We start from the raw sequence: 144,179 nt of genomic DNA, 5'->3' as shown, positions 1-144,179 counted from the left end.
TACTCCATTAATGCAGTGACTAAGCCTCATTAGGAGCCTGTTGAAGAACAGTTGCCATTTTTCAGAGTCAATCATTAACTGTTTCAATGCTTTATATATCTTTTGTACTCATCTTGAATGTTCACTCTCTGATAAATTTCCCAGTGCCAACTGTGCTGATTACTGCCAAGCAGGAGAGAAAAATAGGGTTAGTGTTCTACCTGCTTAAAATCCTGGACAGTGTTTTAATCTCAGTTCCTTTGGGGTGACATTAACCTATCTACTCGTTGTGGTTTTAGCTTTTAGTGACATTAATTACATGTTATTCCAGTGCCTTCCAACGACATCTCACAAGACTTATTAAATTTAACAGTTTGAATTTTGTACAAGTAAATTTGATACACCGAGGTCATTTTGCATATGTCAGGTTTAATTGGTAAAATCTCAGCCCGAGCAGCAAGGTAAAATGAATGTGATATGAAGCCACCATCAACTTGGAAGCTTGCTAGAGAAGAAAAGCTACTTGGATGCACTTACCACAAAAGTGTGAGAAGGCCCATGCAAAAATATTCCAAAATCAGGTGCTTAATTAGATTATACCATTTCTAGAGATTGCAGAAAGGGAAATCAACTTCTTATGCTTGTTAGAACTGTGAGAATAAAAGAAACTGCAGAAGCTGGAAACCTAAACTAAAAACAGATTTTGTTGAAAATACTCAGTGGGTGAGGCAGATCTGATGGAAGGGAAACAGAGTTAATGGTTCAGGTTGAAGAGCCTTTGTCAGAACTGGGGAGGAGATAAAAGTAGCTTGATAAGCTGCAGGGAGGGTTGGGAAGGAAATGTCTCTGATAGCATGAAACCAGGGTGACCATGGGGATAAACTGTAAATAAGGTGATCTGTCAATGAGTGAATGGGAGCAGTGAGAGAGTGAGAACATAGAACAAAAGCACATAGACACAAGAATGTAGAAGTGCGAAATACTGAGCAGGAAGACATTCCCGGCAGGTCAGACTGGACATGTCCTCCACTCCCGGAGATCAAAAAGGAGAAAAACACCTCAAAAAGCTGAGCTAATATCACAGATGGTTGATACAAACAGATTTCTTTTATCTACATTCTCACTGTTCCAATTTATTCATTGACCAGATAACCTTGTTTACCTCTTATTCCCATGGTCACCCCAGTTTCATCCAATCAGACACTATCCCCTCCCACCACCCCCAACAAGATTCTTTGGTCTCTTTCCCAGTTCTGATGATGGGTCTTTGACCTGAACTGTTAGCTCTATTTCTCTTCGCACAGATGCTGCCTGACCCATTGTGTATTTCCAGCATTTTCTGGTTTTATTTTGTTGGAATAGTGATTCCATTGAAACAAAAAACGGGTAACTTTAATCAGTTTAACTTGCATTAACTATGGAAGTTGCTGCTGCTGTGGAAACCTTGTAATTGGATTGAATTGCAGGTTCAATGATGGTTTAATTTTCTTCGGCTACTATTCTCATCGATGCCAACCATAGCTTATTGACTTCCCATCTCAATACTAACTTGCGGCCTTCTAGTAACTAATTTTATCCTCATCTATTTTAAATTTTATTGTGATATTCATTGCAATGACTGTGGTTCTCCTCAAGAATATTCAGAGTGTTATAAAAAAGGAAGCTACTGAGTCCATCAAATCTCTACCAGCTACTAGCTGAGCAATCTCTTTAGTCACATTCTCTTGCTTTTTCCTTTTAATCGTGAAAATAATTATCTCTCATTATCATATGTATGATTTTTGGATTAGAAAGTAAGGAGGGCAAATTTGGGCAATTTACTCAAAAGGTCTGGAGAGAATTGTATTCACCATGATAAGTTACGTCTAGTGGAGAAACAAGGGACTGGGTTACAGATGCTGCCTGATCCGCTGAATTCCTCCAGCAGCTTGTTTTTTTGAATTATGTCTAAAATTATCTCGCTATGCAGGAAGTAATATTTAAAACAGCTTGAAAGAGAACTGCAAATTGGGTTAAACACCTGTACGTATGAGTATATATCATTCAAGGGTTAAAGTTTTGTAATGTAAGGAATCCAGAGATTGTATGAGTGTATAATAACAGTTTGAACTATTTTACATCATATAATCTTCAGCAATTTCATACTGCATCTTTTGTTGTATTTTTGTAATGTTTGGACTTATTTTTGGCACTTGTTTACTTGTAATAAACTTGTAAAGCTCTGTGAGCTTTGATTAGTTTTGCACTTTCCAAATAGACTCAGGCTGAATTCAGAGGATAGATGCAAGAAAGAATGACCTTCAGAATGGCTTTGAGGGAGTACAGAATTAGCTAATTAAGGAAAACATTGTTCAGTTAAAGACTTTTAATCATTTTAAAATGTTCAGATTCTGTTCCTGTTTTCTTAATTTTTTATCTTTAATTTTGTTGATGGCTTTTGAAACACCCAAAGCTTTGAACAGCTTTGACAGCCAACTTAGTCAGTTGTCAAAGTGATAATCAGCTGGATTGTTGGGAGGTCTTGTCCCGACTCCCCACACATGATGCCATTTGCACATGCTATCTCGCAGGGCATTTAGTATCAGGATGGCCTGAGAGTGGAAGATGATGATTGTGGATCCCCCGAAATCCATACCATCCAGGTCATTGGTGCATGCAGGGTGGAAGTTCTGGGCTGTTACATATGTGACCATCATTTGGCAGAATTAGTACTCTTATGTTCATTGTAACAGCAGTACCCAATACACAACATAGTGCATTTTCAAGAAAATGACAAGTTGTCACAGCGAAGGCAATCCTTTGCTTTCCTCAATGCTAACAAACATTGTTTCCCTCCTGTTGCTGCTCTTGCTTAGGTTCCACTCCTGGGTACTACATCCTTTCTCAGCAGCTATGGTTCAGTCCTGTTATTGGCTCTTGCTGTTTGCCATCCTTTGCTCCACATTGAATGTCTGTTTATTTTGCCTGTTTAATTCCTTTTTTAGCCTGTCCAATTCTTGCTTAAGGTTTTATGACACTATGGGGGGGGGGGGGGGGGAGGAATTGTCAACGTTTCGTCCTGATGCAGGGTTCCAACCCAAAATGTCAACAATTCCTTTCCCCCCACAGATGCTGCTCGACCTGCTGAATTCCTCCAGCAGATTATTGCTCCAGCTTCCAGCATCTGCAATCTCTTGTGTCTCTTGTCTCTTGTGACACTGTTCCTTGTAAGGCCTGTGATATCCAAAAGGTAATCTAGTTCATGATATTACTTCTTCCTATTCCTGTCATTGGGATTCTCATAGACTTACATTTAATTAATTTCCCCAGATTTAATTGATTCTTAATAAAGAAATCTTTGATTAAGTTTTTTTTAATCAAATCAGAGCCTTGATTTAACGTATTACCCCTTGACTTGACATTTCCAATGCAGACCTGGACAGTCTTTTTCATTCTACTTTCCACTAACTTCAGATGATCCAATACCCTGTTGCCTGCACTTGTTAGCCATCACTCCTGAGTCTGGTTACCTTGAATGGCAACTGGTTAAGCAAAGAATCACATTTAAAGTTGTCCATCTTGTGTTTCCCTCTTTATTTCTCTACTCTCGCTACTCCTACAACTCTGAGGAGTATTGAGGGCGATAGGGAACTGACAGAGAAGGAGTTGACCTGGGACTGCTGTGGCCATATTGAATGGTGGGTCAGGCTTATTGAGCTGAGTGGCCTACTCCTTGTGTCCTTTGTGTTAATCCTCTTGAATATCCCTGCAGTTAAGCAGAATCAGCCACCTGATTCCTCAATTCCTCAACCATTCCTGCCAGGAATCTGCCTGGAATCTACAGAGGGGCATCAGGCAGCCATTGGAGGATAGGCCAGTGTCATGTGGTTTGGTACCTGCCACTTGGAAACCCAGGAACACCTGAGCTCCCTGCGTCAGGAGTCTCTGAGTCAGACTTGCACGAGGGAAGGCTTTTTGCATTTGGCGGTAGGACAGAGCACACGAGAGAAATCTGTTAGTTCTGGAGTTGGGTTTGGGTCTGGGAGGAAAGGGCATTGATCGTGGATGGGGACATGGGCCAGGTCGAGGCTTGACTGCGGGCATTCAGTGGTACTGGGATCTGCAGCCACCATTTAGGCATGGTGGGATGTCAGTGTCTTGGAGAGCTGTGATCAGCAAGGAGGCAATGAGCAATGGGTGGGGGTCTGTGATCAGCAGCCGGGGAGAAATTGGTAAGTGAGAGGTTTGGGAGCTTTTATCAGTGATCAGTGGGTGGGGGGAGGGGGGTTCGTCTGGTCAGATGCCAACAGTGAGAGGGTTTCAGCTCAGGTGACCAATGTAACATGGGGCAGCAGGGTGGTGCAGTTAATAAAGCTGCTGTCTTGCAGCGCTGGAAACATGGTTCGAGCCTGACCTTGGGTGCTGTCTGTGTGGAAAGACTTACCCCCCACATCGCCTTTAAACTTTCCCCCTCTCACCTTAAAGCTATGCCCTCTTGTATTTGACATTTCTACCTTGGGAAAGAGACTTTGACTGTCTTGCCAATCTATGCCTCTCAGAATTTTATAGACTTCTACCAGGTCGCCCCTCAGCCTCTGACGGTTCAGAGAAAACAGTCCAAGTCAGTCCAACCTCTTCTTCCCTGTTATCTCCCACAGCTTTACTTCTCCTCACACTTGTTATGTGTTCCTTGCCTTTCCCACATTCTCCTACCACCTTACCCTTGCTTCTCCATCTTTAAAATATGCAGGACACTCATCAAAATTTCCTTCAGCTTTCAGGTCTGCTTTGACATCCTCCTGGTGACTTTTGCCATTTATGGAATCAGAGAAACAAGCAGCACAGAAATGGGCTCCTTCGGCACACCTTGTCCATGCCAACAGTTCTGCCTACCTGTGCTAATCCCAGTTGTTCGCTCTAGACCCATATCCCTCCACACCTTTCCTATCTGAGTATCTGTCCAAAGACCTTTCAAACATTCTAGTTTCTTCAGCCTCCACCATCTCCTCTGGCAGCTTGTTCCATATGACCGCCACCCTCTGTGTTAAAAATGTACTCCTCAGATCTCCTTTAAATTTCTCTCCTCTCACCTTAAAGCTCTAGCCCTGGGGAGAAAAATAAGTTTCTGACTATCTGCCATCTCTGCCCCTCATACTTTTATAAGGTCACCCCTCAGTCTCCTAAATTCCAGTGAGAATAAACCCAGCCTATCCAATCTCTCATTATCAGTAAAGCCTTCCATTCCAGGCGACATCCTGGTGAATCGTGTCTCTCTTGTCTATTCCTCTGTCACCAATTTAGACCTGTAATCTGTTTTTCCCTCTGCTCTTCATTCTGTATTCCATCAACCTCTCACCTTCCTGTAGGCATGCCATCTAACCTATCCCACAGCATTTACCTTCTTATTCTCACTCCTATCTTTGCTAACCTGTGCCTTCATTTCAATGTTTTCCTTCTTAACTTGGCCACTGTTGTGTCTATGTACCTTTAAGAGCTTGGTGTTGCATGTAGTGTAATGCATTAATTGTTGAATGCAAGTTGAGTGATGTTTTACTTGCAGCTCTATCTTTGCTACTTGTCTCAGAGAACAGCAGCATAAAGGCCCCAATGAGTATTATATTTTCAATGGATTTGGGATGTTGGTTTTAAGGGAGTAGCAGGGCAGTAAAAAAGAACAAAAGAAATAATCACAGGAGACCGCCATACAGGTATTTATCAAGGTAGTTTACCTCAGCACCACATGCAGTTGAATCTGGATTCAGGGAGTCAGAGCGACTTTAACCATTGTTATTTTCAAGGGGCTGTATGCTTACAATGGCAATTCCCACGATCTTGCAGTTCACGATTGCCAGAATGGTGCAAATGATCCCCAGGTGTTTACACAATCAAAATGATACACTGATTGATATAGAAACAACAATAAGAACAGAAAATATTGACAGAGGCATTTGGCACATTACAAACCTGCAATGTATGAATAAAATGGAACAAGTGTGCATTTAGACAGCCTTAATTTGACTACCCAGACTTCCAAATTGACAGGAATGGGCAGAGACGGTCACAAAAATTGTGACAGCCATGTTAAACATCGGAGAGTCAACTACTGTGACCAAGCCTCACTATTTCCTCAGGATGTTGTTTGAAATATTAGCTGAGTTTGACCACTGTATTGAGTCCCACTTATGAGTTATTGTACAAAGGGCAGACCTGGCTCAGGGGTGAATAGCAATTTTGGATTTATAAGCGATGTAACCAAAGCATAGTAGTGAATCCTTGTTGGCATCTGAGGAAGAATATTTTCACCCAGAGGGTGGTTGGAATCTGAGAATGTACTGGTGGAGACAGGTATTCTCACAGCATTTAAGAAATATCCAGACAAACACTTGAATTGCCAACACAAAGAAGGCTACGGACTAAGTGCTAGTAAATGGGATTAATATTGAGAGGTACTTGAGGATCAGCAGAGAAATGGTGGGCTGAAGGGCCTGTTTCTATACAGTGTTACTGTATGACTCGGACTCTGTGGTCCATGGCAGTTGTCATATGACGTCTCCATCAATGGGATGGGTGTAGTCATCACTCGTGTTATGGAATCATGACATGAACTATCTCTTGCATCCAATGATAGATAAATTATATGAAGATTGAAAAAGAGGCGATGACCATTATTTTGGAGGTTACTTGCTTCCTAAGCTTTCTGGCTGGTATGTACTTCACTCTAATCATGGACCATAAACCTTTGGTTATTTTTTAAGCAAAAGTCAACCATTCTAACAATGGCAACTGCACAACTGCAACATTGAAATACCTGATTACATCTCGATTGCTCCTTGCATGTGGAAGCAGAGGGTTACCATGGTAACAACTGATTTGGAATAAGGCATTTCTTGATTGTAGGTTGTTGATTTTCTAGTTAGAGTGAAAGAGATTGCCAAGACCACAGGCATGGATGTTCCTTTGCACCAAGTGTATGAGTATACTTTGTCATGGTGCAGTGAATCAGAGATTAACATGATCCAACCCATTATCTCAGTCAGCATCAGATGTCCCCTAGTTAAACGTGTTAAGAATAGACTTAATAGAAAAGTTTGTGAGTTGCTGCCAGGTGAACAGATTTCCTTATATGTCAGAGACAACTTTGTTTTGAACCAGCTCATAAAGCATGTCTGACGTGTCACCAAAACTGTGAGGAGTTATATTACGCACAGATAGATATGTTGTGATAAAAATCCTCAAAGATAAAAAAAAGATGCCATTTGATATCATGGAGGCTTCATGCAATTTTAATTCCAAAAATCTGTCACCAATATAAATGAAGATTCTCACCATTTGAAAGTGACAGATAAAAAGCAGTTGTTACTAATCGGACTGTCCACACTTGTTCCTGCATTATTTAGAGATCTTCCTTTTCAATGTTAAAAGCTGACATCTCTTTGCTTACTTTGAAGCATTGACCCAGCAATTGCATTGTGAAGAATGAAGAATACAACAGCTCAGAAGTAAAGACTCTTACGTGGTTGATTCATTAAGCAACGATTTATGTCCCAGGTGAATAAATTGCACATATCATTTAGTTTTGATGTGAGACCTATGTGCGCACTTGATTGCGGACACACAGCAACTGTTCTGCTCATCCTGATCAGAGCCTGTCCAAGCTTTCCTTTCCATTCTTTTGAAAATTGCTTGTTATCTGGGCCAGTCTCCCCAGTGGATTGTCAGACGGACATTGCCTTACTTGTTTTTGCTCGTGACTCTAAGGAAGAAAGAAACAAATTACATAAGCCACAATGACGTACATAGCTAGTGATAGCTAGTTAACAAAAAGAAAAACACCCTGATGACCAATACATTGTGGTGCATTGGACAGGTGGGCCCTGTATCATTGTGCAGGACATTAATAACCGTTTTGGTGCTGAAAACCATTTGTTGTAGCACAAAGCTACAAACTTCAATCAAGCCTGAGGAATCAGGCTACCATTCTTAAATACCTTTTGGTACTTTTTTAAGTACAGGGAGAAATATAATTACATTTTATTACACTGGGCAATTGCACTGCTTCATTTGGGATTTCATGATTGCAATTATACAAAAGCATTTTGGCAGAAACTTTCACTGTAACCTCACTGTGGTAATTTCATGTGCATTCTTCAGCCAGATTCCCAATTCTGCCCAAAGTGGAAATTCTCACCCAAACAGACTTACAAAAAAAAAATTCATTCTGAACATCTGGGAATTCAAATACCCAGGCATGTTTCTTGTTGGACCTGACAATATATCCAAAAAATAATTTTGTTATTCTTTAAACAAAATTAAACCTACATTTTGGCAAAGAATGTGCTGGTAACAGTGACTTCATTTTTAAGTTTAAAAAGTGCCTTTTATTTAGAATTGCCGCTAAAGTACGATGGTGTACATATTCCATTTTTGGGTGACAATAGCTAAGAATCTTGAGAAGCAGGGAAGTACTGATTCTCAAAGCAATCAACCTCTGTTGCTTTTTAATTCATTTTCAAGATCTGGGCATCACTGATAGGATTACTGCTCATTCCTAATTACCTTTGAGAAGACAGTGGTGAACCATCATCTTGAACCACTGCAGGCCTTTTGATTAAGGTACTCTCACAGTGCTGTTGAGTGGGAGTATCAGGATTTAGAACCAGTGACAATATTTGCAAGGCAGGATGATGTGCAGCTTAGTGGGGAAGCTGCAGGTGATAATGTCCTCAGGCACCTGCTTCCTCATCCTTCTTGATGTGAAATGTCTTGAGTTTGGGAGTTGCGAGTGGAGTAAGCTAAAGAGCACATTTTTTAGATGATAACCACTACATCTGTAATGAACTGGTGGTAGAGGGAATGAACACTTAGGGCAGTTGATGAGGTGCCATTCAAGTGGGCTGCTCTTCCTGGATGGTTTTTTCAGAGTTATTGACATGGACAGTTTTGGGGCACTTGGCTGAGAGAGAACTCTTAGCTATTAGTGACAGACTGCATTCATTCTTGTGTTACCGCAGTCATGCCCCAGGTCAGCTCTATGAAGGATAGCATGAAAGCAATATTTTGATACAGAAACAAAAATACTTGAAGTGCACAGCATCAGGCAACAGATGTAGAGGAGGAGACAGAGTTATTGTTTCAGTTTGATAACTTACTTAAGAAACAGCATTTTGTATTTTTTATTTCAGATTTTCAGCATTTACGGTTATTTGCCTTTTGAGTAATGGTTTGATGGTGTTTTAACATCTTTCAAGAGCAACCCCGACTACTGAATATCAATAGCAAGGAGCAACAAAGAATAATCTGCTGGAGGAACTCAGCAATTCCTTTCTCCCCACAGATGCTGCTCGACCCACTTGAGTTCCTCCAACAGATTGTTGCTCCAGATTCCAGCAGCTGCAGTCTCTTGTGTCTCCATCAATAACAAGAAATTCATTTACTTGAAGTTCTGCATTTAAATATGCAAGAATAATTCAAGAATAATTTCAGCTTTTGTTCAAGAACATTGTTTCATAACAAATAGTTTTCTCATGTCAGATATTTAATTACATCGCAAAAACACCAAACAGGAGAGTGATAAAATGGAGATGGAGACCATTCAGCCCTTTGTACCTGTATGGGTACTCTGAAGAAGTGATCCAATTGCTTCTAATCTCCTGCCCTTTCCAAATATTTCACCCAATCACTCCCATTCCAGTATTTATCTTGTGCCTCAAATATTAAGGATAAGATGTGTATCCCCAACATCAGTGCTGAATAACTCTGCTGCTTGCCCATGAAACTGCAACAAAATTTTGTACATTAGCATAGAGTTAAAACCTCAGCTTAAGATGCTTTTTTTGGGGGGAGGAGTCATCACATAAAATAAATAGACCATGTACTTTGAGCATGCATTTCAGTATGATGTTAATTTGCAAAAATAATTGAATTGTTGCAAACCTTGCAGCAAACTTATCAATTGATGACTGGCAGGCAGATTACTTTCTTCCAAGAGTATTTGGGATTTTTATGCACTGATGGCTCCAGCTTTATTTTTAAACACAGTGATGTGTACAACACATTTATTCCAATTGAGGAACTCCTTGAAGGATTAATTCTTTCCAACACACTCTTCATTTTTCATTTTTATTTTGCAAGATTTAGCTGGGTGTAATAGGATTAAAGTGCAACACAGTTCATTTCATTCATTGTACGTAGGAGACAGTAGCCACAGTTCAATGGTGGTCTCAGAGTTAGAAAATCATCAGCTCAACCCACACTCAAGAGACTTGAGAACATAATCTGGGCAGTGCAGTACTTTGAAGTGGCTACTTCTGAATGAGGTATTAAACAGAAGCCATATAAAGCCACATAGGTGAACAATCCTTGGTACTTTTTGAAGAAGAACTGAGAATTTCTTCATGTTCTGGGCAATATTTACCCCATGACCGACATGGCTGCTTTTTGCACAAACTGGCTACCACATTTCTATCAGTAAAATAGTCATTGGATATAAGGTACTTCTACATACCCTGAAACTGTAATGGATGCTAGGTACTCCTTTTGAGTATTATAAGTTAAAACATTGCCAAAGTCAAAATTTTCATTTCTCTCAAAATCTGCCTCAGATCATGGAGAGATTCTAGTTCCCAACCCCCTGCTTTTGTTTTCAAGGTGCAGGTTCCTTCCAGGCTAAGGGCAAAAGGCTGTCGTGATCCTCTCAAAATTAGGGTTACAATTCTTTATGCGCCACCCAAAGAGTGTGAAAGAGTTCTGGTATGTCATGATTCTTTTCTCTCTCCTCGGATGCTCCCTGACCTGTTGGTGATAGAGACTAAACAATGACAGGCATTCAGGGTCTCTGCAACCAACCTCAAATGAGTCAGACCTCTAATGGAATAAGGAGGGGAGAGTGAGAGATGGGTGGTGATGAAATACCTAACTCTGTTCCTACCCTTCATTAAGTGAGATCAAAAATAAGCTACAGGTGGTATTCAGAGACACAAGAGATTCTGCAGATGCTGGAATGTGGAGCAACACACACAAAATGCCAGAGGAACTGAGCAGATCAGGCAGCATCTATGGAAGGAAATAAACCCTTCATCAGGACCGGAAAGGAAGAGGGCAGAAGCCAGAATAAGAAGGTCAGGGGAGTGGGAGGAGCACAGGCTGCCAGGCAATAGGTGAGTCCAGTTGAGAGGGGGAAGGCAGGTGGGTGGGGGAGGGAGGATGAAAGGAAGTGATGTAAGAAGCTGAGAGGTGATAGGTAGAAGAGGCAAAGGGCTGAAGGAGGAGGAATCTGGTAGGAGAGGACAGTAGACCTTGGAATAATGGGAAGGAGGTGGAGAATAGATGGGCAGGTCATGAGGGCAGGGGAGGGGAATGGGAAGGGATGAGGGGGCCACAGGAATAAGGGAAAACAAAGGGGGAGGGAAAAAAAAGGGAGAGGAGGGTAGGGGTTACCAAAAGTTAGAGAAATCGATGTTGAGGTCTCCAGGTTGGAGACTACCAAGATGGAATATGAGGTGTTGCTCCTCCAACCTGCGTTTGGCCTCAATGTGGCGGTAGAGGAGGCCATGGATGGACATGTTGGTACGGGAGTGGGATGTGGAATTGAAGTGGCTGGCCACTGGGAGATCCTTGCTTTTGTGGCGGACGGAGTGAAGGTGCTCGACGAAGCAGTCACCCAATCTGTGTCAGGTTTCACTGATGTAGAGAAGGCCACATCGGGAGCACCGGATGCAATAAATGGCACCCTCGGATTCACAGGTGAAGAGCTGCCTCACCTGGAAGGACTGTCTAGGGCCCTGAATGGTGGTGAGGGAGGAGGTATAGGGACAGGTGTAACACTTGGTGCAGTTGCAGGCATAAGTGCCAGGAGGGTCATCTGTGGGGAGGGATAAATGGACAAGGGAGTCGTGGAGAGAGTGATCCCTGTGGAAAGCAGAGAGAAGGTGAGAGGGGAAGATGTGCCTGGTGGTGGGATCCTGTTGGAGGTGGCGGAAGTTGCAGAGAATGATGTCATGGATGCGGAGGCTCATGGGGTGGTAGGTGAGGACAAGGGGAACCCTGTGCTGATTATAGCAACTACAGATTAAAGTGAATGTGTTTAAAATCATTGATAACAAAAGAAGAAATGGGTTTTTGCTATTTTTGCTTGGCAGTATTTTTTAAATCGGCAATGTTCAAATGAAGTAAGTTGGCCAGACAGATGCCAAGACACCCACATAAATAGAATTTACACTGTGAGTTTTATTCACTTCAAAGGCAAATCTAATACAAGAGACAAAAAGTAGATAGTATTCAGTTATTGATGACTGAAAGTTCTTTCAAACAAGATTTGAAAGATTTGAAACCTAAATATATGGGAATTGATGGAAAACTTTTGGAACCATGGCAAACACATCTGCTATAGTGATATCGTCACAAGGAACTTCAGCTCAAAGTTGATGAGCTGGAGTCTGAGATTTACACACTAAAATGCATCAGGAAAGGAAAGTTACTTGGAAACTTTGTTCTTTGGAAGTACTTACACCTCTTTGATTTAGTACTGTAAAATTGTTGCATGAAGAGTGACAAGCCCCAGCTTGCCCAACCTCTCCTCAAAGCACATGTCCTCCAAACCAGGCAGCATCCTGGCAAACCTCCTGTGTGCCCTCTCCAAAGCCATCATATCCTTCCTATAATGAGGCGACCAGAATTAAGTGTTTAATAATTCCATTGTTACCTTATTCTCATTATAAATGCTCGTGTCTCTATCAGCAAGGGGACTATTCTTGCCCTCTCTTGTCTCTTCCTTTTATCTATCTGTTACAACTCACAGTCTTTGTTTTTACATTTCTTGCCAGTCCATCTTGCCTTTCTTTATCAAGGTGTTGGTCCTCCTTGCTGAGTTCTAAAATGTTCCCAATCCTTATGCCTACTGCTATTTCTCACAACTTTATAAACCTTTTCCTTTGACCTAACATCATCTTTAATTTATTTTGTCAGCCACAGATGAATCACACTTGATATGTGTCTGTACCCTAAAAAAGTATATTTTTTTTGCAAATGGTATTTCTCCTTTAAATACTTATCATTGTCCATCCATCATCATATCTTTCAATGCTTTATCCCAATCATCTCACCTCTCATGCCTTCATAATTTCCCTTGTTTAGATTTAAGACTTTGGTTTTCCACTTAACTACATTATTTTTCAATGTAAAATTCTATTTTATGAAAGCAGCTCTTTCTCAAAGGCCCCTCGATAACAATGATATCAATTAACCTGTTCCCATTGCACAAAACAAGATTCAAAATAATCTTTGCCTTTGTCAGTTCCTCAATACATTAATGTGGAAAAGTACTGACGTAAACTGAAGATAAGTTAAAGGACAGAAAACTGAGGAGAATGTTGGGAAGTCGCAACTTGTCACGTGCCACAGGCATTGGTGGCGTGGACCCAGATGTTCATAATTCATATCAATGATTTGGATGGGGAATCGTGTAATACATCCAATTTTGTTGTTGTTGCAAAGCTGGATGGCAGCGTGGGCTGTGACAAGGCTGCAGTGGGGCTTCTGGAGGTTATAGGTAGGTTAATTGTCTTGGTAATGGTGTAACAGAAGGTAGAAAAATATAGAATGGTCACACACTGAAAGGTGTTGGTGTTCAGAATTAAAGTTTAACTCTCCTTTCTACTTCCACACTGACCTGTCTATCCTCGGCCTTCTCCACTGGTGTGGAGAGGTCAAAGATAAATTGGAAGAACACCATCTCCTATTCCGTTTAGTTATCTTACAACCCAATGTTATGAATGCAGAATTTTCCAATTTCAGGTGACCCAACCTTCAGTGCTCTCCTCCCATGCATACTCACCCATCCACCTGGTTTGTTCTTCCCTCTAACCCCTTCCTTTCCACCTAATTCCACCTATCACCTATCAACCTCAATCCCACTGGCAATCCTCCCCCTTCCTCCTCAGTCTTGATGCGGAGTTTTGACCCGAAACGTTGACATCACACCTTTTGCCTCCACAGATGCTGTTGGACCTGTTGGGTTCTTCCAGCATACTGTTATTTGTTTTAGATTCTAGCATCTGCAGTCTCTTTGGTCTTCTTTGCTTTCATATTATGGGAATATATCGTCAGTCTCTGTTTTCATGACATCATTATTATTGTTATAGCCAATGTCTTCTGTAAAAGCTTCCCAACTATGGTTTCTAATCAAAAGCAGGTTTAATTCTGATGATTTGGTGTAAAAACATAATGTAGAACCTTTCTAAAACAAGATTTTTTTCCTCCTTCACGTCAGGAGAATTGGGCTGTATTGTTAATTCAATAAATACAGGTACTGTCAGAATTTGAGATTGAAGTCACTGAGAAGTGTAAAGCCAAATGTTTGGTCTAAAAGGTTTGTTTTCCTACCACAAAATGATGGTTTCATTGGGACATTGTGTATTTGAAAATGTTCTAACCTTGGCTGTGTTGTAACTTTGTCTGTGTGTCAGAAGTCCATTTGTCAAGGTGTCATTTTAAACATTTCAGCACATAATCTAAACCAGCACTCGAAAGGATTGCTGCACTTTCAGAAATACCATGAAATGTTGATACAGAGCTCCATCTGCTACTTCTGGTGTATGTCAAAAATCCCAAAGCAATGTTGGAAGACCATATGAGTTTTCATGTTTGGGCCAACAGTAGGGACAGCGCAGTGTTGCACAGCTAGTTGAGATGCTTCCTCATGGTGCTAGAGACCTGGATCTAATCCTGACCTTGGGTGCCATCTGCGTGGCCTTTGCACTTTTTCCCTGTGACCACATGGGTTTCCCTTGGGTGCTCCTACTTCCCCCACCCCCCCCCAACACTCCAAAGAAAGAGTCACAGAGTAATGCAGCATGGAAACAGGCCCTTCAGCCCAACTTGTTTGTGCCGTCCAACATGTCCATCTAAGCTAGTCCCATTTGCCTGCATTGTGCAGGTTTATAGATTGATTTGCCACTGTAAATTGCCTCTAGTGTATAGGTAAGTGGTAGAACATGAGGGGGAGTTGATAAGAATATGGGAAGAGTAAAAACTAGGGTTAATGTAGGATTAGTATAAATAGGTGGTTGATGGTCAACATGGACTCAGTGGGCCAAATGGCCTGCTGTGTGTTGTATCTCTGTGACTCTTTTTCTTTCAGCTAATGCCGTGAAAACCAACAAATCCAATTAATTGCATGTAGAAGGTTGTTGAAGGCAAACCAGCTTCTTTATACCAGTAACAGCATTCTAGAAGTAATTAGCTGTGGAACAATTTGGGGCATAATGAGCATGTGACAGGGGATGGACAAATGTAAGTACACTCTTTCTTTCTTACCAAATGGGATTAAAATATTGCAGCTACAGGAAACATTGAGTGCAGATGGGTGCCCAACTGGTGAATGTTCTGTATGAAACAAGTGTAGAAAGGTCCAGAGATAAGTTGTTTTGAGAGCCACGGTCCATTTGGCAGTGAAGACCATTGGGCAATGAAATGAAAGAAAAATCTCCAGCCAGCTGTTCTTAAAAAGCTTTAGGTTGCATTCCCCTCCTTTGAACAGAGAAGGTTAAATTGAGATTTAACAGGCATTCAAAATTACTGAGGGTTCCAATCGAAAGAATGAGGAGAAATCAGTAACACACATTTAAGCCTCTTGGGAAAAGAATAGTGAAGAGGTGAAGAATTTCCTTTTACATGGTAACTGCTGTGGTCTGAAATGAAATTTGGCAGAAGAATTTTACATAGTAGCTTTTAGACTGCAACTTCTAAAGTGGAGATAGATAAATTTTTAAAGAGGAACATTTTGCAGGACTTGGGGGGAGGGAAAGAGCAGGAAGCAGAACTAATTGGACAGACTCAAATGTATATAGCACCTTTCACATCCCTTTTAGAATGCTCCAAAGCATTTTACAGCCACTGGGCTACTTTTGAATAGTCATTCTTGTAACGGAGGACAACTTTAATTTAGTACTAAACTGCTTTGGAAATGTTGATTGCAGGATAAATATTTTGTCATAGCATGAAGGATAATTCCCTTACTCTGTTTTGAAATGGTACTATAGTACCTTTCTGATCTATCTTGAGGAGCAGATGAGGGCTCAATATCTCATCCAATAGCTAACAACTCCGACAACATTGTATTCCCTTGGCACTGCACTTGCCTATCAACCAAGACTTATGTGCTCAAATCTCTGGAATGAGACTTGAACCTAGAACCATCTGACAATCGGGGTGAGTTGGCAACCACTAGAACTACAGCCAAGATTTGGCTTGTACACAATGGGCTGAATGGCCTGCTGTGTTATGTGATCCAAAACAAGTTTCATAATCAGTAATGAAATTAATAGTAAGGCTTCCTGGCAGCTTTTGCTTGGACATTATTTGTCCTTTGTTTCAACCTAAACCAAAAGATCATAAATCCATTTGTCTTGACTTCCTTCCCCCAGGTACAAGTTGTTAATTGCTTTCTGCTGCAGCTTATAATTATATCCACTGATACCCTGCCAACAGAATTTGCTTGACAAAATTACCTAGAAACTGGATTGCTTTGTTTTCCAGCAAACTACGACTGAACTCCAATGCCTTTAGGCATAAAATGTACATCAGGCAATGTGTCACTTACTATCATAGTCACCCTACCACACATATGAAGTTTGGCATGTATGATGTATATGGAGTATGCATCTTACTCATGCACACAAAGGCTGGAACTTCCTAGCCTCTGGATCATCACAGATGAAGGCAGCTGATCATCACCATTTATACCAGCTTGCTAATCACTGCAATATTAGACCATTAACATTAACTAAATAATTACTTTAACACATCACCACGTGTTTCCCCAGTGAAAACAATCTGAGTTGGTTTACTTGCTTTCAGCATCCTCCCACAATTTTTTTAGGCAGGTGGGTGACGGTTCCCATTTGATGCTGTTAGCTTTAGATGGTTATGATAGATGACCAGCTCTCAACCTGGAAAAGGAAGCTGGCAATCGCACCATCTCAGCCAAAGGAGCTGCAGTCTGCTGGTACAAGATCGTTAAGAGAAAACCAGTAAGAGGGAGAAAAAAATGACCACATTTTATCCTCCATCTACACTTCCCGCTGCCTTTGGAAAGCAGCCAAAATAATCAAGGACCCCACCCCCACACCACCCTGGTCATTCTCCCCACTTATCAGACTCTTGAACAGATTCCTTATTTGCTAAAAGGCGAACATCTGATTTCCCAATCTACCTCGTCGTGTCCCTTGCACTTTATTTGTCTACCTGCACCGCACTTTCTCTGTAACTGTAACACTATTTACTGCATTCTGTTTTTTCTTTTTACTACCTTGATGTAATTATGCATGGAATGATCTGTCCAGATGGCATGTAAATAAAAAGCTTTTCGCTGTATCTTACATAGAACAGTACAGCACAGAACAGGCACTTCGGTCCATAATGTTGTGCTGACATAGCTAATCCCTTCCACCTACAGAATGCCCGTATACCTCTATTTTCCTCTCATTCATGTGCCCATCCAAGCCCCTCTTAAAAGCCCCCAATGAATTCTTGATACATGTGACAATAATAAACCAATTCTAAGAACAAATGACAGGTTGTGGGTGGGGCTTGTTTTGGGCAGTGTTTGTTTACCCACCTCCAGGAATCATGGGAAACTATAAATTAATCCCCATTTCCGGGGACTGGGATACCCTATTCCGAGGATAGTTTAAAGATGACAGCTGGCACAAAAGCTGGCCATCTTACCCTTGCCTCACTATTGTCACCCACCTGATGCCCCCCACACTCTTGCTTTCATCCTTCTTTCCCTCTCCTCCATTGCTTTATCCCCTGCCTCCTTCACCACTGCCACTAACCCTCCAAGTCTGTATGTCACAGGGATTCTCGCTTTCACCTAGATGGAGTGGCAGATCTGAACACAGGCCAAGGGGAATAGGGTAGTGAGTGGTACAATGAGTGATCCCAGGAACTTGCCAGCCCAGTTAGTGAGTGAGTAAAGCTCAGAGACCAGGCTAATCAGTAAGTGATCCCCAGATATGACCACTGGAAGTTCCGGATATCACTTGAGGCCCTGGTGCCCCAGTGCAGCCCTGACCCTGCCATTTATGAGTTGTAGAATCATAGAAATATACAGCACAGAAACAGGCCCTCTCGGCACACCTCGGCCATGCTGACGATGATGCTAGTCTGTGCTAATCCCAGTTGCCTGCATTAGGCCCGTATTCTCCTCCACCTTTCCTATCCAAACACCTTTCAAATGTTGTAATGTCTGTCTCTATCATCTCCTCTGGCAGCTCATTGCAGATATTGGTTTTGTGATGTTAAAAGCTAGTTTCAGATACACATGGAGACGTAATTTTCTCTGCTCCCCATGGGGAAATAAACAGATTTGTAAGATAAAGCAAAATGAAAGTGCTAATTAATCTAGTTTTAAGATGAAAGGAGCTGTTTAATTTTGGTATCCTTTTCAAGGGCATTTTGAGCAACCCACACAAATGCTGGAAGAACTCAGCAGGTCAGGCAGCATCTATGGAGGGAAATAAACAGTCTATTTTTGGGTCAAGACCCTTCATCAGGACTCATTGAAAGGTTGAGACCCAAAACGTTGACTGTTCATTTCCCTTCATAGCTGCTGCCTGACCTGCTGAGTTCCTTCAGCATTTTGTGTGTGTTGCTCCAGATTCCAGCATCTGCAGAATCTCTTGAGTCTCCAAGGGCATTCTGAGGTAGGTTTACACCTTGTTATCCAGGCAAAACTGCTTCCGTTGTTGTACGTGGCTTTTTCCCCACTGTAGGACTTACACATTACCTGCCAGGATATATTTTGCAATTGAATAGCAAGTACAATTAAGTAAAGACTGGCAAAGAACAAGATAATTCATTTGCAGAAAAGCAAGATAGTGTAAGGCAAAAAGGAATGGTAATGGAACAAGTAAAGAAAGAAAATTAAACGTGGAGAATGCTGGAAATATTCTGAGAGTCAAGCAACATGGAGTCATTGAATCATATAGCACAGAAAGAAGTCCTTTGGCTCACCTTGTCCATGACCATCAATTAACCATCTACACTAATCCCATTTACCAGCACTTGGTCCATAAACAACTATCCCTTGACAATTCAACTGCTCATCTGGATATTTCTGAAGTGTTGTGAGAATACCCACTTCCACCACCCAATTTAGCATTTATTGAGAGAGCAACCATGCTTGTCACAATGTCACACAAAGAGCAAGATCACAGAGAACCCAAATGCAGAACACCAGAACAAGACTGGAGTTGGGATGCTTCCTCAGTACCGAACGCAGAACAACAAACAGAAGGAATCTTGCCTCGAGGCTCTCAGATCGAGTCCCAGCGCAGAAACAGAGTTTTCTAGGAGAAACCACAACCACTCTGGAGTTAACGGCACTAAGCAGCCAGGAGACAAAGTATACCCAGAGATAGACCAATAATCTGGTAACCAGTGTTTGCGAAACCAGGGTTCTTATACTAGTCTCCTGATGGAACTCAGGTGTGTGTCATTAGGCAAATAGTAGTGCATGGAAACCATGTGCTGCACAACAAGGCACCATCAATGGGGATAAGGGGCAGAATCGAGAACCAGCACTCGGAACCATGACACATGCTAATATTTTTGGTTCATCAGAAAGAAAGAATAAGTGAGTCTGGAGGATCATCTATCATCCCTTTTCATCACTTAATATCTCCTTAACTCTTTCCACTCAATTACAAGCTTTTGCTTCCCCACTTTCACTGCTTCCAAACCTACTTAAGACCTATTGACAGAACATCGACAGGATGTTTCTTTCTCCATAAAGTCTGCTTGATTTGCTGAGTATTTTCAAATTTTCCATTTTATTTCAAATTTCCATCAACCACATTGTTTGACCTTTTCAGCGGATATTTGATGTGAGGAGGCAGAAGTATCCAAAATAACAATAACTTCTTTTTGAAATCTTCTGAAACATCACCTGCCTGCATGTACTCCTCCCCCTCTCCCGACCTTCTTATTCCAGCTTCTGCCCTCTTCCTTACCAGTCTTGATGAAGGGTCTCGACCCAAAATGTTGACTGCTTATTTCCCTCCATAGATGCTGCCTGACCTGCTGAGTTCCTCCAGCATTTTGTGTGTATTATTCAAATTAACTGGTGTTTTCTTAATGTAGTCCACTGACTGTGTTATTTACCCCTTCCCATCAATTCTTGTCATGTTTTCAGGACAAGACATTGGGTGAAATTTTACTCTGGCGCTTCCCCTCAGATGAAACAGTGGGGTTGGATCAGATGGGGGGGGGGCGGGTTAAAAATGCAGAAATAGCCCAAGCCCAAACACACTTCCAATCTGCCATCTTCTGAACTACTCAGGTAGGACAGTGAGCAGGATACCAATTAGTTTCCATGTGGTCCATTGGTCATTTAAATATAATTGGGCTGTAAGTCTTAGAATTTTCTAAAGTGGGTGCCTGATTGATCCTAAACCCCTATTGCTCAGAGAATAACACACACAAAATGCAGGAGGAACTCAGCAGATCAGGCAGCATCTATGGAGGGAAATAAATAGTCGACATTTCGGGTCGAGACCCTTTATCAGGACTGTTTATTTCCCTCCGTAGATGCTGCCTGACCTGCTGAGTTCCTTCAGTAATTTGTGTGTGTTGCTCTAGATTCCAGCATCTGCAGAATCTCTTGTGTCTCCTTGTTGCTCAGGGACTAATTGCCACTATACCATTACCCATTTAGTGAAGTCACAACAAACTCGAAAAATCAAATTTTAATTTTCTGATGAAAAGTCATCGACCTGACACCTTAGCTTTGATTCTCTCTCCACAGATGCTGCCTGACTTGCTTACAGCATTGTCTGGCTTTATCTCAATTTCCTTTATATTCTTCAAGGTTAAGTGTTTCTCCAGAGACCAAGGAGAAGTTACCTCATACATACTCTGGTTCATCAATTGACCACCTCACAAATGGAAGACTCATGTCATTTATAACATCACTTTGTTTTATTTCTTGTAAACTTCTTTATGAATCTTATCATCTGTGTTTTAATTCTCTACAATGCCATTTCATTTCTATTCTTAAGTGATATATCATCTGTGATTGGCACTTTTTGGCAAGGAAGTCTGTAATCACCTATTGACAAGTGAGCTTCTTGGCAGGATTTCTATTTGGCATTGTGCCCTGCTTATTGAGATACTTGTAATTCCCTTTGCAACTAGATGACTGTCTGTTATAAACATTCAGGAAATGTATACATCAAGGGCATTTAAGACAAAAATAATGCAAATGAGCTTATTGATTGCTCCCACTCTGCTACTTGTCAGATGTTTTTTTTTCATTATGAGAACCAGTCACAGCCCAGTTAGTGTACTGTCATCATGGTGCATTGTAAATAATTTATTCTTCAGTTTCAATAGAGTTGTCATTGCTGCATTGTGAAGAAGTGCAGACTTTCCATTACTAATACTCCAAAGATTATCTTGAAAAAATCCTTTTTCCTCTGAGAAAAAGCAGTTGATTTGTGAAATTTAATGGAAGCTGGGAAAACTTTGTCTGTAAACTTATCAGTGGTGCCACTTTTTGAAAATATTCTTTATTTTCATCATAGTTTATGAAGTCATTTCCTTTCTGTCAGGAGGATGTTGATGCAGAGTAAGTGGGATGATTATTTTCCAGTTATTTATATTTTCAGTATTACAAACAATAAAAGTACTTTGCCAGGTTCAAAGCTCTTTAAGAAGTGATGAGGTGGTAAAAAAATTCTATAGAGTTCGCAATCTTATTTTTATTCTCTTTCAAGATAATTCCATCAATTTCAAAAGGCTTTGCCTGAGGTTTGATGTCAGTATGAGAAAAGAAATAACTTGATTTTATGTGGCGTCATTCTTATCCTTAGTGTATTCCCCATGCACTGTACAGTCAATGAAATAGAGTCATAGAATAATACAGCACAGAAGCAGACCCTTCGGCCCAAATCATCCATGCAAACCAAGATGCCTGTCTAAGCTAGTCCCATTTGGCTGCATTTGTCCCGTATCCCTCTAAGCTTTTCCTATCCATGTACCTGTCCAAGTGTCTTTTAAATGTCAGTATTGTACCTGCCTCAACCACTTCCTCTGGCAGCTCATTCCATATACGTACCACCCTCTGCGTGAAGAAGTTGTACCTCGGGTCCCTTTGAAACTTTTCCCCTCTCACTTTAAGCCTGTGCACACTATTTTGTGAATCCCTTTTTCTGGGAAAAAGACTGTGTCCATTCACCCTACCCATACCCCTCAGGATTTTATACACCTCTATAATGTCACCCTTCAGTCTCCTGCACTCCAAGGAATAAAGTCTTTGCCTGCACAACCTCTCCCTATAATTCAGGCCCTTGACTCCTTGCAACATTCTCATAAATCTTCTTTATACTTTTTGCAGCTTCATGACATCTTTCCTATAACAGGTAACTGAAACTGGACACAGTACTCCAGGTGCAGCCTCACCAACGTCTTGTACAACTTTGAGTAATACTCATTGTTGGATTGACCAATAAATGCAAAGTTGGGCTTCAACCACTGTAATGAACAACTAGAGATGGTGTTTTGATGGTATTGGTTACTGTTTAAATGTTGGCCTGTTCTTAGATCATTCTTTTCACTGGTTATTCTATTATCCACCCAAGGGGAGAGCACGTAACTCACTTATTGTCTGATACAGAGATCCTCTGACAGGAAAGAAACTGCCCAGTGCCACAGAAGGATAAAAGGTTTGCAATTCACTGGTGCCTATCTTTTAAGGCCTGTGCAAGAATTTAAATTTGCCTGGCTTAAAAAGACAAGCCTGCAAGATCCTTATATCTATGTGCCCTTATGCATTTTCTTGTGGATGATAATTGTGGGTGGTGATGTGAACATAGTGCCCTGGTGCAGGGTCCAGTGCTTCATGGTATCAGGATCTTCAAAGTTATTTTGCAGTCACTTCCATACATTTGCACTTTAATCGCTATTGTAATAAGGGATTAAATGTGATCCAAATTACTTTGCTATAACCAGAAGACTGAAAAATAACACAATAATTGTAACATTTAGACGGGAAATCGTACAACCACCTCTTGCACTGAAAGGCAATACTGAAATTGAATTTAGTGAAGTTTGAATTCCATGGAAACCAAGTATCACTTTTCCAGATATAGTTTTAGGGTTTTTCGGTACCTATGGGAAGAGATGATGTGCAAGTTACTAGTTCCAATCAGAGCTGCCAGCGTTCAGCCATTTAAACTTCAGTGAGTCTCAGGCTCAGTGGAAAAGACTCAGACTCCTCACATGTACTGTCGAGCACAGAAGTTGGAAACATAGGGTGACAGATGATGCCACATCTGTTAATAGGCACCAGTGCTGGTATCAAACAGGGAGACCCATCCTTGCTGGCATGCTCCGGCATTACACCGTGTTACTTCCACTCAGATTCCACATTAGCCCAGAACAGCTCACGTCAAGATCTGGTACCCCGTTACTTTCAATGGGGATCCAGGGTCTGCAGATTAGCAGACAGAGAGGAAGATTTAACTTTAATGTTTTAAATTATTTCTAAGTCTTTATCTTCCAGTTAACTTTATTTTTCAAGTTAAAATATATATTCTTTAAATTTTTATTCATTTTAATCATTTACTCCAACATTAATTGTTTTTAAATGTCAGAGCCATTGAAAAATTCCTGACAGCTTTTACAGGAGAAGTAGTTCAGCTGCTAGCTCTTCCTCAAAGCCTACTGGGGACATTCGGTGGAGAGAGCCTCAGTACCAATCTGCTATGGGTAAGGTTCCATCAGAGTTTCCCTCGTTTCCCTTTCCTTGTCCTCCTTTTCCCCAGAAGGTACAAAATGCCACAAATGAGACTTACAAGCCAACTTTATTTTTTCCACGGTGATGCCAGAAACCAACAGCTTATGACAAATGCCAAGTCAAGTCAAGTCGAGCTTATTGTCATGTGCACAAGTACAGCGAGGCACAGGTACAATGAAAAACTTGCTTGCAGCAGCATCACAGGCACGAAGGTACAGACAACACACAGAATATAGATTATACATAAACTATACAAGACAGTGAAGAGAGAGAGGAAAGAAGACTGGGCAAAAACAAGAACTTTGTGCAAAAAAAGACGCAGTCAGAGACAAGTCCATGGTAAGAGGTGGTCAGCAGTGTTCCATTGCTGAGGTAGGGTTAGGGTTGTGCAGATCAGTTCAAGAACCTGATAGTTGCAGGAACGTAGCTGTTCTTGAACCTGATGGTGTTGGATTTCAGGCTCCTGTACCTCCTGTCTGATGGTAACAATGAGAAGAGGACATGACCCAGATGGTGGGGATCCTTAATGATAGATGCCACCTTCAGGAGAGAGTGCCTCCTATAGATGCTGTTAATGATGGACCAAATTGTGTTTGGTTCACATTGAGTTGTCAAGTCAACTTGGTTACCTGTGCAAAAATGTCAAAACCACTCCCCCTTTTGGAGGTGAACATTATGCACTAATGGAGCACATGTAATGAAAGTGATCTTTACATTTGTTTGAATAAGCCTTTACCAGTTTCTCTGCGTGTCTACTCACTGAGGACAGAATAGAGAGAAAAAAAATCTAGCTGACTTGTATCAGTTACCACAGTGAACAATGAATTGATGATAACATTTTGAAGATGAGTTTTCTCATGTAGAAAATTAAACTTAACATTTGGAATTTTACTCAGTTCACTATATTGCTGATAACACAAATTGCAGAATATTTATCTAATGACATTTATTGAGGATAGTTTTTCACCGAACAGTATTGTATACTGATAACACTTTACAAAACAGATAATTACTTTTAAAGTGCATCTAGACAGGCACTTGAATTGTCAAGGCACAGAAGGCAGTCAAATGCGATGAGTGTGGATGGATACAGTAGTTGGCATGGACGTGGTGGGCTCAGGAGCCAATTTCTGTGCATAATGGTTCTTTGAGTCCATGATTTTGTAAATTGAGTTGGTGCCTGTAAATTAAATTTTTCTTGAAAGGATGACATTTAGCGTGATTGATAAAACAGGCCAATGGGCTGGAGCTGCAGTTTCCACATCAGCATTATTTCCAGGGCTTACTGATGTTTCTCCGTAGCAGTCCCGGTTTCCAGAGCTGGCCTGGGTCTAACCCACCAGCATCTCCTTCTGACTTGCTGCCTTTGCTGTGGCCCTCTTTTCAGTGGATTCCATGTGCTGTCAAATGGGGCAGCTCAAACTTCGGCAAGTTCTTCAACCTCCATACTGGGAACCTTGGCTGCTGAGCCTGTGCTTGGTCAATTTTTAAGGGTGTGTGTTTTTAGTTCTTTATGTTTACTTTTTTTTTAACTTCTTGGCGAGTTGCAAATGTTATTGAATGTTTGTGAATGTCAAAGATATCCATAAACATTCAATCACAGTGGCAGCTGGTGTGCCAGGGTCCTTGCTGGCTGTCAAAGCTGCTCTGTGAGTGCAGCAGACTCCCTGTGCTAAGACAGACCCCATGATGTACCAGACTACACCAGAGTGCTGGGAAACACATTCCCAATGGGAGGTTGTGTTCAGAGTAATGCTGGAAGAAACTATGTAGCCTTGGGGTAATGATCAATGATTTGGGAGCAGTGGAAGACTTGCCCCAATGTCCAAAGCTCTGGGCAGTCACAACCAAATCCTATGATTGATTTTTTGCCAGTGTGTATGAACCACATCATTTTACAGGCAGCCTGTGTTTAAAATGTTCTGGATTGTCGGCATCTTCTTTGTACATATTGGTAAATATGGATGGAAAAACAAAACTGCAGATACTGGAACCGAAATAAAAAGAGAAAATGCTGCAGATACTCAGGTCAGGTAGCATCCATGGAGAGAGAAACAGAGCTAAACATTTCAGTTCAATGTCCTTTCATCAGAAAGAAACTGATACCAGAGCTTGTGATCAAGTTTCTGAAGTAGACGATGCTGCATTGACATGAGACACGTGACATCTCTATGAGACGTCACATGAGGAATCTGGTTATCAGGATGCATCATTGCTTCAGGCCAGTCTCACTTGTGAGTCATCCAATGGCAGTCATGTCTTGAAGCATCATCAGGACTACTCCAACATAATTTACATTGCAGTTGTCAGCTTAACTGGAAGAAAATCTACCAGATACAGAAGTTTCCTTACCTTCCATTGAAACCATCATATTGAAGGAGGGCTCACTGTGAGATGATACCAGCACAGTGACACACCAGTGGAGTGCAGCGTCACAGCTTCAGCGATTCAGCTTCCATACTGATCTCCGGTGCTGTCTGTGTGAAGTTTGCACATTCTCCCTATGACTGCATGGGTTTCCCCTGAGTGCTCCGGTTTCCTCCCATATAGGTTGGTGTGTTTTGGCTGGAAGAATTGGCCACTGTAGAGTGCCCCTGCTGTGTAGGTGAGTGCTAGGGAAGTGAGGGGGAGTTGATGTGCATGTGGGGAGGATAACATTGGAGTAGTTTAAATGGTGTTTGAAGGTCAGCACGGACTTGGTGGACCAATGGGTATGCTTCCATGTTGTCTGACTCTTGGACTCGTTGATATGCAACGATCCACTGGTGGTGTTCCAGCACAACCTGAATGGGAAGACCATCAGGTGGATTGAATTTATAAATGTTAGTCTTATCATTTTGTTTTGTAAACATTAGATCATTTTATACTACTTTATGTGTGCTTTTATCCAAATTAATTAACAAAGTAGAGAGGTGATTACCTTTGGGCAGAAGGACCCTTTGTAGGACCCAGGTTGCAATGGTATTGTTATCACTACCCTCTCTTGGAGGAGTGGGAAATAAAATATATCTGCTCACCATTGGCTACCACATGGTTGGTGAGATCACAAATATGATTCCATGTTTTATGTCAATATTCAGAACCTTTGAAGAATGACATTATTATAGAGGAGGTGGTGGTCAGTAGTGGACAGATGGGGTGGGAGTTGGTGAAAGACAAAAGTTTATGTAGCAATGCTCCCAGGTAAATCCTAGAATTGACAACACAATCAAATCCCATTCAACTGGAGCCTCTCATTACAGATGAACACAAGCTATGAGACTTGCTCTGAAATATGAAAAAGTGAACTTTTGTCAACATGAGCAAAATGGATTTTTGTCCTTTATTTAACTTTAACCTTTGTGTTACCATTCAGGTGATATAAGTGAAAGTCTGAAAGCTTTGAATTCTGTAACTGGTAATAACATTAAGTATGATTGACCTTATTTGTCAGAGTTTGTAAGCTTATGAAATGTAATTTGGAAAATTATGGTTATCCATTTTGGTAGAAAAAGTAGCAAAGCAGATTTTTTTTTAAATGTTATCTTGAAATTTATTGGTGTCCCAAGGGACCCAGAAGTCCTTACTCATAAATCACTAAAAATTAACATGCAGGTTCAACAAGCAATTAAGAAGGTAAGTGGTATGTTGATCTTTATTGCAAGAGGATTTAAAAGAAAAGTAGTAGAAGCAGCTTGATGCATTTATATAGTGCCAGGTTTAGGCTGCATCTAAAATACTGTGTTCAGGTTTGGTCTCCTTATCTAAGAAAATATGTACTTGTGATGGAGGGAGTGCAGTGAAGCTTCACAGGATTGACTCCTGGGATGGTGGGTTTATCAGAAAGGTGAGGTTAAGCAGACATGGTCTGCACTCTCTTCAGTTCAGAAGAATGAAAGGTAATGTGCAAAATTCTTACTTGCTCTTGTAGGCCGGGTCTGGGGATAATGTTTTCCCTGGCTACACTGTCTGGAACCAAAGTCTCAAAATAAGGCGTCAGCATTCAAGACAGAGATGGGAAGAACTTTTTCTATTCAAATGATGATGAAACTTTATAATTCTCTACCCAAGGGTGCCATGGAGACTATGTTACTAAGAATATTAAAGAAGGAGTTTGATACATTTTGAGATATTAAGTGAAACATGAGATTTCAGATTGGTGCAGGAAAGTGGAATTGAGATAAATGATCAGCCATGATCCTTTTGAATGGCAGAGTAAGCACGAGGGTCCAAATGGCCTCCCACTTCTATTTCTTATCTTCTTAGCATGGGTTTTGAAGATCCAACATGTATGGCCTCATAGAAATTAAATATTAATTAAAAAGTTTATCTTCATTATTTTTGATTTGTTCATCTTTTTTTTCTCTTTCTGAATCTCTCTCTTTCTCACTCTCTCTCTCTCCCCTCTCCCTCTCTTCCCTCGTTCTTCTCCCTCGCTCTCTCCTCTTGCTCGGCCACTCACTTTCTCTCTTCTCACTCTCTCTCCTCTCTCTCTCCCCTGCCCTTTCCTCTCTCTCCCTCTCTCCCTCTCTCTCTCTTTCTCTTTTTCTCTCTCTCCCTGCCCACACTTGCCCCAAGCCCCCATATTACTGTCTGATGTGCTAATATTTCTCTTGGTTAGGGAACTATGATTGATTACAGTACCTAAAACAAAGCCACGGTCATTTTAGCTTTCCAGAACAAGCCATGCCCGACCAGTGAAGTGCAACCATTTCAGTGGAGCTTTCTTCAGTGATCAATACATCTGTAAGCAGACTTCATTTTAAAATTGATCAGTAATAAAGATGAAGCATAGTTTGCTGGCAGCTCTTCGAGAGTGTAATTAGTCTGCTCAACACATAGTTAATGGTTGGCCAAGAATGCAGAAATTGTAAACCTATTCACTGAAGGAGCTGAAATGATTGATCAATCAATTTTATGAAAACTGCTGAAGGAAGATATGCCAAAGGTGAAGTTTAACTGCACATACTTACTGAAGGGACAGTTAAGCTTTAACTAACTTTAAAAGTGTCATCTGGCTAAAGTTATGGTAATTTTGTTCTCATAATAATACATTTCATAACTTACCCTGATCCTGGATTTTATTTTTCCTGCAAACACAACTGCAGATACCTGCCCCTGGGAGAATACTGAAAGCTCAAAAATTGTAGGATCTCAGCCAATGTTAAGTAGAATGGCCAAGTAGGTAAGATCATTAAACAATGAAAGGCAGTATTGCCATGATTTATAGAAAGCTGTACTCCCTCTAATGAAACAAAACATATATAATGGGAGATCATGCAGAAGCAGATGCCTCTGTACAACCTTCACTGCAACAGGAATGAACTAATGCAACTCTGCACACATTTCCCTTTGGTACCCAATTCATTGTGTCATTGTCTTTGTGAATTCAAGCCTTCATTGTCATTATTTGGCAGTTCCATCAGAAGTGACAGGTAGTGATGGCTTGGTTTTCCTCTTCAAGGCTCAAGCACATGAGCGATTCATAATGTACATTCATGTGCTTCATCTTTATGACAGTCACATTGTGGCATTATGAGTATTTGCGTGACTGCTTTAATAAGGCATTGGCTTGGATTTTAAGATAGAAATAACTTTGAGGTTGTTGCTGTTCTCCATCATCATGCTATGCTTCAGACCAAAATTTCTGATTCATTCACAGTTAAACTCTGAAATCTGGAAGTTCTTGTCCGATTTGCACTGCTCTCCTAGAAGCTGTTTTCTACCAGCATCTCAAAGTCAGGTTCATCATCAAAGTTCATGAAGGACATAAAGTCATTGTATTTATTTAAACGTGCAAGAAAATAGTTTGGGTTACTGCACTCAAGTGTTAGTGAATTCTTAATAACATGATGGGATGGATCTTATGGGACCGACCTTGCTGCCTGAAACTGCTGCCCATGGTCTCCACCTGCTTGGACCCTCCAGTGTTGGATGTGGAGGGCCAATCTTCCTAATGCTCCATACGACATCACAAGCTCACAGGTTGTGTGGTCCTGAAGGCATTCCATAGCCTCATGGAGTCATAGAGACACAAAAGATGGAAATAGGCCCTCTAGCCTACTGAGTCCACCCCAACCATCAATCACCCATTTGCTCCTGCAAAACTCCCAATGAGCTTAGCATAACGCTTTACAGCCCCAGCGACCCAGGTTCAAATTCAGCCGCTGTCTGTAAGGAGTTTTTACGCTCTCCACGTGTCTGGGTGGGTTTACTCCAGGTGCTTCAGTTTCCTCCCACATTCCAAAGATGTACGGGTTAGGAAGTCATGGACATACTATGTTGGCACTGGAAGCGTGGTGACACTTGCGGGCTACCCCCCAAATCACTACGCAAAAAGATGTATTTCACTGTGTGTTTTGATGTACATGTGACTAATAAAGATCTTATTTTATCTTATCAGAGTGAAGATTTGTCATCTGTTGAATCTGTGAAGCAGTTTAACCGCTTTTTAAGTGTTTCAGAGACATTTTAAAAACTCTTAAATTTGAAATAAACAATTAAAATGAAAACATCTTTAAAACATTAGTTACATCAAGCACTTAAACACATCTAAAACATTGCCTTTCACTTTCTGCAGACTGCGTGTCCCCATTCTAATGAATGGGGGGTCCAATTCTTTGCCTGGTCTGACTGGGGTAGGATCAGAGTGCTGGATTCCCAGGATAATGCTGAAGGAATCACAGCAACACTGGGTTCTGCTGCTGAACTCAACAGAATTCTGTGGGAATGGAATCACACAGCCAAGAATACTCAACTTGATATATCTTCATTACAGCCAAACATCTCTCTGATCCTGAAAATTTAATATAATGCATGTTGAGTCAATTTCCTTCATATTTTAATTATTGGAGACATTTAAAATGAAACATTAATTTTTATTTTTAATACTGCCCTCTTTTTGCTTTCTTTTCATAATGTTACATTGAATTAAATATTCAAATTTATGTTTTCTGTTTTAGAGTTTGTATATTTTGGTAAGGACTGGTTTAAGAACCATTATTGCTGCTTTCTGTTCTCACATCCTGTATGATTCCCTGGATGGGAAGTGCCATAGTTGAAGGTGTGATCTTCTATACTGTTGGTGGTTTTGTTCCCAAGTAACTCGTGAAGAATCCTGCTCACTTTTAGAAGAACCAGTCCACTCCAGGGTGCACAGCGCTCTAAATGTAGTCTTCCTATTGAATCTACTATCCTAAATCCAGAGTTAAAGAGAAACTCTTTCACATATTTTTTAAATTTTATATTTATATTTTATAAAATCTGTTTTATGGTCTTATCAATTTGTGGTACTGTACTGTTTTTTTCTGAAGCCAATGCTGTTCTCTTTTTCTCACTCTGCTTTAGAAACGTCAAGTCATAGAGTAATACAGTATGGAAACAGGTCCTTCATCCCAACTTGTCCATGCCGAATGCTTTCTCCCATTTAAAATCTCATGTTTTTTAAAAGAAATAAAGCACCTTGTACCTGCTGACATTGCAGTCATGTTTGTCCCAATTGCATCATCATACAAGTATAATTTTGGTCCCATGTAATTTATCATGCCTCCTTTGGTCATTACATCAAAGCCTTGTATGCAAATCAATTACATGCACAATCAATAGAAAGGGCCATCATAAAGAACTACTTAAAAACCTAGTAATAACTTCCACATATTCTTTAGGGACTTCCCATTACTATTTTTTGCCTTTTATGAGCTTTCAATTCAACTAACTACCCTAATTCCATTCCTTCCTATTCTTCTCCACCTGTCACCAACATGGTATGCTGAATAATCTTAAAGTCCATGTACACCAGATCCACTACATATTCCCACCCTCCACATTTATCAGTGCCTGCAAAACTGCATCAGCTTTGTGCAGTGTGATCTGGTTCTTGAGACTTTGCAACATTTTCTTTTTTTTTCTTTTCAGATTTTCAGCATTTACAGGTTTATTTTTGTTTTTCTTCCACTATAGCACTCACTACTCTACTACACTTGAGCTCTCTATCATATTGTATGATAGAGAGCTCCAGTGCTGGATCCACCACAGTGCTGGATCTTACTCTACACAATGTCTCTTTGCTGTACTGAACTGAACAGAAGTGAACCATACTTTTGGATCTCTCTGCAGTACTTACCCTCACTACAGTATTATCCTTCACCATATTATGGGACCTTTCTGCAATTTTGACCTCCCTACAGTACTGGACCTAACTAAAGTGCTGCACCTCAATGCCCTAATGGACATTATTGCAGCACACTACTTAACAACAGCAGACTCCCTCACTACAACACTGATCTTCCCTACAATACTGGAACTTCCTACCAATATTGGACCTGGTAATCTCTTGTTGTAATGGTGCTCAGAACGAAGTGCCTGTTTTGGGAGTCTGGTGTTGTGCATGCGATCAATGCATCCTGCTCAATGGAGCTGACAGAGTCAAAGTGGGGCCTCAGTGCTGTGAATGTTAGCTGGGGAAAGGAAGTTGCTGTTGTTTCATTTATCCTTTCAAATAATTCAAAGGATTTTGAAGAGACAGTGTTGGTTCTATCTCATCAGTGAGGTGACTGATCTTGGTAGTATACTGAAGTGTACAGGAGGGCAAGTATGACTGCTGCCATGTATTTCAGACCAGGTGAAGTCTTGATCTTCAACCTTTTTTTCTCATATGACTAATGGTTACACTATCTCACTGAAGGTGTTGGTGAATTTCATCACTCATAACTGCCTTCATTAAGAGGTGGCTCCCATGGCATAAAAAGTAGCTCATGTTTTCCAGGATCTTGTCATGGACCTTTATTGTCAGGCAGAAGTCTTGTACAGAGGAGGGAATGCATGGTGTAAGGACCATTCTCTCACAGTCTTCAGAGAAAGAGGTGGCATGACTTGCAGCTCAGCACTTGAAAGTACACAGACACATGCGTTGTCTATATACAACAGCTGATTGACTGAAGCTACGATTACCTTGGAGATCACATAGGCTAAACAATATCCCATTTTTCCTGAAGACTAGTTCCACTCTTGCAAGAAGCTTGTCGATGGTGAGCTGGAGCACTGTGGCAAGGACGATCGAGAAAAGTTTTGGGGCAATGTCCCAGTGGTCCCTTGGCCATAGGGATCCGACTGCTCAGAAAGCCAGTTTCAGTGAAACCAAATCTGATTGTGTCTGTCTTGGTGAGATGGGATTCTGCTTCAAAGGTTGAAATGTATTTGAGATGCAAATATCGATTCAGGTATTGTAAGAAATAGAAACCTGTGGTCAAACAACTATTTGTGGACTTAAATTCCACTAGTACTCCTTTATCATTGTATCCATCCCATGGATAGTTTTTTCCTGTTAATTTATCACTAGTAATCAAAAGTTTTCTTTTGTCTCCAGATGCAAATGTAAATTCTATGTGTATTTACACTTCAAATACCTCTAACTCAGGCAGTTACAGAAACAATCAAGTTAGTTTCTCAATGGGGCATATTTGGATACACTAATGTCCCAGTATCAGGCTACACATTCACTTGACTCAAATCTTCTTATGGTTTTAAAGTAAATTTGCTTAAGGAACAGGATGTCTGGAGATCTTGGTTTACCTGCTCACCTTGCTCCCAATGTGTTAGGTGTGAAAGGAATATCAAACTCAATTCTGTTAAAATAAAAATATGCATAGATAAACACAAAATATTTCCATGAGAGAGCTGTCAGCTACCAATTCCTAATTGCACGTTCCTGACATTCTTTAGAACATGAAAATCACAAAAAAACTGGTAATATGAAATAAAAGCAAAAAATGCTGGAAACACTCAACAGGTCAGGCAGTATTTGTTGGAGAGAGAACCAGGGTTAAAAATTTGGGTATGGAAATCTTCTTTCCACAGATACTGCCTTACCTGCTGAGTGTTTCCAAAATGTTTAGTTTATATTTTTTTAGGATATAGTTGTGAATGCATCTGCACATTTTTTAATCAATCAGAGTCAAGACTTAGTCAAGTCTTTTATTCTTGATTATTCCCAATCATGTTGTAAATACCTGTTTTCCCCTCAGGAGCACTGGGAGACCCTTACTATCCACCCACCAAAGTATTTAGAACCATAGAACCATAGAACACTACAGCACAGAAAACAGGCCATTCGGCCCTTCTAGTCTGTGCTGAAACAGTATTCCGCGAGTCCCATTTACCTGCACCCAGTCCATAAACCCTCCAGACCTCTCCCGTCATCTGTCTATCCAATTTATTCTTAAAACTCAAAAGTGAGCCCGTATTTACTATATCAGATGGCAGCTCATTTCCATACTCCCACCACTCTTTGAGTGAAGAAGTTCCCCCTAATGTTCCCCCTAAACTTTTCCCCTTTCACCCTAAAGCCATGACCTCTCGTACTTACCTCTCCTAATCTAGGTGGAAAGAGCCTACTCGCATTAACTCTGTCTATACTCCTCATAATTTTGTAAACGTCCATCAAATCTCCCCTCATTCTTCTGCGCTCCAAGGAATAAAGTCCTAACCCGTTCAATCTTTCCCTGTAACTCAACTCCTGAAGACCCGGAAACATTTTAGTAAATCTCCTCTGCACTCTTTCAATCTTGCAAATATCCTTCCTATAGTTAGGTGACCAGAACTGCACGCAATACTCCAAATTTGTCCTCACCAATGTCTCATACAACCTCACCATAACATCCCAACTCCTGTACTCAATACTTTGATTTAAGAATGCCAGGATGCCAAAAGCCTTCTTTACAACCCTGTCTACCTGCGATGCCACTTTCAGGGAATTATGTATCTGAACTCCCAGATCCCTTTGTTTCTCTGCACTCCTCAGTGCCCTACCATTTACTGTGTATGTCCTACCTTGATTTGTCCTTCCAAAATGCAACACCTCACACTTGTCTGCATTAAATTCCATCTGCCATTTTCTGGCCCATTCTTCCAGTTGGTTCAGATCCCTCTGCAAGCTTTGAAATCCTTCCTCGCTGTCCACTACGCCCCCATTCTTAGTATCATCAGCAAACTTGCTGATCCAATTTACCATATTGTCATCTAGATCATTGATATAGACAACAAACAACAATGGATCCAGCACAGATCCCTGAGGCACACCACTAGTCACAGGCCTCCAGTCTGAGAAACAATCATCCACTACCACTCTCTGTCTTCTCCCACACAGCCAATTTCAAATCCAGTTTACAACCTCTCCATGGACACCTGGTGACTGAACCTGATGAACTAACCTCCCATGTGGGACCTTGTCAAAGGCCTTACTAAAGTCCATGTAGACAACATCCACAGCCTTTCCTTCGTCTACTTTCTTGGTAACCTCCTCAAAAAAACTCTACAAGATTCGTTAAGCACGATCTACCATGCACAAAGCTATGCTGACTATCCTTAATCAGCCCTTGGCTATCCAAATACTTGTGTATCCGATCTCTCAGAACACCTTCCAATAATTTACCCACTACTGATGTCAGGCTCACTGGCTTGTAATTACCTGGTTTACTTTCAGATTCTTTTTTAAACAACGGAACTACATGAGCTACCCTCCAGTCCTCCGGCACCGCACCCGTGGCTAAGGACATTTTAAATATATCTGCCAGGGCCCCTGCAATTTCTACACTCATCTCTCTCAATGTCTGAGGAAATATCTTATCAGGCCTGGGAGATTTATCTACCTTTATTCACTGTAAAGCAGCAAGCACCTCCTCCTCTTTAATCTCTATATGTTCCATGACACTATTGCCTGTTTCCCTTCCTTCCATATCCACTATGCCAGTTTCCTGAGTAAATACTGATGCAAAAAAACTGTTTAAGATCTCCCCGATCTCCTGAGGCTCCACACATAGACGACCACTCTGATCTTCTAGGGGACCAATTTTGTCCCTTACTATCCTTTTACTCTTAATATACTTGTGGAAACCCTTCGGGTTTATCTTCACATTATCTGCCAAAGCAACCTCATGTCTTTTTGTCTTCCTGATTTCCTTTTTTAGTATTCTCTTACTTTTCCTATACTCTTCAAGTACCTCATCCGTTCCTAGTTGCCTATACCTGCTATACACCTCTCTCTTTTTCTTAACCAGCTCACCAATATCCCTTGAAAACCAAGGTTCCCTATGCTTGTTACCCTTGCCTTTAATCCTGGCAGGAACATGCAAACTCTGCACTTTCAAAATTTCGCCTTTGAAGGCCTTCCACTTACTGAGCACATCCTTGCAAGAAAACAACTTATCCCAATCCACTCTTCCTCAATCCTTTCTCATTTCCACATAATTGGCCTTTCTCCAATTTAGAACCTCAACCCGAGGACCAGACCTGTCCTTATCCATAATTAACTTGAAACTAATGACATTATGGTCACTGGACCCAAAATGCTCACCTACACATACTTCTGTCACCTGACCTGCCTGGTTCCCTAAATGGAGATCAAGTATTGCATTCTCTCTCATTGGTACCTCTATATATTGATATAGAAAACTTTCCTGAATGCGTTTGACAAATTCCAAGCCATCCAGCCCTTTCACAGTGTGGGAGTCCCAGTCAATATGTGGAAAGTTAAAATCCCCTACTATTACAACTTTCTATTTCTTACATCGGTCTGCTATCTCACTATAGGTTTGTTCCTCCAATTCCCTCTGACTATTGGGCGGTCTGTAATACAACCCTATTAGTGTGGCCACACCTTTCCTGTTCCTCAGCTCCATCCATATGGCCTCAGTAGACGAGCCCTCCCGGCTGTCCTGTCTACGCACAGCTGTGATATTTTCCCTGACTAGTAATGCCACTCCTCCCCCTTTCATCCCTCCCCTTCTATCCCATCTGAAACAATGGAACCCCGGAACATTAAGCTGCCAGTCCTGCCCCTCCTGCATCCAAGTCTCACTAATAGCAATAATGTCATAATCCCACATGCCAATCCATGCCCTAAACTCATCTGCCTTACCTACAATACTTCTTGCATTGAAATAGGTGTACCTGAGAACATTTCTATCACGTACAAACCTTTGATTTCTGTCAATACCTGCAGTCCTCGCATGACCTTTTTCCTCCTCCACCTCACTATCTGCTCTATCACTCTGGTTCCCCTCCCCCCTGCAAATCTAGTTTAAGCCCCCCAGAGCAGCACTAGCAAACCTACCCGCAAGAATGTTAGTCCCCCTCCAGTTCAGGTGCAAACTGTCCCGTTGGAACAGGTCCCACCTTCCCTGGAACAAAGCCCAATTGTCTAGAAACATGAAGCCCTCCCTCCTGCACCAATTCCTTAGCCACGTATTTAGCTGCATGATCCTTCTATTTCTAGCCTCACTAGCTCGTGGCACGGGTAGCAATCCTGAGATTTCAACCTTGGAGGTCCTGTCCTTCAACTTTGCACCTAATTCTCCAAACTCCATTTGCAGGACCTCCTCCTCTTTCCTATCCACGTCATTGGTCCCTACGTGCTCACCAGACATCTGGCTGCTCACCAGAACTCGATCTGAGATATCACGGACCCTGGCACCAGGGAGGCAACAGACCATCCGGGATTCTCGATCTCTCCCACAGAACCTCCTATCTGTCCCCCTAACTATCGAATCTCCTATCACTACTGCTCTCTTCTTTTCCCTCCTTCCTTTCTGAGCTGAGGGTTCTGTCTCGGTGCCAGAAACGCGACCACTGCAACTTGTCCCTGGTAGGTCGTCCCCACCAGCAGTATCCAAAACTGTATACTTATTGTTGATGGGAACAGCCTCAGGGGTGCTCTGCTCTTTCGGTCTATACCCCTTCGCTTTCCTGACAGTCACCCAGCTACCTGCCTCCTGACCTTTAGGGGTGACTATCTCCCTAAAACTCCTGTCTATTTCTGCCTCATGAATGATCCGGAGTTCAGCTATATTTATGTACAGATAGCTGATGGACTAAGCAGTAATCAAACCTGTCCCCATACAACTTTGAAAGTTTGAATGTGCATGAATGCTTGAAATCTTTTCCTTCAGCTTCTGTACGAATGACTTACTTTGAATGTTTTATATTTCAAAAGCCTGCTGGTACATCATATTTTGTTAAGTCTTTACAGAAACCTCCTTGGTAAAGAGCAGGTCTCACACTGCCAACTATATATATAATCCATTAATCCAAAATTGTTGTCAAAAGTACCTTTGGAGCATACTCTATGCTGCTTCTGATGAAGAACTCCACCGCTAGATCTCTCTCTGCTAATGTCATATTGTGCTGATAGGATTTTCCTCTTTAATCTAATCCCCAGTACAGTAAATTACAATGCACCAGTCAGGCAGCGCCACTGAAATAACCCTGTGCTTTTTGCCTAATTCACCATCATGCCTGGTGACTGACAACAGTACTGAATGAAAGCCAAATTACTCTGTGCTGGTATAAAGAAAAGCCAAATTAAAGATCTTAATGTGACGTATGGTGCTGTCAATTGTACCGATTTAGATTATAAATCAATCCCTCCAAATGTAAGAAAGCACGAATTAATAGAAGTGGTCTTTGTAGTAGCGAGCAGCTAAAGATGAGAGATATGAAATCCTCCAGCAAGCACTAATTTATTTTCATTACTCAAGTGCTTGCACCAACAACATTTAGAACTCCATTTTAGACATTATTTTTACTTAAGGAATTTCTTGCAGTAAAAGATGGAGGAAGAAATTGTAGTGTTCAAATTGTTAGCAGTGTCCTGCTTATGCTATTCTGAATCCCTGTAATAGGTTTTTGAATCTTCTTTTGCTGTATAACATTTTATTCTAGTTATGCATTGTCATTCACAACAAATTATATGTGACTATACTTTCAAGGTACAAAGATCCAATTTTCTTTTTTGCACCAACAGATACATAATGCCACTGAAATTCATTTGTGGGTGTTGCATGCAGATTAAGAATGCATTAAATAGGAAGGGAAGGCCAGAGTACTGCTTGTCTCAAGTCTCCTGATGATTGCATGGGTATCCCCAAAACGAAATTAATTCAGACCCAGCATTATTAATTTTCTCGTCAAGAATGTGAATGATTTAGACCACCCTCAATGCCAAATTGCAGCAATCTGATCTAGTGAGAAAACCTATTGATAAACATTAAGCTCAGAGACTCATAGAGTCATAGAATAATACAGCACAGAAACAGACCCTTCAGCCCAACACATCCATACCATCCCAAATGCCCATCTAAGCTAGTCCCATTTGCTGGCGTTCGGCCAGTATCCCTCTAAACCTTTCCTGCCCACGTACCTGCCCAGATGTCTTTTAAATGTCATTATCGTATCTACAATGTACCTGTAAATGTTGTTATTGGACGTGCTTCTTGGATTTTAAGGTAGAATTTTAATGTAGGTGAGCGCATGGGTTTTGCTGTGTCAGGGAGTGAAATCCTCTAAACGAGGGATATGGATCAAACGCGGCGTGTGGGACTACCTTGGTGGTCACCATGGTCAGCATGGATGAGTTGGGCCGAAGGGCCTGTTTCCATGCTGTATTACTCTATGACTCCATGCCTCTGTGACTAGTGTCTCAGCAGGCTTAGTGTGGCTCATGAGGTGGAGGCAGAATGACCTTTGCTCTTGGTTGAAACTGAAATGGATCTGGCTGCCATTTTTTGCCAACAGCTTTCAAACTGCCTCTTTCCACCTCTTTGCCTCTGCATCCTTCCAGGGTTCTTCCAGAGATGATGGTGATGTCTCTCAGCCTGCAGCACAAATGCAGAAAGTGGGTGACTGGTTGCGTCCTTGCTGGGCTAAGTATTCATGAACTTTGCATGTGATGGTGCCAGTTGGAATGAGTGGCAAGTTTGGCTGGCTTCCCACAAGTGCAAAATGTCATTGACTGCATACATAGCAATTAAGACACCTTAATTGACTCTCCTTGTTACCTCCTCAAAAAATTCAATCGTTCGTCAGATATGACCTTTTCTTAACAAATCTATGCTGACTCTCCTTGATTAACAAGTGTCTTTCTAAATGATGATTTATGTTGTCCCCCAGAATGTTTTCCAATAAGTCATTCACCACCAACGTCAGACTCCCTGTAATTACTTGGTCTATTGCCTTCTCACTTTTCAAACAATCGTATGACATTAGCTGTCTTCCAATCCTCCGACACTATACCTGCAGCTAAAGAGCATTGGAAAAATATTGGTCAGAATCTCTGTTAAGGTTTCCCTTCATTCTTTGAGATCCAAGTATGTTTTAGTCTGGTTTGATGATTGATTCACTTTTAAGGATGCCGCGGCACTCTGTATTTTGTCCCTCTCTCTTTACATTTAAACTCTTTTTCCTTGATGACAAAACCTGCATCATCCCTCTCTTTTATGAAGATATATTTAAAGTAGGCATTGTATCTTTCACTCTGATTAACTTTCGGTCTGTAAGTCTTTGTTTGCTTTTTAATTCTCTCTCCCTTTATGTATTTATGAAATATCTTGGGACATTTGCTTGATTTTAGTTGCCAGTGCATTTTAGATATCTTCCTTGCTTTTCTAATTTCTCTTTTAACTTCACCCCAACTTGTTGACTTTCTGTCACGTTGAGCCCTCAATATCTGCCAGAACTTTCTCTTTCTTACTTTATTCTGCCCTGAAAACCCCTTGACATCAAGGTGGGTCTATATTAGGACCTTTCCCATTCTTACCCTGTCTTTCTCTTGAAGGGAAAATTGAACTCTCACTGTCTTGTCCCTACAAACAATCTGCTGGAGGAACTCAGTGGGTCGAGCAGCATCTGTGCGGGGGAAGGAATTGCTGATGTTTCAGGTGGAAACCCTACATCAGGACAGTGTGGAGAGAGGAGGTGACCAGTATAAAAAGGAGAGGGGGAGTGGTGTGACAGGGGCCAGAGGAAATTGGTTGAGTGAGGTAGTGGAGGGGGGTGGAGTTGGCAGACAGAGGCAGGTGGATGATAGATGGAGGCAGACACAAAAAAGGAGGCAGAAGGAGCTGGGAGGGAGGCGGGGAGGGTGAAGTTGGAGACAGCTGCTGAACGGTGAGAAGCAGGAACACAAAGGCTACCAATGTTGGAATCTTATAAATAAGAAAGTGAAAATGGAAATCACTAGGGGAGAGTTGAAAGGCAGAAGGAACTAGAGCAGGAGGGAATGGTAGAGGGAGAGCCAGTGAGTGAAATGTGTGGGGAAACAGGAGGACGAGGAGGGGAATATAAATTGGTGATGGGGGAGAGCTGGAGGGGGAGGGGTCAAAAATAGGGGGACCAGAGGAGGATCAGTATATAGGAGGGAGGGGTAACCAGTGGTGAGGGTTACCTCCAAAATCTTCCCTCTTGATCCACTGGCCCCTGCCTCACCAATCCCCCTCTCCCTTTATACTGGCAGATGCAGAGTTTTGACCTGAAATGTCGACAATTGCTTTCCCCTCCACAGATGCTGCTCAATCCATTGTTTGTTGCTCCAGATTCCAGCATCTGCAGTCTCTTGTGTCTCCCCTATCCTGTCCCTGTCTGTCTCCCACCACTCTGACACAGTTAAATGGATATCTCTTCTGCCCTTTTCCTGAATCATATGGCAGCCAGCTAACATTAATCTCCACTAATTCAGAATGTTTACACTTGGCTATTACTGCCCTTTTCCAGAACTATGTTAAACTGAGTGAAATTATTGTCTCCAAAATGCTCCCCGTTCCTGCTTCTTCCACGTGCCAAGGTCCATTATCGAAATTCAAAACCATACCCTCTCTTCTTGATCATAATATATTTTCTTGAGTGCATTCTATTTATTCTGCACTGTCCATAACTTTTTACAGCATTTTTTTGCCAGTTAATGTTTATGGAGTTTAAGTCCCCCTCTCCACTTTTCAGTAGTTAGACCAGGTACTTGCTCTTTTATCTCCCTCTGATATAACAGAAAGAGGTATCTGTGGGAAGCTCTGAGAATGGATTCAGAGATAGCAATCATAATTCAAGTGGTCTCAATGGGTTTATTTCCTATACTCTGCATTAAAGTACATACCATTAAGAATATCTAAACTTCTTTGATTTTTTATATCCAAATGTTGCTTCAACATCCAAATTCACTCTCAAATCCCTTTCATATACAGCCCTACCTAACTCCTTGTTGAATCTGCTCTGACATTCTTAAAACCTACCAAAGTAGGTTAAAACCTCCTCAATCATTCCAAAGTCTTCCCTGTGAGGTTATCGTTCTCAGACCTGTTGAGACACAAATTGCATGGCTTATCTATCCAACCCACCCCAGAACTTGACAACATTCCAGGAACTTAAAGCTCTCCCCCCTGCACCATCTCTTCAGCTATACATTCTTCTGTGCTCTACAACTGTTGCTGTGTTCACTGACAAAAGGGTCTGGTAGTAATTTAGAGATGACTGTCACTGTGGGTTTTTTTTAATAGCTAGAGCTCGATGTAATCTGTTTGTTAGACCTCATCCCCCTTATATGAGGCACAACTTAGCACTTCCACTTCTCCCAGCACTGAAATCCCATACAGACCAAATACCATGTTAGCATTCTGTTTAAGACGTGTTGGGTTTAAATCCTCTCTGTGCAACCATTCACAAATAAGATCAAGTTCAGTTCCCTTGTATTGACCTAACTGCCCTCATTCCATCCTTCTTAACCCAACACAGCCCAATAAACTCAAAATATAAAAGCGGGCTGTCAGGTCCACTTACAAGTGAAGGTAAAGGGCAAGGTATTCTCCTCCCCACTCTACATTAAAATTCTGAAGTCACTTAAGCTTTCAGTCTGCTGTTCTAAATGTGTTTTGCTGACCTGACATATACTACTTGTATCTGTCATGCCATATGAGCTGCTCTTCAGTCTTTTATTACAAAGTTCAACGTTAATCAGAGTTCTGTAATGAGCAACCTGACCTTTATTATGCTGCATGTCTTCAACAGTTGTACCGGAGCACAATTTCAAAGGTTTTGTAAGGATTGCTGCAAAAGGAGGCAGAACTGTGAAAGGTTGAAACTGAAATGTTTGAAGCGGCAACAGCTTTGTAACTGTTAACCGCAGAATTTGTAAAGAGGGGTCTCAGAAATTATTGTCAAGCTGGTCAAAACATTTCATAGAGTTGTAGAATCACACGGAAACAGGCCCTTCTGCCCATCATGTCTATGCCAACTATCTGCATGAAGTAAACACTGAATACTTAATGGAAATATACCAGCAATTGTAATAGTAATTGGTTTATTATTGTCTCATATACCAAGATACAGTGAAAAGCATTGTTTTGCGTGCCATCCATACGAATCATTCCAAAACATAAGTACATCGAGGTAATTCAAAGGGAAAGGCAATAACAGAATGCAGAATATAGTGTTATAATTACTGTTACAGAAAAAGTGCTGTCCAGGTAGACAAATAATGTGCAAGGGCCATGACGAGGTAAATGGAGAGATCAAAAGTTCATCTTTATTGTACAAGAGGTCCATTCCAGAGTCATAGAACAGTGGATAGAAGCTATCCTTGAGCCTGGTGGTGTGTGTTTTCAAGCTTTTGTATCTTCTGTCCAATGGAAAGGGGGAGAAAAGAGAATTATCAGGGTGGGAGGGGTCTTTGATTATGTTGGCTGCTTTCCCGAGGCAGCGAGAAGTGTAGACAGAGTCAATGTAGGGGAGGCTGGTTTTTGTGATTGCTGAACTGTGTCCACAACTCTCTGAAATTTCTTGCAGTCTTGGGCAGAGTAGTTGCCATACCAAGCTGTGATGCATCTGGATAGGATGATTACTATGATTGATGCATCTATAAAAATTGGTGAGGGTCAACAGGGCATGCTGGATTTCCTCAGCCTTCTGAGGATTAAGCTTGAAAGGAGTAAAGCAGTTGTCATCCATCAACTGATAATGAGCAAAGATTCTGCATCCACAATAAATGTTCCCACTGAGGGAGATAAGCAAAGCCCTTGACATGCATGACAGAACATGAACAAAGGTACAGGTGATGGTCTCACATCTCCATGATTATATTCTTTATATTTATGGGGAACGGCGGAACAGTTTAGTGATCAGTAAACCAGGAAGCATGGGCTTCCTTTAGAATCTACCAAAGTTTATTATTCTTTATGGAAGTGATTTCCTGACCAGAACCAATCAGGTTGAGAGATTAGCTGACTGCCAGGTGAGTGTTGTGGGGGACCAGGGAGGGAGAGCTGGAAGGACATCGAGGGAGGCCTAAGCACTCATGCTGTTCTTGAACCACAAGAAGTACTGAAGCAATATCTGTTAAACATTTTCTCAAGGATCAGATAATCTGACTGGCTAGTACTAAATGGAACATGGATAAAACTTTATGCACGCTGCCTTGATAAAATATTTGAAATATTTAAAACATCATGCAGCCAGTACAGGGGCCTGAAGGCCCACACCTCAAAGTTCAACAACAGCTTCTTACCCACTGCCATCAGGGTTTGAATTGACCTGAAAAACCCCAACACTACTTCAGACTATATTTATTTCTCTCTCCCTCTGAACTTGCACTAATATTGTTATGTTTATTTTGTTGTGTTATCTATAATATAGATTAATTTATGTTTATGTTGACTTATGTTTGTAATGTACTGTGCTGCTGCTGCAAAAAACTAATTTTCATGGCATTTTTACCCTGAGTATGCATGCCAACTACAATAAACTTGAACTTGAAATAGTGACCCATCTCCTGGAAGCAGATTGGTCACCCAGCCACTCCGCAGTCTCATTGATTCAGGGTGGCAAGGGTTCAGTTTGACATCTTTTGATATTTAACTTTCCACCAAACTTAAGCCCACCTATTTTGAGGGAGGGAAAATTAAAAATATCTCAACCCACATCACCACCAAGGCAGATTATGGGCCAATCTTACGTCAGCTCTCCTTACAGGACAATCCTCAATTTCCCCATGTCAGGAATCAGTTGGAGAACACTCTTAATTGCATCCCTCTATGGAAAATATATCCTTCTTTGGTGAAGGAGTTCAAGGCCCATTGTAATTGCATTAAATTTTCCTTCTTTGTAGATAACAAATCTTTTGTAATAGAAGGTAATGTACTGTTTTCTCTTATTTCTTAATTTACCAGCCTGTACTTTTTGCAACACAAGAAATACGGAATGTGATGGAGGTCAAATGTGGGTGGATCTGAACTTCAGATCTGTGCCTGAACTCACCAGTAGAGTTCATTACAAGACTGAGCTGAGGGTCCTGATATACTTTGTATCTGGCCTCCCAGTTTTATACCAGCCATAACTGGCACACCAAGTGCAGTCCCATTCATCTGAATGGGTTTGTCAACCTTCATAAAAAGGGTGAAGACAAATGAGGCTGCAGGTGCTGGAATCTGGATCAAAAAACAGAATGTTGGAAGAACTTAGTAGGTCAAGCAGCATCTGTGGAGGCAAAAGGTGTAAGTTGACGTTTTGGGTCAAGATCTGATGTAGGGTCTTGACCTATCAACTTACACCTTTTGCCTCCATAGATTTGCTTGACCTGCTGAGTTCAAGTCACGTTGTCAAGCTGAGTTTATTGTCATATGCACAAGATGCATTGAAAAACTTACTTGCAGCAGCATCGCAGGCACATAGCATTAGAGACACGACATTCATAAGAAAAACATAAATTAAGCATAAATTATACAGAATTATACTAGAAAGAACACAATTAGAACAAAAAAAAACAAAGTCCATTGAAGAGCAAAGTAATCATAGTGTTGCTATAATGAGGTAATGAATAGGGTTGTGCAGGTTGGTTCAAGAACTGGATGGTTGAAGGGAAGTAGCTGTTCATGAACCTGGTGGTGTGGGACTTCAGACTTCTGTACCTCCTGCCTGATGGTAGCTGCGAGATGATGACATGGCCCAGATGGTGGGGATCTTTCATGATAGATACTGCCTTCTTGAGGCAGTACCTCATGTAGAAGATGCTTTTGACAGTGGGGAGGGATGTGCCCAAGATGAGTCCACGACCAAGACTAACATAACATTCATTCACTGATTTTTTCTCCAAGACCTATCAGAAACTATATGTTTACATACAAATAAATGAAACATAATTGAATGCATTTGTTATTTATAGTTTCAGGGTGCATGATAATTTTTTTTTACTAGTCAATGAAGTTCAATTATGTTCCCCTCCCCAGGCCCATTGGTCCAGTAGATTGGTCCTAGGTTCAAAGTTCACTAATCAAAACACCATTAACTGCATAGGCCCTTAGTTTCCCTGGTACATGTTTGTTTGAAGTCTCTCTCAACATTACACTGTTTCTTACCTTGATTGTCTTCTTGGGTGACTTTCAGGATATCCAACAATCGTGGCACAATTAACAAGGAACTACATAATGTGAGCAATCTCCTCAATACTATTGTGGTAATGATGCAGATTTAACATTAAGGATGCAACTTTGCATTTGTATTCAAGATGAAATGACTTATATTCAGACTTGGCCTGCTTGTGATCGCGTGTACAGAAACTGCTCATAAATATGGTGAAATATTCCGAATGAAAAAGCTTAAAATTGATTTTTTTTAGCATATTTTCTTTCTCAAGGACCAAGAGGTTATTCCCATGATGCTGTTAGTATTCATGAATTGTTGCTACTCATGAGGAAGAATGGAGTAATCTCTCCAAGCTCTGAGAGCTGGCATAAACACAGGAGGCCTGGCACTTGAACCAGAGACCATCTCCTTGGGTGGTGACCATTTTGCAGTAATAAATGTATTACAATGTGAATACTGATACAACATTTTGAACAACTGTATGTTTCACTTTTCCATGAACATCTTGGTATTAAATGTCTCTGAGCTCCTGCTTGATTGGCAGTCAGTGCATTCAGGCAGGTTGTATTTAGTTTAATGATAACAATCTGAGATGCTTCATTGAGCCTAATTCACTGGGCGAGTTACAGACCTCACTCTGACCACAGGACCATTTTAGGAAGGACTGCTTTGAGCTACTGCCGTCCATCTTTTGTGATCTTACCTTGTTCATTTATTATATGTATGTTCAAGTACTAAAATGTTTTCAAATTCAGAGCTCATGTTATGGTCCATTAACTTGTCATTTTTTTTGATATGTTTAATTTATGACATGCCAACTGCTGTAGGACACAGGCTAAGTCATAACCTATTCATGAAAATGAGCTAAATCCTTTTGTTCCAGGCTGCTGCAGCAAGTGAAGCAGGGATTCTTACCAATTAATCAGTCCCTGCAGCAAAGCATACACTTCTTGATGGCTGATTCAGGAGAGAGTGTTTGGAGTGGTGGGGGTGTATGACTTGGCAAGGAGTTGTTCGAGGTAAGGGGGTGTGCAGTGTCAGTGGTAAAGGCATTTTGTAAAATGATAGAAGCTGAGCTAATACTGCAGCAATATAAAATCCCATAAACCTTATTTTTCCCAAGCTCAATGGTAAATAATTTTGAAATGAAACCGCAATAATAGGCATAGCGACAAATGGGGGATTTTATTCTTTTCACAGCAACAGTTGTAACAGCAACATTTGGAGATCTTCACGTTGGATCAAAATTGTGTTATGGGGAGTAAATTACACTTCAACAAGTTTCCTCCTTATCAACTGAAGTGCAGCCATTCTGTAATATAGGAAGGAATTAGGGTCTGAGAGGTTATAAATGAATTAGGATCTTTTTGTTCTATTGGATAGATGCAGGTTGGCTGTATGTTTAATGTGATAAATAGTTTCTTTGTGTGGGGAAGATTTTTTAAGTCAGTAAGCACATTTTCCAATTCAGCTCTTCTGATAAGGTGATTGTTTTATATTTCAAGGGTTTTATTCACTTATTGCATATTATTGAAAACCTTGGACTGTAATCTGTCCCCAATCCAATTCCAACAGGATTTTTTTTAATAAAAATGGAAAAAATCACTTTTAATTTACGTAAAGACATTTTTACCACTATACAATTCCAGCAATTTTATTACATATTACAAATGGTTTGAGAAGAGGTGGAATATGATAATTTATAGAGTCTTATAATATTATCAACATTAAATATGGAACTGCTTTTGTTTTCAATTAACCATAAAATGAATTGAATTGCTTTCCCGATAACAATGCTAATGTGTCATTCATGTAGAACAGGTTATATAATATGAAAACAATAAGTCATGTCACAATATTCCATAGTAAAGATTTTAACCCTGATGTATTTAAAACAATCCTGGCAAAATTATTCCAGACTGCTTGTTTTTTTTCTCTATATAATGGAAGTCAAGCAGATGTGAAGCTTTGAAACCAATCTCATCATAATACCACAAAGAGCACTGTGCCTATGTCTCAAATTTATCTACAGGGCATTGTTGTTCAATACACATTTTGCTCTGACTGTCCTTCCCATCACTTGTACCTTTTTTCGCTTCACTTCCACTAGCAGATGTTGCATCTATTTTGAAAAAAGTGTCAATGATGGGTGTGGTATGTAATAATTAATTGGCATTCTTCATTCTTTCCAACTAAATGAATTGCCAAAATGAATTGTCAGTCAAAACAAGTTCCTTAGTTCAAATAATTTTGAATTATGTTACATATTTTAAATGGCTGGAATGTTTTAATTATAAATACATTCATCACCAGAATTGGCAAAATACATTCTGGGTTTCGAATTAGAATGGAAGCTTTTTTTTTGTGAATCACTGGTCCATTTTTTATCTTTCATATTAATGCCACAGGAAGTTGATGTCCAAGTCATGTTCTCACCATTCATTGTGGTATTGTCATCTGATTGGCTCATTGTGCCACAGGTAAAGTTAGGCTCAGGTTAGGTGAGCTCAGCACTGAACCAGAGACCAAAGGGTGAATGAAGCATGAAGAACTCTTCATTTGGATTGATGTAATAACTCAGAAGGTAAATTTCCTTTAACCGGAATGCATTGTCCAACCTCCTTGAGAGCAATGATTTCATCAATCAAAGATATGTTTTACATTTTTAATTTGACTCGTTATTGAAATCGCAGGATCTATTCTGGAAGGGCTGACACCATTTATTTAAATGTCATGACATAAAATTGGCCACAGATGAATAAGATTGCATTTTCTTAAAATAGTAAACTGAAAATTCACCATAAAACTTCCCCAACCTCTATTTGTTGTTGCAAAAAATTATAAGGAAAATGCTCAGCCTATTTCTTCTTAATTTATTTATGGGATGTCCTATTGCTGGCAATGCCGATTCTTATTATTCATTCTCAACTGCCCTTGAGGAGATAGTCGTGAGCCACCTTCTTGAATGGATGCAATCCCTTGTGGAAAACGCACCCACGTATTGTTGGCCAAGGAACTTGGATCTGATCATGAATAAGGAATGGGAATGTATTTCCAAACGAAGACAGTGTGACTTGTAGTGGAACTTTCAAGTGATGATGTTTCTCTGTCCTGGGTGGTAGAGGTCATGGATGGAGAGCTGCTGTTGGAATAGTCTTGATGAGTAAGTGTGGTATATTTTGAAGACAAAATATACTCCAACCACAGTGTGCCAGAGGTGATGCATATAAATAACATATTGCATTAAAGCAGAAAAATCATATCGGTCATTTAAGGATGATGATTGAATTGAAAGAGTAAACATGAGTAACTAAGAAGTTGTTGAATATGACAAGTTTTCATTTTAAATACATTTTCAAGGAAGAGTCTCTTTTTTTTGTAATAGTATAATTGGTATGCACCACGCATAGCTACAAATCAAAATGTAGTATAAGCATTCTAATGAAATCCCAGCCATTGTTGTGCCTGGCCCTTTAAGCAATTCAACAAGTAGGGGAAATAAATAGCCATTCTCCACTCCTTTTATCAATGGACCATGATCTATTAGTACAATTCTGTTTTGTTTTCTGGCTTTATGAGCTGAACCATTGCTGGAGTTCAGCAAGGAAGATAGCCAATAGAGCAGGACTATTTTACTTTCCTCTGATAAAGTTTCAGCTGCACAAAAAATAAAAAGGGATGGCTTATTTTTGAGGAGCTACAAAGCAGTGAAGATTACATGGCCAACGCCAACATTAGCTTTTAGTGTATAAGGCAGGAGTGCATGTCATTCTTGGAGCCAGTCTTGAATGCACTGTACATCTTTGGCATTTGGACATTATAGCATTCCACTTGTAATTTCAAACAAAAAATCAGTACCTTCTAGCTATTTTTTCAGCTGAAGATCAATATTTATATCATCTTCCATTCTACAGTCACTGTTGTTCTGTTGCTGCCAATAGTGATTGCTACCATTTGACGGAGCAATGGTCTCTGAGCATGATGAGGTCCAACTTTTCAAAGCACTGCAGGTTTCTGACATAAAACAGTGTTTTTTCTGCTCAGTGCAGTACCTCATTTTCCTTGAGCTTTCTTCTGTAATGTGTTATTCCTTTCCAATAGCTCTCTGATTGAGTGTCTCCCATTCTCTGTACAATATTCGAACATATACCATTAAGAAATTAGTGCCACAGTTATCAGAAACAATCTCTTTATATTTTGGTTGTGATGAACAGCTGATGATAACTCAGTTGCAAAACACCAGCTGTAAGGAGAGCATTGCCAAAATGTTTTCAATGTTATCATAACTCAGTGATGAATGATTTATTGAATTGTATGAACACAGGCATAATGCAAGCATATTTGCTGGTGTGCAGGGTTATTAATTTATATTAATTTTCTGAATCAGACATTTGGCCATTCTCATACAATGCACACACATTGACAAAGATAATTATTTGATTTTTTTTCTAAAGTGTTGCACCCAGAAGTGGGTACAATAGTCCTTTCGTGATAAAACCAATATTTTACGAAGGCTTATCATGTCTTCTTTGCTGTGGTACTCAATGCATCTATTTATTACATCCAAAATCCTTCATTCTTCTTTACCCACCTTCTCAACCTGCCCTGCTGTTTTCAGCAAATTATATTCACATACTCCCACATCTCCCTGTTCTTGTAGCCCTTTTAGAATTGTCTTCCAGTTTTTATGACCTCTTCTCATTGTTCCAGCACATGTAACATGTCCCATTTCTCAGCATTAAATTCCATCTGCCAATTATCCTCCCACTCCACCAGCCTGTTTATAACTCCATGATGCCCTTGATATCTTCCTCACAGTTCCATCTTCTGCATCATTTGAAAATGTGTAATTGTGCCCTGCACACACAAGTCGAATTCAGTACTTCTTGTAATGATTCCTGGTGAACTCCACCATACACTTTCCTTCAGTCTTAAAAACAGCCTCCCACTTCTACTGGCTTTTCCTGTTACAGAGCCAACCTTCCATCCATGCTGCTATAGCCCCTTTTGTGCCATTAGTTTCAGTCTTGATGACGTCTATTATGTAGACACTTCATCAAATGCCTTTTCGAAGATCAGATAGACATCAATCATATTTCTCTGATCAACTCTTTTTTATCAAAAAACTCTGTCTTGTGCTAAGTGTTCAAAAAGAAATATATTTCCAAACTTGTCAAATCTAACTGATTTGTATACCAAAGGGATAATAAATTTGCCCTAAAATGGTTCATGTTTAAAAATAAATTGTTTAAATTGATCAGTCAGTTTCTGAAAAAGTTCACCATGAATTATGAACTCATTAACTGTATTTTGACAAGGATTTTCTGGATTTAACTCAGTCTTGTAAATCCATGGATCTGAAATCATGTCTTGAATTTGTCCATTCTTATACTTAATTCAGCGTCACACAGACTGAAAAATCTTAGCAGCTGCATTGATATTCAACCTAATTTCTTTCTTTCTATTTTCATTATTCACTTGTGTCACTCTCTCCTTTTTTGTTAATGTATCCATTTTGTTTGATTTTACGTATTCATTCTTCCCCACTCACCTTAGAGTTAGTCTCATTGTTGATTAAGGCTTTTATGATCTATGATCAATTTGTTTAGATATTAAACTGATGTTAAGATTAGCAGTTACTCTTCTTATGGTCTTGTCAACCCCTAATACTCCACTTTCATCCAGGAGGACATTAGCAGAACATGTCTCACCTTCCCACATAATTGCCCATCCTGTGCCTGGTACCCTATCAATGCTCCACTGCTCTCAAATACTAACCATCTGCTCCTCTGCTGGGTAGCTTCCACCAGTTAAGAAGTTCATGGATTTAGGAAGAATAAATTGGTAATTGGTCTATTATTATCACATGTACTGAGGTTGTTTTGTATGCCATATCACATGTACTGAGGTTGTTTTGTATGCCATCTATTACTTACACCACATCACTACATCGAGGTAGTATGAGGGAAAAGCAATTATAGAATGCAGGATATAGTGTTACAATTACAGAGAAAGTGCTGTACAGGCAGACATTAAGGTGCAAGGCCATGACAAAGTAGGTTGTGAGGTCAAGAGTCCATCTTATCGTACACGAGGTCCATTCAATAGTATTATAAAGGTGGGATAGAAGCTTTCCTTGAGCCTGGTGGTAGGTGCTTTCAGGCTTTTGTATCTTCTGCCCAACTAGAGGGGGGAGACGAGAGAATGTTTGGGGTTGGTAGGGTCTTGAAGAGCAGTGGTTGGGGAAATGGAGTTCTGTGAAAATTGAGGGATACAAAATGGATGCCACAAATGGTTGGGCAGAGAGTCCTCAGGGTCGTAGTGCTGGCCAGTGTTGCCCATTCCCTTCTGTTGCTGTCATCAAAGCCCTAAGCAGCTTATTGCTCATGAGCTTAGAACATGAAAAATCTAAATATCATCCTAATTATTTCAAGGACTGCATCACATAGAATGCATGGATTTCAAAAATTTTAATGTGTAATAGTATCATGAATTAAGCCATATCACATTGCAGATCAGTATTACACTTCAGCCACTACAAAGCAGCATTGTTTCTCAAACTTTCTCAGAAAAATTGGGGTTCAAGGCAGGATTTATGACCTATGTATTTGTTTTTCTGAAGGTCAAGATATGAATTTGATGCAGTTGTATTTAACAAATCAATTTGATTTTTGTTTACACAGAAGCATTTTTTGTATTTGGAACTAAAGAGTTGTACATCCAATGCATTTAACCTCAGCCTTTTTGAATGGGCCTGATGACCTTTCATTAACACTTCATTTGCAAGTTGGATATGGTATAAAAGGAGTCCCAGCTGATATCTAATCTTGCATCGTTTACTTAAACTCAAAGATGCTTTTAAACTGAGGCCAATACCTTAACAAGTTCTTTTTTTACTGGTGAAGAATCATTGACCTGAAACTTTAACTCTGTTTCCCTCTCCACAGATGCTGCCTTCCCTGCTAAGTACTTGCAGGAATTTCTGTTTTTATTTCAGATTTCCAGCATCTGCAGTTTATTTTTCATTCACAAGTTGATCATTTCAGTCTTAGAAATGATTGGTGATACCCATTCACTTTCACAATGAGATTTTTAGCTACTATTGTCATGATTCAGAGATTTAGCTCCATTTTTATATTTATTGTTTTGCCTATTTATTGTTGTGATGCTCCTGTTGTGTTGGTTCATTGTGCTCCCCAAACACTAGTGATGTCAACTAGCCACTGGAAAATGCTTCACACATTTGCTGGTGACCATAGTCGCCTCAGGCGATCCTCTCCTGAACCATAAAAGAACATTCAGTCATTTCCCCAGGCATAACAATTCAAACTTAACATTTACAAAACCATCTGAAAGAATATTCCCGTAATTATTTGCATGTAATAGAAATAATCTGTCAAGAATATAATGTCAAACTGATAAGATAAGACATTTATTTATTAGTCATGTGTACATCGAAACACACAGTGAAATACACCTTTTTGCATTACTGAGAATGTGCTGGGGGCAGCCTGCTAGTGTCGCCACGCTTCCGGCGTCAACATAGCACGCCCACAACTTCCTAACCTGTACGTCTTTGGAAAGTGGGAGGAAACCGAAGCACCTGGAGGAAACCCATGCGGACACGAGGAAAATGTACAAACCCCTTACAGGCAGCAGCAGGTCGCTGGTGCTGTAATAGCATTACACTAACCATTACTCTACCATGCCGCCCCAAAACTGAAAGGATTTTTCCGAACTAGTCGAGGTCAGTGACCTAGAAAATTGATCACATTACATGCCACGTATTTCAATTTCAATAATAAAATCTATCACACAGGAAATTTGAGGAGCACTGCAATCTCCTTGATTTTTTATACTTGGGAGGGAGGAATTGGGGTATGCACAATGGCATACAATGCATGCTTATTCACCACTTCCATGATTTTAGACCCTGGTATGGGCTATTAGTGCCATTACAGCACACATGAGGCTTGTGTCATAGTTAGATTAAGAGGACCTGCCCGGACAGTGAAGCTCTACCCTTTGTTTGTCCCAATAAGTAAGTAAATTGTGACCACATAGATCTGTGATAAGTAATTCAATGCTTTACAGTTGACTTCTGGATTCTTAAGCATAGCTCAGGCTCACAGCCTAGATATTGCTTCCCAGTAACTTGCTAAAATGGTTAAATATCTCCTGTTATGTGCTTTGATTTTACAAATACTTTGCAAGAGATACTGCCAGTTGTTATTCATTTCTGAGTCATCGCTAAATATATTGTTTTGTCAATTTTCTTACCATATAATAGTTACAAGGTATATAATGTTATGCATAGGTACTTGTGAGAAAGGTGCTGAAGAATTCAACGTAGAAGTAAGTAATAGGCAAAAATAGCACATTAGGAGATAAAATGTAGTGATCAATAACTGCATGAAATTTGCTGTTCCGAGTTCAACAGACCTTGGAGTAAAGCTTTGATAATTCAGGAAGCTTGGGAATTTGGTGGTGCCTGGCTGGCAGATTTTCAGGATTATTGGATGTTATTCCTATTAGCACCCCAACACACTTTTAATTCACTTTTTTTAGATGTTACACAGTAATATGATATGTTTCCAGTGAACCAGATAAGCTGAAAGGGAGTGTAAGAAATGGGCCCCTTTCTCTTCTCTAAAGCTTTGTTTCACTGCAAAGAATTCAATGTTAATCACATATACAGTAGATAGTATATATTCATCTCTATTTTCATCTGTACACAGATCCTCCACACTTTACGACAGGGTTCTGTTCCTGAGAACTGTTCATAACCCGACATTTAAACACTAAAACATTTAGACACTTAAATAAAAACACAGGCCAACCAAGTACCCTATCAATAACATGTTGTTAAACCAGGGTATTTAACTCAACCTTTTAGATTTCTCTGCAAGATGCAATGATATTGCCATGAACCAAGTTCCCACACAGAAGAAGGTGCCTGCAGCCCTGCAGCAGCCGACTAATCCGTCCAGCTGATCTCCTGAATGCTCGTTTATACGTGGGGGCTGTCCTTAAATTGGGTAATCATAACCTGGGGAGGAACTGCACATGGTGATCATTGCAGAATACATTGTTGAAACAAATAGTTGGTCTAGGGCTAGTCATTTCTTCAGAACACTCTTCTGCCTGAAGCTTCCTAACTTAAAATAATGTTTCCCTTTAATTTAGAATAAATTACATATTTTTATTTTAATGTAGTCTGTTTAATTGTTATTTAATGACTCCTGGTTGTCATAAACAACAAGAATATCTTAAATGCAAATGAAATCTGCAAATTTGTACAAAAGCCTAAACAGAAAGTCAATCTAGTCAGGGCAATACAGAGAAAGCATTGAACAATTGAGTTAATTAATCAGTGTAAATTAATGCTGAGTCATTAAATGATTCAGCTCATGTCAATGAAAATTCAATGACCCTGTTAAAACATAAAATAAGTAAATATTGAAGCTTATTCTTTTCTAATCTATTGTAAATGTCATCAATGCTTATTAGCTTAATTGGTACACAAAGCTAAAGCAATGACTGGAAATGGGATTCGCTGAAACCAGGAAAGTTGATAACTTGGAACATACCTTTGTGTACAACAATTGTTGCGGCTGTGCAGCTTATTACTTGTTTGTCTAAATCCATTCAGGCTCTGAAATCACGGGCTATAATAATGATGAATGAGAATGCAAGATTGGTTCTTCAATCCACTTGAGATCCAGCAAGCATTTCTTGAGTAAATAAATTAATTCCACGGGGGTTGGGGGGGTGGGCAGTGAGATTTTTGGATAAATCACGCTGGGCAATATATTGCCTCAAAAATCATGAACCCTACACAAATCAACTTGGGATGAGTTAATCAATATGTAATTTTCTTTTCACTGGGATGGTTGATCTAGTTCACTACACTAATGGAATACAGTTAGAACATTGGCCTGTAAGGAGAGCTTGTGGTATTGGTTACTTTATTATCCATAGTGCAGGGTGTAGCTCATCTCTCTTCATCCATGTTGATCTATGGCAAAAGCTTATCATGCAGAGCCTTTTCATGTTAACATAAAGTATGTTTGTGGCTGTCAAGCTTTCATTTCAGAATACCAACCTGTTTTCAAGAAGTTCACTCTTTCGAATGTTGGTATTGATTTGAAAGACAAATTTACTGCTCATCCTATTTGCAATTTGGAAATTAATGGTCAGACTTTATCTCGATGCCTTGCAGTCCATGCAGTGAAGACACTCTCACTATGCTGTTACGTGGAGTGTTCTACACTAATAACTCTGCAACTATGAACAAATAATGAGACAAATCTAAGTTAGGATAGTGTGTGGCTTGGATTGGAATTTGGGGTGATTGCTCTATCATGAGGAGTTAAAAAATATCTATGTTCTTTGAAGTTCAGAAGAATGATCTTATTGGAATATATAAGATCCTGAGGAGACATGACAAGGTCGATGTGAAGTGCCTTCATTCGACTGCAAGGCTTCAAGATAAAGTCTGACCATTAATTTCCTAAATTGCAAATGGGATGGGTAGTAAATGCCTTTAATATCATACCAATATTCCTAAGAGTGAATATTTTGAAAACAGACTGTTATTCTACAACGAAAACTTGTCAGCCACAAACATACTTTATATTAACATGAAGAGGCTGTCGGATTTCCATAATCTAATCAGTATCAGTTTTCTGATTACTGATTTTTTTTCATAGACAAGTCTTTCCTTCCTTTGATTTTGAGAATTCTGCTGATATCTATTTAGACTTTAGTCTGTGAAGGCAGGATAAGAAACAGAAATAGAAGTAGAAATACTCAGCAGATCGGTCAGTGCAGGGAGAGAGAAACAGTGTCAATGTTTCAGATTAATTACCTGACTAAAGTTCTGATGAAAGCCTGAAACTTTATTTCTCTCTCACAAATCCTTTAATTGAGCAATTTCAGGATCTGCACATTTTTTTCCCTGTATGGACCAGGAACCTTCTGAAAATTACTTTAATAATCAGTCTTTTTCAGCACTATCAAATCCCTTGAATGGTGGAGGGCTGGTTTGGCTCCATGCCAAAGGTAAAACTAGATATAAAGCAACAAGACTGCTTTCATCAGATGGACATTCAAAAATGCTTGAGTTTTAAGAAATTACTTTTTCTTGTATTTCTTACAATATAGAAGCCTATCGAGTCAATGCCAGCCCTGAGTGCAATCCCATCAATCCCTGGAGCCTGTTCTGTCTCACATGTCCATCAACTCCATCTCATTTTCCTGCTGTCCATCAACACCAGGGGCAAACTACAGTGACCAAGTAACTAATCAACTAGCACACTTTTGGGATGTGGAAGGAAACTGAAGGAACCGGAGGAAGCCGACTAATTCATGGAGACTACAAAGAAACTCCACACAAATAGCACCAGAGGTCAGGATTGAACCCAGGTTGCTGGAGCTGTGAGGTAGCAGTTCTACAAACCGCACAGCTATTCATACCATTAGGCCACCGCTTGACTTCAATTGCTTCTTCCATTTTAAATGATCTTTAACCATTGCTTAAGATTGAAAACTCTAATAAAAAGAGAAAAGTGAACATTAAAATATTGCCCGTCAGGCAAATGTTACTTCTGAAAAACAAACGTGGCTGAGCCAACAGAAATCAAATAGGCTTAGCTTTTTTAGAGAATGCGTTGCTTCTAGTATATTTGAAGATGAGAAATAAGATTGTTAAATATATAGCCTAGAAAGTCCAACATGTAGCACTATTTATTTTAATGCTACTAGATTGTAGATGCACTTTTCCTCAAGTGAAGTATGATAATGACTATTTCCAGGTCACTTTTGTTGTTCTGGAAACTCAACTGGGCTATGTCAGCATGAGAGACACATCAAATTAAGCCATTCAGCACTGCTGGAGAGATTAGACCCAATGATCAACAAGGTCCTAATAATGCAGCATCAGATCATGACTTCACTAAAGTTGGTCCCAAATTTATCTTTCATAAATCATCCTTGTCACTACCCACCCATCTCACCCCTCCACCCACTCACAGCTCAAGTTCTTTCTCCCTCTCTTAACACCTAGAGATCCTGATCCCTCAAAGCTCTGACCTTCCAATGACCGAATGATCTTCCAATCACTCTAATGGCGATATAACCCATTCTGTCAGACTCATCGTCTGACAGCCAAACCCAATCATTTTGCAACTTTACTCACCCCCCAATTTTCTGATAGCCAACCTACTCCAGCCCCCTTTCCCTTCACAAACCCATGAGGGAGTGGCTCTCCCTGCTCTTTGGACCCAAGAACAAGACTGTCAACTTTCCATTGCACACTCTGACCCTAGCAAAAGGGAATCTCTGAAGTTTTTTCACCATTGACTGTTGCAATAGTGGACCCAGGTCTGAACCGCTCATTGACCCTGTGATAAATAATGATTACGTCAAGGTGGACAAGTTGGGTTAGCATGGATATATGCCATTCATGAATATAAAGAACTGGGGTAAATTGTTAAACCCCTACTTCATAAAATGAATAATAGACAAAATAACAATATTATTTTTGGTGGAATTTTGCAAGACATTTAAGCTTTGCCTCAGAGATAAACATTCTCTTATCTTTTGAGATGGGAGAACGTGCCTTCAATTTCACCTCAAGGTCTTGAGCACTAAATCCAAGCTTATTTCATCATGATGCATTGAGAGAGTGCTGTGCTGTGACTTTTGTTTGCAAATTTAAATTTAAGCATCACCTGCCTTCTTATATCTGTGTGAAAGATCACATTGCCCTATTATGAAGAATTATAAAATGCTCGCAATTCTCTACAAGTCAGGTAGCATCTAGTGGAGAGAAACAGAGGCTTGGATGCATTATATTTCCATTGATATCCCTATTATCCTGTTGCACTGATCCCCTGTTTTCAGGTCAAGAAACATTCATCAGGACTGGGAAGAGTTAAAAATGAAACAAATTTAAAGTTTCAGGGAGATGGTGAGAACAGAAGGGAAAGTCTGTGACAGGGTGAAAAGCAGAAACAATTGAATTAATAAAGAGGTAGCTGCACTGGCTGAAAGAGGGAGATAAAGGTTAATGGATGACGTGAAGTCATGCGGGAGGGAGTGAGGCAGGAGGGACGTTCTAAATCGAAGAAGATTTATGAGATCTGAAATACCAGCAATGGAGAGAGAGAGCGTGGAAACTGCTGCTTTTCCCCAAGTTTGGCCAATTTGCTGAAGAACGAGTCATTCACTTGAAGAGGACATCCAAATTCACTCACAACGTCTTCCATGCTAGTCTTCATATTGGGCTGCACTGACCATCTTCCTTTTGCTTGTTACTTCAGTACTGCTCCTGTCCACACTTGTTGGTAACACCAGCACTCCTTCATTCGCTTGAAGCTGGCTGCAAAGATTGACAGGCTGCTGGATTCCTGAACTACTCATTATTTCTCAAAGGACTTCATGTGCTTCCAGTTCATTTTCAGGCCATCCATATAATAATAAGGATCATGGTTGCCTGTCTTGTAATAACATATTTGTTAATATTTAATTAGAAGCAGATGGCAGACACTTAAATACTTCGGTATATTTGGGGATTAGAAACTTCAGTAAGTTTTCACATGTGGAGATTGAAGATCGAGAAAGCTTGATTTAGGAACTGCCTTCAGGGCAATGTGAAATTGAAAATCATCTGTTAAATTGTGGTTAGTGTAAAGGCTCGATTTGGTTCTGCGTAAAGGTAGAAATGAACTCCATAGTCACGAGCTGAGGTCTGAAATTATGTCACACTATGAACCAGTTTCTGAAAAATATTGGGCCTGTGTGATGATATTTTAAGGGAAAAATTCCATTTGTTGACAATTAAATTTGTGATAGAATGATATCAGCCATTTGGGATGTGGAAAAATGAGTGCTTACCTCATTACCATTGCGTGTGCGCTTACTGTTTTCAAGCATGGGGAGCAATTCTTTGCACTAGTCATTGATATTGCAGAGTTGCTGCATGATTAATAAATGTCTTACGACTATTCAATTGAATATTGCTTTATTGCAGAAACTGTTTATCTGTACAATCAGTAGGAAGCATTGTGTTGAACTCTATTGGTGTTCCAGGACAGGTTATCTATAGAGTACATGATGAGGTATGTGAGCCAATCTTGTGGCGCTGTTAAACTCTAGCTTTAGAAAACCCTCCAAGCCAGACTCTTGGAATTGGAGGAAGCAGATACGATAGCAACGCTGGAGAGGTATTGAAGCGTAACAATCTATTCTCCATTCTGTTATTGCTTTTCCCTTACACTACCTCATTATACTGATGTGATGAAATGATCTGCATGGATGGCAGTCTTTCACTGTATCTCAGTACATGTGACAATAATAACCAATTTACTGACCCAGCCAGCTCCATCATGGCACAACCCTCCCCACCATTGAAGACATCTTCAAGAGACGGTGCCTCAAGAAGGCGGCATCCATCATTAAGGATCCTCACTATCTAGAACATGCTCTTTTCACGTTTCTACCACTGGGGAGGAGGTACAGGAGCCTGAAGACCCATACTCAATGTTTCAAGAACAGTTTCTTCCCCTCAGCCATCAGCTTTCTGAATGGTCCATGAACCCATGAGCACTACCTCGTTATTCCTCTTTTGCTCTATTTATTTATATTTGTAACTTATAGTAATTTTATGACTTGCACTGTACCACTGCCGCAAAACAACACATTTCATGCCATGTGTCAGTGGTAATAAACCTGATTCTGATTCTGACTAAATTGGCACCAGGGTCAGCACAGACTTCGTGGACTGAAGGGCCTGTTCCTGTGCTGTACAGTTCTGTTCTATGTCTATGTTCCATGTCTCTGGTGCTGTGAGGCAGTAGCTCTACTAGTTGGCCACCGTGCTGCCTTTGAGACCCCATTATGAGTGATACTTTGGAACTACTGTTCAACAAACACTATTTTGTCTTCAGTTCCATTCTACATCGGAAGTCGCACTGATGTGTATACCAAGGGACAGAATTTGGATATGACAGAGGCAAGGGCCAAGAATGACTTTCTGGAGGGTCATTTGCATATTTTCCAGTTTTCTGCATTTTCCTGCCAACTGTGATTGAAAAACGCAGTCAGCAAGATCAGAGTAGTTTAGTCTCTGACTACATTTCATGTTTAAGACAAAGTTACTGGCCTAAAAAGCAAGATGGATTGTGCTTTTTTTTAGCACTGTGGATCTGAAAAGCATTTTATTTTCCAGTGTGGAAATGTGACTACGATCATTTCTGGGTCGGAGCAGCAACTCTGGAAACTCCCTGTAATAGGCTTGGAGAATTCAGGTCAGGTTGATCTGATGCAGGTCTGTTGTTCAACACTCTCAGAGAAAGTAGGTTTTAATAATGCTGCCTCCCCAATAGCAATACATTTAAAGGGCCCTCCCTGAACAGATCACAGACTGATGCTGCAATCTGACTTGGGATAGATCCCTATAAATTAAGCACTACCTTCATAACTTGGGAGGAACATCATCCTTTGCTCCCTGCAATACCAACTCCACCCAACCCCAGCTCAGGATCCTCAGTTGACTGCTTCATTCACTGATCTTCCACCATTACCATCCCTCCACCCTGCCCAATACACTAATTTTCCTACCCCCCTCACTCTCTAAACTACAACAACCTAATCTGCAATCCATTCAGATCTTGACCTAAGTGGACAAGTGTTGAAGCTCCAAGCTGTATAGGGAGTTGATGAGATTGAGTTAAATGTTAAATGAAAAAGACAGAGGCAGCAACAATCTCCTTTGAAAAAGCATGACAGGCAGTGTTAGTCTGTGGCATGGAGGGAAAGTATAGAAAGTTAAATATATTGCAGTTCAAGTTCCATATCACTGCTTAAGTGGGATATGGCATTGTAGAGAGGCCACATAGGAGTCCAGAATGAAACACATCTTGGATAGATAGGATGAAATGTTTCTTCAGCCTAATAATGGAACATTGCATTGATAACACTCAGGTACTGAATGTTGCAGTGAGAGAGCAAAAGAAAGCAATTTCACTGACAGACTGCCAGACTCTTTCCACACAAGCCATCAACCCATTACTGCTGCCAGATTTCACAGAATAGCAGAATGGCTCCAGCATAGAAGACTATTTGGCCCATCAAATCTGTACCAGCTTGGAAAACTAAGCAGGTCAAGTCACATCTGTTTCAGGTCGAAGACTTTTTGTCAAAATATTTTGATGAAGAGTTTTCGAACTGAAGCATTAACTCTTTTTCTCTTCCCACAGTTGTAGCCTGACCTGCTGATTATTTCCATCATTTTCTGTTTTTATATTACTGTACTAACTGTAAGCAAAAGGAATACAGCTTGGTTCTACTCCCCAGCCCTATCCTCATTTCTCTGCAAATTATTTCCTTTCAGATATATATCCAGCTCTTTTTTTGAACACAACAGTTGAATTGGCCATCACTACTACATCTGGAAGTGCATTCCAGAAATTAATCACATCTTGTGTAAAATTACCAACTACTTTCCCTCTCATGCTCTGCAGTGAACTGCACATTGATGGATTAATGATTCTTTATGGGTACTGATGTATTTCTAAGCCACTTGCTTAAATATGGAATCTGAAGGTCCAATATAGATTAATTTAACTGTGCACTGAAATGATGCTGGCTTACTCCCCTCCCCAATTTCCTTGTATCCTTGCTCCCCCTTCTCCTTCTGCATTTACCAGAGTGCAACTGTCCTGGACTGGCATAAAGTTTGAATAGTTTCGACCAACAAGGTGCCCAGAAACACACACACAACAGACATCCTTCATTCACTATTCTGATGTAATTGAGATAAAAAGCCCAAAACTGGCAAGTTGCCATCAACTGATAACTCTGCCTATATCAGATGTCCAACTGGGACACTTAGACACCATCCTTTCAATGCATTTATGGTGAAATTTGAGATGTCTAAAATTATTTCAAAATAGCACAGTCATCATCTGAAACACATTATTTTCTAACATTTCACACTGAGGTACGCTTTCCTTAACCGAGTTTTCTTTCTATCTTACAATGTGCAGGCTTTTCTGATCCCAGTTCAGGAATCAAGTGAGTCCTATTTTTTTTAATTTAACTGGTTTGTCTTTCGCATTTCGACACAGATGGTGTTCTACATGGTTGACCACATCCTTTCACCTTGATTTTATCAACTAAAGAAATCAATTAATCTTTCCCATAAACTTATGTAATTTATTCAAATAAGATTATTTCTGTGTGTTTTCATTCAGTGGCAAGGAGAAAGATTTAAGAGAAATGCCAAAGGTTTTCAACAAAATGAGTCTAAGCCATGGCCAAATTCAAGTTCATGTCAATGGGCCAACATGTGCTTACCAACATCAGTGTTGGGGTTTGATGTAAAAGCTTGGCAAAGGCTTGAAGGGAGAAGAAAAGTTGACATTGACCAGCTCAACTGCATATGAACATACAGGCCTACAAATTAGGAGAAGGTTAGGGCACTTAACCCCTTGGCCTGCTCCACATCCAACTAGATCATGGCTGAACTAATTGCAACCTGAGGCTGACATGACTGCCTATTGATGTAATGGAATTGAAAGCTGGGTTCTTCCTGCATTATATTGGAGAATAGTTTCTCGGATCCTGTGCCAGGATACATCTGCCATTTGATTCAAAACCCTATTGATATTAATGGGCACCTCAGGTCCACAAATTGGGGATAATGGGAAAGGAATATTTATCTCTAATTATTTCTTAATGTTTTAATGTTACCTCAGTTTTAACAATTTCTAATGTCAAACATTTTGAAAAATAAATTTGATGATAACTATTGCAGATGATAAAACTATGCCACCAGTTCTGTTTTCTCTCGAGGATGTTGAAGATGTTTCAGGGATGGGATATGTATTCTATTCTGCCCTTCATCTAGTCACTGTTCACTCGTCTTCCTCATCCATCTCAGATAGTAAGAGAATTGAGGACCATTGGTGGTAATTTCGAATGAATTATATTGTACGATATTGACGTGGCAAGTAAACTCTTCGTGCCCAAGAACATCCTTGTGACATATCACAATGGTGACCAGCCATCAGTTGTTCATGCACTTAGAACTGAGTTTGAATGTGGCTGTATTAAATCATTTATAATTTGCAAGTTAAGCAGACAAAGCTTGAAAAATGTGAAATGGAAAATGTTAAATTGTCTTTTTTTGCTGAAAAGCAATTAAAGATAAAAGCATATTATCAAAATGGTGACAGGTTGTAGAGATCTTAGATGCAAAGGGATCTGGATACCCAAGTCCATAATTGACAAAAGCCTAGTATGCAGGTGCAGCATGTAATTAGGAACAGTATCAGAATGTTATTGTTTATTGTGAGGAGAACTAAATACAAAATTAGGTATGTTATATAGGGCCATGGTGAGACAACATCTCAGTGTATAGTTCTCTTTATTTAAGGATGGACATTAAGGCATCAGAAGTCATTCAGAGCAGCTTATTAGTCTGATCCTGGAATATGAAGAAACGTTGGGAAGATTAGGCTGGTTTCTGTTGGAATTCAGAAGACTGAGAGGGTGATTGAAGGATTTTAAATCCTGAAGGTCTTGACAGTGTTTCCTCTTGTGGAAGAGTGTTGACTCAGGGTTACTGTTTAAAAATAAAGGGTCATCCATTTCAGACAGAAATAGAGCATTTTTTTTCTCTTAGATGGTTAGGAGTATTTGGAAATCTTTTCTAAATGGTGGTGGAAGCAGTATATTTAAGGCAGAGGTAAATAGATGCTTGATAAGCAATGGCATGAGGAACTCATAACAGGGCAGTGTTACAGATTTGCACCCCATTCTCCCAAACTCAAGTCAAGTCAGGAACTTTCTTCCTGAATAACTGAATAACTGAATACCAAAGATTCCATTTGGGACTGTTGACCACAGCCAACACAATATAACCTAATATTCGTCTTTGCCTTTCCATCGACATCAGTCATCTGCAGAGACTGATGTCTATGGAAAGGCAAAGAAAAATATTGGGCTATGAGAAAAGATTGCAACACATTCAGAATAGAGGTATATTGTTGGTGAAGATGTGACAACAGCAACTTGTATGATTTGTATGGTGGAGATCTGAGGATAAAGTGAGCCATCATTTCAGTCTTCATTGCGTAGGAATCAAAGTCAAAACCCAACTACTTTATTTCGTTCAAGTCAACCAATCTGAGGGGTAAGTGCAGGTTTGATTAAAGTGATGCATTTTGTTTGAAAATCTACTGGAAAGTTGATAAAACGTTGCTCTATTTTTAAAGATGTGATCAAGTACCCCATGCTTGTGGTCATTCACTCTCCACTGTTCATATTATTCTCTGTGTTGAAAAAGAGAAATTCATCTTGTTCCCTTATCTTTTTACTCCTGGGAGATGTTTCTCTCCATTTTGAACCATAGTGGCATTTTACTCTGAACTTCATTTATTTCCCCCTGCTCTTTTGTGACTAGTGGCTTCAAGGTTGTTAGTTCCTGATCTGAGGGTTGTATTTATATTGGTATCTTGATTAACACTCAGCATGCATTTCCAGGAACAAGGGCATTCACGGAATCTGTGCTAATACATATAGAGATGCATTATTGACAGTGCTGCTGTGCCAGGAACCTTCCCCTCCCCACTGCTGCTCAAGAACCTGTGTGCCAGATTTCCAGTAATGAATAAGTCCACAGCTCTGTGTGGAGGGGCTCCAGGTGAGGGCCGGTGTTGGGTGGGACAAGGCAAAAGCTGTGGCAGTTCGGCACTGAGATTAGGGGCTCGGGTGTGCAGCCTAGTGGCACGGTGGGTAAGGGAACTGGCAGTACCTGCTCCATGTGTTGACGGACCACCCGGATCCCACAGTCTCTCTCATCACCTCCTGTTGGATATGTTGGGTGCTGCTGTCTCCCTTCTTGTTGGATGCACAGCTCTCCCCAGACCAGAGGTAACCAGCTTAAGAGTGGTCCTTGAGCTTGCTGGAGCCTCTACCCCAAGATGTGGGTGGTTCATTGACGCAAGAGCACCAGTGGAGAGTTGGGCTTTTTGCCAGGTTCCTGGTACAGCATCACACAGCGTGAATGGGTATCTTTCTTAAAGTATGGGGGGGGTATGTAGCTTGAGTGGTCAGACTGAAGAACTGAGAGCATCCTAACAAGTCAGCCATTGTTGGATTACCAAAATCCAACATTGATTTAGATTTTTCCAGTTGAATGTGTGTTTTAACTGTGTGAATGTCTGATATAAGACAACCTAGTCTATGCTTTTTCTTCAAACTTGGCTAGCCCAGTCCTCTGATGTTCCTCCCATGCTCCAGAATACAAAGATGTTGCTGCTCCCTGTCTTCTACCCCATGTTTATTCCTGATTATCCAATAAACCAGTCTCATGTTACCTCCCAAACCTGCAATGCCTTAATTCAGAATTCCTTCTCCTTATCCTTAAATTCATTCATGATCTTGACTTAACCTTTCCCCACAATGTGATCAAGTGCTACCCTCACTTAGTTCCATTCATCTAATTTTGTCCCTTGAGGTTCCATCTCACTCAACCTCTGCCTTCCATGATCTAGGTCCCATTGTCTATAATTTCCTCCCTGAACCCCTCTAACTCCAACCACTCCCTTAACATCCTTTTCTGTTACGAAACTTCTGACTTGTCTTCCTCATTTCTCTTCTTTTACTTGACATCCACAGTCTTTGAATATGCTTTTTGGAGGCATCTTTTCCCTGTTTTTCCATGCTGAACATGTTATACCAATATAAATGCATATTTTTGGTGTTTCTTTGTGGCTAGTCCAGGGACTGTCATCGCAATACCCTCAAACAGCCATTCCCATTGGGTATAATCAGCTGATTAGAGTTACAATGAAGATGACATTTGCATCTGCACGTGCTCTGAGGGCGAAAGAGTAGATGCACTGAAGAAAGACTGTCCTACCAGGTTCAGGAGTTTAGAAATGATCCCTTCACAGTTGGATCACAGACCGTCCCTCAGCCCCTCTCCCAACACACACGGACACACACACACACACGGACACACACACACACACACACGGACACACACACACACACACACGGACACACACACACACACACGGACACACACACACACACACACACACACACACACACACACACACACACACACACACACACACACACACACACCAAACCGTATCTGTACAGCAGTGCTTCTAGTTCATGTCCAGATATTTTGCAGGACATAATGAGTGACATAAGGGTTAACAAATTATTTTAAATATATAACAGAACATCTTTGACAGTTAAATCTGATTCCTAATGCAGTCGAAATCTCTGTGGAGACAGGAGATAGGTCACTGTTTTATTTTATGCTTCTGTAAGCTGTTTGACAGTAATCTAGAAAATCCTTTTACTTGCTCATGCTGTAAAGAGAATTCTGTAAGTATGTCGTGCATTGAGAGAAATTAAACCATTTATAAGAAGCCAGTTCCTTGAGATGGTAGGATCTGTAAGCCAATAGTTCAGTTGCAGGTGATGTATTAATTCTGAATGTCATGCAAGAGACAAAGGAAAGTTCTATTTGTGGGGAGGTCTGTTCAAACACACTGTGCTATGTGGTATTGACCTATGCTGGTCTCCCATGGGTGGTCTCCCATCCTGTATGAAAATCATCTGTGATGAAAATTCTAATGATGTAAATGGACCTGATCCTTTTAATCCTTTATCAATCCTATTTCTCAGTAAAAATAAATCCATCCTTGTTATACGATCCAAAATGCACCAAATGACCATAACGAAGTTGATCAGAAGTAAAAGCAGGATTTATTAACAGTGAGAGTTTAAACAGAGAAATACGTTCCTATCATTAACATTGTGAGGGTCAACATTGACCAGGTACTCAACTGCACCAGCCACATAAATACTGTGGCAACTGGAGCAAGTGGAAATGTTTTTATTTTTATTTCAATGTTTTAATGGCACCGGTACTAACTCTATTTCTGTGATATTTCTCTTGGACAAAGAACATTTCACACTAAGTACATTTCCTTTCGCTCAGGCTTCATGGATTTCGAAGAGAATGTTAAGATGTGAGGTGAAAGAAAACTGAAGAGTGAACTGCCAATTATCCAACCACTTGGGAAGCAAAGGATTTATTCAATTACTGAACATAACACAATTTTTATTCACCATTCAGACCTCGAGGTTTGATAGACACTTAGATAATTGGACATTGTAGATTTGAAACATGCTTTTAAATTTTGAGCAAAAATGAGCATTTCAAATAGAATTGAGTGAATTTTACAAAATCCCCAGAGCAAAACGATTGAAGCACATGTTATTGTTCATTCAATTTGGCATATTTAGATTGTATCATTAATGGGAGTCTGTTAAATACAGAAAACAGAAAGGACATGGCTGTCATATTCCTTCGGGGAGATGGGATGAAAACTGAACGCTTTAGACAAGATGTAATCAAGATAAAATTAACAATGTTGCATACAATATGACATTGCCAAGAAACAAAAGAAAAATTTGAGAAGAGTTTCTTTGAGAAATGAATGGAAAGAAGGTTGTTTCAACAGGTTTGGGAATTAGAAATACCCTCTGTGAATTGCAAGCTGCTACACCAGCAAAGTTGCAGGTATCCTTATATTTTCTCCATGTCTGTATTCCCATTACAACATAAATATATTTGTCCTTAATACCAGATATTTAAACAAAATTTAATTTTATAGCATTTTTGCTCTGAAAATATAGCCAAGAACAGTAGACTGCATTATGAAACTTACAGTCCTCAAACCAACAGTGAAATAATTTTGCATTGAACTTCTGTAATCTAACATTTTTGAGACTCACTACTTGAAATCGTATTTCAATAGGATGTTAATCATTCTGTTTTATACCCCCACAATCAGGTAAGATCAAAGGACTGGATCAAGGGATCGGACTGTTAATAATAACCTGATCACCATGCATATTCTGCTCCTCTGGTCAGGCACAGAGTATGCATGGTGATCAGTTTATTATTCAGTAACTGTTATTTGATAGTACTAGTGATGTTCAGGTCTGCCAATATGACAATGATTGAAAGTAGAGTAGAGTGTCACTAGGTGGTCTGATTGAGTTCATCCTGTTTCTCTTTTAAGCAGGAGAAACCTGAGTAACTTTCCACAATATTCGGTTGATGACAGTCATGTAACTGTACTGGAACTAATTAGCTAATATCATTAGACCTAGAATTTTGACCCAGTCTTGCCATATTTGATGCAGGCAGCTCTTTCTCAATATCTCAAGGAGTGAATGGATTTCATTGGTCTAACTTCTGTGATAATGGGTACCTTCGAGGACCTCAGCATGGATCATAACAATTATTGTGGAAATTGATGCAACTGATTCAGCTTCATCTCTTGCACTTCTGTCTTGTACTTGCCATCATAAGGAACAGGATGCCAGTGAAGCTTTCTCCTCCCTTTGGTTGTGTCATTGCTCAGCACCAATCCTGACAGGACGTTGCACTACTGCAGTGCTTTGAATTAATCCATTGCATTTGAGTTTTCTTTGCTCTTTCCATAGTCTACTGCTACTCCTATTCAGTTTGCATCCAATCCTTTGGCAGACTGAGTTTAGATATGCCCAGTGCTTCTACACTCCTTGTTGAAAGCATGCTGATTCTTTAGCTTAATGATTGTGGTTTGTGGGAGAGAGAGTGGGATTACCACTCTTTGAGGTTCAGTTGTGGTGGAGTATAATTCTGCCACTCCTGCTGATGGACTCTCACTGATGGACCTGTGTGTCCTTCTCATCCTTGTACATGATACAACATGCAAGTACCACAATCAATCAAGAAAGCAACTGATTCACTGACATTTGGTGTAAAATAATTGGAGTACCTGTGCAAAGAAGTTTCACTGCAACCTCAAGACCTGAAGGACTGTTTATTTGCCAGAGGGATAGTGTAGAAATATTTACCAGTGTTATTGCTAGGATGAGGGAACTGTCCTGTGAAAAAAGATTGTTGATGACAACTCTATCCCCATGTATGTAGAATGATAAGGGAATTGAAATGCATTAAGTTCTTAAAGAAACATGAAAGAAGAATATGTCCCCCTGAAGAATAAGCAGAAATTTCTTCACTCAAAAGGCCATATATCTTTAGAATTCTGTATGCCAGACACCAGTCCTTGCTTGGTTATTCAGTACATTTACTTCAATATATTTTTCAGTACTACAGAAATCAAAGAGATAGAGGGAGATTGTGAAAAAGTGGAGTTGAGGTCAAGATCACTCACATTCTTGTTGAAAAGAAGAGTAGGCTCAAAAGCCTAAATAAGTTATATCTGTTACTGTTTTTAGAAGTAAATGGGAAATAACAAACCAAGCATCTGCTTACAAAACTGTCCTTTATTTCCCCTATACCCATTTCATGGCAGAAGATCCATGAAAATGCTGTAGGAACAATGTAAATGTAAAATGTGGCAACTCAGCCTCATAGAATGCAAGATGAAATTCAATGTCATTTAGCACATCAAATTTGCACAATCCGAATCTTTCTGGGGCTATCAGATTGAATCCTACCACCCTTCCGTCTTTTTTCTTGGAGCCTTTTATATGTTGCCTTTTTAAATATTTATCCAACTCCATTTTCATTCGTGTTGAAACTTCTGCCTTAATAGCCACTTAAACCATTACATTCCAGAAAGTTTGCAAAGCAATCCGTGTAACTATATTTATTCTTCTCATAGTATGCATTTTGCCATTGCTTGCCACATCTTTCATGGTATCCTCACAGCCTTTCATAACTTTCAAAACCTCTGTTGAACTAACTAAACCTTCATTGAAGTCTCAGTTTGACAAGCCATTCTTGAAAACCATAATCTTTCATTCCTGACATCATGAGAGTGAATCTTCACTTAACTCATGGTTCTATTAATTTTCCTCTAATAGGGTGCCTACACTATGTGTAATACTTCAGCTTTGATGCACTCAAAGCCTTTTACAAATTAGCATAATTACATAGATATATAGTCATAGAGTTGTAGAGCATAGAAATAACCCGTCAGCCTACTGAGTACATGCCAGACATTAAGCACTTGTTTACTCTAATCCTATATTAATCCCATGTTATTCTCCCCACATTCCCATCAACTCTCCCCAGACCCCTAAAACTCATCTGCAGATAATAGTCAATTGGTCATTTAACCTACTGGTTAGCACATCTGTGGGATGTGGGAAGAAATTGGAGCACCCAGAAAAAGTCCATGAGGTCGAGCATGCCAACTTTACGCAGAGTATACCAGAGGCAGGATTGAAGCTGGTCACTGGAGCTGTGAGGCAGTATATCTACAAGCTGTGATATTCCTGTTGAAGTTCAATGTCCTAAAGTATAAAATGAGAGCCCTATTTCTTAGAGTCATAGAGTTACACAGCATGGAAACAAGCCCTTTGGCCCAACATCCATGCTGACCATGATGCGCTCTCCAAGCTCGTTCTATTTGCCAGCATTTGACCCATAACCTTCAAAACATAGGAACATAAGAAATAGGAGCAGGAGTAGGCCATCTGGCCTGTCGAGCCTACTCTGCCATTCAATAAGATCATAGCTGATCTGTCCATGGACTCAGATCCATCTACCTGCCTTTTCCCCGTAATTCCCCTATGATGCAAAAATCTATCTAACTGTGTCTTATGGATGAGGGTAATCTTTGGACATTGTCCACCCAGAATTTCCCAAAAGCCTTTGATAAGGTACCTAACGAGGCTTTTTATGAGATATGGGGATAGGCAATCATCCTGAGTCATTGGAACTGAACCTACATCAAAGAAGTAGCTGTGCATTCAATGCTGCTTCCGAAGTTCAGTTGCATTGATCTCTGTCGATATGAAAGCAAGAGTTCTGGGTATGAAACTGCATCACTCTATAAGGATTAACGTGCATTTTCATTCAGCTACAGCTTTCAGGTCACTTTTACAAGACTATTCTCTACGAACAAAGCATACCTCATACAAAGCCCTGTTTTGGTCTCAGTTGGATGCTGAACTTGGTTCAGGCCCTAGCATGTGACAGGAAATATTAAGTCTTTGCAAAGAGTTCAGACAGGGGCCAGCAGATCAGTTCAGCACTTTAAATGCATTGGTTGCACCAACACCCTCAAAGAACTGGGTCGTTATTCTTTAGGGAAGCTTAAATTGGGAATTTCGATCAAGGTTTATGAAAGAATAAAGTAACTAAATAAAGTATTTGTATAAGATAAGGAGAAACCATGAGCATTGATTGCAAGATATTGATAGAGAGATGCAATTTGAAATGAAGGTGTTATTTTTCTCCAATAAAGACCTCTGCATTCAATTGTTATCTGCACCTATTAACTTCACTTGGGAACTAAGATCAACACCTTATTTATTGCTTGCAGTGGTTGGAGCATCTGCACAGTTGCATTACACTTTTGGTAAACTGAAATCAGCATAACATGCACAACAGGTCATGCAACTAAATGGATGTTATATTTAGCCTAAATTAAGAGTAATTTCTTTTACACTTTTTTACAAAGTGACATCTTGAATCAGGCCCACCCAGCCTGAATTAATTACCATTACACTTATGTGTGCGTCTTCAAGGAAGCTCTTAAACTAGTTCATTTTGACATAACAATAGTAATAGGCATGTTGTAAATCTTTCAAACATGATTAAAAAGAAACACTCTCTTTTGTCAGGTAGTCTTTCAGTATTGAGGATGACTTGCTTCCACTTGGTTTTGTGGGTTCCAGGGTGACAGATAAGGTCAGTGTAAGAACTGTAGACTCTTCCACAGATCATGGAAGTCTTGGGAAGATAAACTGTAAACAAACTATCATATTCCTCTGTAATGAGCAGTTGATACTGACAACAAACTTTGACCTAAAACACAAAACTTTTTTTCTCTTTTCCACAGATGCTGCCCACCTATACTGTGATGCAGCAGTTTCTATTTTCACGACTGCTTCAGCATTTCTTTTAAAAAAGACATTTCTTTATAAAAAGTCATCAAAAAGTCACATTTCTTTTTAAGAAGTTATAATTTGCTCAGATAGAGAACAGATTGCGATTAAAATCATTTTGTCACTGATCCATCAGTGGCTGCATTAATCATTATTAAATTATTAAACATTGCCAAACTAGCACTCTTAAACATACCAAGGAGAATGTCCGAAAGCAATTGTTTTAAAATATAAAGTTATGTATTAAATACCACTGACGGGTGAACCTTGGCAGATTTTCTTCTTATTATGTAGAAATGAGTTGAGTGGAAACTTGTGGAAAGCCCTCAAAAACAGATTCAATCATCAGTTGCATCCAATGAAACAGATCACTGTACCTTTCACATTAAGAACATGTGTTCTTTCAATGTTTACTTCATTGTTGTTTGCAGAGTAAAGCAACCTTTGCCTTGCTAATCTAGCTAGGTTTGTTTATCCCCCAGATTTCTACCTCCCTTGTATTCTGCCTCAGTTTAGTATCAAAGGCAAACTTAATCATCTTGTGTTCATGTCCAAATTATGTATTTAAGTAGAGATATAGAATATATCGTGGAAAGTTTGAGGACAATTTTGTAGAAATTTTGAAAGAAAATTTATTGTTGAAACTTGCATCCTTGTTCTATTAATCTAAAATGAAATTGACTCTTTTGTCTTTGCGAAGTCTCTGTTCACACTTTTGTCATTATCACCCAGCTATTCTTCTGACCCTGCGACCAAATACAACTTCTGTTTCAGATTTCATTATAGGTCTTGTCTGGGGTGACTTAATACATGATTACCAAAAATGTGGACCTGCAATCTGCAATATTTTTCTTTTGATTATTAGGCTGCATCATTCTTAAAGAAAAACACAAATGAATTAGACAAGTAGGAACCCTTCACAAATCAATGCAGACTATCACCAACTTTCAGAACATTTACTCCTCTCCAGAAATTAATCCACTTCAGAAGACAAACCAGTTGGCCTACAATTTCCAACATCCTTTCCCCGTTTTGCTGTCCTTAAGTCTTTTCAAAGAATTTCCATTCCTAACGTAAATGTTCTATGATACATGATTCTACGATTTCTGACAACTCATGGTTGCTTTCCTTTTGACCTTCCTTGTAATATTGGGATCTGCTTCATCTGGGTCATGAAACCTGTACTTTTGAATGACCTTTAATAAATGAAATTTTATGGTTTTATTTACAGGTTAATAGGAAAACAATAGCACAGCTAGTAGAGCTGCTGCCTTACAGCTTCAGTGACCTGGGTTCAATTATGACTGCTGTCACTGTATGTGTGGGGTTTGCATGACCAACCTGTGACTGCATGATTTCCTCTGATACTCTGGTTTCCTCCCACATTCCAAAAGTGTGTGGGTTGGTAAATTAGTTTGGCCACTAGAAATAGTTCCTAGTGTGTAGAATTCGGGGGCTGGGGGGGTGTTGTGAAACAGATTCGGGGTCTCAGAGGGCGAGGACTCTGAACACAGTCTTAGTGATAATGATTTATTTACAAAAGACGAACACGGGGAAAGGATAACGGGAATAACACACACGCACACAGTTGATAGCAAGCATGGGAAAATCACAATGGGGTAAAATACACACACGCACACACACACACACGTGCACACACGCGATGAACTGGGTACAGACAATCAAGGGAAAACAATACGATACCCGCCACCCCTTGACTCAGTACAGGCACAGCTCTCAGCCACCAGGGATACTAACTAAGATACTCCCAACCCTTTTAACACTCCACACCTCACCAACGATTTCTCCAGTGCCGTTCCACGGTTCCTCGGCCTGGGATGAAGCAGAGTGATCCCTCGGCACAGGCAAAAGAGAGAGAGCCGAGCGCATGTGGCACTCATTATAGTGCTGGAGGGCTGGGGGTGTCCAGCCAGGGTAATTTAAAAAGGCCAATGGCTCAGTGCCAGCAAGGACTAATCGATTACAGAGGCCAATGGTCAGGTGTGCGCTGATGGGTGGGGCGGGGCCAAACCTTGATTGGCAGTGGTGTGTCTTCCGACCAGGTAGGGCGCAGTGCTGTCATCTGACCAGGTAGGGGTAGTGCTGTCACATGACAGCCACGACCCTCCACAATAAACCTTCGACAATAATACCAAGAAAGCTTGTCACCAAACTCCAAGACTTAGGACTCAACACCTCCCTCTGTAACTGGATCCTTGACTTTCCTAATCAACAGACCACAATCAGTGAGGATAGGGCAACAATACCTCTGGCACAATTATTCTCAACACTGGTGCCCCACAAGGTTGCGTCCTCAGCCCTCTTCTCTACTCCCTATACACTCATGACTGTGTGGCCAGATTCTGTTCTAACTCCATCTACAAGTTGCAGATGATATCACCATTGTAGCCGTATCTCAAACAGTGATGAGCCAGAGTACAGGAAGGAGATGAGAGCTTAGTGACATGATATCATGACAAAAACCTTTCCCTTAATGTCAACAAAACAAAAAGAGCTGATCATTGACTTCAGGAAAGGGGTCGATGTACATGCACCTGTCTATATCAATGGTGCTGAGGTCGAGAGGGTTGAGAACTTCAAGATCCTGGAGTGAACATCACCAACCAGCCTGTCTTGGTCAAATCATGTAGATGCCATGGCCAAGAAAGCTCACCAGTGCCTCTACTTCCTCAGGAGGCTAAAGAAATTTGGTTTTGTCCCCTTTGAACTCTCACCAACTTTTACTGATGCACCATAGAAAGCATCCTGTTCTGGATGTATCACGGCTTGGTATGGCAACTGCCTCTGCCCAGGACTGCAAGAAACTACAGAGAGTTGTGGACACAGCCCAACGCATCATGGACACCAGCCTCCCCTCCTTGGACTCCCCTCTTTACCTCTTGCTGTGTGGTGTAGCAGCAGCATAATCAAAGACACCATTCACCCGGGTCATTCTCTCTTCTCTCCTCTTCCATCGGGTAGAAGATACAGGAGCCTGAGCGCACGTACCACCAGACTTAAGGACAGCTTCTACCCCACTGTGATAAGACTATTGATCGGTTCCCTTATATGATGAGATGGACTCTGACCTCACGATCTACCTTGTTGTGACCTTGCACCTTATTGCTCTGCACTTTCTCTGTAGCTGTGACACTTTACTCTGTACTGCTATTGTTTTTACCTGTACTACATCAATGGACTCTGTACGAACTCAGTGTAACTGCACTGTGTAATGAATTGACCTGTACAATCGGTATGCAAGACAAGTTTTTCACTGTACCTCGGTACAAGTGACAATAATAAACCAACACCAATACCAATACAGGGGGGAGTTGGTGGGAATGTGATAATAAAACATAGCATTACTGTAGAATCAGTGTAAATAGGTGGTTGATGGTTGGTGCGGACTGTAGGACTTGTTTCCGTGCTACATCTCTTGATGACTCGATGACTCCTGCTCATTTTCAAATAATTTCCAAAAATAATTATGTTGCCAAAAATCACTAAATTTGCAAGATCTTCAGGAAGTCTTTTCAGGGTTTACTTTTAATCTAACTTGCGGGTATGAACAGGACAGGTTTGTGTCAAATGCTGGTTTGCACCCCACTTGAAAATCAGCTGGATTCATTTAAGCAGCTGAGCTGAAATATCCCTGTTCTGACTGAATGGACCAGATTGAAATTACCAACCAAGGACCTCTTCAATATTCGAGGATGCCCATAATAGAGAATGCAATCAGCAATTGTTTTCCATTAACTATGCAGAAGCTGAATAATGACTGAATGATTTATTTTGACTGGAAGTATACAACCTAGTGTTTGACATTGTCAATGATATGAATAAATAATTAATAAGGGTAAGTACTTAGAGCAATGAAATGAGTGCCCGGAGGCACAGTCAGAACATTCACAGAAGAAAAGTGATCGTTTGACTTTGCAGGCTAAGTGCAATGGTATTGTGATTTTTTAATTTAAAAGGTGAGCAAAAAAATTATCTGGGAGTGGTTGCAGTGGACAAAAGAAGGTTCGAGAGAGAACTAATCAAAAACTTTAGGGCTTTAAAGTTTAGGTTAGCTGAACGCTGATACAATGTTGGATGTTATAACAAATTTTGCAACCCAACTTGTGTATAATGCTATTAAAAGTTGCAAAGAGAAAGAGTTTTTGATAGCCTTGAGAACAATTTTGGCAATTGAGAATTTCAAATATCCCATAAGATGGATCATTAAAGAAAGATACTAGCAACCCTTAATCGATCCTGTTGTGAAATTACTCAAAAAAAATCAAATTTTATTGGTGAAAGACTTGTTCATATGGTTAATTTGCTTCCATTTGAGCTGCTGTAAATTGACAAATATGTCAGCCCAAGTTCAGATAAAAGTCAATGTCTTGCAGCATCCTTGATTTAAGTCTCTGACCAACCACAGTAGTTAATGAGTACAGAGATGGTCAACCACCCAAACCCATGTTGGTCTCCAGAGACAGGCCCTGCCATCTGAAGAGCAAAATCTGAATAGAAATGGATGTGCAAGCAAAACAAAACTTTTTTTTATTGTCTTTTTGCTGAGCTTAGACTCTCTTGTTGGTTAAACATTGCTTCTGCACCATGTTGCAAAGGGTGGTTGTAATTCAGTTCCCATTTGAAACTAGCTAAGTTACAATGTCTGTTTAAGTGTGTTCTAATCAATTATACTTGGGTTTGAAGATCTCACCTAGGTGAAAGAGAAGCTGGTTCCTCAGGCTTCATTTACTTCAGAAGCCTCCCATGTCTTCAGACATTTGAAGCTCAAAACAGCTGGATTACAAATACCTGTTTCCCACCAGCCTTACTTATTCACTATGAATACAGTATATTCACAAGAGAACAATCGTCCAAACGAGTTTGTAAACTTTTATTTATGCACATTGCTGCTTTAAGGTCGATGTTTCTTCCATGCAGGCTTTTCACAGGATATTGTCTAATTTGATTGGTGAGCTACAACAATAAGTAATGCAGGATCTTTAAAAGAAGCTTCAAAGGAAAGGTGACCTTTTCAAATTATTCACATTCATTCAGAGCAGGATGAGGAGGTGAGATTATCAAGGCATCCATGTGTTAATGGGCTGTGAAAATGTTACACCACAGGAGCCTAGAAATTCTATCGCTTGGCGTGATGTTTATGAAAAGCAATGAATTCAATAACATTGGCTTTTTTTCTGAGCAGATCACAAATTACACAACTTTCCTTTTACATTTTCCCTGCTGCTGACATTGGCAGTGAATAACGCTTTTGTGATTTCCATGGATGAGCTCATTGGATGATATGGATCACTTTTAGGAACTGTTCCTCACAGCAGATGTTTCATTCAAAATCAGAGGGAACCACTTGGCCAGGTCCCAGCCCGTGGAAGCTGAGACTGGGAGCCAGTTTCATGTCAGTCCACATCAACTTTAAAAACTTTATCTTCGCAGCCAGCTTTCCCTTAGGACACTGGCAACCATCCAGCAAAGCCCCTTAACTCTTGAGATCCTTATTTTCCCTATCCCTCCAACTATTATCACAAACTTTTCCCTTAGCCCCACCCAGGTCTCTGAACAGTCAACCTCACCCCCATCACACTTTGTGATCCAGAATCACACCCGCAACCTACCTGTTTTGCGACCCTTATTCTGCATTGGCTGGGTAAATGGAGGAAAGTGGCTCCATGGGTTGAAAGTGGCTACACCAGTTGATAACGTGGTAAAGAAGGCATATAGCATGCTTGCCTTTGTTAGTCGAGGCACTGAGTTCTAGAGTCAGGAGGTTATGCTGCAGCTTTATAAAACTCGAGTTAGTAGATTAAATGCATCTGGAGTATTGCATTCAGTTCTGGTTGCCCCCTTATAGCAAGGACGTTGAGGCTTTGAAGAGGGTGCAGAAGAGGTTTACCAGGATGCTGCCGGGATTAGAGGGCATGTGCTATAAGGAGACGTTGCACAAATTTGGGTCATTTTCTCTGGAGCGGCAGAGGCTGAGGGGAGATCTGATTGAGGTTTATAAGATTATGAGAGGCATAGATAGACAGCGGGTATCTTTTTCCCAGGGTTGAAATGTCTAATACCAGAGGGCATGCATTTAAGGTGAGGGGGGGGTAAATTCAAAGGAGATGTGCGGGGCAAGTTTTTTACACAGAGAGTGGTGGGTGCCTGGAATGTGCTGTTCAAGAGGCTCTTAGACAGGCACATGAATGTGCACAAAATGGAGGGATATGGACATTGTGTAGGCAGAAGGCATTAGTTTAGTTGGGCATTTGATTACTATTTTAATTAGTTCAGCACAACATTGTAGGCCGAAGGGCCTGTTTCTGTGCTGTACTGTGCTATGTCTAATGTTCTATGAAAGAATCTTGAGAGTATTAATAATGTAAGAAAAATTCAATGGACATGATGCTTTGGGAAAGGAAATATACAACAGAGCTCTGTATCAGTGGAGCCTGAGTAACGAGAATTTTTTGGCCAAGCGACCTCCACGCCACGTATTGCTTACTTTCCACAGCTTTCCTCATTCCAAGAAATCCTTCGAACAGATCCATCCGTTTACCTTTAGTGTGTGGATATGAACTGTTAAGAAAAAATTTGGACTTTTTTTTTGCTAATTGTGTTCTTTCTTGTATAATTTTGTATAATTTATGTTGTTATCTTATATTTTTCTTGTGAATGTTGTGCATCTAATATTATGTGTCTGTGATGCTGCTCTAAGTAAGTTTTTCAATGCACCTGTGCATTCATGTACTTGTGCATATGACAATAAACATGACTTTCGACTTTCATTTACTGTCTGAACTGGAGGTACCTGCATGTATCTCCTCAGATCCTTTATTGACAGCACTGATGATGAGGAGTGGCAGGATATTAGACCCAACAACAATGACCTCAGCTGACTACTGCATACAGTTTTGGTCTCCTCATTTAAGAAAGGCATATCAGCCTTGGAGACAGTGCAATGAATATTCTTTGGAATGATCCCTGGGATGAAGGTGTTGCCTAACGGGGAAATAGTGAGCCAAATGGAGCTCTGGTCTCTGGCGACTGGAAGACTGGGAGTTGATATCAAACAAAACATAAGATTCTGAGGAGACTTGACAGGACAGATGCTCTGAAAACGTTTCCTTTGGGGTCAGAGTTTAGAACCAGGGGCCTTGGCTCAGGATAAGGGGTCGATCGAATAGATGAGGGCTGTGAGCCTTTGCAATACCCTAGCCGAGAGAACTGTGGATGCTGAATAATTGGATAGCTGGATGCTGACACAGATTGATTCCCCCAGTCTAAAATCATAGAGATCAGACAAGAAAGTATAATTGAGGTCAAAGAGTGGATGAGTCATAATCTTCCTGAATGTCAGAACAGGTCTGTGAGACTGTATGACAAACTCCTGCTCCTTCCTCCTCTTGTTTGTTGTATTCTTATACACCAAAGGGAAGGATTAACCAAACAAGTAAAAAACCATCATGCCACCTGGGATCAGCAAGAACATTAAAAGATTTTCTGTGTTAAAATACCATTGAATGGGAGATCCTTGCCTGTTGTTCTTGTGCTATAGAGCAGTGATCTTCATCAGCACAACATGTGTAGAGTTTGTCTACAGAAGCAGAATGCTTCATGGTGTTTTGCATATCAACAATATACAATATCAGAAGTTACCACTGTGAGTGGGCCTGGGTTGGATGTCAAAGAGGCACTGATCATCCCCAGCCACTGATGAATGTCATTAGATGGCCTGCAATGAACTGTTGGAAAGGCTTGGGATTAGATTTCTCACTTCTTGACAATGCTTTAAGATTGTTGAAACAAAGCGCCATAACACCAAGGGACCAACAAAATATATAGAGGAATTTGTTGTTACTTGCCTAACGTTGGTGTCATAGCAATATCATGGCAAATTGCTTTGGCATATAGAAAAGTTGGAAATATTCTTACTTTTGAAACATTTGAAGTATGCTGTTTTCTTTCCCTCCAGCCTCTTCATCTCCTTCCCTTCCCTCCTGAGAAGTTGTGGTATTTAATGTAGTACTTAATTAGTTAGTTTGGCACAACATTGTGGGCCGAAGGGCCTGTTCCTGTGCTATACTGTTCTATGTTTTATGTTAAAATTATGTCACAGTGTGCCCCTTTAGATCATGCACAAGCATGGTTGCTTCTTTCTGTTCCAGAGTTATCTGCTTTTGTAGTTATATATCTGACTATGTGTGCTTAGCTTTGCTGAGTGTCAAGTGTCTTTCGCACCTAAGCTTCAATCCAAGAGTTGTTTCCAGGTATAAATGACTCTGGTCCTGTTCTGACTGGTTCCAGTTTTCCTTTGACTCATCAATTGGAGAAAAGAAACCAGTCTCTTCATCCAATGACCAGTAAGTAATAAAGCATTTTTGCAACAGTCCTTGAATGTGTACTGAGATTGGCAGTCATAATGGAGATCAATGTAAATGGCAGAATTCAAATAGATGTTGAATTTTTAAGGCAATTGCTTGCACCAGAAAAATATGAATTATTAAATTGTTTTAACAATACATGACCATTCCAGCAGACTTCAGAACTTCTCAAAGTTTAGCAATATGTTTTAACCATGTGAATAACATTTGAAAAGTTAAGATTAAATTCATCGTGACAGTTCAATCCTGCTTGATGGCTCAGTGGGACTTACTTAATGAGTAACTTGATCTGTACCAATCAGTAACCTCTCAGATTTGATTGCTGGGTTGTTGTTTTGAATGCAGCTGATGAGACCAGCGTTCCAATTCACCCAAGGGAGAATCTTCTTGTATTCCCAGTCTCAATCATTGTCTACCAATGCAGAATTGAAGATTCACAACCATGGCCAAATAGTCTGTTGCTGTCATTATCAATGTCAATTGAAAATAATGGATAATTAGTTGAAGGTTGTGCTGATAAGTTTAAAAGTAGAAGAGTTAGGAGCAGGCTTGCATATAGTATTGATAGTAGTCCAAGCCAGAGAGACTGAATGGCTTACTGGAGTGTCGTTGATTGTGCGTGCATTCATTTGTGTGAGTGTGTGTATGCAAATATGTTTCCAGGTAAAAACATTCCACATTGATAGCACAGCAACAAGGAGCCAATATCTCCACGACAGGAAACAACAAAAATAGAACCAGCAAACAGGAGATATTACAAGATAACCCTGTTTAATGCCATGTGTTGTTAAGACTTGTAATGTCCCACTGCAGCTCATGATGAAACTTAGAAAGCTTTGAGAATGGAATCCTCCAGCTTCCCAGAAATGAACCAAAATATGAATTCTGTTGGCATAGAGCGATGTTTTTAAACAAGAAGCAGATTAATATTTAAGAAAAGAATATTGGGAAAGAAAGGCGGCGTATCGCTCTATGACTGAATTGGAGAATGTCTAGCTGTCCAAAAAGCCTCCAGTTACACTGTAAAGTACCTCAACTTCTAAGAAGGGAAGGGGAGGAGATGAAGCTACTGGAGGGAAAGAAAACAGAGTATATTTCAAATGTTTCAAAAGTAAGAATATTTCAAACTTTTCTATATCTTAATGACATTCAATTGTGAGAATCAATTGTGAGACTATTGAATGGTTCCCTTATATGATGAGATGGACTTTTGATCTTTCAATCTACCTTTTTATGATCTTGCACCTCACTGTCTACCTGCAATGCACTTCCCTGCAGCTGTGACACTTTGTATTCATTTATTGTTTTTACCCTATACTACGTCAATGCACTATGTAATGAATTGATCTGTATGAACGGTATGCAAGACAAGTTTTTTACTGTACCTTGGTACAAGTGACAATAACAAACCATAGAACCATAGAACACTAGAGCACAGAAAACAGGCCATTTGGCCCTTCTAGTCTGTGCCAAAACTTTATTCTGCTAGTCCCATTTACCTGCACCCAGTCCATAACCCTCCAGACCTCTCCCATCCATGTATCTATCCAATACAATCTTTATCGCAAGAGTGCTATAATACAAAGGGGTAGAATGTATGTTGAGCTGTGCAGAGCACTGGTTAGGTCCCATCTGGAGAACAGTGTTCGGCGCTGGGTACCACTCCTCTTGAAGGGTATGCTTGTCTCAGTGATGGCACACTGCAGATTCACCAAACTGATATCAAGCTGAAAAGTTCAAATTGTAAAACAAACTGTTTTCACTGTCTAAAACTTGGAAGATTAAGGGCCGATTTAGCTGAGATGCTTAAGATACTCATCAGTCATTCCTCCTCATGGGTCAGGTCGCCCATGGCAGTGAAGCCTCCAGGTCTTTGGAAAACATGTACTGATGTAAAAGGCTAGTGTGGCTTTGAGGAGTGGGCCAGGTCAAGCACCATCTGCCGCACTGTTTTTAACAACATTGCAGTGGTTTCAAGCTCCGCAGTGAATAACCTTTTTAAATACTATATATATTTAACTTCTTAAATTTAAATTCCCCAGTTGTTATGATAGGAATTGAACTGATTAGTCTAGGTCTCTGGATTACTGGTCCAATAATTTAACCATCATTCTGTGTACCCCAACTAAGAAAGGATATCTGGTGGGTGATGAAATGAAAACAATGCCAAACAACTTGAGTGAATTGCAAAGTGGCTCATTTAACATTGAACATGAAGCACATGAAGTCATGTATTCAGAGAAGTACCAGTTCATTGAATCAGCTTTGTAGTTATTCCCACTCCCTCATTACGCACATTGTATAAACAAAGTAGAAAGATCCTTACTTTATCCAACTTGGCGCTGACTAGGATAGAAAATATAATGTTCCCCAGCTTTAACAATTACCCTTGGATGAAATCTAAAAAACGTATAAATGGTTAATGGCTTAGTGGCAAAGAATAAGTGCTCTTGGTCAGCATACCAGCCAACTTACTTGAAAATCAAAGGAACTCATTACCAAACACTTTAATAGAGAAATTAATAGAATGTATGTCCCTGGTATAAGGTATGTCCCTGTTGTATAAGTCTATAACTTTGAAGAATATCTATAGTCTAATTTCTACACTTGTAATCATGTAATTTATCAAAAGGTCTTGCTTAATTTTCTAATCCAAATTGATGAAATTTCAGATTTTTCATAACTAAGTTTTAAGTTTCATACATTGTTTAATAAAATGTTAGTTTTTTAATTATACTACTGTATTATCCTTCTGGGCTTATTGTGAAGAATGAGAAAATTGTGGATTTCAGCTTTTTTTTCCCCGGAGTGATTTTCTATTGATGGAAATGCATATCTTCAGAGGAAGAGCAAACTTTGCAGAAAAAAATAGGGCTGACAGAGTATTGCCTTGAAATTTGTGATCACATAGTGTTTTTTAGCAGTTTAGCATGTCTACCATATGTCACTATTTAACAGTTTCCCGATATGGTTTGTGTTGCTGCTAAAGATGCTGCTGTCACTTGGTGAACCCACTGGGGGAGACGTTTTGTCATCGGTTGCTTGTGCTAAACTGGAAAGAAAATATCAGCTACCACTCAGAGACACCTCTATACATGGACCAAATGAGCAAAGGTGAGACAACAGTTTCAGCAATCTTGCACATGCAATAGGAATAACCAAAGATAATTTATTCCTCTTTGGTATTTTATTTAATTGCCTTTTTACTTTTATTCTGATTCTTCAACCTGCTAATTTTAATCAACAATTTTGCCTGTCAAAACTGTCTGAGGAAATTTGTTTTGATTCATACTTAAATTACACATGAATCTACAGCAACTTTGACTGATCGAAGAATCTTTCACAAATTATTGCTTCCTAAGTTGCATCACAGTAAAGATCAAAGACGATGTTCTCACTCGCTGGTTACTTCCTGTAGTTAAATGGTACCTGTTATGAGTAAATCTAATTGAAATCCTAACATTTGGATGATTTGTTTTTGCATTTACTGAACTTTTTATCAGCTTTTATAACTACTGGTATCCCTCCAATATCAGTTGGCTGCAACAATGAAAAAATTATTATTAAACATTTGTAATGGGTTTTTGAAATTCAGTGGTCTTTGAAACCAAACACTCTTTACAGTGCAATATCAGATACACTTTTAATTCACTCTTAAAAGTGTATTATGCAGTTTTCCTGCTTAAATATGGTCACAAAGTTTGGTTTTCAGTTTGGTACTTAATTGGATTAAATAGAATATTTTCCATCACTAAATCTAATATTCAGTTTAATCAGTGAGGGAACTGCTGTCTAATCATCCTATGATGAGTGTGGTGAATCAATTTCAAGGAACAAATAAGTGCTACAGTTCATAATTTAGCTGTGTTAGATTAAACAGAGCATTTTGCATTTCATTCTGCTATGGACCATTCTGGAATGATGCCATTGCTCATCATGTGCTTATTGCTTTTTGCCATGGTAGTTAAGAATATCAGGTACGAATTCAGAAAACCATGACATACATGTGACATTGCAAACCAACATTGTACTTGTCAGTGTAAGAAGAATTTCATTTGCCTCTCTTCTGCTGACTTAACCCTTCCATTAATATCTTCTTGTAGTCTACAATTTCATCCTTGGCATCAACCACAGGACCAATTTTTGATTCATAAGTAAGTTTCTAAACAATACTCTTTGTTGTGACTTTGAATGAGCCACATGGAGACCAGAGCTGCAGATGTAAAAGGTCTTTATTCACCATGACAAGCTGGCTTTCTGGAGGAGACCTGTGGAAGGCTGTCTCCTGGGACAAACACAATATAATCTCCCTGAACTCAAAGTACATAAAGTTTTTATTTTCTTAAGAACAAAGATAACAGCAGGTGATTCAATACAATTTCCAATAGTTACAATCACATTGTTTACTTCGAGATTTTGCATCTGACAAATGGTGCCATTAGGTTACATATTTACAATGGGAGCACATCTTAACTGACAAGATAACTCTGAATATTCAAACACCTTTTTTGGGACAAAATAATATGTGCTATGTGCCTGTGATGCTACTGCAAGTCAGTTTTTCATTCCACCTATGCATACATACATGTGCTTGTACATATGACAATAAACTCGACTTTGACTTTGAGTAATTCACATGGATAATCTAACAGCTTCTAAGGACTGGAAACCCAGACACCCAAAATGAATGTTGTGGGGCTGACTCTCTGGGTACAAATATCCCAATTATTGATGGACAGAGTAAATTTACCAACAACCATGTTTCATGTGCTGAGTAACAAATAAGTCTGGTCTGGAACCTTCCTCGATCTCTGTCACAATGGTGCAAAATAATTTAGTTGAATATATCTGATGCCTGTTTGAGGTAGGCCAATTATCATAGCCCCATTGTCTCTGACTTGGCCTATTGGCTGATGCATATGAGAATGTCTCATTGTCATGTTGGTTTATAAACCATATCGCTTGAGCAGCCTCTAGCTGTGGGTCAGTAGTGCTCTGAAGACAGTACCGTTTGTTTATAAAACTCTCCTTTTAATTTGAAATCTGATTTACAATTGTAGTTTTCAATTGAACAGGCTTTTTTTTTGAAGACTTGTATTATTGCCTGTAAGCCACATAGCTCCTGAAGGATGCCCTATGTCTAACAATCCCTAACATTTCAACTTACACACCAAAACAAGGAATGTTGAATCCTGCAGATTACCTTCCAGTCACCAAAATCTCTATTGATTTTTATCCTTTATTGTCTCCCACTGAGCCAGTTTAGGACCCAATTTGCCAAATTCCCTTGGATCCTGTGGCCTTTTACTTTTCTAATCAGTCTACCATGTAAGACTTTGTCAGATGTCTTGCTAAAATTGAAGAAAGATCATGAAGTTGGAATTGAACCTTCACTTTCCTGAACTGCAGTCAAATTCATCATCCATTGCACCACTGGCTTAGAGAGCAATTTTTACAGAGTTATAGACAGTCTCAATTAACATTCACTCATGGTTCAGGTGTTGGATTATAGCAATCTGAAAATACTACTGTGTTTGCAATTGGGTAACCCTTATCTATTGATATTTAACTACTTTGACGACCAAGAAATCTTAATCAAATTAGTGCAAAAACGTGATTTTAGATGTCAGCTTAACTAAAAGAGGAATCATCTTTTAAAAGTTCACCGTTCCAGTCGAGAGGTATAAATCCTATTCGGGCTGAACATTTTCATCTCCAGCATTCAGTACCTGTGATGAATGGGGATGCCTGTTTAAACAACTAGAGCAGAACAGCTGTGTAAACAGTTCCATGAAACAAGTATTATATTCAAACAGGGCACTATACTGCTGATGACAGTGAGTAATGCCCCACTGAAACTATATTTTCACTGCATCACAATGTAAAACTATCCAGCATAACAAATAACCGTCAAAGCTTCAGACTAAAGATATTTCATGAATAGCATTCAGCTACTGAATAATCAAAGCTGTTCCACTTATAAGAGCAATTTTCCTTTAAATGACCTTGAATAATGGTTCTGCAGATGCTTCTGCAGTTGGCTGATCATTACTCTTTATCTGTCTTTCCTTCATTTTGCCTTTGTTAAATTTATAGCCTTAAATTTTGTTCACTCTTCAGTTTAAATGACTCGTCTATCATATATTTTCATCGGAGCATCTCACTCTTCAGAGATCTGGTGCATTATATCCCATTGTTCCAGTACTACAAGTCAGTGTGCTGGAAGGTCAGTATTTGCTGAATCTTCATCTCCAAAGATTGACTGAAAAATTCAACCAACTTCTACCCCTTAATTTGCAGTGAGCTCCCTGCCTAGAAATGTCACTGATTCAATCCATAGAATGTGCACCAGGTGTGGTCTTTGCTGCAGTAGCAATTCGTTAGGAGATGTGGGTAAGATGTTGGGTGTGGTAAATTTGAGTTCAATGGGTGGGGTGGCATGGAGAGTGTGCCAAGGAGGCTGGAGTTTATTAGCAGCTGGGATTCTCATTTCTCCGTGCTGTATAGCAATATTTGCTGGAAATCGTATATTTTTAAGAATGTGTTGAGAACGAAACTATGCTCACCTCCCATGGCCCAGTATCTGCCAATATTATTTTAGTTCAGACATCAAGAATGCAAAGATGGTGAAGAGTTTGTAACATTGAAAGTGGTTCTGTATCACCACCAAAAGGTAGGCAGTGCCAGTCCGTTAAGTGAAAAGAACAAGTGAGCTCATGATTCAACAAAACTTTGGCTTGGTGATGGCACTCTCACCACTGAATCAGGTTTAAGCTGGTCTCCAGAAGTATGGTATTGGTATTGGTTTATTATTGTCACTTGTACCGAGGTACAGTGAAAAACTTGTCTTGCACACCGATCATATAGGTCAATTCATTACACAGTGCAGTTACCTTGAGATAGTAGAGAGTCCATTGACGTAGTACAGGTAATAACAATAACAGTACAGAGTAAAGTGTCACAGCTATAGAGCAAGTACAGTGCAATAAGGTGCAAAGTCACAACAAGGTAGATCGTGAGGTCATAGTCCATCTCATTGTATAAGGAAACCATTCAATAGTCTTATCACAGTGGGGTAGGAGCTGTCATTAAGTCTGGTGGTACGTGCCCTCAGGCTCCTGTATCTTCTACCCGATGGAAGAGGAGAGAAGGGAGAATGACCCGGGTGGGTGGGGTCTTTGATTATGCTGGCTGCTTCACCAAGGCAGCGAGACATAAAGACAGAGTCCAAGGAGTGGAGGCCAGTGTCCGTGATGCGCTGGGCTGTGTCCACAACTCTCTGTAGTTTCTTGCGGTCCTGGGCAGAGCAGTTGCCATACCAAGCCGTGATACATCCAGACAGGATGCTTTCTATGGTGCATCAGTAAAAGTTGGTGAGAGTCAAAGGGGACAAACCAAATTTCTTAGCCTCCTGAGGAAGTAGAGGCGCTGGTGAGCTTTGTCTGGTGAGGTGGTGAGTAGAGGTGCTGGGAACATCAAAAGTGCAAGCAAAACATTGTCATTTACTGACAGAAATATCGAATTGAGAAAATGATAGAGCTGGCAATTTCAGACCACAGCCACTGTTCCTATTGTTTACAGGCAGTTTCCGTTGGTATGATTCTGCTTCATGTCTTCTGTAGACAGATTTTATTTCCTTCTCATCATTACCCCATTTTGTCTTGGACCATCTATTCTTTGTCACCTAATCTCCCCTTCCCTTTTTTCCTTCCCTCTCCTTCCTATTTCTCCAGCCTCTGTATTGTTTTAAAACCAGTTATACCTCTAACATTTTCCAGTTTCAATGCAAGGTCACTGACCTGAAACATTAACTCTAGTTCTCTCTCCTAAGACCAATATTTCCGGCATCTTCTCCATCCAGCAGCAATAAATGTATGAAAGTCACCAATAAATCCAATTCAGGAAATTCAAAAGAAATATTATCTCCTCAGAAAGTAGTAAAAGTTTGATTTTTTTTACCAAATAAATTGGCTTTATCAATTAACACTGAAGCTCGTTAAGTATAGGAGAGAGAAAGGGATATGTTGATAAATTACATGGAATAGAATGGGGTGAGGTGTATCCAGTATTGACTATTTATATCACATGATCTGTTTCTTAAACGTAAATTTCCACATAGTCATGATTGATTTTCCTCTGGGGATCTCAATAGCCGTTCCATAGGCTCAGTCTCACAATTGTGAAGGTGTTTGGCCTGGAAGAACAGGTTGGAGATTTGGTATCTTGCAGCAGGTGAGGCACTTCCTGATTCCCTAATGACTTGCCACCATGTAGAAGGCACAAGTCAGGACTGTGATGGAATATTCTCCATCTGCTTGGATAACTGCACGGAACATATAACACTACAGCACAGTACAGGCCCTTCGGCCAACAAACTTCGGCCCACAGACTGCATCTGCAGTAACAAAACCATTCAGCAGCCCCTTTGATCGGTAGCCCACCCATTGGATTAGATGGTCACTCCTTCAACCATTGACACAGCAAGACTGCAGTGTGTATGATGTGCAACTTGAAGATTTTTTCAGTGGCACCACCCAAACACATAGCTTCTAAAAACAAGAACAAAGACTGCAGAAGTTTGGGAACAGCATTCCCCATAGGTTCCCTTCCATCCTATACTGGAAATATATAGCTGTTTCTTTATTGTCAATGGGTCTAAATCCTGGAACTCTCCAACCAACAAAACTGTGGGAGGAACTTCACAAGAAAGACAGCAATTCAAGAAGGCAGCTCACCACCACCTCCATTTACATGAATTGAAACTTTGCTTGGATGGTACATTTGTCTCAAAACTTGAAAGAGTCCACCAGTCCACCAGGTAAATGAAGGCATTTGCTAGATTTGCTTTTGAGAAACAGAAAACAAGAGTTGGCATACCCTGCAGCTGGGTTCAAAAATTGAATTTAAACTGCGCCGATTACATTTACAACTAAAAGTGTACCAGAAAAGAGCATCAAACAAATTCACAATAAACTAAATAATTACTTTCAACTTTGAAATAAGCTAATAATAATCTTGGTCAAGTTTTTATTTTACTTTCAAATTATGTTTAATCAATAATGATTAGCATTCTGTCCCATATATGATGTGGATACATCTTCAAATCAGCATACTGGTCAAGGCAATTCTGTACAACGAGAAAGGGAAAGTGTTAAATTTTAAAACAATTTGAATACACCTCACCAGAAGTTCATCAAAGTAAATGACAGCATTTCTTTGTTCTTCTCAAGTCTGTGCCCCATTTTGATTAAGTCTGAGTGTGTAGTGGCTAAATCCTGTCTACAGCTACATCATTCCTCCTCATGGAAAATTGCTATGAGGTACAGTGCAAAATAATTGGGTGTCTGCATCCAGGTGTAAGCACAAGCCATTTATCGTCAAACATGGCAAGTCTATGGATTGGTATAATGAAATATTTAAGCAATCATGCATATTGAACATGACAATTGTGAATATAGCTCTGCAGTTCTTTTATTTGTGTTGACAGTTTGTAACTGCAGGTTGTTTGTACTTATAGCTTGAACTGTGCCCATTTAGCACCAGTGTTGATAGAGCGTGTTATTGCAATCTACAATGAAGACAATGGTACAGTCATCTTCTTTATGAGAAGCACTTAATCTGCAGATGTGACTTTGCTTTCTTACAGTTGGTTGACTTATACTTCTGCTTTAATTTCCAAAGTCCAACTATCAGATTCCCCTAAAGACAGAAATTTTAGAGTGATTTTTGAAATACAGTCTTTATTGACAGACTTCTCATGGAAAATGGCTCAAAGGAAACTATCAATCTGTGAAAACAGCAGAGAATTTGTTAAAATCCTTTTTCTCAACTCCCTGTAACTAGGTTCAAAGTGAAAAGAACTGTTTCCATTCAAATTAAATTCATGACAGATGTATTCCTTCAGTACAGCAAGTTATTCAGGAAACATTTTGCACATTTTCCTCCATTTCAAACTCCAAATTTCAATCCAAGTCATGCCAAATTACTTCTTAATTACCAAGGATCTGCAACATGCAGAGTATGACATATTATGATCACTGACACAATCAGCTTATATCATAAATTGCTAAAAAAAATCTCTTCTGCTCCTGTTAGCATCAGGCATTGGATGTATTTTCAATAAATTTTATGTTAATTTCTGGAGCTTTAAGAAAATACTCAATATTTTCTTAACATAATAAAAAGTACAAAGCAAACATATAATCCATATTGTTACTGTTACCCATCTTCACCCAAACACAAACTTCATCTCAAATTTCTGTACTAAGATGACCCAATGCAAAACTGTTAGCCTATGTCATTCCTAGAAGTAACTGTTACTGAATTTGATTTTAAGAAATTATAAGTGACTTAATATAATGTTCAGTGACAATAGCACAGTAAACTTAACAGGCAAAAATGTCCTATTTTGATGCTCTTCACATAATCTTATGGATGACACCAGAAATCAAAATAAATTAAAACTATTGTTCAAAATTTACTTCCATGACATTTCAGATAAATGTATTATGACAACATTATAAAATAGTTTGATTGTCATCATTAATAATTTTTAAATCTGTTATCTTTTCATAACTATTGCATTTCTCTGCTCTTCTAATCTGGGTTTCAACAAAAAATAACAAGCTATGTGATGGTATGACTGTTGTCCTGTGAAGCAACGTCCAACTTTTAGTAGACCCCATAGTTGTAGGCTGAGTCTTAGCAGATGAGAACAGGCCAGACCAGCAATGTGAAACTTAACTAGGACAGCCAACTCAAAGCTGTGGCTTCAAGAGCAGAGCAGAGACTTCAGCATCATGGTCCTCAAATCTTTCAAACAATTATTTATCTCCTCTTTAATCACCCTCAATGATCACACCTCCCCAAGCCTTTGGAATAGAGAATTCCACGGATCCACTACCACTGTGAGAAGAAGTTCCTCCTCAGTTTTAAATGACTGCCACCTAATCTTGTAACTATGTCCTTGGTTCAAGTTTCTCCCACCAGTGGAAACATCTTGACATCTATCCTGACATACCCCCGTAAGGATCTTATACGATTTAGTTTATTTTTCCAGTATGGAAAGGGAACTTTAAGACTCTGCCTGTCTAATCCCATTTAAGTTGATATCTTTGCAGTTTTGCTATTGGACAATACAAGATGGAAGATGTACCTAATTTTGCCCCAACTTGTTTCTCTCTCAATTATATTGTAGATTATTGTCATCAGCAGTAAGACGACACTGTAACATGAAGGATTAAATGAAACAGCTCAATTTGCCATCATAAATAAATGCGACTTCTTTAGATGGTGAAGAGATGATCAAACTGAGAAAATTCAACTATCTTCACTTTGAATCTGTATTCACATTAATAACATGTAAATAATACTGAGTTGGATTAATTGAACTTGAATTTGATAACCAAGGATGCAGTCACTGAGAAGTTGGACAGACTAAATTTCCCAGTGCCGTGCATACATAACGTATTAGAATTTTCTCATTTGATTGTTTGACTGTGACACAGTTAATGTTGTTTGGCCCCTGTTGACATGGGTGTAGAATGGCGTTGCAATGGGAGTAATCACTTGAGATGTCATGCTGTTCCTTCCTGCTGTCATTTGGAGACCACAGTAAATAGTTGGAAGAGGCTTGAGTACTTTAAACATATTTCCTTTTGTATTTTGTTACAGATATGGTTTCAGTTATCATATTTTCATGCTTGCATAATTCTAAAAATGTGGCTTCAGGCTGTGAATTGCTTTCCATCATTACTGAAGAATGCATTATTGTTTACATAGGAGCTAAAATGAAACTCAACCTGGGAATACAATTTTGAACGTGAAGAGTCTCACAGGTAACAGTTGTCACAGGCTTTTAGATACAAACACCAGCAATGAGCGCCATCCTGGAAAGAGCAAAGACTGCAAGAGCACGTAAATTGTATCTTTGTGGCAACACAGTAATGCAGCTGGTGGAGCTGCTGCCTCACAGTTCCAGCGACCGTGGTTCAATACTGACATCCAGTGCTATCTGTGTGGAGTTTGTACATTCTACCTATGAGCATGTAGGTGTCCTCTGTGTGCTCCAGTTTCCTCTTACATCTCAAAAATGTGTGGGTCATTCGGTGATTTTGGTTGCATTTAACTGTCCCGAGTTTGTGGGGGGGTGGTAGAATTTGGGGGGAGTTGAGCGAATATGGAAAGAACATGGAGTGATTAATGTAGAATTGGTGTAATGGATGCTTGATGGTCAGCACTGACTCAGTGGGTGAAAGGGTCTGTTTCTTGTGCTGCATGATTCCATGACTCTACACCATGGGAAGACATAAAATAATAGGGACAAACTGTGGTTTCATCCACTCTAATTCCGACTTTGGTCAAACTGGTACCTGGCACAGCTTAAGAATTCAATCTAACTAAAATTGTCCAAATCAACAGATAAAACGTGACTGTTATGGGAAATGATAGACATGGATTTGGAGGAGATAATTTTTGCTTCGTCTCTTTGAGTACACCTGAAACTCATGCAATGTTTATTTGGGAATGGGATAAAAGCAATAATGTACATAAATCACCTGTTGGTAACAATACAGTTTGAACAAAGTTGAGAAGACTGCCCTTTGCTCCAATTGTAACATGTACAAGACAAAGCATATGCATAGTATAGATATAAAGTGTGAGTTATCGTCTCTAACAAGTAAACAGCAAACATTCAAAGTACATAAGTCATGGTGGTCACAGTGTTTTACAAGGAATGTGGACATTATATATTTGCACATCTTTCATTTCTTTAAAATTTCCTGAACTCTATTTAAGAAATTGAAATTTGTCCTCAATTAAACTTGTTGCACCCGGGGTTACCATGGCACAACAGCTGCCACCAGATCTTTACAGATTAAGATCTTGGTCTAATGGCAAGGAGGTCCAAGACAAGTCGAGACTAGACTCTGCTGCACAGACTTAGCAGACCCATACACACAGACCTATGAACACACACACACACACACACACACACACACACACACAGAACCTCGAACACAAACACATACAGACAGTACCCTCACAAGTACTCTGATCACATACACAAAATGGCGTAGCTATATGATTTTGTACACACCCTTTTCCTTCAGCCCCTCCCTTCACTCATTAGTTCCTCCGTCCCTCAGTCTCCCTACTTCTGTTTTCCTTCCCCAATCCATGTCACAAGCAGTAACAGCAGCAAGCAAATGGACTTTCCAGAAAAGGTGTTGGTTAATAAACAGTGCATTGACATGTGAATTGATGTTATTACAGACTACTCAATAATAAGTCAAGGCACTGAGTCTGGCAAGTTTAGCCAGACACCACTGACAGAATCATGGTCAAACTTAAAAGCTATTCTGGTCAAATTTTACAGACATTAGGGCATATATAGACGACAGTACTACACAGCAAGTACAACAGTCCATCAGTGAAGCAAACTAAGCAAATGGGCCAGCTTTAATGGGAAAGGACTGTGTGCAACTTCCTAAGCTAAATTGGAAGAATGTTTTCAATAGAGATCTTTCAAAACCGCACCATTACCCAGTGTTGGAAATGTATAACAGCATGCTTGGAGACAATTACATTGGCGTAGCAGGGTAAAGTGCACATACTTGCATCAGACTCGATACAATGCCAGTCACTTGCAAGCCCAGGCCAGTCCTGCATGTCCTGTAGTGCCAGATCGAGAAGGAACTGGATAGGCTGGAGGTGTGCTTGTGAAAATGGACCAGATTATATCTGCCACACGAATAGTGATTGTACCAAAGACAGACAACACAATTTTGTGGACACTACAAAATCACACTAAATAAAACTGTAAATGATGAACAACATCAGTTAACCATTTTGCAAGACTTGTACTCAGAACTTGCAGGCTCAAAGATGTTCAGAAAATTGAACCTCTCCCTTGCCTACAATTGAATGTATACGTAGATAGTCAGTGGTATCATATCACTGACACAGATTAAGGGCTTGACTTTGCATGCAAGGATCCCTTTTGGAAGCAACACTTCACCCAAGATTTTCAACGAGTGGGTCATTGCTTGTGTAACTAAGATGAAAAAGAACCTTCTGATTTTGGAGAAAGTGCTCAGGAGTTTACATGAGCACAATGCAAAACTGAATCAAAGCAAAAGTGTGTTTTTGTAACAAAATGTAGGGTGTTTTGTAACAAAATGAAGGTTGGTGCACAATTCCTTCCAGATTCCATGATACTACTCAGACCATGACATCACTTGGCCTCAAAGGATGAGAAATAGATATGAAGCAAGGACCAACAAAGTGGATGTTATGAATGCAAGAAAGGCTTAGCTGCATGAAGTTTTCCTTGTTCATTACATGGTACATGTAAATTGAATTTAGCCTGTAGGTGCAGTAATAAATAATATGATGGATGAGGATCGAGAAAAGCTTTTCATTTGCTTTCTTTACCTTCTGAAGGATGAGGAGTCAATTATACACAAATCAAGAAGGAATTGTGTTTGGAATCAAGAAATTCCATCATTTTTTCTGAGACAGATCTTTTGCCTTAGGTAACAGATAAGCCAGTACAAGAGACATTAAATCGCAAATCAATGGTACCTACTATAATGCCATCAAGAATACAAGGATAGTTCTTCTAATACTACTACTACCTAATTGAGTGCAGGATTTCCAAGCAGAATGCCTTTGCGATTGTTCTGTCAAGACCACCACATGAGAACCATGATGATCTACTTGTTAAATCAGGTCCACAAGGACTTTCCAGACATTATGTCTGAAATGACAGATGAGACCCAGAACAACCCAGTGCCGTAAAGGGTTTATAAACAGACATTATAAGGATGTACAGAACCTGGAACTTGACCAGTGTACAGACAAAGGACTGAATGAGTTCGACATTTATTGCAATGTGATCATGTGAACAGGAGCACATCAAATGAGCTGACAGTGCTGATACTATCTTGAGAGAAAAGCTCTTGGCTGAATCTCACACTGGACAGACAGGAATAATCATTATGAAAGCAATTGGAAGAAACCTTGTTTACTTGCCCTGTTTGGTCTGTGATCTGGAATCATTGGGAAGCAAATTCTGTATTTGCCAAAGTTGCAAAAAAATTCCACCAAAAACTCCTGTGCAGTCATGGTCGTGGCTGACTTGACCTTTACAGAGAAAATGTGTAGACTTTTGTGAAAGGGGATTAGCAATTTCCTGTTACTGATAACTGTTTTTTCCATGTGGATTAAAGAGAAACACATGGTTTCATGTGCCATTGCTGAATATACTACAGATGAATTGAGGTCTACATACAAGTCATGGCTTACCTGATAATGACTGTCGGTTTAGATCTCTTCTGTTGGCAAACATGATGAAAAGGAATGGTACTCTTATTCCTTTGTACCATTTAGTTTCAAATAGAGCAACTGAGGAATCCACTAGACTAGTTCAGGAAGCTCTCAAGAAGTAAGTGAAGATCCTTTGGGCAACCTCAGAGATATTTCCTTTGTTATTCCATCCCTCCCCAACCTGCTTTGCAATTTAAATTCACTTGTTTACCCACTTTCCCAGCTCCAATGAAGTGTCTTCGACCTGGAACATTAACTCTGTTTCTCTTGACATAGATGCTGCCTGATCTGCAAAGAAGCATTCCTTGGTTATTTTAACATTGGAAAATAAGTCAAACAGGAGTAGGCCAATCAGCCCATGAATCTGGTCCACAGTTCAACAAGATAATTGCTGATCTTCTCATCAAACACCATTTTCCTGCCCCAACCATTGATTCTGAGAAATTATATTGATTTCTGTTTTGAATACAATCAATGGATGAACCTTCATGGTCCCCCAGGAAAGAGAGTTCCAAAGATTCATCATTCTCTATCCTAATTTCAATCCTAAATGGCTGACCCATGAATTTGAGACTGTGATTTCTAATTCTAGATTTCTTAGCTAGGGGAAAATTTCTCCTTGATTCCACTTGTCAAGCCTTCCACACATATTTCAATGAGATTGATTTGCATTCTTCTAGACTCTAGAGAATAGAGCCAAAATCTACAGGATCCCTCATCATATGACAGACCCAACATCCCACAGAACAGTCTGGTGGATCCTCACTGCACTCCTATGACATGTATATCTTTGGTTTAAGTAAGGAGACCAAAACTGTGCACAATGTTGTGGATGTGGTCACACCAAGGCTCTATGTAATTGTAATAAGACATCCTTATTATTGTACTCAAATCCTCCTGCAATAATTACAAACATACCAGTTGCATCTCCATGTTGGCTTTCAGTGACTTGGATTCAATAACACTCAGGAACCTGAGTGTTGCCATTTTCAAATTTCTCACCATTTAAAACATATTCAACATTCTGTTTCTTCTACCAAAGGTAACCTCATCATTCTCAAATTGTATTGCATCAGATAAATTGTTGCTCATTCACTTACTCTGTCTGTATCTCCTTGAATTCTCTTTGAAATCTCATCACCTCTCATATTCTCACTTGGTTTCATGTCATCAGCAAACATGGTCTTCTCCTGGTTACGACGGACTTCTGTTCCTGGGAACTGTTCATAACCTGAATTGTTCGTAAGTCAGAAATGTGACCGTGAACCGAGATCTCAGGCAGCAGAAGATGCCTGCAGCCCCGCAACAGCCGGCAAATCCATCCTGCCGGTCTCCTAAATGTTCTTTCATATGTACAGGCTGTAAGTAAGTTGGGCCATTCAGAAGCTGGAGGATCTGTATATCATTTGGCTCCCCTTTGATTCAGATTGTGAATTCTCTTGCTCACGTATAAATGAACTCAGAACACTTCCATGGGGTACACTGTTGCACAACTCTCGATGGACAGAAGATCACGTACACCTTGAAAAAAAACTGCAAATGCTGGAAATCTGAAACTGAAACAGGAAATGCTGGAAACACTCAGAAGGTCAGGGTTCATCTGTGGAAAAAGGAACAGAGTTAATGCTTCAGGTCGAAAGCTCTGTCAGAATGATAAAGGGTCTTCAACCTGAAAAGTTAACTCTGTTTCTCTACGAACACACTCGAGACATGTTCAACCACATGTAGTTTCTAGAATTGAACAGAAGCAGCTGAGTCCACAATGACACTGTGTCACTGATATGAATGAATGCTGCTTCAAACAAGGTGTGTTTTGATGCTTAGACAGTCCAGCAGGTTGAGCTCACAACTATAAATGAGGTTTTCAGAAGCAAGAGACATTATTGTTGAAATCAGAGACAAAATCTCAAATATTCATAGAAATTAAGTGATCTCTACTGGAGCCATTTGATCAGGGAGTGTTGTCTGAGTTGGATCCTACTCAGTGGGACTTCAAAATGTGAAGTACCAAATCCAAGTCTGATAAAGAAACACAACCTTCTTTGGGTTCAAATCCAGAACCAAATAGTCCAAAGGTGAATTGAATGCCAAGTCCCTGGAAATAAATCAGAAAGGCTCTGAAAACCAGTTATTAGATTAAATATATAACTGTTGTTTATAAATTTGTATATTGATAAGCTGTTCATATTTCACTGTTGCTTTCAAAAAAGGGAGCAAAGGATTGAACATGAAGAGGATAAATGTGAAGCTGATGTTTCCTCTGACTGGGGGTGTCAAAATCCAGGGGTCACAGTCTTAAACTAGTGGTTGGTCGGGGCAAAAGTCAGAAGATATTTTGTGATGGATGGATAGTAAGTCTTTGGAATTCTCTGCCTAAAAGAGTTGTGAAATTTCAATTGCTGAGTACAAGAAAGAGATGAGTACATTTTTAGATATGAAGGGAATCAAGGGATATGGGGTTAGTGCAAGGAAGTGACTCTGAGGCAAAAGGTCAACCATGATCTTATAGAGTGCCAGAGTAGGCATGAGGGGCCATATGGCCCTTTCCTGCTTCTATTTCTTATATTTTAACATTTTCTCTGCATCTTGGAGCACACTTGGATGGATAAATCCCTGGGGCCTGATAGGATCTATTCTAGGATGCTAAGGGAAGCAGGGGGGGAAATTACTGGGGCTTTGATGGAGACTTCTGCATCTTTGATGAACTACCAGAAGACTGGATCATAAGACAAGATCACAAGACAAAAGAGCAGAAGGAGGCCATTCAGCCCATCGAGTCTGCTCCGCCACTTCACCAAGAGCTAAACTATTCTCCCATCTAGCCCCAATTCCCGGCCTTTTCCCCATATCCCTTGATACCCTGACTAATTAGATACCTATCAATCTCTGCCTTAAACACCCCCAATGATCGGGCCTCCACAGCTGTACGTGGCAACAAATTCCATAAATCCACAACCGTCTGGCTAAAGAAATTTCTCCACATCTCTGTTTTAAATGGGTGCCCTCTAATTCTCAGACTGTGCCCTCTTGTCCTGGACTCACCCACCATGGGAAACAACTTAGCCACATCTACTCTGTCCAGTCCTTTCAACGTTCGAAATGTTTCCATGAGGTCCCCTCTCATTCTTCTGTACTCCAATGAATATAGTCCAAGAGCCAACAAACGCTCCTCGTATGTCAGTCCTTTCATTCCGGGAATCATCTTTGTAAATCTTCTCTGAACCCTCTCCAACATCAGTACATCCTTTCTAAGATAAGGGGCCCAAAACTGCACACAGTACTCCAAATGAGGTCTCACCAGTGTCCCATAGAGCCTCACCAACACATCCTTACTTTTAAATGCTATTCCTCTTGAATGAATGCCAACATAGCATTCGCTTTCTTTACCGCTGACCCAACCTAGAGGTTAACCTTTAGGGTATCCTGCACGTGGACCCCCAAGTCCCTTTGCACTTCTGAATTTTGAATTTTCTTCCCATCTAGATAATAATCTGCCCGTTTATTTCTTCTTCCAACGTGTACAACCGCATATTTCTCAACATTGTATTTCATCTGCCATTCTTTAGCCCATTCTCCTAAACTGTCCAAGTCTCTCTGCAACCTTTCTGCTTCTTCAACACTTCCTGCTCCTCCACTTATCTTGGTGTCATCTGCAAACTTAGCCACAAAACCACTTATTCCATGATTTAAATCATCGATATACAGTGTAAAAAGAAGCGGCCCCAACACCGACCCCTGTGGAACACCACTAGTAACCAGCAGCCAACCAGAACAGGATCCCTTTATTCCCACGCTTTGCTTTCTACCTATCAGCCAATGCTCTACCCATTCTAATATCTTTCCTGTACTGGAGAGGAAGGCACGGTAGTGTAGTGGTTAGCATAACACTATTACAGCGCCAGTGATCTGGGTTCTGGCCACTGTCTGTAAGGAGCTTGTACATTCTCCCTGTGTCTGCGTGGGTTTCCTCCGGGTGCTCCAGTTTTCTCCCACATTCCAAAGACTTACGGGTTAGGAAGTTGTGGGCATGCTACGTTGGTGCCGGAAGCGTGGTGACACTTGCGGGCTGCCCCCAGAACACTCTACATAAAAGATGCATTTCACTGTGTGTTTTGATGTACATGTGACTAATAAAGATATCTTATCTTACTGTTGTTCCCTTCTTCTGAAAGGGCAGTAGGGATAAAACTGGAAACTACAGGCTGGTGAGCCTTATATCAGTGGTAGGGAAGTTATTGTGAAGATTCTGAGGGACAGGATTTACGCTCACTTGCAAAGCAGGGACTGATTGGGAGGAGTCAGCATGTTTTTGTGCAGGGGATCATATCTCACAAATCTAATTGAGATTTTTCAGAAGGTAACTAAGAAAACTGATGAAGACAGAGCAGTAAACATGCTTTACATGGACTTTAGTTAGGCTTTTGACAAAGTCCCACATGGTAGGCTGGTCCGAAAGGATCAGAGGCAGGTTAGCAAATTGGTTCTAAAATTGGCTTGGTGATAGGAGGCAGAAGATGATGGTGGCTGGATGTTTGAGTCAAAACCTGTAACAATTGGTGTACTGCAGGGATCAGTTCTGGGACCTTTGTTGCTTGTAATAAATGACTTGGATGAGAATGTTGATGGTATGATTTGTAAGTTTGCTAACAACACAAAAAAGGTGGAGCTGTAGATGACAAAGAAGGTTGTCCAAGGATACAGCAGGACATAGATTAGCTGAAAAGTTGGGCGGAGTAGTGGGAGGTGGAATTTAATCCAGACAAATGTGAGGTAATGCACTTTGGGAGACCAAATTCTGGTAGGTCAAACAGAGTAAATGGATGGGACCTCAGGAGTGTTGACGTACCGAGAGAATTTGGGATGTAAGTCATAGCTCGCTAAAAGTAGCAACAGAGGTGGATGGGGTAGTGAAAAAGACATTTAGTTTGCTTGCTGTCATAGGCTGAGGCATTGAATATAATAGTTGTGATGTCATGTTGCAGCTCTTCAAAATAATTGTACCACACCACAGGAAAGATGTGGTAACAATAGAGAGAGTGCAGAGAAGATTCACAAGGCTGTTGTCTAAAATGGAGAGCAGTAGTTATAAGGAGACATTAGACTGGCTGATTATATTCTCACTGGAGCATGAAAGACTGATGGGTGACCTTATAGAGGTTTATAAAATTAAGAGGGGAGTAGCTGGGATGGATGGTCAGAATCTTTCTTTCCAGCGCAGGGGGTCTAGAAATAGAGGGCACAGATGTAAGGTGAGAGAGGGGAAATTTAAAGGAGATCTTTGGGGTAGATTTTTCCTATTGAGAGTGGTGACTATCTGGAACAAGCTGCCAGTGGAAGTGGTGGTGGCACTGGGACAGATACTTGAATAGGAAAAGTCCAGAGGGATATGTGTCTGATGCAGTCAAATCGGATTGTCAAAGATAAACATTGTGGTCGGCAGGGGCGAGGTCGGCTGTAAGGGCTGGTTTGTAAGCTGCACGTTTTTCTTATTTCTATGCTTTATTGATGTGTTTATATTGTGATCATATTAGTTAGCAGAGTCTTTTAACGTGCTTGCTTTTCAAACAAAATAACAGTTTTGTAGTCAGACAGTTGGCACAGGGATTGGAGACTCTGCATATAAATAGTTTCAATGTGCTGTCTTGTAAATAAACCTTCAGCTTATTGGTCATATTTTCGCTGTGTCTCAATGCATTCTGCAGATACTACAGAACCCTGGTCACTGTAGGAAGGTTTGTTGCTCACTTGTCTGCATTTCATCCCTCAAGTCTGTGGAGCACCATTGACTGATTGACTTAATTGCATCTGCTTTCATGTGACAGCTCTCTGAGCTTGACTCAACTTCATTACAAAGCAAAAATTCCTTCAAGACTGAGGAGTCAATCCTCCCAAAATGGGACTACTCCTTAGCAGTTTTAGTACAATTCCCAAATGTGGGTACAGGTTTCAACTTAATCTTAAATATAAGAAGTGGAACAAATTTCATAGGGTGCTTCAGAATGTTTGTAATTTGCAACATAGAGATGGGGGAGTGGGTTGAGGGTAGAGAACATTTTGCACGTCGATATCTGCTGCATACCAGATAAGTAAACTCAGAAATAATGTTATCTTGTCATTGATAAAGGGTCATCATTTCAATTATTTCCTCAGACAAATCTCATATGATTTTGGATTCAATTTATAATATAGAATAATTACATGATCTTTCTAAAATAATGGTTATTTCAGTCCCGAAACAGAAAGAAATGTTTTTAATTATTGTGTGTGATCCAATTGTCATTGAAAATTGAGTCAGCTCATTGACAGCCCACTTAGTAATTACTGATGAAAGGTTACCTTTAATCTTTTGCTTTGGACTGGATTTAAAGTTGGATACGTAGAGGTAAATGGCTAGGTCTTACATTTCTTCCCTTTTTATTACATTCACCTCCAACACTAATTTAGTCAATTACCTTTAAACATCGAAGTGATTGAACAGTAAATAGGCTGTTTTAAAATTATTTCAAATCTATTTCTTTTGCTGGTATGAATACTTGGAGAACAGCAAGGGCAACTGTTTGACGTGAAAGAAAGTGTAATACATAATATAAATCTGCATTTGTATTCCATGCTGATTTATGCAGCAGTTTGCACTGCTAATCCCTTTCTCTTGTATCATTCTCCAGCTCTGCTTCATGATGCTCAGAGGGAGAAATCTGTGGGACTGAAGCTATGCAAGTGTTTCACAAAAACAATTACCTGCTTATTTTGAAAATGGCAAAGAACATTCCAATTTCACTGACCTAAAGATCAAGAGAGAAGGTTGGGAATTTTGCATAATAAATTGCATCAAGACTTTCCTTCATTCAGGTGCATGGTGCGCCACCTACTGACAATCATCTGCTCATTCGGAATAACTTACAAGGCAGTCTTTATGCACAGGCTGAAATCTAGCATGAAGGAGAAACTCACATAAACAGGCGGTTACAATTTATTCAGTTAGCCTACCAATCACAGGCAACCTATTTTACAATATTTACCTAATGAAAAGGGATTGGAACAATTAACAGTGGAAAGAACAATTAGGCAAATGCTTACTTTTTTTATGTGAAGCAGAATAAAGCAGATTTGATTTTTTTTCACATTTAAAGCCAAGCAATGGCATCTTTAGTAATTGAACACAGGTCGTCGGCAGGTATTGAACATGGTCAATAGATCCAACAAACAACAATGGGTCAGCATTCTTGTTGTGTAGCCTGTTAGGGTTTAGTCCACTCTGCAGAAGCAAATGATCTGCTAAGCAAACTAAATTCTATAAGTTCACACTTCAGGATTTCTGAAATGCCATTCTCAGTAAACCACAGCACTATAAAGTCCTGCACTCCCCTTCAACATGGAGGCTGCATAGTAAGGTGGCAAGGCATTCTCTAGAGGACAGCCAATCTTTGCCTTGCCTTTGAGTCACAGAGTGAAACAACACAGAAACAGACCCTTTGGCCCAACTCATCCATGCTGACCAAGATGTCTATCGGAGGTAGTCCTATTTGCTGGCATTTGGACCATATCCCTCTAAACCTTTCCAGTCATATGGCCTATCAAATGCCTTTTTAACACCTTAAGTGTACCTGCCTCCTCAGACTCCTCTGGCAGCTCCTTCTGTATACCCTGAGGCCGTGGTATTTATGTAGCTGGTCCAATTCTGGACAATAATGCACCTCAGGATGTTGATGGTGGGTTACTTGACAACAATAATGCCCTTGCATGTCAAGAGTAGGTAGTTTGATTCTCTTTTGCTCATTGTCTGGCACTTTACTGGTGCAAATGTTACTTGCCACTTATCAACCCATGCCTGAATGTTGTCAAGGTCTTGCTGTATGCAAGCAAAGCTGCATCATTTGCTGTGAAGCTGCAATTTGTATTAAATATTGTGCAATCATCACCGTAAGTCCCATTTCTGATCTTACAATGGAAAGAATGTCATTGATGAAGCAGTTGAAGATGATTGAGCTAAGGACAATGCCCTCCAGTGAAATCCTGGGACTGGAGTCATTGACACCTCATGTCCACAACCATCTTCCTTTGAGCAAGTTATATCTACAACCACTGAAGTGTTCTCCCTTCAGTGTCCATTGACTTCTGTGTTACAGTGGCACATTTCTGCCATACTCTGCCAAATACTACAAACAATCTCGTGGAGGAACTCAGTGAATTGAACAGCATCTGTGGGAGGAAAGGAATTGTCAACGTTTCGAGTCGAAACCCTGCATCAAGATTGTTTTGTCTGGAGGGAGGTGGTGTGAGAGTAGAAGCAAGAGAAACAGAGAAGGTACTAGAGCAGGCTCCATCAACCACAGCAGAAGGGAAGCCACACTTCCTGAAAAAGGAGGACATTTCAAGATGTCCTGGAATGGAAAGCCTCATCTTGATAGCAGATGGAGATGAAGATGGAATCCTGATGCAGGGTTTCGGCTTGAAATGTCGACAATTCCTTTGCTCCCACAGATGCTGCTTAACCTCTTGATTTCCTCCAGCAGAATGTTTGTTGCTCCAGATTCCAGCATCTACAGTCTCTTCAAATACTCTCTTCAAATCTTCTCTGTCAAATACTGCCTTATTGTCAAGTGCAGTTACTCTCATCTCATCCTAGTAAAGCCCAAAATGGGGATCGGTGAGAAGGTTATAGTTGTGTAAGTGCCACTTGGTGACACTGTCGGTGGTAGCTTCCATCACTTTGCTAATGATTGAGAGTAGACCGTTTGGATGGCAATTAACCGGATTAGATTTGTCTTGCTTTTTGTGAATAAGACTTATTTGGGAGACTTTTCACACTGTTGTTTAGTTGCCAGAGTTGTAACTGTACTAGAACTGCTTGCCTACAGTTGCAGCTGTTTCCAGAGCACAGGTCTTCAGTACTGCAGCTGAACTGAAGCACTGAAGATATGGAGATAGCCTAAAAGCTCTTAATTTGCAGGTATGAATTTAGTGGGCCAAACGGCCTTTCTCTGTGCCATAAATTTCTCAGGGGAATCTTTTTTTTGTTTAAATCATCTCCACTTTTCAATTCAATATTTATTTTTGACGAGTTTAAGATTTTGTAAAGTTTAGAGTGATTCACAACTTAGCCAATAAAAGAAATTTTGAGTTTATGTGAGACTATTTCACTTTCAGGTGATACACAGTAACAATACTTTTACAGAGATAATCAAGCCCTCTAAAAATTAACTTAAATAGAGTGTTGCCTCATTATCCACGTAATCTAATTTCCTCTATTGAAATTGTATTATGCAATGATGCTATTTTGCTGTACCAATATCACACATTGTAATTCTACCTGTCAGAGCCCTACTTTATAGTGCTAAATTGATTTGATGCTGATGTTACTGAGGTAATCCAATCCTCTGTTTTCAACCATTGTAAATCCTCTGTTGTCAGATAATGATTACCTGCACCATTTGCTCGTCTAATCCTGGATTAAGCACTTCAGTCATATTCTTTTATTTCCATTTTCTTTTTTTGCCTTGTCCCACTGTGTCTTCATTTGAATGGTTTATTTTTTAGTCAGCATGATGTTGTACGTTGGTGTCCTAATAGTTCTTTGGAAAACACGTTCACAACATGCATCAGATAAGCAAAACACAGATCCCCATTGTCACTCCACTGCACTTATCTAAAAGGCATCTCGTACGTGAACAGTACTTAATAGAGGTTCAGTGTGAGGCTGAATCAAACACTCATGAGATAAGCAATTAGAAATAATCACCTTCAGATGTTGCAACAATCAGGAAGTGCAAAGTAGAACATTATCTGCAGGAATACACTTTGCCTACCTTGCTATCATTTTCTAAAGGTGATTTGTTTTGGGCTACCACGTTAGGTCCACAATGACCTACTGTTTTCATTTAACAAGGACAACTTGGCTCAAACGGGTGAAATCTAAAGATGAGCAATGAAGCACAGATCCGACATCCATAAACGTATTATTTTCAATCCACAGTCTGTCTGAAGTTCCCTGATTATTGCTCCCACTTTAACTTCTCCAAGATGATGAACTTGGTTAGAATATGGAAGGCATGTTCAGATTTATGTAATCAGCAATAAGATTAAATTTACCCTGAACTTGAATGTTCGTGCAAGTTAAAATACCAATTGCAGTACCACAGAAATTGACAATATTTCCAGGCTGCACAGCATCTTCTTCTCAACAATTGGTGGCTAATTAATCACTGACTTCTAGAGAGTTGTAAATCCAAATTGCGTTGCCCCACATTTGTTGCATTAACTTTTTTATGTACCTCACTGCAAATCCCACATTGATCATGAGATAAGGTTCAGGAATGGGAAACATGTCCCATTCCTACCCTCAATGTCCTAAACCATGACTTCATTGATACTGAGATCAGTATATGGACAAGAATGACAAAGCCTGCACTTAATTTTGATCCTTAAAACTTTTTCAAAAGTTTTAAATGACCATCAATCAAATTCATTAAGCTGGGTTGCTGTCAATCATTGTGTGTATGACGAGGGAGCTTCTGGAACTCAACTGGATGAATCAGTTTGAATCAGACCACAGTCAGCAAGGTGCTTATGTGTGATGTGGGGGGAAATATAAACTATTATTGACTTCTTTAAAAATGTTCCTTTGATTATAACAGAAAATATTCAAGTAACTACTTTGGTATGATAAATATGGTTAAATGCTGCCATCACACCAAGCCGAGGAAAGCAAAATCAAGACCATCTAGATATGGGTCAAAACAGATGTTCAAATTGAAGAGAATCTCTCAAACAATCTGGAGACATAAGAGAGACTGTAGATACTGGAATCTGGAGCAACGCACAAAGCACTGGAGGAACTCAGCAGGTCAGGCAGCATCTATGGAGGGAAACAGACAGTCGCTGTTTTGGGTCAAGATGGTCCAGATGATCCTTCTGAGGGACTATCAGATCCATCTGAGTCCTGATGAAGAGTCTCAACCCAAAACGTTGACTGTCCATTTCCCTCCATAGATGCTGTCTGACCTGCTGAGTTCCTTCAGCTCTTTGTGTGTTGCTCACAAACAATCTGCCCTGAAGTGATTTCCTCTAGTAAGAAGATTGGGTGACCACCTGCAGCAGTACTAAATTTAGCTTGTGTAACTGAATATAGACAAAAAGAGCCCGGTAACAATGAGGTAATGATTTTGGGTATTTGTTCTTATTTGTAGGAATGAGACAAATTTTCCATTCCTGATCCTCACCTAGTAACCAATGTAAGATTTTGAATTGAGGACAGGATCAGATTCTATCCGCCCTTGCTAGTGTTTGCTGTTTCAGACATACTCTTAGCAGTATGGAGGAACAGAGGGATCTTGGGATCCATGTTCATAGATCCCTCAAGGTTGCCGCGCAGGTCGATAGGGTTGTTAAGAAGGCGTATGATGCGTTGGCCTTCATTCGAGGTACTGAGTTCAAGAGCTGTGAGATAATGTTGCACCTCCATAAAACTCTGATTAGACCACACTTGGAGTATTGTATTTAGTTCTGGTTGCCTCATTATAAGAAGGACATGGAAGCTTTAGAGAGGGTTCAGAGGAGATTTACCAGGATGCTGCCTGGATTGGAGAGCGTGTCTTATGAGGAAAGGTTGAGTGAGCTAGGGCTTTTCTCTTTGGAAAGAAGGAGGATGAGAAGTGACTTGATAGAGGTGTACAAGATGATAAGAGGCATAGATCAAGTGGACAGTCAGAGAATTTTTCCCAGGGCGACAATGGCTAACATGAGGAGGCATAATTTTAAGGTGATTGGAGGAAGATATAAGGGGGACGTCAGGGGTATGTTTTTTACGCAGAGAGTAATGGGTGCATGGAATGCACTGCCTGCAGAGGTTGTGCAGGCAGATACATTAGGGACATTTAAGAGAATCTTAGATGGACACATGGATGAAAGAGAAATGGAGGGCTATGTGGGAGGGAAGGGTTAGATAGATCTTAGAGCAGGATAAAATGTCGGCACAACATCATGGGCTGGAGGGCCTGTACTGTGCTGTAGTGTTCTATGTTCTATACTAGAAGACTGGCACTTAGGGGATAGGGGTGTGTGGGGAGGGAGGATTGGAGGAGTGGGGGTGTAGATACAAGGGGGACATCCAACACCCCTTGACAGAAGAGAGGAAACTTTGTTTTCATGATGTACAGCAAGTAAATATTCTACCAATAAACATAATCATCATCGAGAAAACATTTTCTAAGGTAAAGAGGTAAAGATTACAAAAGAAAACCTTGCATTTCTATAACACTTTTAGCTACTTCAGGACATTCCAAAGTCCTTCTACAATTAGCTACTTCTAAAATGTACTTGTAAGTCTTCAAATGCATTCATTAAGACATCGTATACAAACATCAGAAGCAGTTATGATAACTTATAAAGCAGAAACCTAAATTATATTTGTTTTCAAGCTCCTGCTGCAGACTCTTTGTTGCAGTTTGTGTAATTGTTACAAACCTAGCACACCACATACCTTTGCTGCCTAACAGATTATAGTGAGCACATATAAACACAAACTACAGTGTGCTTATGCATAAAGGTACATAATACTATTCACTTGCAATGCAGAAAGTACAATGGTGAATTGTCCCTGGCAGAGTTCCACACACAGGCATATGATAATAACTAGATAATTCAAAATGCTACACAAACCTTGAAAAATTGCTCTTTTTTATCTAATGGCTTAGAAATAAAGGTTTGTGAAACAGGATTGCTGAAACAGTGAATCAAAAGACAGAATCTAGTTGAAAGTATGCAATAGCCCTCAAAAAAATTATTGAGTTATTTGTTTGCAAACATATATTTTCAAAGAGTTTCTCAATAATGCTTTCAAGCATACATTTTAAGAGTATGATGGAGAAGGAAAATGTGTCTTATGTTCTACAATGTTCTATACCTATGTCAGTGCCTCTTGTTCTGTGGCAGGCACCTCTGCTTCCTCAAAATGTCCCCAGATCCACTGAAAGGATAAGCAGATCAACATCAGAGTCCTCTCCCAGGTCAAAATCCCCAGCGCTGAGGGCACAATTACCCTCTGTCAACTCTCTAGAGCAGAGCACGTTGTTTGCATGTCCGACACCAGAATCCCAAAACTGACCCTGTATTCTGGAGTCTGTTGTGGAAAGATATGGTCTGGCAGGCAGAGAAAAAGATTCAAAGATGTGCTAAAAGCTTCCTTGAAAAAATGCAACATTCCTGCTGACATCCTGGGAACCTCAGGCCCATGATTGATTAAAGTTGGGGTGGAGAATTTGGAATGTCACTGTTAAGCTTGAGTCCATGCATCAGGACACCCAGAAATCTGAAGCTGTGCAGTACCTCACAAACTACCCACCCATCTGTCCCATCAGACACCTCCTGCCACATCAGTGGAATTGTCTGAGGTTCCCACTCTGGCCTCATCAACCATATTAAACAATCAGAACCCATAGAACTGAAATGGAAACAAGTCATCCTTGATCCTAAGGGACTATGTAAGAAGAAGATAACAAATTAATATCCTTGAGAAGTTGAGCAGAGTTGCAAAGTACAGACATAGCAATAGAAATAATCTTCAAACTAAGTGCCAAGTAATGTCTTCAAACAGTGACCTTTAAGTACACAGGCACAAACTACAAAGTTCTGTAAGGTCGGCACAACATTGTGGGCCGAAGGGCCTGTATTGTGCTCTACTGTTCTATGTTCTATGTACATAGTGAGCATTGTTTGACTACCAATCTAACTTCATCAAAATTTTCCATTGTTAATGTGGTCATGTCAATGTTTCAGCCCAAATCATAAACAAGATAAATAAATAAGCACGGTTGATGGTAAATCCTATTTTCTAAGTTAAGACAGGTAAATTCATGAGCTTAAAATGTCATCCTCATGGAGAAAATTGCAGCCAATTGCCATTAAAGATATTGTTGCATTGTCTGGATGTGTTTTATTTCTGAATCATTTGGTAACGGGTAATGTTTTATCTCCGATGTTAAGAGTTACATTGACTAATATAATATTGGATTATGTCAACAAACTGAACTTAATCAGTGTGCAATGTAGATACTGTGTTACTTTTACTAGGCTGCTCGCTTACCTTATTCATGATTTAAGAACAAAACTTTTGAGATACCTTTTAGTACTGTGAAAAATGTTGTGGCCCTTTTGTCAGTTTTGACATGATTGTTGTTTTGGATGTGATTATAAACCACAACAGCCAGTAAATCATGAACTCTTTGTGATTATCTATTCCATAAATAGGACATTCACTATTTATTTCTTATCTTGAGAAATACAGTGAAGTGAAACATGGCAAATGCTATTTTACCTTAATGGTGGAACTAATTCATTGCAGAAAATTCATGCCAAGGAGAACATACACTTTGCAACTGGGAATATCCCAAATATAACACCACTGTCATGTTTGGCATCATTATAATAATTTCCTTTTTGATTACATGTATTAAGTCAGAATTATCACTGCAAGAGCAATTTTATGCTCTTTTTCTCACCAACATCTCCTTCCATTTTACCAGGGACAATTCCATCTCTCCCCTTCCTTCTCCTCTTATATCCTTCAGCCTTGCCTTTGGTGTTCATGTGCTGGGCTCCACCATCACCTTGAATGTTCTTGAAGCCTTTTCTTGTTAACTGCTTAAACACTGACTAATATTCATGACTGGATTTGATACGTCTGCGAAACTTTGATCTGCTCCATTGGCTGTGCATGGGTTTGGTCAGTTTATTGCATGTTGCTTAGCATCTTGCAACTTCATCAGGTTAGCATTTTTAGTTATGTCTGGTGCTTGTCCAGAAAAGCCCTTCTGCACCCTTGCATTATACCACAGTTGGTGCATTGGCTTCAAAAGTGATGGTAGAGAAAGGTAGATCATGAAATTGTAGATTGCTACTGGTGAGTGGAGGAGATACACAAAGAATATTAGAGGAATATTAGAAACAATATTCTAATAGATAGAAAATGAATTCAAGCCAATTCAATATTGTAAGAAGAAACAAATAGAATCTGATGCCAAGTCCTGCTACAGGGCATTACAAAGGTGAAGCAATGGCCTGCATATTGTTAGGTTTTCCCATTGTTCAACATAAATGTGGAAATCCCAAACTTGCTGGCAGCGATTTGTTCTTTATGCACTGCATTGGACTCTGCTTGGTGCCCAAAGGTGGAACGAGAGTTTGCCGGAAATCCCTAGCATTTATACAAGGAGTCTGCTCCCAGCCTAACAGAGACATAGGAGTAGGTTATTCATCCCCTCAGACCTGTCCATCATTCAACACGATTATGGCTGATCATTCACTTGATAATCCTGTTCTTGTCTTCTCCCAACATCCTGACATCCCACTGGGTTTAACTTAGTGAAAAAATTCACAGGAGGATTCACTTCAATAGAGATGTTGTATAACTTATAGGAATAAAATTAAAACAGGGTAATTTACCCTTCTTAAAGCAACTATGTTTTCAGTCATGTTTTTAATAGTTTCAAAGCAGTCTTTGCTGTTTTTATTTATAAATATAATTTCAGATTGCTGATTTTACTGTAATTTACATATGTTTCAGGGACATGCAGAGACATTGAAAAATCTTGACAGTTTTGACTAAGGTCTCTGGTGCTGACAGATCCTTTTATAGATCAGTTACAGGAAAGGTTCAACCAACAACCAACAAGCTCTTCTTCAGGGATATGTGTGATGTTAATCAGGGAGAACTACATATCTCACAGGTGAGTGTCCATGAAACCCCTCATCAAAGTTCAAACTTATGCAAAGAAATCTATATCTAAACCATCGTTACTCAGACTTGAGTCCAATAGATTGATGTAGTGTTCATATTGTAAAATAACATTTCATGATTATTGACTGAGAATTTTTAGAGATTTCACCTTATTGTGGCCCTGAAAATTATTTAGTTGTTTCTGTTTCCCCATAATCGTTTTTGTGCTGACCACACAAGCTGTGGACTAAATATTTATATTTATTTATTTATTAGTCAGAGGTACATCGAAACACACAGTGAAATGCATCCTTTTGTGTTACTGAGAATGTGCTGGGGGCAACCCGCATGTGTCACCACTCTTCCGGCACCAACACAACATGCCCACAACTCCTAACCCATACATCTTTGGAGTGTGGGAGGAAACTGGAGCACCTGGAGGAAACCCACGCAGACACACGGGGAGAAACATGGGTACAAACTCCTTACAGACAGCAGCGGAATTGAACCCGGGTCATTGGCAATGTAATAGCATTATGCTAACCGCTACACAACTTGTCCAATGTGAAGTCATTGAACATTGGAAAGGTACATTGGAGGTGAACTGAGGTGGTATTGGCTATTAACTCTTCCATTCTGTGATAAATTAGAGATCAGTGCAATTCAGCTATAACTAGTCACATAACAATAATTAGAAAACAGATGATCCTTGATGTTCATAGCATTTGCCAATCAATTTTGCAGTCAGCAACCTCCAAGGGAGTTGTGGAAGACGAAGGTCATCCATCCACCTAACCACAAAAAATGAGCCCAGCTATTTTACACTATTTTACATTGCACTACTTTTGTAGATTTGTTATCTCTTAATTAACATTTACCTCCACTATTAAATCTGTAAGGCTGTATATTCATGATATTTAGTATAAAGCAAAATATCGTTAAATTTACTCTAAATTTTACTTTTTTCATGTGAACCTCAAACCAACAAATTAAATTTTGAAAGTGCAGTTGAGTGCCTCTCCATCACTCATTGCTCCTTTGAGAAGATTTTAAGATCTCCCTCTTTAACCAAACCATTAGATATGTGTCTTCATATTCTGGTGTCAATTTCCATCTATTACTATTCTATAACGTAACTTGAAATGCCTACATTTAAAGGTGCTATTTTACTCAGATTGTTGTTCATTGTTATTTCAATTGTTTGACACAGTTTTCATCAATTTTGTTATTTAATCTCTCTTTCTCTATCTACTAATGCTTATTATTTTCTTTTTCTTTTTCCATCTTGATATCTCACTAACAAACTAACTTCCTCTTAGCGTCAATATCTTGCTTTATTAAATTTTGGGTGAATTTGAGTACACAGTTCTTTTAAATGAAGACTGCATTCACTATTCCAATTCATTGCATGTCATGTGAGGAGAGTATGTCACAGGACGTCTACGTAAGTGATTGAACCTGATTTTTCTCAGGATTCAGGTGCCTATAAACTGCTTAACTGCTTTGCTTAGGTCACAATCATGTAAACATATAATAACAAATGCATTTTTAAAAATCTGATATTGCATTCTTATATCAAGAATAGTACAATCATTGTTGATTATTTTCTAAAACTTCTTGTACTAATAATATACTAATGGTATCATACACCAAGAGGCTGAACATGTTTAGTAATATCATGATAATATGAAATGAAAATGTTTGGGTAATTTATGAGATAAAATGGAATTAATAATTCTTGACTCAAGAATAGCAGCCTGTTTTATAATTAAAAACTCAATTGAATTTGAAACCATTGCTATTAATGTGCATGATTTTTGCCTTCTGCAAACTGTCTCAGTCTCTATAAAATGCTGCTTACAGGCTAGATTTCTGCGACTATGTAATTTTCTGTGCAGCATTGTGCTTTATGATTTTAACAGGAAATCACCTTGGAGTAAGCTTGCTTTTGTGTCCATAGTTTCCTTGGTGTTGCTGCATGTAAGAGCAAATAGACAACAGCAACCTTGATTGAATAATTAACACTGCTGGTTCCTGAATAAATCCTAGTCTTCTGGTCTACCACTTGCTTTTGCCACTTTGTCGGCTCTAGTTTCTTGACTTCTCTTTTTAACCATGGATAGTTCATCTTTCTCATTGAGTCCTTTTTGACTGGAATAGATTTCTGCTGAGTGTTATGAAGTAGCTCTGAGTTATCTGTAAATATTAGAACCTTAAGAGTATTTCCCTGAAGACATTTTGCATGTGGTTAAAATTTTGGTTAAAGAGATATACTGTATCTAGTTGAGATCAGATTATTGTTATATACACTAAGGTACAATGGAATTCCTTATTCTCATGAAACTCACAGAGTAAACAGTATACATGATAATAATAAATACAACAGTAAATACAGTGATGGGCACAAAAACATCAGAATAATGAATAGTGATTATATTTCAGGGAGGGCAGGGAGAAGTGGAAGGAGCTACAGAGTTTAGGAATGAAGCAAATGATTTGTATGACCTCTAATGGTGGACTGATGAGGTCTCAGAAGCCTGAAATGGAGGAACACAAGGGTCTCAGAGTTTTATAAATCAAGATACGAGTTGTAGGTTCACAGAACATCCCAGACAAACGTAAAGCCTTGATCACAATGGAGATAACTCTAAAATACTTTAATCCCATTTGTATAGAATGGGAAAAAATGCAGTTATATACAAGGTCCAAATTTTCAGGACTTCTCAGAAGACTTCTCCATGGGTTAACTTTGGTATTCTACAGGTGAATGCAGCAATTGAAAGTAAATCAATGAATTAGCAAGTCATGATGGCATTGATTAAAGTTGGTTTTCTGACCAGGTGAATTCCTTCATTATTGCCAAGTGTCCTGAAGAGAGCTGATTAGACTATTTCTTGAATGGAAACACAAGAGAAAACGTGGCATTGAAATCACCGCAACAAATAAGTTAAAGTCCATGGCACTGTTTGAAGCCAAGTTTCTGACTCTGGCAAGAATGATATAATCTAAGTCACAGTTTATAGGATCAAATATCACAGTTTAAAGAATCAAATATCAGGTCACGTACACCTCAAAGCAACAATGCTGTTAAAATGCTCATGTTTTTTGTCATTACTTTACCTGAAACCCTCAATGTGTGGAGTTCTTAATGTTATGTTATCCTACATTTAACATACATACTTCAGAATTCACTGCAAATATTCAGAATTCACTGCACTTTGATATTTCTTCTATAGCATGAATAATGACTCTGTTGGTCACATAGATAGATCAAAATGTTGTTTGATCTACAGTAGAATAAATGTCATGTGAATGTGTCACACTATTCTGATCACGCAGGAGTTCTAACCCACATTTATAAGGATGAAATTTATAAAACTACTAATATCCATCTAGAAACTACATTCCATGAGCTTTTGCTAGTTTTGCAGATAATGTGGTAAAATTAGATATTAGCAAATAACTGAGGTGAAGTACTTCTTCAATTTGTAACTGGCAGAATCAATTGTTGAAAGTGTCTGCAAGGGAGCTGAAGTTTCCTGAAGAATGTGTCAAGGTATCAGATTAGCTCGGTTATTTGCATTTTAACTTTAAAGTCTGAAGGTTGTGTGATTTTGAGCATACAATCCAAGTTGGCATTAAAATACCATGAGGTGAGATATTAAACTGATGCAGCTTCTTTCTCAGTCAGGAAGAAATTGAAGATATCTTAGCGTACTTGAAAGGACAGCTCTGGGTTATTAATGAAAAGAAAAAACTGCAGATGCTGAAAATTTGAAATAAAAACAGAATATGCCAGAAATATTCAGCAGGTCAGGCTGTGTCTGAGGAAAAAGAAACAGAGCTAATGTTTCAGGTTGAAGAGTATTTCTGCATGTTCTGTTTTTATTTATGTTATCAATGTTTTGTGGAAGGAGTAAAAGATCAATTATCTCATTGTTCACTGTGTGAAAGCAGCTTATAGAGTTTATCGATAGTAACAGTAATTTGCTCTTGTAAAACCCCCTTCGTGTCATAAAATGCCTCAGAGCACTTATTTGTGTAATCGTGCAATGTTTGACTCCCAATCATTAGTTCAACAAGACAGGCTATAATCTGCACGCCAAAGGAGTTGGCCAATATGGCAAGTTCTCAGGAGTGTTGAAAGGATGGAAAAGGTGGAGATTCAGAGAGACTCAAGTGCAGAATACTGGAGCTCAGAACCAGGCCAGCCAAGATTATGGCCTCCAATGGTGAAATTATTAAAATTGGGAATATCTGCAAAACTTTCTGGTGGAGGTCCTTTCCTTCATCCTTGGTGAAATGATGCATTGCGACTGGAGGTTTTTTTTCTATTATAATTATGACTGTCAAAAGTTTCCAAAGTAGGTGGTTGGCAGTGCTTTTATTATGTAATTCATAATACAGGAGTTAGAAACAAAATATTTGCAATCAGCTAAGCTTTTAATGGTTTACTCTTGAGACCTTTAACTCAGAGGTGGTCATTAGAAACTGAATTCAATATATTTATAAAGCAACAAATTAATCCACCAGCTCAGAATATTTTGACACATTCAGGCATGGAGGCTCAGGAGAATTATTTGGTACTCTGAGTCACCAGCTAGTACATCAGCAGCCATAAAGATAGGGAAAGGATCAAAGCTGAGAGCCTGCTATGTTATAGCCTGAGGGCTGATGGAAGGAAACTAGAAGACGCCACACCAAGAGCTCTTCAAGTTGAAGTAATTCTCCATTGACGAATACTTGCAGATCAATAAGCACAGCATCTACTATTTCCCTTTGGGAATTATTCTTCAACGATAATTTTGACACAATTACGTTATTGTGTGCATTGTTGTCCTTTGGGATCCAATCCATCAGAAGTCAATCTGATTTCACAACCAAGATTATGAGCAGTGCTGGATGGATATCTTACAAACAGTTGGTGCATGGGTGACATATATTGTGTTGCTGTTGCTATTTCTGTCTCTTCACTAGGAAGTGCTATATAATCTGAATATACTTCTGCCAAGAGGTGTCCATTGACAATCCCTTAAAAACTCACTGAAATAAGCAAGTTGAAGAATGATAAAGCAGAAAGAATGTTCTATTTCCATTTATTTATTTATTGGGACGTGGGCGATGCACAAGCCAGTGTGGTTTGCCCCTCCTTAACTAGCGTTGACAAAATGGTGGTGAGTCACATTCTTGAATTGCTGCTGTTCTTCTGGTGAAGATACTCATGCAATGTCCTTGGGTAGGGAGTCCCAGAACTTAGACACCCTGATGAAGAATTGTCCATACTTTCTGTGTGAGAATAGTGTCTTGTTTGGAGATAATCATATCAGTGAAGGTATGACATTGTACCTGTTTGCTGTTGTCCTTCCTGGTGGCAGGGGTCGTAAGTTTGGGAGCAGTCTAGAGGAATAACTGAAGTACATTTGTAGATGGTAAACACTGCAGCCATTGATGGTCCACATTGAGTCACAGATGCCCAGTTTTGTTTTAATTTTTTTAATTCATTAATTTTGAAAACAATACAAATATTGTTGAAATTCAGAGACATTCATAGCCTTGGACAGGTTGTGATTTAGCTCTGTGTGTACTGAGGATGGTGATGCTCTTAGATCGGGTGGTTCAGAATCAATCCCCTTTAGCAAAGTTGCAGTTTCACACAACATAACAGAGGCTCAGTTTGAAGATGAAACCTTGCCTCCATAAGGACTGGGCAGTGTGAGTTGTACCCAAACTATTGTGAACACAAGCACCTGCCATAGCTAGATCGGTGAGGACGAGATCATGAAGGTTCATACTTCCTGTTGGTTCACTCATACATGTCTCATATCCAGTCTGGTAAGTATGTCCTGTTCATATTTCCTTACAACGTAGAAGGCCATTTGGCCCATCTTCTCTATGCTAGATCTCAGGGCAACCCCATTCCCCTATTTCCCTTTAATTTATTTTTCTCACATGACCACAACTCCACCTTGATTCTCCTATCGCCTCAGTTGCAGTTAATTGCAATAACCAATTAACTACCAGTGTATCTTTGGGATGTAGTAGGAGACCAGTGCATACAGGGGAAAGAATGGGAATAAAGGGGGACTTTTCTGGTTGGCTGCCAGTGACTAGTGGGGTTCCACAGGGGTCAGTGCTGGGTCCGTTACTTTTCACGTTATATGTTAATGATCTGGATGATGGAATTGATGGCTTTGTGGCCAAGTTTGCGGATGGTACAAAGATAAGTGGAGGGGCAGGTACTGTTGAAGAAGCAGGGAGTCTGCAGAAGGACTTGGACAGATTGGAAGAATGGGCAAAGAAGTGGCAGGTGGAATACAGCGTAGGGAAGTGCACAGTCATGCACTTTAGTAGAAGGAATAAAGGCATAGACTATTTTCTAAACAGGGAGCGAATTCAGAAATTGGAGGTGCAAAGGGACTTGGGAGTCCTAATATAGGATTCCCTAAACGTTAACTTGCAGGTTGAGTCAGTAGTGAGGAAGGCAAATGCAATGTTAGCATTCATTTTGAGAGGACTAGGATATAAAAGCGAGGATGTAATTCTGCGGCTTTATAAGGTGTTGGTCAGACCACATTTGGAGTATTGTGAGCAGTTTTGGGTCCCATATCTAAGGAAGGATGTGCTGGGATTGGAGAGGGTCCAGAGGAGGTTTACAAGAATGATCCCGGAAATGAAAGGGTTTGATGGCTCTGGACCTGTACTCGCTGGAGTTTAGAAGGATGAGGGGGGATCTCATTGAAACCTACCAAATATTGAAAGGCCTGGACAGAGTGGATGTGGAGAGGATGCTTCCAGCAGTGGGAGAGTCTAGGACCAGAGGGCACAGCCTCAGAATAAAGGGACGTCCCTTTAGAACAGAGATGAAAAGGAATTTCTTTAGCCAGAGGGTGGTGAATCTGTAGAATTCATTGCCACAGATGGCTGTGGAGGCCAAATCATTGGGTATATTTAAAGTGGAGGTTGATAGGTTCTTGGTTAGTAAGGGCATCAAAGGTTACAGGGAGAAGGCACGAGAATGGGGTTGAGAGGGAAAAATAAATCACCCATGATTGAATGACAGAGCAGACTCGATGGGCCAAACAGCCTAATTCTGCTCCTATGTCTTATGGTGTTACAGCCTTATGGGAATCCCACACAGTCACGGGGAGAATGCACACATTCCGCACAAGCAGCATCAGAAGTCATGATCAAACATGGGACCTTGGAGCTGGGTGTGTCGCTTCACTGAGCCATCCTTCTGTCTAGATCCCACAGAGTAGACGAATCAAGTTCCTATTCCCTGCATTTCCAGTCTGGGTTCTGGTTGCAGATGGGAATGTTGTGCTCACTTGGCTAAGATTAGAGTTTGCACACAGCCAATAGGACGTTTTAATAATGTATGTATGTAAAATGAGCCTTGAGAAAGGTTTCAGATTGGAATGATTTTTTTCCTCTCCCTTAGGATATATCAATTAACAATTGAGAAGTAACAGAACCAGAAGATATGAAGAGGATATTTAGAAGTTGAAATGAAATGAGGAGGGGAGTACAAATTGCAACCAATGCTAAAGTATCCATTTGGAACGAGCAACTAAAGATGAATTTCTGCCACTTAATTTCCAAAAGGAATTGCATTTTTGGGAATTCAGAAAGTGCTGTTGTATTTAAATTCCAATTTCTGATAAACCTATTCAACTCTAATGTCAGTTTTCTAATATTTTAGTCCATAAGAATCCCACCCACTAACGTGGGTCTACAACGCTGGGGTTTGCAATGTATTGCCAATCTCCCAATTTCCTTTCTCCTCTGCTCCAATATTCTGCTGGCTTCCAATCTCCACAGTGGCCAAATTACCATTCATGTTTCCTTCTCTGAAAGATTTGATCCCAACTTCTCCCACTTCAACAATTGGATGACACTCCCTCCAGTCCATGCAATCTGCTGGTTCCAACTGATCCACCCACTCAGTCTCCAGGCCTCCAAACCCACACTCCCTCTCTCTAGATTTTGGAAAAAGGGAACAGCCCCTGTACTTTCATCTGCAAAAATATGCAATGCCTGATCTGGTTTTAAATGGAGAGCCAATACCCAAAATGGGTGCACTTTTCTTCTCGAGGCATGACCTGCATCTTCAAGTAAAGATGATAATGATATGGGAATTAACTAATTCTAAAGGAGGTTAAAAAAACAACTCTCCAAATTAAGGTATAACATCCCTTTGCACTTTTTGCTCCAACATTCTCATTTTTATTGGCTTAGAATATACAGTCAGCTGGAAGCCATCCATGTTTGCTGTTGATCAATATGTTGGTAATTGGTTTATTATTGTCACATGTACCGAGGTACAGTGAAAAACTTTGTTTTGCATGCCATCCACACAGATCATTCCATCACATCTGTACGTTGAGGTAGTACAAAGGAAAAGCAATAACAGAATGCAGAATATTACAGTTACAGAGAAAGTGCGGTACAGGCAGACAATACGGTGCAAGGCCATGACGAGGTAGATTGTGAGGTTAAGAGTACAAAAGGTCCATTCAATAGTCTTGTAACAGAGGGATATAAGCTGTTCTTGAGCCTAGTGCTACATGCTTCCAGGCTTTTGTATCTTCTGCCCAGTGGGAGAAGAGAGAATTTCCAGGGTGGAAGGCATCTTTGATTATGTTGGCTGTTTTACCAAGGCAGGGAGAAGTGTAGACAGAGTCCATGGAGGGGAGGCTGGTTTCCTTGATCTGCTGAGCTGTATCCACAACTTTCTGCAGTTTTGTGCAGTCTTGGGCAGGGCTGTTGCCAAACCAAGCCATAATGCATCTGAATAGGATGCTTTCAATGGTGCATCTATAGAAATACACATTGAGCTAAATCACATTCAGTAATTCCCAGGGTGAAAGTAGTTAACATGAGGGGGCATTATTTTAAGGTAAGTGATTGGAGGAAGATATAAGGAGGATGTCAGAGGTAAGTTTTTTACGCAGAGTGGTGGGTGTGTGGAACGCACTGCTAGCAGAGGTTGTGGGGGCAGATACATTAGGGACATTTAAGAGACCCTTAGGTAGCCACATGAATGATAGAGAAATGGAGGGCTATGTAGGAGGGAAGGGTTAGATACAGTGCATAGATCTTAGAGCAGGATAAAATGTCGGCACAACATCGTGGGCTGAAACACCTGTACTGTGTTGTGATGTTCTGTGTTCTATATCTTGTAAAAATTATTGCCTGCAAAATGGCTGATTGATCTTTGATTTGCACATCCTTTAGTTTGATGAGCTGTCAACCCTGTTTCAAAATCAGTCAATTAAAATATTTGAAGATCATAAAAGTTTAAAAAATGAATAAACCGTAATATCCTTTAAGAACATATAATTTAAAATGTTCAAATAAACGTAATAAATTAAGAAATTGTTCAATTATCTACTACTTTTGTTTGAACCTCACATCCCTTCCACCCTGTTTTGATGAATGGAGGCAGAATTTCTGCACAAGGTCCAACCTTCACAGATTTATCTTGTGGGTCTGCAGTATTTGTACTGAAGAATAGCCATGAATTCACATGCTGTCGCTGGGCTTCACATATGTGGAAATCCCAGACTTGGCAGTATTTGCATAGGATAATGCCAGCAGTTTTACATGGAACCATTAACACTTTTCCATAAAATCTTGGCAATCTATTTCAGGGTGTTTAGCTATCCAAGTCTGACTGCAAAAACAAAATGTTATTGCAGATTAAAGCCAATGTTTGTTTTGTGTCTAAACTATTGCTGGTTTTAATAGGGATTGAACCAAGGGTCAACAAGCAGATGTGATAACTCATTACACTGTAAACTAGTCACAAAGCCAGCAATATATTTACATTATTTAGTAGTTCAGCATTTGTTAGCAGATACCATCTTGCATTGCTGCCTGTTACTAACTGGAAATTTGTCAGATCTTGATTGTTCATGGAAGGTTCTAATTGACATATTCAGTCTAGCAGGAAGCATTGGCTCTCATGTGTAAGTGTTCTTACTATATTATTAAAATTGCCATTTCTCTTTCCAGACTATATACTCTTAAAATAAAACGAGCATCATTCAGAATCTGTTCTTATTCTGTCCACTCAAAATGTCCATAGAATCCTGGTGAGTTATTTCAAACAGGATTTTAAGGAGTCATACACAAAAAAGGTCAGTTCTGTTGTCAACATGAGAAGCTACATTGAGATGAATAGAGTGGATTCTTTCTCCTTTTCCCTCGGAGTGCAATAAAATTCTTAATGTTACAGGAATGGGACATGTATGACGATTGATGTTGTGGCATTGATGGACATGGACAATTACTGCAATTTCAAAGTCAAAGTCAAGTTTATTGTCATATGCACAAGTACATGTACACACAGGTGCAATGAAAAACTTACTTGTAGCAACATCACAGGCACACAGCATCATATAAGCAGCATTCATAAGAAAAACATAAATTAAATATAAATTATACACAATTTTTACAAAAAAGAATACAATTGAAATCTAAAAAAAAGTCCATCCTAGTACTAAGTGATTAAAGTGGTCACGGTGTAGTGATAAGGGTTGTGCTGGTTGTTTCAAGAACTGAATGGTTGAAGGGAAGTAACTGTTCTTCTTTTTCCAAACTTTTTATTAGTTTTCAAATTAATACAGATTAATATATAACATCAATGTTTGTACATGTAATACAAAGAGATCAGGAGAACAATCATGGCATGGATAATCATAACGAACAATAAAATATTTTTTAAAATCTGTAGATCCCTCGATCCCTTAGTAAATGAAGATAATATAAAAGAAATGAAGGAAAAAGATTTCTTATACATATAAAAGAAAAGAAAGAGAAAAAAAATCCCCAAATCAATAAGAAAAATTATAAACAATATATAAAACCAAACTAAACGAAAAACTTTCAAAAAGAGCAAAAGAAAAGAAGAAAAAAAACTGGACTGAGATTTCTCAGTAGAAACAGAGCAATATTATGTCGTCAACTCCATTCCTCTAAATTGGAGAATTATTGAAAGGGGAAGTATTGAATAAATGGACTCCAAATATCATGTGAAAATATTGAATAAATGGACTCCAAATATCTTCAAATTTAAGCGAAGGATCAACAGTACCACTCCTAATTTTTTCCAAGTTTAAACATGATATAGTTTGAGAGAACCATTAAAAAGTAGTAGGGGGTATTAGATATTTCTATTTAAGCAAAATGGATTGTTTGGCCATTAATGTAACAAAGGCAATCATACGGTAAGCGGAAGCAGATAAATGGCCAGAGTCTATCCTTGGTAATCCAAAAATTGCAGTGATAGGGTGAGGTTGTAAATCAATATTTAATACAGTTGAGGCAATGGTAATAATGTCTTTCCAATATTTTTCCAAAAGAGGACAGGACCAAAACATATGTGTCAAAGAAGCCACATTCGATTTACATCTGTCACATATAGGATTTATACGGTGATAAAAGTATATAGGAAGGATAGGAGGGTAGGCAGAGGGGGAGGTGTGGCCATGATGGTTAGTAGCGATATAAAATCAATAGAAAGGAAGGACATTGGGTCAGAGGAGGTGGAATCCTTATGGGTGGAGCTGAGAAATAGCAAGGGTAAAAGAACAATAATAGCAGTCATATATAGGCCCCCGAACAGCAGTCAGGAAGTGGACCATAAGTTGCAGATTGAGATAGAAAAAGCATGTCAGAGTGACAATGTGAAGATAATTATGGGGGATTTTAACATGAAGGTGGACTGGGAAATGCAGCAAGGCGGTAGTACTCAGGAGAGTGAGTTTGTGGAATGTCTAAGGGATGTTTTTCTGGAGCAACTTATTGAGGAGCCCACCAGGGGATCGGCTGTTTTGGATTGGGTGCTGTGTAGTGAACCCGAGGTGATTAGGGAACTAAAGGTAAAGGAACCACTGGGAACAAGTGATCACAATATGATTGAGTTTAGTTTCAAGTTTGAGAAGGAGAAGCTGATAACTGGTGTATCGATATTTCAGTGGAATAAGGGAAATTACAAAGGTATGAGAGATGAGTTGGCCCAAATTGATTGGAGGAGTAAGTTAGCTGGAGGGACGGCAGAGGAAAAATGGAAGAAATTTCTACAGGAAATAAGGACAATGCAGGACAGATATATTCCAAGAAAAAAGAAGGTTTTGAATGGAAAAAAGGCACAGATGTGGATAACGAGGGAGGTGAAGGATAAAATAAAAGCAAAAGGGGCGGCGTACAAAGTAGCAAAAATTAGTGGGAAAACAGAAGATTGGAACGATTTTAAAAATCTGCAGAGAGAAACTAAGAAGGTCATTAGGAAAGCAAAGATGAGTTACGAAAGGAAGCTGGCGGACAACATTCGGAAGGATTCTAAGAGTTTTTTTAAATACATAAGGAATAAAAGAGAGACACGGGTTGACATAGGACCAATTGATAACGGTGCAGGAGGTATTATAATGGATGATAGTGAGATGGCAAGGGAATTGAATGAATATTTTGCATCGGTCTTCACCGTGGAGGACATAAGCAATGTGCCCATTAGTCAGGAGTCTCACGAATTGGAGCTGAGTTCAATTGAGATTAATAGGGAGAAGGTGCTTGGAAAACTAAAGGGGCTTAAGGCTGATAAGTCTCCCGGACCGGATGAGGTGCATCCCCGGGTTCTGAAGGAGGTGGCTGTGGAGATAGCGGAGGCGTTGGCGATTATTTTTCAGGAATCGATAGATTCTGGCATGGTTCCGGAGGACTGGAGGGTAGCGAATGTAGTTCCGTTATATAAGAAAGGTGGGAGGCAGCACAAAGGCAATTACAGACCTATTAGTCTGACGTCAGTGGTGGGAAAATTATTGGAGTCTATCCTCAAGGAGGAGGTTACCGAATACCTAGAGGCGCAAGGCAAGATAGGACCTAGTCAACATGGTTTTGTGAAGGGGAGGTCCTGTCTGACCAACCTATTGGAGTTTTTTGAAGAAATCACAGGTAGGGTGGATAAGGGAGAGGCGGTAGATGTTGTGTATTTAGACTTTCAAAAGGCCTTTGATAAGGTGCCTCACAAGAGACTGATTAATAAGATGAGAGGTCATGGAATTATGGGCAGGGTAGCAAAATGGGTGGAGAATTGGCTGGTTGGCAGGAAGCAAAGGGTGGAAATAAAAGGATCTCGTTCTGGTTGGTTACCGGTTACTAGTGGTGTGCCGCAAGGGTCGGTGTTGGGGCCTCTCCTTTTTACCTTGTACATCAATGATTTGGATGATGGAATAAATGGTTGTGTGGCTAAGTTTGCGGATGACACCAAGATAAGTGGAGGAGTAGGGAGCATAGAGGAAATAGAAAGAATGCAGAGGGACCTAGACAGTTTAGGAGAATGGGCAAGAAAATGGCAGATGAGATTCAATGTTGAGAAATGTGCAGTTGTACACTTTGGAAGTAGAAATAAGCGGGTAGATTATTATCTAGAAGGAGAGAAGATTGATAGTGCGGTAGTACAAAGGGACTTGGGGGTACTTATACAAGATACCTTAAAAGTTAACCACCAGGTTGGATCGGTGGTTAAGAAAGCGAATGCTATGTTGGCATTCATCTCGAGAGGTATAGTGTATAAAAGTAAGGAAGTGTTGATGAGGCTCTACGGGGCGCTAGTGAGGCCTCATTTGGAATACTGTGCGCAGTTTTGGGCCCCGCATCTTAGGAAGGATGTGCTGACGTTGGAGAGGGTTCAGAGGAGATTTACGAGAATGATTCCAGGAATGAAAGGGCTTAAGTACGATGAGCGTTTGTCGGCTCTTGGACTGTACTCGCTGGAGTACAGAAGGATGAGAGGGGACCTCGTAGCGACATTTAAAATGTTGACAGGTAAGGATAGAGTAGATGTGGCTAGGCTGTTTCCCTTGGTGGGCGTGTCCAGGACCAGAGGGCACAATCTTAGAATTAGAGGGTACAGTTTCAAGACAGAGATGAGGAGAAGTTTCTTTACCCAGAGGGTGGTGAAATTGTGGAACTCCTTGCCACGCACAGCAGTGGAGGCCAGATCAGTGGGGGTGTTCAAGGAGGAGATAGACAGATATCTAAATAGTCAGGGTATCAAGGGATATGGGGATAAGGCTGGCAAATGGGATTAGAATAGTTTTTTTTTTCTCTCTCTTTTTTTCCCACCCCATTTCTTTTTCCCTTTTCCTTGGAGCAGACTCGATGGGCCGAATGGCCTGCTTCTGCTCCCTTATCTTGTGATCTTGTGATCTTGTGATAAAAACCGGTTAGCTTATCTTTTGACATATGGGTCCTGTGAACTACCTTAACCTGTATCAAAGAGTGTCTGGCACACATTGAAGATGTATTAACTAAATGAAGAATTTTCTTCCATGTCTCTGTAGGTAAAGATGTCTGGAGTTCACTTTCCCAATCATTCTTAATTTTGTCCAGTGATTCTGGATGTATTTTCATAATTAAATCATAAATTATTGCTATCAAGCCCTTTTGATAAGGATTAAGACCTAACACTTTTTCCGTAATTTCAGTTTTGTAAAGTGTCGGTAAAAAGGGTACAGTAGCTTTTAAAAAATTTCTAATCTGCAAATATCGAGAAAAGAGTGATCTAGACAAATTGTATTTGTTAGACAGTTGTTCAAAAGATGAAAAACAGTTATCAGTGAATAAATCATGAGGACATACTATTCCCTTCCTTTTCCATATGGAAAAAGCTGAGTCAACTCTGGATGAATGAAAGAAAAAATTAGATTGAATGGGACTTGACAACTTAAATTTATTCAATCCAAAAAATTTACGAAATTGAAACCATATTCGTATTGTATGTTTAACAACTGGGTTAATCATATGTTTACTTAATTTGGTAAGTGCAAAAGGGAGTGAAGCTCCTAGAGTAGAAACTAATGAAAATCCAAGTACTGATTGGTGCTCAAGGTGTACCCATTTGGGACATTGAACTACATCTGAATCTTGTAAACAAAAAATTAAATATCTGATATTAATTGCCCAATAATATAATCTAAAGTTAGGCTGAGCCATACCACCATCCTTTTTTAGTTTTTGTAAATATTTCTTACTTAACCTTGGGTTTTTATTCTGCCAAATATATGAAAGAATTTTAGAATCAATAGTGTCAAAAAAAGATTTTGGGGCGAAAGTTGGAATCGTTTGAAATAAATATAAAAATTTTGGTAAAATATTCATTTTAACCGCATTAATTCGGGTATCATTTTAACCGCATTAATTCGGCCTATCAGTGATAAAGACAGTGGGGGCCATTTAGTAAATAATTGTTTAACATGGTCAATTAAAGGCAATAGATTAGCTTTAAACGGAAGTAACTGTTCTTGAACCTGAAGGTGTGGGACTTCAGGCTTCTGTACCTCCTGCCCAATAGTGGCTGCGGGAAGACAGTGTGGCCAGAATGGTGGGGATCCGCCTTCTTGAGGCAGCGTCTCCTGTAGATACTTCGGATGGCAGGAAGGGGTGTGCCCATGATGTATTGGGCTAAGTCCACTAGTCTCTGGAGCTTCTTACGTTCCTGTGCATTCAAATCGCCATATCAGACAATGATGCAATCAGTCAGGATACTTTCAACAGTACATCTGTAGAGTGTTTGGTGACAAGCTGAACCTCCTTAACTTCCTAAGAAAGTAAAGATGCTGGCGTACCTTCCTTTGATTACAGCTAAGTGCTGCGCCCAGGACAGGTCATCCGATGTGCTAACGCCCAGGAATTGAAATTTAAATTTTATCTTTTAATGCTGATAATATGTATCATTGTTATCTTGCAGTTTTAAGTTCATTAGGAACGTAAGAAGGGACAAGGGAGAAATAAGAGGCTGCAGATGCTGGAATCTGAAGCAAAAAACAACCGCTCAAGGAACATAGTGGTCAGATAGCATCTGTGGAGCAGAAAGTTGGTCAATGTTTCAGGTCAAGACCCTGCATCAGGACATTGGGGCATCTGATATTTATTTAGTCCCTGTAACTTTAGCCCTAGGAGTCAGATCACTGTGATGTGCACCTCAATTCCATCCATATATCGATGCCTTTCCAAAACAAAAAAACTATTTGCTTCAACTCCAATTGCCCATGTGATTTATTTAATAGAACTAAAAAGCAAAATTCTGGATATTGAAAATCTGAACTATCATAAAGAAAGCATTTATAGAATGAAAAACAGAGTCGATATTTCAAGTTCATAACAGCACTCTATGGGTGGTATGTTACTGGCCAGCTGTTCTGTTTTTCACCTGATGATCAGTTCTACTGAAGCTAATGTAACTGAATATTGCAGGGCGAGTGAAAGTGGCATTCAGTAGAGGTAGTTTAATGACCTGAACCAAGGACAAATTTGTATCTGCTTGCCTTTCTGCTAAATTTCTCTGCAAATGCCTGGCCATCACTTTCCCTTTTTATTGCAACCATGTTGATTTGATTCCTTGAAAAGAAGGCAAAGAAAATAATGAGCATACAAGATATGTTCATTGTCAAAATGAGACACAGTGTTGAAGTGAATAGATTGGATTCTTTCTCTTTTCCCCCCTGAGTGCAATAGAGTTTTGATGAAATGGGAATGGGACATATAGTGTATGGTCATTGACAATTATTGAGGAAGCTTGTCTTTTAATGTTGGCAATGGAGTTAGGGTTAAGGAGAGACATTGCCACATATCCATCATCTTCAAGTTGCTTGGCCCATTGTAAGGAAGCAAGTGGCTCTGCTAAATAGGAACAAAACAAAGAAAATACTTTTAAATTATATTGGACAGTATTTCCATTTTTTGAAAGGAAAACAGGTTAATTAGTTGCTTTTCATGAACAAAAAAATTAATTTGGTCCATTTCCTATTTGTTAACTTTAGGTGAATTGAAATATTTTCAATTGCCAAGAATTTATGGTCAGTTGTGATAGCAACAGCCGAGATAGTCATGGCACAGCACAGAAATAGGTCCTTTGGCCCACCGAGACTGCACCGACCAACAAGCACCCATTAACACTAATCCCTTCTTTTTATTCTCCCCACATTCTTATTGTTATAACAAACTTCTCTCTCTCTCAGCTCCCTAAGCAAGGATTAACCAAGAGAAGCTAACACAATCTATATGGCAAAGCCCATTGAAATAAACAGCATCACGTGGTGGGAAGGGGAGGTGGTGTGGAGAAAACTCTGCCCACAAAGCAGAGTAAAATCTCACTATAACTTGTAAGGCATCTCCACACCTTCAGTTTCCATGCAGGATTGTCAAAGAGATGCTAACAGGTAAGGATTTTGATATTTGGAAATGCTAAACTTGCTGGACACCTGGGGAACTCAGTGAACTATACCATACTTCCCTGCAGAGGATGGGCTGATATAGTCTGTAACCATTCCTGATGGAATTGCAGGGATAGGTATTTTCTGGAACTCACTTCCAAGAACTGGCAATTGCATCTTTATTTAGGTTTTTGACAAATAAATTAACCTACAAGTACTAAATTCCAAACCCATTCATAACGTCCAAACTTTGACCATCAAGTTTACTCCAAATATAAATGGACCAACATTAGCCTGACCAGCAACCGGACCATTTCCATTAACATCAGTTCCCCTGAGTTCAGCCTTTGCTCCAACTGCTGATCGCTATCTGGCACCGGCTGTTGTAGGCATTTGATGTGTGTAGGACCCGGCTGTTTATGATGTTTTCCAAATTTCAAAAGATGCACGTTCATTTGTGCATATGAGAAGCAATCAGAAGACTACTTGAACCCATGAATCCACCCTTGAACAAGAGGCAGCATTTTCAGGAGAAAAGGAAGTGAAAAAATTGGTGATTCAATGAAAAAATCATGGAATCAATGGTGGGATTATCGTTGAACAAAACCACAGGGCAGTTTGGATTTGGAAGTGTAACTGTGGCAATTAGTCCTCACAAGTACAAAGGCTAAACAAACATAGCTTAAAGGAAGTGTCATTGTATGTTTGCACATATTGCTGTCTTCTGTAATGTGCGTACATTTTTGTAGATTCCTGAAGGCACTGTCAAAGAGACAGCATCAAATTTTAAATACAGAGATAATGAAACCAGTAATCACTTCACAGATCCTATCAGAGCTTCTCTGTGATTAAATTCAAATTGCCAATGAATAATTAAAAGCTTATTTTCACCATACATAGTCTGTTGGCTTTTGTATTGCTCATGAAGAGTAGCCCTTATGGGAGTATACATTTGCTCTTTGTTTGCTTGATTGACTACTGATTACTTGGGCGGAAAAAGCAGGAAACACACAGGAGGAATGCATTAAACCTGTTTGCTCCCTCTGGTTCCTTAAAATATCAATTCAATTTACAGTTACCACCTTTTCAGCAGGTGCCATGTGGCAGGTGCCCATTGCCCACTGGAGATGTTGGACGGTTTATCTCTTCCATCTGCAGCACTGGTGATGTTCAGGAGAAGCACATAAATAAAATAGGATTAATGTGAAAATATAAGAAAGGTCATTGAGGCAGAGATGGAGAAACTGAGAAAAAGGAATGTCGCAGATCCTAAAATAACGCAGGACACCTCAAGAGTGGTTAAAAAGACACATGGGATGTTAACATCTATTAACTGAGACAAAGAATGTAAGAGCAGGAATATTATGCTAATACCATATGAAGCACAAGTTAGACTACATCTTAAATACTGCTGAAAGTTCCAATCACCACAGAACAGGAAGCATATGATTGCATTAGAACAAGCATGCAGGAGCTTCTCAAGGACTTTACCAGGACTAAAAAAAAATTAGCTATGAGGAAAGATCGGGTAAACTGGAATTAGTTTCTCTAGAACAGAGACTGAAGGGAAACTTACTTGAGGTGTATAAAATTATGAGTGATCTCAAAAGGATAGAGTAATTGGTAGAATTCGAATGGTGATGAGAATTGTTTTTTTATCCAGAGGATCACAGAAATCATATTTACAAGATACTTGGATGTGTACTTAAAGATCCATGCCCTGCAGGACTACAGATGTAGTGCTGTAAAGTGAGATTGGTTAAAATGAGCAATCTAGCCTAATACAGTATAAGAGATGATGGGCTGAATGGCCTCCTTTTTTGTTGTAAATGTTCCTGAGTTCTGTGATTCAAGCCCACTAGTGACAGACTCTAACCAGATTATAATGGAATGTCACAATGTTGCGACAGATGTTCTTATCACATTGTAAAATATATTCACATGCATTAGTGAAGGGACATTGCAGATCCCAGTTATTCCTGCATCCTGGAGAGAATCTCAGCTGTGGGTAAATAAAGGCAGAAATAAAAGAGACATGAAATATGCCAGATTAGAAAAATAAGGTAAACCACAACATTGACTTAAATTTTATCAGGAAAGGGCATTTATTTGCACTGTTAGCAGTTGTATTGAAAATAGCTAAACTTTATTTACCCAGGATAATAAATGTTTGATGCAATCTGCTGCTGTAAGAAAGAAGCAAATGCCTGCGTATATAAAGTTTTTGCATCTTAAGGGATTCTTAAAACTTTTCATAACTGCTGTCCTATTTTAAAATGTAATCACTTTCATGGGCAAATAAAGAAAATGTGTCAGGGACATTTCAAAAGCAACCTTATGGAAGTTCTGCTTTTAAGAGATGAGAATTAAATGAAACTCGTTTCACTTAATTGAAACTCAATTGAGAAAAGACACTTCTTTTGGCTTTGTTACACATTGGTCCTTCTCACCCTCAACAAGGAGACTGACTCTGATCCTTTACATCCTGTAGTTCATTCCTTAAGCTTATTTGCACCATCATCTCTATCCCCATTTTGAAAACCTTCCTTCTTCAGCTATCTTTTGGATTAGTCGCTTGAACCTTGTCTCATGTTTGGGAACAGATACACATCTTGTGACAATAAATATAGTGAAGGGAGATTCGGGGGGGGGGGGGGGAGGAGGTGGGATTCAAGCTGGAATGTGCATCATAGGATTTGATGAGCATGACAGCATCCATGCATCCTTTTGAATTAAGTGGTTTAATTTGCAGTGAGCTGAAATGTGCACATTATAACTAACTTATGACAAATAAATAAGCTATGTTTTGAGCTGGACAAGTTTTGACAATAAAATTGTGTGTATCTTTTAATGTGGGCAAATGTGTTGTTTTATTGGAAGAGGACAAATACCGATTCGTCAATTAACAACCAAAGCCTGATTATAGCTATGGGAGGAGTACATTTAGGCTTTAGAGCAATTAGTTTGAACCATTAATATCAAGTACCATCTTTAAACAATGGAGCTTTAGCTCCATACAGTCAGATTTGGAGCACGGACTCCAGTTTATCGTCCACACTTGGACAATTATATTGTGGCTATAGTGAGAGATGGGTTGAGGGAGGGGAGAGGGGCAAAGAAGAGACTGAGAGCAAGATGAAGAGAGAGAAGGAATGGGTTTACTTGGGAGGACAGGAGAGGGTAAAGCAGGTGGATTCTGAGGGACAAACGAGATACCTACAGTAACGACTTCTCCCTTGAGGATAACCAGAACTACAACAAAAAGTATAACCCTGAAAGTGTTTTCCTCAAAGTCGTCCTGCATAAATAAGAGAGACATTGATTGTTCATTTCCCTTCAAAAAAGGTTCACTCTGAAGGGGGTCCACCCAGAAGTTACTCAGAAAGAGTCTAAGAATTCCAGCTGATCTAATGCATCTTTTGGGCTCCACCCAAACTTTCTTCTACCCTCTTCAGATAACCCACTGCATGTTCCTGTTGACCCATTGAGAAGGAAGTTGTTCAACTATATGTATTTAAGTCATCAATTTTCTAAATTTCTGCTGTTCACCCATATTAGTTACAGAGAGTAATATTTCAATTTGATAATTAACAGGTGGGAGGACTTTTAATATTAATTCTCATATTTTGAGCACCATTATCAAGAAAGTAGTGGTGAACTGGCTTCTGGAATCGCTGCATTCCATGTGGTGAAGGTGTTCTTGCACAACTGTTAAACAGAGAGTTCCAGCAGTGAAAAAGGACTGAAAGTGTATTTCTAAGTCAGGATACTGTCTGAATCCTGAGGGGAACCTGGGTGTTTGTAAGAATAAACAGAAGATTACTGGAAATACTCATTAGGTCAGGAACGGGGAAAGCAAATCAATAATTCAAATCAATGATCGATGCTCAGAATTGGAAGAAAGTACAGTCATCACAGGTTTTCAAGCAAATACAGAGACAGGAAAGAATTAGAGGGAAAGTCTGTGACCATGGAGGAGAGATTAAAGCTCACAAACTGGATTGGCATAAAAAAGTGACGAATGTTATGCCGAGAGGCAAGTCGGGAACTATATGTGTCACCTAATATTAACTGGTCACCACTTTTCTGAAACTTCCAGTTTCCAGATTGTCAGATCATTAGTCTGAAATCTGGTGCTCTGGGAGCAGAAATTTCCTCCAATTAAATATTGGAAGACCCAAGCCACTCACCATTGACTCCGACATTAATTTCATCCCTTTCTATCTGGAAGTGAATCAAACTGTTTGCAACCTTGTTGTCTCAAATTCCCTCGGGGTGAGCTTTGGACAATAAATCTGTGCTATCACCAAGACCAGCTCTCTTTATGTCTGGAACATTACATTATGTGCTACATCTTATCAGCATAACTAGATGTTGTTGTTATTCTCTTTCCTCCTCACATGCTGCCTAAACTGCTATGGATTTATACCGTATTTCATATGGCCAGGACATGCAGTATTTACATCTTAATTGAAAGGTTATTTGGCTATTGACAAAAATAATCAAAAGGGAGTGGATGTGTGAGAGAGTATAAGTTGCAGGCCTACAGGGGAAAAAAAAAGAGTAGGAATGGGTCGAATGGGTTTGCTCCCCTTGTGGGGACATGGACTTGGTGGGCTGAATGGCCTCATTCTGTGTCAGTATGTTATGCATATATCTTTGGATATTAGCAATATTAACCTGCTCATCTCCAGTAAAGAAAGTGTAGTTTTATCATGATGTTCCAGACACTAGGATTCTCTTACAGATCTTCTGAAGGAATTAGTTTCTCAGATCAATATATCCATAAATATCCCATAAAGTTATATATTGTGTAGGGCAGCTGTTCAAGAAGGAAATTCCACATTACACCCAATTAATTTTCATAAGATGAAGGAAAGACTAACTGCATTGCTGAGATTAAGAGCCATTGAATTGAATGTAAAAATATGCTTGCCATGACACAGGATGCCCATCCATTTCTCAAGAGTCAGGGCTATTGTTTAGTGCTGTCAAGAAAACCTAAAAATAAATAAGATGCATGTTGTCATCACAATGACTTCCAATCAGCTGCCTTCATCCCATTGTTTTCTGCTGTCCGTCTTATCTGTCACCTCTCAGTTGAAGAACCTGTTATTGAAAATGCAGGCTTGGTTTTGATAATTTTGATCTGGCAATAAATTATTTGCTTAATCATGCAGTTCAAAATGCCATATTAAATAATTCAGCAGTCTTTCACAGAAGCTGACATTCAGAATTAATTTTAAGCATTTAATCAATTTTGATAAGCTAAGATATTTATATTTCTTCCATAGTGGCAAATATTGACTATGTTATACAGTCTTCTGAGGGAATATACAAGCATCCTAAAAATCACGTACAATTTTTTGATAAAAATGCTATCTTAAATTGATAGATTGTATCTGCTGCATTCTGAAATTCGGTATATATAGAATTACACTTGTAGGACTAGTGAACCCATCACCCTCACCGCTACACGTTGGCAACAGGCTCATAATTGAATTACTATCAGCTCTGCACAAGTCCTGACCAAGGATTTTTTTCCGTAAATGACAAAAAAAATCAGAATTTTTATGCTATGGTGGGACACCTTTACTTAAGGTCAAGGGGACACCGCCACCCATGCCTTTCTCTTACACAGGGGCATCACTCTTATTTCCTCATCCCTTGCTATTCCTTCACAGAGATAATTGTTTGCCAGGCCTATTCAAATCTCTGGGTTAACATCTGATTAGTCCCTAGAATTCCTGTTCCTATTGGTTGATATATTCTTCCATTGAGTTCTCAAAGGCCCAACTGTTACTTGATACCACACCACTCGTTGTCTGTCTTGTAAAACCCCCTAAGATATAAAGTGTTCCACTTGATCAGGGGTCATTATGGGGGAAACAGACTGAAACATTGATCGAGCATCACGAATTTCTACTAAATATTCTTTTCCTCTCTTCCCTGTGGATCGTACGTGAGTGTATAGAGAATGGAGGCCTACCAAGCTGTGTGCTAGACCTCCACTCTTGTTCCTCTTCCCGGTTACAAGGTGTGTGGACATTCTTGTTGAGGGACTCGAGTTTGCTAATGTAGTGGATCTCCTCAACCCTTGCTGCATGGGGACAGAGTTGACTGAACTGTAATCCCCTTTTCCCTTTTAATGGCTGTCTCCATTATTGTTTAAAGCAACCCCTCTGGTCATTATTATGACATTCCCCTAGGCTGCTGCCTTTGGACACACCTTGAGCTTTTCCTTCCTACTGCCATCTCTTCACTTTCCCTTCTGTTTTCCTCACATTCCTGGGTTGCCCTTAGCAACCTGCTGTACCTCAATATCATTCCCCTAACTTTTGCCCTTTCGTTGTGAGAATATAAAAAAGAATTGTAATGCAGGCAGGGCAATGAGTGTGATATCAGGGACCACAGGAATCAAAGGAATGCCTGCAACTACACACATACTTCCAGTGTTTTCCTGTAACCTCCACATAAATTGACAACAGTTGGTCAGTGGGCACAATAGGACCCTCAATGAGTCCCTGCTAACCAGAACCTTGAAGAATCTCCATCGTCACATCCCCTGGCTAATATAACCTTCTACTTTAAATTCCCTGAGTCCTGTTTTCCACCTTGATGTCAGCAGGCAACCCCAGGTATATGCTGAATTTGGGCTCCATGTGAATAGCAACAACTTATTCCTTTCTCCCATTCGCTTTTGTTATCTGAAGATTCTCTACAAAATACCTGAAATTCTCCAACCCATCTCGAGCTTTGGCAGAGTTGCCACTCTCTGCCTTAATTTAATCGTGAGCACATGATCCAACACACCCTAAGTTCCTTCAGGTGCCTCATCTGCTAGATGGCAATACTGACTCTGCTGCATGGGTGCCAGAGTAAGGGTGTTCTGGAAATGGTTATCTAGGTCCATGTTCTAGTTCCCCATAATCTACTTCCCCTGTCCATCCCACAATCTCCCTTACCCTGGCTACATAACAGACTCCATTCTGGCTTCTGTGCATACTTCTTCCGAGTTTCCAATTTACCCTGCAGTTCCCCAAACTGACACCAACACTACATATCAGCCTGACTGCTCTTTTTCTTTTACTGCGATACCTGATAGGTGCCTTTAAGTCATCTACCCTTTATTTGGCTAATTCTGACCTCAAGAATGGTCAATCCCCCCTGCCCATTTTATGTCTCCATATAACCTTGATTGGTTACGCACTGACTCTTAAGAAAAGTCTCCAGCTGACTCATTTTTCTAGTCATTCTCCTGTGCCTCCAATCTTTACTGAGAATCACGTTCCTCAGACAACTCCTTCCTCAACTTCTTTTCCACCCTTGCTTACCTGTTCCTACATCTTTGCCTTTTCCTTTCCTCACCAGCTTTTGATATCTAATCAGTGGCCACTGTGTTCCATGTCTCCCTGTGAAGAGTTAAGTGCAAATCCATGATTCATTTTGGTGGAGAGGCCTGTTAAAGAGCTGACACCGAGGAACAACTATTCTTTTTGTGTTGTGAAGAACTCTGATTAATGACCATGACGTTCCCTCTAAACAACTGAAGAGCTTGTACATCCCACCAAGCACAAACACAGGTTTCCTGTCCAAATGTCCAGTGTGGCTCCAATATTCCTTTCAGCTTCATAAACGGTTTGAGAGCTACTGCTGTTGAGGTCCATTCTTGTGTGTATTCTGCTTCCTCAACATGTTGTAGGACTTTCCCCAAAGAGTTGAAAATTTCTTGTGGGAACTGGTCGAGACTGATGGGCTAAAGAATGACCTCTGCCCAAATTCTTAACTGTTCTCCTGATACTAAAATGGAAAATGAGTCTCCTTCGTCACTGGCTCTGCTGACTTCCAAACAGCAAATTTGTAATTTACCTGCTTTGCTTATGCAAAATGTTGAGCCCATTGCAAGGATAAAGACACGTATAAAACATACCTTGGGATTATAAGGGGATAACCTGAATTATAAACAACATTATTCCATCGTTATTTGTTCCGGAAAAAGAGACCTCTGAGGCCAGAGAAGATTGGAGCAGAATGAGCTAGCTGCATAAATGACTGTTTTACTTCCCTGTTTATGAATTTATATTAACAATATAAAGATAAAGGATAGTTCAATGAATATTTATTCAATTGCACCAATGCGTCAATGGGCCCAAGGGTTGAGGAATAAATTGTATCAGTTAACTTACAAAAATAATACCATGGGCAGCTGGACAACAGGAAGCCAGTGCAGAAATGGTGTCGCAGGAAGTACAGATTCCTCCCTCTCCTTTGAGGATAGAATAATCAACGCTCACAAAGGTGAAAAAAATCCATTCTGCATTTCGTCGCAGTTAGCTCTCAAGAATACAAATGTTATTAAGATACCCTAAGGACTTCACACATCTCAGTGTGTCTACACAATAAATAATGATCAGCACAGAGGAAATCACACAATGTAAATGTTAATGCAAACATATACTGCTTTGGGTACCCTTATGCATCATTGTTATTTTTAAAAAATTACTTTTCAGATACCGGCATGCTGTTTTACGTTTTGTAATTTCACATTACATTATTTAAATAAAAAGGCTGTGAAAAGCAGAGTCGTTTTTTTAAAGAAAAAACTACACAGTCCCTGAATTCTAGTCTTTGATAAAGGTGTTTTTTCCAGCTTTCTGTTCCTCCAGAGCTTTATTCACACTCATGAAAGAAACAAAGTTTAGATTTGTGACTAGGCTTCAGCCTCAGTGGAACCCTGTGCTTTTCATTTACACCTTCCCGTTGGGCTCTCTATTTTGGAAAAAAAAAGTGCTGGGTATGCCATGGTTCTTAAAGGTACACTAACACTCAGGTATGACCCATATCGTTGAAGTCCCAGGGGAGGACAACACAGATTTGAGTGAGAATAGGAAGGTAATACTGTTGCTGATGGTTGGATCGGAGACATTGGTGAGTCCACTCATGCCTTGAACTGCAGACGAGGTCTCTTATATTGACAGTGTAAAAACCTTGAAGGGATATTTTAACCCAGTGCCTTCAAAGATTTTCATGAGCTGCAGGTTTGACATCTACGGCCAAGTATCAAAGGAAACTGTTGGGGAATATGTGGTTGGATTAAAGACACTGACTAAATGGTGCATTTATCAGACTCTCATTTAGTGTGCAGAGCTATTCAAGATGGTCAACTTAATGCTTGAGGGAACTTGAAGATTAGCCACCAGTATAGATTTTGATTTTAAAAGTGAGAAACTTTTTTGCCTAAGGTGCATTTCTGCGTTGTATTCATGGAACAAGTCTGCAGAATGGTAATAGCGGCATGATGCTGTTCGTCAAGGCCAAGCCAGAGGCACAGTACTGGAGGTCAGGACTGAACCCAGGTCACTGGAGCTGTGAGCCAGCAGCACCACCCATTGTGCCATTGCTTCCCTCCCCATTATGAGGGAGGTAAAAGCAGTTGGGTTGCTACTGCAGATAGGTGGGTCCAGTTGACTCATAGATGTGGGTCAGAAGCATGAGCCACCATTAGTAGGGTAGATTGGATTGAGTCACTGGGACTGAGAGACTGTGTGGTTGAGAGAACTGCAGAGTTGGACAGTGAAGGGATCCAGAAGCCACTCATGTTTCAGGTACACTGATTACTGATCTGGTGGACTTGAGAAATATCAAGAAGTCTCTATCTTACAGATGCTGCCAGACAAGGGGACAAGCTGCAGTTCCAACAAAACAGTTAAAGAAAATGAGAAATCGATGGATACCATGCTGTCATCTGTATAACTTGGGATGAGATTATAGAGAAGATGGGCATCTCTCTCTGCAAGGGCTGGTGTCATAATCAAGGAATGAGCAACAATGCGTCTCAGCAGTGGTGCTGATGATGGTCCATTTGAAGAAGAATGTGAAGTAGCTAAATGTGCTGCTTCCTGGAAGGAGGTAAGCCAGGAGTTGGGTCAACTCATGCAAGGGTTGTGTGCTAATCACGAAAATGTGAGCAATGTTGAACCAAGGTGAAACTCCATGGTAGAGAATGGGAATATGATATCCCCAGAAGGGGAGTTGGTAACAACTGAGGATATCAATGACAATAAACCTTCAGTGTCATAAAGAGCATATTAAGAACATTCTTCAAATGCTGGGGATTTTTAATGCTCAGTGTTCAGATATGTGCCAGCAAGGGTTGTTCACATGCCAACTTCAATGCAAGCAACAAGTAAACCAAATATTGTATTCTACTGACAGTGAGATGTGATGGCAGAAGGTGCCTATACAGGAGTATCTGTGGAGATAACCATGAAATTGGTGTCTGCAAGCCTGCAGAGGAAGGTAACAGGCCAAAGAATTAGACAGAAGTAAGATACCCCAGACTGAAGAGCAGTGTGTTATGGTACTGTCAGTGTGGAGTTTATGACTTGGCCTCAAAGAACAGGACCATGCCACCATTACCATTCTGCAGGCTTGTTTCCTGAATGCAGTATATCATTTGGATAGCATTTTGAAGCAATGGAAATATTTATATTCCTCAGTAGCAAGCAGTTCAGATGAAGAGTCTGGACAGTGGAAGAGAGCCGATTCACAGGAGTTTTAAGGCAGTGGCTGTTCCTTTACAAATAAAGTGGAAGGCAAAAAGTTCAGCACCTGGTACTGTAGCGAGGAATTTTTGATTAGTTCTTCTAGTGCTGATGAAACTCCATAGGATTTTGGACAGCTTTTATTGTTGACTGAATAACTGGATGGTCAGAATCAAGTGAAGATTGAATTAGATGCATTGAGAGATCTGGAGGTGGTTTCAAAGTTTCTGATTATCTTATGAGAGATATCACTAGATAAACGTAATGATGCCAGCCAGTGTTATAAGAGAATCTGAAAACATTCAGATGGAATTACAAACTTTGGAAGCACTCCAGAGGGGAAAAGTCAGAGGAGATGATCTTGTGACTTCAAAAACAACAACAGGAAAGAACTACAGGAAGTCAGAATGGAAGGCAGGATGAAAGCAAAGGTACAATAAACAACTAAATTAGAATTTATTGTAATTAAGTTCATAATGTCTAATAACTTTCCAATGCATAACTTTAATCATTATGAAAGCTGGCAAGTGTTACTCGTCTATGAGTTAAAACACAATATATTTATAGTTATGCATAGATTTTGAGACAATTATGCTAAGGTAAAATTATAGTATGGAAGGTATGGTAAGATGTGTATGAAGCATACCTGGAGAACTATATTACCGGAATTACTGGTGCCTGCAGTTCATATTTCAAAAATGCTGAAAGGGTTGATTGCTGGGTCTGGGAAGTGTGTTAATCTCCTCTATTAGATAGATTTAATGTGGAAATAGATAAATATTTGAAATATCAAGGTGTTGAGGGTTTTGGGGAACTGGCACAGAAGAGGAGTTGAGATCAGCCATGATCACATTGAATGGCAGGGCAGAGTTGAGGGGCCAAGTGGCCTACTCCTGTTCCTATTTTTCTGCATTCTTGTGTTCCTGTTATGTCAAAAGCCAGAAGGAGCAGGGAATCACAATTGAAAATCCACTTACTGCAGAAACAGGCAGAGGCTGGTGAGCCATTACAGCATGAGTGGAGACCATTCTGCCTGATGTCCCTGCACTAGCTCTCAGCAAGGACAACCCAGTTAATCTCATTCCTCAATTCTTTTCCCATAGTCCTAAATTCTTATTCAGTTTCCTTCTGAAAACCATGATTACATTCACAAACAACATCCTTTCAGTCAGTGAACTGCAGATCACAAATGCTCATTGTGTGAGAAAGGTCTTCATCCAGTTGTCCTTGGTTACCCACTGGAGAGGATGCAGAGGATATTCACCAAGATGTTGCCTGGGATGGTATGTTTGCATTATGATAAGAGACTAGATAGGCTGGGTTTGTTTTCCGAGAAGCAGAGGAACCTGAGGGGTGACCTGATAGAAGTGTACAAATTTATGAAAGGCACATTCATGACAGATAGTAAGAAATGTTTTGCCAAGCAAGAGGTGTCTAAGACCTGAGGGCACAGATTTAACGTGAGGAGTAAGACATTTAGAGATGATCTGAGGAAGATTTTTTTTTCATCCAAAGGATGATTGTGCTCTGGAACATTCTGGAGAAGGTGCTGGGGGCAGATACTCACAACATTTATGAAGCATCTGAACGAGCACTTGATTCACCATGGCACAGTAGGCTACAGACCAGGATTAGTACAGATTGGTACTTGATAGGCATGAACATGGTGGGCTTGTTTCTGCATTGTATGACTCTTTGCCTCCATGAGCCTGGTTCTTCTCTGCCAATTGCCAGTATCCACTGTTCTTGACCCTTTTGCCAAAGGAAGGGTAAAAGTAAATTACAGACAGATGACAACCCAAAGAGAACCACAGAGACCAGGAGTTTCTTTTTAAATCAGATATCAACCATAAGCCACCATTCCAATTTTTACATGGTTCTGCCAAGCCTTTAAACCTTGTCATACAGTAGGGCCTCTTCTGTGTATCACTCCTCTCCTTCAAGGTTTGTTATTGCATCAGGGCTCAATGTTATGGAAACACATAGAATAGATTCATGGAGGTATCCATCAGATTCCCCGTGCTGTGGGAGTTCAGACACCTTCCTATATCAGTCAAGGTTCAGGTTTCTTTGTTCATCGATTTATTCAAGCTTACACAGAGAATGCGCCCAAATACATACCTCTGAAAGAACTTAAAAATCACAATCATACAGCGATTACCATTCCTAAGCATAGTTACATGTGAACTGTAACATTAATTCAAAGGATACACATGGGTATTTTCTTGATCAATACACACCCATTTAGTTATCACTTTCTGACCAACCTACACCTGGTCAGTTCCCAATCACAACAAAACATATATTTGTTTCAATCAATCAGTGCTTAATTATTAACCTCATTCCTGCACACAGGAACAGACTTAGTACTGAGGCTCAGCTTTTCACAATCAATATGAATGATTTGGAACAGAGGGCCAAGTATAATATACGTAAATTTGCTGTTGATACAGAGCTGAGTGGCAGTATGAGTTGTGAGAAAATGTCAGGAGGCTTGAGGAGTATATAGAGAAGCTAACTGAATGAGTGAGGATATGGCAGATGCCATATAGAGTCATAGACTCATACAGAATGGAAACAGGCCCTTCAGCCCAACTCATCCATGCTGACTGAGTTGCCCAGCAAGCTAGATCCATCTGGCCATGTTTGGTCCATAGTCCTCTAGACCTCTCCTATCCATGTACTTATCTCGATGGCTTTTAATTGCTAATGTGCCCGCCTCAACCACTATTTCTGGCAGCTCATTCCAAATACGCACAACCCTTTGAGTGAAGAAGCTGCCCCTGATGTACCTTTAAAATCTCTCGCATCTGATCTTAAACCTATGCCCTCTTGTTTATAGAACCCCCTCCCTGTGAAAAAGACAATGTGCTTTCACCCTGTCTATGTCCCTCATGATCTTATATACCTCTGTCTATCAGGTCACCCCTCAATCCCCGACGTTCCAGGGAATAAAGTCCTTGTCTACGCAACCTCTCCTTGTAACTCAGGTCCCCAAGTCCAGAAAAAAGCATCCTAGTAATTATTTTCTGCACTCTTTCTAGTTTAATAATATCCTTCCTATAAGAGGGTGACCAAAACTGTGCACAGTGCTCCAAGTGTAGCCTCACCAATGTCTTATATAAATGCAACATAACTGCCCAACTCCTCTACTCAATGCCCTGACTGATGAAGGCCAGCGTGCCAAATGCCTTCTTCACCATCCTATCTACCAGTGATACTGCTTTCAATGAACTATGCACTTGCACTCCTAGGCCACTCTGTTCCATAACACTCCTCAGGGCCCTACCATTCACTGTATAAGTCCTACCCTGGTTTCAGATCCCAAAATGCAACACCTCACATTTATCTGAAAGCCATTTGCCAATCCTCAGCCCACATACCGAGCTGGTCAAGATCCCCCTGTAATTTTTCATAACCTTCTACACTATCTACAACACCACCTATTTTATTATCATCTGCAAACTTACTAACCATGCCTTGTACATTCTCACCCAAGTTGTTTATATGAGTTGCAGACAGCAAAGATGTTGATGTTTGTAACTCTGCATATAATGTAGAAAAAAATGAGGTCATTCAGTCTGGTAGAAAAAATAGAAACATGAAGAATTATTCTAATGTTGAGAAATTGTTAAGTGTTGAATCAAAGGACTATTGATAACCTTCTATACAGATCATTAAAAGTTATCACGTAGGCACAATTAACCAATTAAGTAAGCATATGCAAGGTTAAACATTATTGTAAGAGGATTTGTGGACAGGAATAATGATAAAGGACTGCAATGATATTGGGTCCTGGTGAGACCACACCCGGAATATTTGACCTCCCTATCAAAAGGTAAATTTTTTGCCACAGACGGAAATAAATTAAGGTTCACAAAATTGATTCATAGGAGGGTGGGGGGGGGATTATTTCGTAAAGAGAGATTAAACAGACTCAGCCCATATTCTATTGTTCTTAGGAGAATGAGAGTTGATCTTATTGAAGCACAGGCAATACTTATAGAACTTGACAGATGCAGGGACAATGTTTCCTTTAACTGGGATATCTAGAACTTGGGATCATATTCTTAATGTATGAAAATGGCCATTTAGGACTCAGATTAGAAGTTTCTTCAGTCAGAGGATAGTGAA

The 144,179-nt window shown here is 39.8% G+C and overlaps 1 long non-coding RNA gene across 2 annotated transcripts; it reads left to right on the top strand.

Moving 5' to 3' along the window:
- Positions 1-84,270: 84,270 nt before the first annotated feature.
- Positions 84,271-119,843, top strand: LOC127582175 (uncharacterized). Of its 2 annotated transcripts, XR_007958065.1 has the most exons (4): positions 84,271-84,357; positions 103,239-103,374; positions 112,133-112,295; positions 119,727-119,843. It is a non-coding gene; the product is annotated as an uncharacterized LOC127582175 (long non-coding RNA). The 2 variants fall into 2 exon arrangements; XR_007958064.1 differs by lacking the exon at positions 103,239-103,374 and having other exon boundaries at positions 84,293-84,357.
- Positions 119,844-144,179: the final 24,336 nt, after the last annotated feature.

The sequence above is a fragment of the Pristis pectinata genome, chromosome 23, assembly GCF_009764475.1.
Source record: "Pristis pectinata isolate sPriPec2 chromosome 23, sPriPec2.1.pri, whole genome shotgun sequence".
Lineage (NCBI taxonomy): Eukaryota > Metazoa > Chordata > Chondrichthyes > Rhinopristiformes > Pristidae > Pristis > Pristis pectinata.
Note: the sequence above shows the minus strand (reverse complement) of the source record. Positions and strands in the feature narration are given on the sequence as shown.